A 144,179-nucleotide genomic window follows, 5' to 3' on the forward strand; every position below is an offset into this window, starting at 1 on the left:
ACCTTGGTCTCATTTCACACACAAGATTAAAATGTTCAGATTTAGTCATTACAATACACAAAAGCATCTGAAGAAATACCTTCAAGAAATCTCTCTTTTATTAGTGCTGGTTGTATTCCACTCGATATTGAATTGCCTCCCAGTAACTCAGAGAGACGGGTTTAAAAGGTTTTATTGTTACCTATTTAATGCGTGTATGGCCTTGCTCCAGGATTACCTGCCTGAACTTGCATCTGAATAAATTCACAGAATAAGTTTACAATAAGTAGACATGGGTCTGAAAAAAGACCCCCAAAACACATGCGAAAACTAGTTTTACTAGTAACAAAACAGAACATCTCATACCTTTCTAAACCTTGTCCATACACTGTTAGCTAATATTTTCAGAGCAATCCTTTTTCAGTGAGATTCAGCAATCCCTATATGACAAGCTGCATGTTAGGACTCATCACTGGCAGAGCCCTTGCCTTTTTTTGCAGTGAGATTAATTCAGGAATCTGAGGGACCTGCAGCATCACAAAGAATTGGATCATTTTAGATCTTAAATTTATCCAGCAAGTGAGCAATAACAGTTAACTCACGCGATTAACTAAAAAAATGAATTGTGAATAAAAATTTATCGCAATTAAACACACTATTAAACAATAGAACACCAATTGAAATATATTAAATATTTTTGGATTTTTTCTACATTTTCAAATACAACACATCATATAAAGCGTACAATGCTCACTTTATATTATTTTTTATTACAAATATTTGCACTGTAAAAATGATAAAATAGTATTATTCAATTCACCTCATACACATACTGTAGTGCAATCTCTTTGTCATGAAAGTGTAACTTACAAATGCAGATTTTTGTGTTACATAACTGCACTCAAAAACAAAATAATGTAAAACATTAGAGCTTACAAGTCCACTCAGTCCTACATCTTGTTCAAGCTTGTTTACATTTACAGAAGATACTGCTGCCTGCTTCTTATTTACAGTGTACCTGAGAGTGAGAACAGGTGTTCACATGGCACTTTTGTAGCCAGCGTTGCAAGGTATTTACATGCCAGATATGCTAAACACTTGTTTACCCCTTAATGCTTTGACCACCATTCCTGAGGACATAGTTCCATGCTGATGATACACGTTAATTAAATTTGTGACTGAACTACTTGGGGGAGAACTGTATGTCTTCTGTTCTGTTTTACCCACATTCTGCCATATATTTCAGGCAATAGCAGCCTCGGATGATGACTCAGCATATGTTGTTCATTTAAGAACATTTTCACTGCAGATTTCACAAAACGCGAAGAAGGTACCAATGTGAGATTTCTAAAAATAGTCAGAGCACTCGACCCAATGTTTAAGAATCTGAAGTGCCGTCCAAAATATGAGGGGGACAAGATGTGGAGCATGCTTCAGAAGTCTTCAAAGAGCAACACTCAGACGTGGAAACTACAAAATCTGAACAAAACAAAAAAGAAAAAAGATCAACCTTCTGCTGGTGGCATCTGACTCAAGTGATGCAAATGAACATGCATTGGTCCGCAGTCCTTTGGATCATTATTGAGCAGAACCAGTCATCAGCATGGACACACGTCGCCCGGAATGGTGGTTGAAGCATGAAGCGACATATGAATCTTTAACACATCTGGCATGCAAATATCTTGCATTGCCATCTACAACAGTGCCATGTTAACACCTGTTTTCATGTTCAGGTACAGGGGCGGCTCCAGGCACCAGCATGCCAAGCGCGTGCCTGGGGCGGCAAGCCATGGGGGGCACTCTGCTGGTCACCGAGAGGGCAGCAGGCAGGGTGCCTTCGGCAGCATGTCTGAGGAGGGTCTGCTGGTCCCACGGCTTCGGCAGACCTCCCACAGGCTGTCGCCAAATTCGTGGGACCAGGGACCTCCCACAGGCAAGCCACCGCAGGCAGCCTGCCTGCCGTGCTTGGGGTGGCAAAATGCCTAGAGCTGCCCCTGTTCAGGTGACATTGTAAACAAGAAGTGAGCAGCATTATCTCCTGAAAATCGTAACCAAACTTGTTTGTCTGAGCAATTAGCTGAAGGAGGACTGAGTGGACTGGTAGGCTCTAAAGTTTTACATGGTTTTAATTTTGAATGCAGTTATTTTTTAAATATAATTCTACATTTGTAAATTCAACTTTCATGATAAAGAGATTGTACTACAGTATTCACATTAGGTGAATTGAAATATACTTTTTCTTTTGTTTTTTACAGTGCAAATATTTGTAATAAAAATATAAAGTGAGCACTGTACACTTTGTATTGTTATAATTGAAATCAGTATATTTGAAAATGTAGAAAACATTCACAAATATTTAAATAAATGGTATTCTATTACCGTTTATCAGTGTGATTAATCACAGTTAATTTTTTTAATCACTTGACAGCCCTAATTACAAATACCATCCAAAAATTGAGCAGGAGTCTTTTGAGAGTGTAAATTCTTAGCAGAATCTGAGCATCAGAGTAGTTATCAGTGGTTCACAGTCAAGTTAGTAAATGACAGTAAATAAACACAATTATGACATAGTTGTCATCACGGAAATTTGGTGGGATAATACGCATGATAAATATTGGTACAGAAGGGTACAGCTTGCTCAGGAAGGACAGGCAGGGAAATAAGGGAGGAGGTATTGCCTTATATATTAAAAATGTATACATTTGAACTGAGGTTGAGATAAAAATCAGAGACAGACTTGTTGAAAGTCTCTGGGTAAGGAAAAAAGGGGTAAAAAAAACAAGAATGATGTCATGGTAAGGGTCTACTATAGACCACCAAGCCAGGAAGAAGAGGTGGATGAGGCTTTTTTTAAAATAACTAACAAAGCACAGGACATGGTGGTGACTTCAACTACCCAGATATCTGTTGGGAAAATAAACACAGAAGGGCACAGATTATCGAACAAGTGCTTGGAATGTATTGGAGACAATTTTTTATTTCAGAAAGCTACTGGGGGGGAGGCTGTTCTAGATTTGATTTTGACAAATAGGGAAGAACTGGTTGAGAATTTGAATGTGGAAAGCAACTTGGGTGAAAATGATCATGAAATGGTAGAGTTCATGTTTCTAAGGAATGACAGGAGGGAGAACAGCACAATAAAGACAATGGATTTCAAGAAGGCAGACTTTGGCAAACTTGGGGAGTTGGTAAGTAAAATCCCATGGGAAGCAAGTCAAAGAGGAAGACAGTTGGCAGTTTTTCAAAGAGACATTATTAAGGGCACAAGAGTAAACTATCCCACTGCGTAGGAAAGATCAGAAGTATGGCAAGAGACCACGCTGGCTTATCCAGGAGATCTTCAATGATCTAAAACTCAAAAAAGAGTCCTACAAAAAGTGGAAAGTCAGTCAAATTACAAAAGATGAATATAAACAAATAACACAAATACACAGGGACAAAATTAGAAAGGCCAAAGCACAAAACGAGATCAAATTAGCTAGGGACATAAAGGGTAACACGAAAACATTCTACAAATACATAAGAAGCAAGAGAAAGACCAAGGAGATAGTAGGCCCATTACTCAATGAGGGGGGAAAGACAACAACAGAAAATGTGGAAATGGCAGAGGTGCTTAATGACTTTTGTTTCAGCTTTCACTAAGAAGGTTGGTGGTGACTGGATACCTAATAGTGAATGCCAGTGAAAATGAGATAGGAACAGAGCCTAAAATAGGGAAAGAACAAGTCAAAAATTACTTAAGGTATGTCTACACTACCCGCCGGATCGGCAGGCAGCGATCGATCCAGCAGAGGTTGATTTATCACGCCTAGATTAGACACCATAAATTGAGCCCGAGCACTCTCCCATTGACTCCTGTACTCCACCACCGCAAGAGGCGCAGGCAGAGTCAATGGGGAAGTGGCAGCAGTCGACTCACACTGCAGTGAGTGGGTCTAAGTACATTGACCTCAGCCACATTATTCACATAGCTGAAGTTGCTTAACTTAAATCAATTCTCCCCATCCCCCAGGTGTAGACCAGGCCTTAGACAAGTTAGATGTATTCAAATCACCAGGACTGATTAAATGCATCCTAGAACACTCAAGGAGCTGACTGAGGAGATATCTGAGCCATTAGCAATTATCTTTGAAAAAGTCATGGAAGATGGGAGACATTCCAGAAGACTGGAAAAGGGCAAATATTGTGCCCATCTATAAAAAGGGAAATAAGGACAACCCGGGGAATTACAGATCAGTCAGCTTAACTTCTGTACCTGGAAAGATAATGGAGCAAATAATTAAGAAATCAATTTTCAAACACCTAGAAGATAAGATAAGTAACAGTCAGCATGAATTTATTAAGAACAAATCATATCAAGCCAACCTGATAGCTTTCTTTGACAGGGTAACAAGCCTTGTGGATGGGGGGGAAGCAGTAGATGTGGTATATCTTGACTTTAGTAAGGCTTTTGATACTGTCTCGTAAGACCTTCTCATAAACAAACTAGGAAAATACAAGCTAGATGAGCTACTATAAGGTGGGTGCATAACCGGTTGGAAAATCGTTCCCAGAGAGTAGTTAACAGGGGTTCACAGTAATGCTGGAAGGCATAACGAGTGGAGTCCTGCAAGGATCAGTTCTGGGTCCACTCCTGTTCAATATCTTCAGTTATTTACATAAGGACATACAGAGTACACTTATAAAGTTTACAAATAATACCAAGCTTGGAGGGGTTGCAAAGTGCTTTGGAAGATAGGATTAAAATTCCAAATGATCTGGACAAACTGGAGAAATGATCTGAAGTAAACAGAATGAAATTCAATAAGGACAAATGCAAAGTACTCGATTTAGGAAGGAACAATCAGTTGCACATATACAAAATGGGAAATGACTGCCTAGGAAGGAGTATTGTGGGAAAGGGATCTGGGGGTCATAATGGACTACAAGCTAAATATGAGTTGTCATAGGTCTCACCCCCACTCTGAACTTTAGGGTACAGATGTGGGGACCTCACAGGATCTGGCAGGGCACCTCCCCATGGCTTGCTACCACAGGTACGTGCTCGGATTGCTGGTGCCTGGATCCGCCGCTGATTCTGGGATGTATTAGCAGGAGTGTTGTAAGCAAGATACAAGAAGTAAGTCTTCCATCTATTCTGTGCTGATTGGGCCTCAATTGGAGTCTTGTGTCAAGCTGTGAGTACCACATTTCAAGAAAAATGTGGACAAGTTGGAGAAAGTCTAGAGAAGAGCTACAAAAATGATTAAAAGTCTAGAAAATGATCTATGAGCGAAGATTGAAAAAATTGGTTTGTTTAGTCTAGAAAAGAGAAGACTGAGAAAGGACATAATTTCAAGTACATAACAAGGTTGTTACAAGGAGGAGGGAGAAGAATTGTTCTTAACCTCTGAGGACAGGACAAGAAGAAATGGGCTTAAATTGCAGCAAAGGAGATTTAGGTTGGACATTAGGAAAAACTTCCTAGCTGACAGGATAGTTAAACCCTGGAATAAATTGCCTAGGGAGGTTGTGGAATTTCCATCATTGGAGATTTTAAGAGCAGGTTAAACAAAAACCTGTCAGGGATGGTCTAGATAATACTTACTTCTGCCTTGAATGAAGGGGACTGGACTAGAAGACCTCTCGAGGTCCCTTCAAATCCTGTGATTCAGGGCTAGGTTCACAGGGGAGATTTAAGCATTGAAGTCCAACATTTAGGTACTTCTGGTACTCACAAAACCACTGGCTCAGCTGCTGTCTAACTCTGTAGGCACCTAAAGACATGTTAGCATTTGGTGTGATAGAGGATACGACGTTGAACGGAGCACCTTGGAGGGAGAGGACTCAGAGTGGACCCTATTGGATGTAGGGTGACCAGATGTCCCAATTTTATAGGGACAGTCCCGATATTTGAGGCTTTGTCTTTTGAGGGTGCCTATTACCCCACACCTCCATCCCGATTTTTCACACTTGTTCTCTGGTCACCCTACTTGGATGGGATTAACACAAGAAAGACGAGAACTAGTATCTAGAAGCCCCAAAGTAAGATCAGGGACCGATTATGCTAAATATTGTACAAGACACATACTCTTTGCTGCAAAGAGCTTTTAGCCTAAATAATGAAGACCTAAAAATGGTGGAAGAAAGGGAGTATTATTATTCCCATCTTAGAGATGGTGAAGAGAGGCAGAGAGATCACATGACCTGCTGAAGTTCACACAGGAAGTCTGGAAATGAACCCAGATTTCCTGAGCCGCTGTCTTAGGTCAGACAAAGGCTTCTCTCTCAGAAGCTAGTTTATGCCTTTTTTGTTTTCAGTTTTAACTGATTATGACTTAAAAATTCCCCGATTTTACTAAAGCTATTTGGCTTTTACTGATTTTCACCTGATTTTTGGACCACTTACATACACGAAAACGCTGATTATGTTACGAAAATCCAATACTTTACATTACATACATGTATGTATGTCAATAATAAATCAGTCCAAGTGCAAATGTGAGGCTGTATGCTAAGGTAAGGCAACGTAGTGTAAGATACACACACACACACTATTATGTACAATCCATGAAATAAACCATCGTATTAAACTACTTTCACTTTCACTCTTACTTAACTGTTTTTATCTCCATCCTTCCATCCCCAAATATGGACCCCAAGATTAACTGTGAAGTTCATTTTTTGCACTGACTTTAATCTGTTTTTAAATTTTTGTAATAAGCACTGAAATTCCCAGGAAACTTTAAACTAAATAGAAATAATTAAAAAATTAATTGTGATTAATCACAAGATTAAAAAAAGTAACCATGCTTAGTCACAGTTTTAATTGCGCTGTTAAAGAATAAAAAATACCATTTATTTAAATATGTTTTGATGTTGAGGGGAAGCATGTGTGTAGGAGAGAGGCTGTTTTGGGAAAGTGGGTTAGAGACTGCGTCCGTGTCTGTGCGCGCAACATGTAGGAGAGACAGTGCGTGCTGGGGGAAGTCAGCGTGTCAGCATGCTGCCTCTTTAAACACAGCACTTACTAGCCTGAAGGCTTGTTCAGACAGCAGCAGCCACTAGCAGCTCCCATTCCTGACCTACAGTCAGCAGCAGAGACAGGCTCCCTGTCCCTCCACCCCAGCTCAATGGAGACCGGTCACATAGGCAGGGGATGGAGACACCCTGACATCAGCCTCCCCAGCAGACAGGAGACTCCTGGTCCCAAGCAGCTTGGCCAGGAACAGCTCCAAGGAGAGGGGAGGGGTAAGAGCAGCAGTGGCTGCAGAGGGCAGCAGAGCAGCGGGGGGAGGAAGGGCAGCTCTGGTCCTCAGGCACCCTGGGCGGTAGCCCAGCCTACCCAACCCTGTACCTGAGCCAGTAGCGGACAGAGAAGAACAGTTTAATCTCCCTGGACACTCAACAACAGACTTAAAAGTGGCAATTCTTCAACAAAGAAACTTCAGAACCAGACTCCAACAAGAAACTGCAGAACTGGAATTAATTTACAAACTGGACATCATCAAATTAGGCCTGAATAAAGACTGGGAGTGAATGGGTCACTACAAAAACTAAAAACTAATTTCCCCATACTAATCTCCCCCTACCGTTACTCACACCTTCTTGTCAACTGTTTGAAATGGGCCTCCCTGATTATCACTACAAAAGTGATTTTTCCTCCTATTGATAATGGCTCACTTCCATTTTAATTGAATTGTCTCATTAGAACTGACCCCCCCCACTTGGTAAGGCGACTTCCATCTTTTCATGTACTGTGTACATATAGTCTGCCTACCGTATTTTCCACTCCATGCATCTAATGAAGTGGGTTTTAGCCCTGTCATAAACAGATAGCTAAGGGTTAATGTCTCTTTCACCTGAAGCACCTGACCAGAGGACCAATCAGGAAACCGGATTTTTTCAACTCTGGGTGGAGGGACGTTTGTGTCTGAGTCTTTGTTTTCTGTCTGCCTGCTTTCTCTAAGCTTTGGAGAAGTAGTTTCTGTTTTCTAATCTTCTGTTTCTAAGTGTAAGGACAAAGAGATCAGATAGTAAGTTATATGGTTTCTTTTCTTTGGTATTTGCATGAATATAAGTGCTGGAGTGCTTTGATTTGTATTCTTTTTGAATAAGGCTGTTTATTCAATATTCTTTTAAGCAATTGACCCTGTATTTTGTCACCTTAATACAGAGAGACCATTTGTATGTATTTTTCCTTTCTTTTTTATATAAAGCTTTCTTTTAAGACCTGTTGGAGTTTTCTTTTCTGGGAAATTTCAGGGAAATTGAGTCTGTACTCACCAGGGAATTGGTGGGAGGAAGAAATCAGGGGGAGATCTGTGTGTGTTGGATTTGCTAGCCTGATTTTGCATTCCCTCTGGGTGAAGAGGAAAGTGCTTTTGTTTCCAGGACTGGGAACAGAGAGGGGGAGTCACTCTGTTTGGATTCACAGAGCTTATGTCTGTGTATCTCTCCAGGAGCACCTGGAGGGGGGAAGGGAAAAAGGATTATTTCCCTTTGTTGTGAGACTCAAGGGATTTGGGTCTTGGGGTCCCCAGGGAAGGTTTTTCAGGGGGACCAGAGTGCCCCAAAACACTCTAATTTTTTGGGTGGTGGCAGCAATCACCAGGTCCAAGCTGGTAACTAAGCTTGGAGGTTTTCATGCTAACCCCCATATTTTGGACGCTAAGGTCCAAATCTGGGACTAAAGTTATGATATGGTGTGCAGCGGTTACGGGATAGACAAAATCCAGAAGCCAGTAAGAATATTATATTTTTCTTTTCTCTGCTAAGGGCTTTTTAGCAGAGAGAAACAATTTGGTTTTAAAAGGGAACCAAAGATAATTTTTTTTTCTCTTCTCTCTCTGGCAGTTTGTGGCTTGCATGTTAAGCAAGAAGCCATTACCAGACTGTTAAGGGTCTTTTGTCATGCAATAGCTCTCCCATTGAGAGTCATTACCAGCACTATATACATGCAAATAAAGTGGTTTTTCAGGTTTACTTAACATTGAAGATTAGCTAAAGGCACTGTTGCTAGGCAGACTTCAGGAGGCAACAAAGAACCTGCAGTTCAGAAGATAAACACCGGAGGGCACCCCAACACAAGAAAACAGGAATCATGACTTCTAAGGCAAAAATTGAGGCTGAAGAGCAATTCAAAGAAGCTGAACACAGGCGACAACTGGAGCTGAAAGAAAAGGAAGAAAGCATCAAACTGGCAGCCTTCCAAAGAGAACAGGCAGCCAAAGAGGCAGCACACAAAAGAAAACTAGAAGAAGAAGAGGTGGCCCACCGCCGAGAAATGGAAAAACAACAAAAAGAAAATGAAGAGAAGGAAAAACAGAGAAAACATGAACTGGACTTGGCAAAAGCTGGGCTGCATGTGCCAGCCAACCCTAACAACCCGGCGCCAATTATTGCTCCACAGCACAGGAAATTTCCCACCTACAAGGCAGGGGATGACACCGAGGCCTTCTTGGAAAATTTTGAAAGAGCCTGTCTTGGGTACAGCATCCCCGAAGACCAGTACATGGTAGAATTAAGGTCACAGCTCAGTGGACCTTTAGCAGAGGTGGCAGCTGAAATGCCTAAGCAGCAAATGAATGACTATAAACTTTTTCAAACCAAGGCCAGATACAGAATGGGGATAACCCCAGATCATGCCCGTCGGCGCTTCAGAACCCAAAAGTGGAAACCAGATGTGTCATTTCCCAAACACGCCTACTACGTTGCAAAAAATTATGAGGCCTGGATATCAGGACACAATGTTAAAACCTTGGAAGAACTGCACCTCCTCATACAAATGGAGCAGTTCTTGGATGGTGTTCCTGAAGACATCACACGGTACATACAAGATGGAAAACCCAAAGATCTCGCTGAGGCGGGGGAGATTGGAGCCAGATGGATGGAAGTGGCAGAAAGCAAGAAAGCTACTGTCAAGGGGAACGATTACCCCAGGGGGCACACCGACCATAAACCCTACAACCGAGGACAGCCAAAGACCCCACATACAACCCAAGTAAAGCCACAGACGCCCTATTCATCCACCTCACCAGTCTCCAGTAACTCACCTCGGCCCAGTGACCCATCAGATGGAAGATGCTTTAAGTGTAATGAACTGGGACATATCAAGGCCAACTGTCCAAAGAACACCATGCGAGTGCAATTCATTACACCACCATCACACCAAAGATCCCCAGGCCCGGATGCCTCTCAAATACCCTTGGAGCGAAGGGAAAATTTGAGAGTGGGCGGAAAGAAGGTTACTGCGTGGAGAGACACGGGGGCACAAGTGTCAGCTATCCACCAATCCTTCGTTGACCCCAAATTCATCAACCCAAAGGCCAAAGTTACAATTTACCCCTTCATGTCACAAGCTGTAGACTTGCCTACAGCTCAACTGCCTGTCCAGTACAAAGGCTGGTCAGGAATGTGGACTTTTGCAGTCTATGACAATTATCCTATCCCCATGCTACTGGGGGAAGACTTGGCCAACCAGGTGAAGCGGGCCAAGAGAGGGAATGGTTACACGTAGTCAAACCAGGCAAGCTTCCAGACCCATTCCTGTTCCTGAGCCGTCCACAGAAGCCCCGTCTGTGTTACCAGAGACCCAGACAGAGGTAGTGGACCCAGATTCCATGCCAACCACTGAAACAGCCACAGCACCACCAGTCCCAGGCCCAGAACTGGAACAGCAACCAGCACCAGCAATTGCAACCCCATCTTCAAACTCAACGCCAGAGGGCGCCAGCGAGCCAAAACTGGCAGAAGCAACAGACAGCCATACCCAAAAGTCTCATCCAGAGCCTGAAATAACCTCAGGTGCACCAGCGGAGAGCGGTACACCAGCAACGAAAACAACCCCATCATCTACATCGCTTCCAGAGGGACCAAGCCCAAGTCCACAGTCTGAGGAAGAACTGGTGACCCCAGCCTCAAGGGAACAGTTCCAGGCTGAGCAGGAAGCGGATGACAGCCTTCAGAAAGCTTGGGCAGCGGCACGGAGCACCCCACCGCCTCTCAGCTCTTCTAATCGATCCCGGTTTGTTATAGACCAAGGACTTTTATACAAGGAAATTCTTTCTGGTGGACACCGAGAAGAATGGCAGCCGCAAAAACAGTTGGTGGTTCCAACTAAGTACCGGGGGAAGCTCTTAAGCTTAGCCCATGATCATCCCAGTGGCCATGCTGGGGTGAACAGAACCAAGGACCAGTTGGGGAAGTCCTTCCACTGGGAGGGGATGGGCAAGGATGTTGCCAAGTATGTCCAGTCTTGTGAGGTATGCCAAAGAGTGGGAAAGCCTCAAGACCAGGTCAAGGCCCCTCTCCAGCCACTCCCCATAATTGAGGTCCCATTTCAGCTAGTAGCTGTGAATATTCTGGGCCCTTTCCCAAAAAAGACGCCCAGAGGAAAGCCGTACGTACTGACTTTAGTGGACTTTGCTACCCGATGGCCGGAAGCAGTAGCTCTAGGCAACACCAGGGCTAACACTGTGTGCCTGGCCCTAACAGACATCTTTGCCAGGGTAGGTTGGCCCTCCGACATCCTTACAGATTCAGGGTCTAATTTCCTGGCAGGGACCATGGAAAAACTGTGGGAAACTCATGGGGTGAATCACTTGGTTGCCACCCCATACCACCATCAAACCAATGGCCTGGTGGAAAGGTTCAATGGAACTTTGGGGCCATGATACGAAAATTCATCAACGAATTCTCCAATAATTGGGACCTAGTGTTGCAGCAGTTGCTGTTTGCCTACAGGGCTGTACCACATCCCAGTTTAGGGTTTTCACCATTTGAACTTGTGTATGGTCACGAGGTTAAGGGACCATTACAGTTGGTGAAGCAGCAATGGGAGCGGTTTACGCCTTCTCCAGGAACTAACATTCTGGACTTTGTAAGCAACCTGCAAAGCACCCTCCGACACTCTTTAGCCCTTGCTAGAGAGAATCTAAAGGATGCTCAGGAAGAGCAAAAGGCCTGGTATGACAGACATGCCAGAGAACGTTCCTTCAAGGTAGGAGACCAGGCTATGGTCTTGAAGGCGCAACAGGCCCATAAGATGGAAGCATCATGGGAAGGGCCATTCACGGTCCAAGAGCGCCTGGGAACTGTGAATTACCTCATAGCATTTCCCAATTCCTCACTAAAACCTAGAGTTTACCATGTTAATTCTCTCAAGCCTTTCTATTCCAGAGACTTACAGGTTTGTCAGTTTACAGTCCAGGGAGATGATGCTCAGTGGCCTGACGGTGTCTACTACGACGGGAAAAAAGACGGTGGCGTGGAAGAGGTGAACCTCTCAACCACCCTGGAACGTCTGCAGCGGCGACAAATCAAGGAGCTGTGCACTAGCTTCGCCCCATTGTTCTCAGCCACCCCAGGACGGACTGAACGGGCATACCACTCCATTGACACAGGTAATGCTCACCCGATCAGAACCCCACCCTACCGGGTGTCTCCTCATGCCCAAGCTGCTATAGAACGGGAGATCCAGAACATGCTACAGATGGGTATAATCCGCTCATCTACCAGTGCATGGGCATCTCCAGTGGTTCTGGTACCCAAACCAGATGGGGAAATACGCTTTTGCGTGGACTACCGTAAGCTAAATGCGGTAACTCGTCCGGACAACTATCCAATGCCACGCACCGATGAGCTATTGGAAAAGTTGGGACGTGCCCAGTTCATCTCTACAATAGACTTAACCAAGGGGTACTGGCAAGTACCGCTAGATGAACCTGCCAAGGAGAGGTCAGCATTCGTCACCCATTCGGGGGTGTATGAATTCAATGTCCTTCCTTTCGGCCTTCGAAATGCACCCGCCACCTTCCAGAGGCTGGTAGATGGTCTACTAGCTGGACTAGGAGAATTTGCAGTTGCCTACCTCGATGATGTGGCCATTTTTTCAGACTCCTGGCCCGAACACCTACTACACCTGGAAAAGGTCTTTGAGCGCATCAGGCAGGCCGGACTAACTGTTAAGGCCAAAAAGTGTCAAATAGGCCAAAACAGAGTGACTTACCTGGGGCACCAGGTGGGTCGAGGAACCATAAACCCCCTACAGGCCAAGGTGGATGCTATCCAAAAGTGGCCTGTCCCAAGGTCAAAGAAACAGGTCCAATCCTTTTTAGGCTTGGTCGGATACTACAGGCGATTTGTACCACACTACAGCCAAATCGCTGCCCCATTGACCGACCTGACCAAAAAGACCCAGCCAAATGCCGTTAAGTGGACTGATGAGTGTCAAAAGGCCTTTACCCAGCTTAAGGCGATGCTCATGTCTGACCCTGTGCTCAGGGCCCCGGACTTTGACAAGCCATTCCTAGTAACCACAGATGCATCTGAGCGTGGTATAGGAGCAGTGCTCATGCAGGAAGCAACAGATCACAACTTCCATCCTGTCATGTTTCTCAGCAAGAAACTGTCTGAAAGGAAAAGTCACTGGTCAGTCAGTGAAAAGGAATGCTATGCCATTGTGTACGCCCTGGAAAAGCTACGCCCATATGTTTGGGGACGGCGGTTCCAACTACAAACTGACCATGCTGCACTAAAGTGGCTTCATACTGCCAAGGGGAACAACAACAAACTTCTTCGTTGGAGTTTAGCTCTCCAAGATTTTGATTTTGAAATTCAGCACATCACAGGAGCTTCTAACAAAGTAGCTGATGCACTCTCCCGTGAGAGTTTCCCAGAATTCAGTAGTTAAACAGTGTTCTTAAAATGTAAAAGTCTGTTAGTTATATACTTAGTGGTATATGTAAAGGTGCACGTGTTGTAGTAATCTGTTTATTTTAAAGTTCTAGACGGAAATCGCCGCCAGTGAGCTTCCCCACTGTCTGCAATTTGGGGGGCGTGTCATAAACAGATAGCTAAGGGTTAATGTCTCTTTCACCTGAAGCACCTGACCAGAGGACCAATCAGGAAACCGGATTTTTTCAACTCTGGGTGGAGGGAAGTTTGCGTCTGAGTCTTTGTTTTCTGTCTGCCTGCTTTCTCTGAGCTTTGGAGAAGTAGTTTCTGTTTTCTAATCTTCTGTTTCTAAGTGTAAGGACAAAGAGATCAGATAGTAAGTTATATGGTTTCTTTTCTTTGGTATTTGCATGAGTATAAGTGCTGGAGTGCTTTGATTTGTATTCTTTTTGAATAAGGCTGTTTATTCAATATTCTTTTAAGCAATTGACCCTGTATTTTGTCACCTTAATACAGAGAGACCATTTGTATGTATTTTTCCTTTCTTTTTTATATAAAGCTTTCTTTTAAGACCTGTTGGAGTTTTCTTTTCTGGGAAATTTCAGGGAAATTGAGTCTGTACTCACCAGGGAATTGGTGGGAGGAAGAAATCAGGGGGAGATCTGTGTGTGTTGGATTTGCTAGCCTGATTTTGCATTCCCTCTGGGTGAAGAGGAAAGTGCTTTTGTTTCCAGGACTGGGAACAGAGAGGGGGAGTCACTCTGTTTGGATTCTGTGTATCTCTCCAGGAGCACCTGGAGGGGGGAAGGGAAAAAGGATTATTTCCCTTTGTTGTGAGACTCAAGGGATTTGGGTCTTGGGGTCCCCAGGGAAGGTTTTTCAGGGGGACCAGAGTGCCCCAAAACACTCTAATTTTTTGGGTGGTGGCAGCAAGTACCAGGTCCAAGCTGGTAACTAAGCTTGGAGGTTTTCATGCTAACCCCCATATTTTGGACGCTAAGGTCCAAATCTGGGACTAAAGTTATGATAAGCCCACAAAAGCTTATGCCCAAATAAAGTTGTTGGTCTCTAAGGTGCACAAGGACTCCTCATTTCTGCTGACACAGACTAACACTGCTACCCCTCTGAAACCTGTCACTTTGCTAATATAGTTATACTTGGCTATCTACACCAGCAGAGCCAATGTGTTGTGGATCATGTGCCACCCAGATTTGCTGCTTGGCTGGTATGGAGCATGCTGAGTAACACTGCTGAAGCCAGCTGCTTTCACTCTGATGCCTCACTATCTGCAGGCCTGGGTCATCTCTGTATACTAGCAAATGCTTTCTAGTGTAGACAAAGTCCCAGAGTACTGGGCAACAAATGAGAGGCCTCCTTCAGTGTCCAGAATGCAGGGCAAGGTTGTTTCATAGCTGGTCTCTAGCAAGTCAAAATTACTGCTAGTTATTTATTTTACACACTTCTCTGATACAAAATAGTGGAAAATAAAACTGACAGCAATATCTAAGATTTGCAATACCCTAAGATATCCAGGATGTGTAATGTGACAAACTTAACACTACATGAGAAACAATGTGCCAAATAGGGACATGATGTAATTCCACCAGGTCTGAATTTGATCCCTTAACTGAGTTTCCTGAATACCTATACTTGGATTCCTCAATCACAGCATTACATTAGCATTACAAAAGTATGTATTAAATGAAAAAGTCAGTCCACATGTTATGGACTTCATTAAACAGTGTTACAGTGCTGAGCGCCAAACTAAGAAACCTAGACAGATATTTTGAATGGATGCTCTAACCAGCAGATTTGAACACTTGACTCTCTAGCATGCTAATGGCAAAAGTGACACCACTTCAAAAAATATAGGGAAATAGAATGTTAACTAGCTAGTAACAAGATAATTATTTATAAATGCAAATTCTAGATCGCATTGAATCACAGACCCAGACCATGTTCTGAAATAGTTAATGACTTAGAACAGATTTTATTCTAAATTTACAACAAATAAATGTCTTTGGGTTGTCAATCAGATGCACAATGACTTTGAAAAGCAAGAAGTATACAGAAAATTAACACATTGGTCCAAATTCAGCAGTAGTGTATTACCACTGATTTAACTGGAGTTACATAAAGGATGAATTTGACCCAGGCAAAATAATGAGCTCCACCTCTCTTCATTCATATAGATCGGGGTGGGCACAATACAGCTTGGATCCGGCCTAACATTTCTGTCCAGCCTGCCAGGCTCTTTGGCTGCCCCCTCGCGATCTCTGGGCTGCTAAAAGTCCCCCACAGCCCCAAGCTGCTTCCGGCAGTGGTCGACTACTGCTAGCATGTCTCTGCGCTTGCTTGAGGGGTGGAGGGAGGAAGGTAAGGCAGCTCCATGCACTGCCCCTACCCCTAGCACCTTCACAGCTCCCATTGGCCAGAAAATGGCCAATGGGAGCTGCGGGGGTGGTGCTTGTGGGCAAGAGCAGTGCACCGAGACCCGCTGTCCCCCTGCCCCTAAGGGGCATGCAGAGACATGCCAGCAGCAGCACAGCAGCTTCTAGGAGCAGTGTGGCCATGGCATACAGGCAGCCTGCCTAAGTCCTGCTGCCGCCAGCTGAAAGTCCCCTGTGGTAAGCACCTCCCAGCCAGAGTCTGCACCTCGCATCCCTTGTGCACCCCAATCCCCTACCCCAGGTCAGAAGCCCCTCCTGCACCCAAACTCCCTCCCAGACCTGGCACCCCCCTTCCTGCACCCAAACTCCCTCCCAGACCCTGCATCCCCTCCATTAATATAGTAGAAATGTGCAGCCCATGATGACCTACCAAACTTCATGGAGTGGCACTCCTGTGAAAATTATTGCCCACCTTTGATGTAATTATAAAATAAATCTGCACATTTAAGGAAATTGCAGGAGACATTCTCAAACGCAGGGGTAAGTTAATGAAAAAACCTTGGAAGACAAAAATGAACTGCAGACTGATCCCGCAGACATTCCCATGAGTAGTTTTACAATAGTTAAGCAGTGACTTCCTCCAATAGATGCCCCAGAAAGGCCTGCCAACCTAACTCTGCAACACCTAGACACCACTGATAGAAAAATATAATACGCACATCAGAATGTGGATTGTGAAGCTGCCAAGAACACTATAGCGGCCGCAGCAGCAGCTGACTGATACTACAGCAGACAGAAGGAACAAGGAGAGCACATTTAACAAAACGAGCAATGGGAAGATGCCAAATGAGTATTGCAGATGAATGTGCATGTGTGCCAATTTGCTTTATAGCTGTGTTATTTGTAAAACAGAACAAATTATGTCAGCAGCAGTCTGTATTTATGAGACCACATCTGGACATTTGCAAATCACAGTATGATACCAATCTACAAAACTATAAGCAAGAGGGACATCAATCTGAGTAGTCATGTATAATGAGGAATCAACGAGTAACTGCTCATTTGTTTAAGGGTCCCACCCAGGACAGACAGGTCTTTAAGCCACAGGAAAAGAAAAATGCACAACAAAGACAGGCAGACAGAAGAAGAGGTACAAGGTTGCTATATCCAACCGAAAATATTTTAAAATGTAGTCTTTAATCAAGTATCCATTTTCATTTTAAATAAGAAATGGCTATTAACTAGGGCTGTCAAGCCATTAAAATTAATCACAATTAATCACACTATTAAACAATGAAAGAATACATTTAAATATTTTTGGATGCTTTCTACATTTTCAAACATTGATTTCAATTACAAGATGTACAGTGCTCACTTTATATTTGATTACTAGTATTTACACTGTAAAAAATAATAGCATTTTTCAAATCACCTAATACAAGTACTGTAGTGCAATCTCTATCATGAAGGTTGACGTAGAATTATATACAGAAAATGGCATTCAAAAATAAAACTATATACAAATTTAGAGCCTTCAAGCCCACTCAGTCCTATTTCTTGTTCAAGGAATCATTCATACACGTTTGCTTATATTTGCAGGAGATAATGCGGCCCGCTTCTTGTTTACAATTTAACCTGAAAGTGAGAAGAGGCACTCTCATGACACTGTTGTAGCCGGTGTCACAGATATTCATGAGCCAGATGCGTTAAAGATTCATATCCCTTGATGCTTCAGCCACCATTTCAGAGGACATTCGTCCATGCTGATTACTGGTTCTGCTCAATAACAATCTAGTATGGACCGATGCATGTTCATTTTCATTATCTGGAGTCAGATGCCACCAGCAGAAGGTTTTCTTTTTTAGTGGTTCCGGTTCTGTAGTTTCCATATTGGAGGGTTGTTCTTTTAAGACTTCCGAAAGTATGCTCCACATCTCGTTTCTCTCAGATTTTGGAAGGCACTTCAGATTCTTAACCCTTGGGTCAAGTGCTGTAGTTATCTTTAGAAATCTCCATTGGTACCTTCCTTGCGTTTTGTAAAATCTGCAGTGAAAATCTTCTTAAAATGAACAGTCATTGTCCGAGACTTCTATAACATGAAATATGTGGTAGAATATATAGAGCATCATTAGCATAATAACATGGCCTCTGGAATGGTGACTGAAGCATGAAGGAGCATATGAATCTTTAGTGCATCTGGCACGTAAATATCTTGCAACACCGGCTACAACAGTGTTATGCAAATGCCTCTTCTCACTTTCTGGTGCTGTAAATAAGAAGAGGCCAGCATTATCTCCTGTAAATGTAAACAAACGTGTTTGGCTTAGTGTTTGGCTGAACAAGGAAGTAGGATTGAGTGGACTTGTAGGCTCTGAAGTTTTACATTGTTGTTTTTGAGTGCAGTTGTGCAACCAAAAAAAAAAAAAATCTACATTTGTAAGTTGCACTTTTGCAGCAAAAGAGATTGCACTGCAGTACTTGTATGAAGTGAACTGAAAAATACTATTTTTATCATTTCTACAGTGCAAATATTTGTAATGAAAATATACACTTAGATTTCAATTACAACACAATACAATATAAGAAAATGTAGAAGAACATCCAAAATATTCAATAAATTTCAATTGGCATTCTATTGTTTAACAGTGTGATTAAAACAGATTTTTTTAAACCCTATTTTTTTTTGAGTTAATAGTGTGAGTTACCTGTGATTAATTGACAGCCCTAATATTAACCACTGCTGCCAGCCTTTGCTATTTGTAATAGTTTAAAATCTCACCGGTAAGTAGTTTGCTAGTCTAGAAAGAGGTTACACACAAGGAGCACAATATACAGAAAAGGAGTATGAGATTGTCATTTTTTAATTGTTCTTTCTTGTGTGATATCAGAAGGCATGAGGTTGATCAGGCAGTGGAAGCAAAGGAAAATCCACCCAAACCATAATTCTCAAGTCATTTCTGACTTGCAGTATTGTGTGGTCACTTACAGATGTAACAATTCTAAGAGGTGCAGAATGGCAACCGCACAGTGGCTATGGGTAAAATTTCCACTTGTTCAAAAGTCACTGGTTTGAGAGAGTTCGCTTTATAAATAAGAATTGATGCATAAAGAATAAGAAATACCAATGTTAGTAAAAACAAATTAAACTGGTGGAAAAATGTTCAACTGCAACCACTGTACTACATCTACCCACGTACCATCACACAAATGATGTTTGAAAATATCTGCATGGATACAAGCCTGACATTGCTAGCTGACAACTGCTTTCTGTTGGTATTATAGAACAGAGATCCATTAGACGAGCTGTCAAGCCAGGAATAGATATGTTAGTGCTTGACTAATATTTAAAATGGTTTAACTTTCTATAGTGAAAAATACATAAACATGTGACAAGAGCTTCCTAGATTACTTTGTGGAGTAATAAAGTCTGTTACACTTTAGGTCAAAAGAAACATACAATAATAAAAATAAAAAATAAAAATCAGATTGTGGACCAGAGTTCATTTGTGTGAAGGGTTCCCCTCTTATAAGTTTAGGTAAGATTTTCAGTAGTAGATGCAAGTTAAAATTAAGCTCCCAAATACATGTGTAGCCCCCTAAGTAAGTAGTCTGCTTTTCAAGTGTGCTGATGGACCTAGGAGACTAACTTGAGCTGCCCATGTTTAGTATTGGCTTAAATATGTACTAAAACCAAATCAGCTAGAAATTGGTAAAAAACAAACACCAATCCAGCCATTTATAAATATCAAAACAATGCAGCACAGTGGCTGACAGTGAGTAGGCTCCTTCTGTAGTTACGTTATCAGAACACACTGTTATCCAAGACATACATGTCAAATGGCTAAAATTCTCTCCACTCCAAACTTCAGGGGTGGGGGAAACTGTCTGGGTCAGTAGGGGAAAGAAAATACTGGTGCACATGTAAGGATTGCTCCCCTCCCCTTCCACTCCTTGTGGGAGCTCAGCTTTGTTATGGGCATCTGGGGCACTGAGGGTTCTTAATGAACTGGCTGGATGGAAGGGCACATCAGAAGCCCACTGGTTCCCATGCATCCAGGATGGTTTTGTTTCTGTAAGCCCTTTCCCCTGCTTGGGGACCATTCTGCAGTGGGGAACAATAGCTACCATCCTTCCACCCTTTGGGATTAGTTGTTTCTGGTCCTTACAGTGGGCACCATAGTAGTTGCTTTTGGCCTGGAAAGAACACTTCCCTCATTGCCTGATTGGCCTGCAGCAACCCAAGACCCAGTGACTAGGGTCAGTTGTAAAGTTCATGTTCTGGCAATCTGGTAGATGTCCAGAACAAGTCTGCTTCCTCGATAAACCAGAACTGGATTAGGGGAAAGCATCTCTAAAAGAACGTGGAGAATGGGGTTGGGGTTCCCAATGACTGGTACAAGGGGTCAACCCCTCTTCCCCCACCTCACTAACCTGTGTACATGGGAAGGGCAGTACGGGGTCCCAGCAACAGCAGTGGGACCACTTTAATTGGGTTGGGGAGGATGGGTGAAGGGAGCCCTCACCAGGTGGTTCGGATTACAAAAGAATGATCTGCATCAGACAAGTTATTGCCAGATGCATTAATAAACTGTGGCCTAGCTGAACCACATTCCTGGTGTCCTGAACAAAGGAAACAGGCAGGAAGAAAGCTCTATAAATAGGGTTTGTGCAAGTTACTCAAAAATTTAATGTTTTACCCTCAAATGTCAAAGCTCTATTCTGCATTCATACAAAAACTGTTTACAGTCAACCTCTCTATTAGTTTGTTTTCCAACTTTAAAGCACAAAGCAAATCTGGCCAAATTTCTCCAAACCAGAGAGGCAGCTGCTCCTACCCAAGTTCACAGGAAATAGCAAGAAAAGTACACAGCATTTGACACATCTGGAAGAGATTGCATAGTCTTTGAAAATATTGTCCTAATTCCTTTCCCCCTGCTGATGAGATTTCAGGATACTAACGTGCTACATCATCTACAGAGGATTAGATAACATGTAGGCTTTAACTCTACCCATTCTTTTTGTCAGAACAAAGGAGAAATTTTTCAAGCTAGCCCGAAAATAAACATTTTGATTCAGAAGAAAGAACACTGTAAAATGTACTGGTGTAAACAGAGAAATGAACTGGAAGGTTGATATTTAACTTGGGAAAATTGGTATTTACTGTACTAGGTGACCAAGGTAAATTTAAAACGGAAATCAGCATTACGTGCTTTTCATGTTTGTACTAAGTAGTGAAAAGAAACGTCAATATAGTATCAGAGGGGTAGCCGTGTTAGTCTGGATCTGTAAAAGCAGCAAAGAGTCCTGTGGCACCTTATAGACTAACAGACGTTTTGGAGCATGAGCTTTCATGGGTGAATACCCACTTCATCAGATGCATGTAGTGGAAATTTCCAGGGGCAGGTGTATATATGCAGGCAAGCTAGAGATAATGAGGTAGTTCAATCAGGGAGGATGAGGCCCTGTTCTAGCAGTTGAGGTGTGAAAACCAAGGGAGGAGAAACTGGTTCTGTAATTGGCAAGCCATTCACAGTCTTTGTTTAATCCTGAGCTGATGGTGTCAAATTTGCAGCTGAACTGAAGCTCAGCAGTTTCTCTTTGAAGTCTGGTCCTGAAGTTTTTTTGCTGCAGGATGGCCACTTTAAGGTCTGCTATAGTAGTTTTAAGTAAAACAGCATGGAATGAAGGGGAGAATAAGTATAGAAGGCTGGGATTTGTACTCATTTAGCCAGAAATTTACTTGTAATTACATGCTAAATGACATGGATGAATACTATAAATGTGTAATTCTCTAATGTAAGGTGCAAAATCCAAAAGTAAACATCATAATTAGCAAAACAAAATGTAATGTTTTATTTGATCGCTCTCTCTCTCACAAGGACAATGAATGCAAAAAAAAATACAGATGAAATTCAAAGGGAAATGCAAATCAACTATTAAACATAATGAATTTTATTTTATTTTTTTCAGGAAAGGCTGGAAAGAAGAAGAGTTTTCCCCTGAAGTGTTAGTCCATGATCATTTACCTTTTATGTAGTTTTGAAAGATTAAGAATAAATGAACAATGTGACCAGTTTACATATGCATTTTTTAAAACATTCAGTATAGATACAAAATTGAATATAGCACTAACTTAAGACAACATAAATCTCATTCTTTTAATGTTAGCATTAAAGCAAAACTCCAATACAAAAAAAGAAAATAAAATGTTTTTCAAAGATGCAAAAATATATTGATTACTGGTTTTAACTGAGATTCCAGTTGTAGTAAAGAATTAAGAGGTCTATTCTCCCATTGTGTCAGAATCATAAGTCTCACAGACATTAGTGGTAGTTATGTATGTGTATGAACAGGAGAATGCACCCTTCTAGAGATGATATATTTTAGAATAATACCACTACTTTAAAGTAAATACTATCAAGAGCCCATTGTTCCTATTTTTGCTAGTACAACCTTAACAAATAAAAACACCCATAAAGAAAAAAGTTATTTCCAAAGTGACAATAAAAATGTACTCATCAGCTTCATTCTTATGTAACATTGGAGTATTTATTCTAAACAAGCATGGTAAGACAGCTATAAAAGCCCTTTTGAGAAATTTAAATAAAACAGATTGTGTTTATATAAACACAAACCTTCTTAAGTAAGATGATCAATGTTACAAACCAAGGAACTGATTGCAATTGCACCTATGCAGAAGTAGAGGCCCAACTACATGGATCCAATTACAGAATCAGGCCTGATGTCCCAATACTTGCTTGTGAAAGTAGCGCTGTCTGTCCCTTTTAATGGGACTTTCCATATGAGAAAGGGTTTTCAGGATCAGGCCCAAATTAGTTATTCAAATCATACTGTGAAAAAAGTAAATTGTTCAGATGGACATTTAAAGTTTTTACCCTCTTTTAGAATTACCCAAAATAAAATTACACTTTAACATCCAAATTAGCAAAAAAAAGTGTGTATATATATTGTCCATATTAAGATTAAACAATTTACAGTGAATGAGAAAATACTGTAGTTACAAATAAAATTTTGACATAATTCCTAAGAAGCAATCTAAACAGTAATCTATGAATAGTTATTTACATAGGAGCTAGAAGGGGTATTTCATTTTTAAATCAATTGATATTTTGGTCAGAGAGTTTCATAAAAGCCGATCAATACAGGTTTATTATGATCAGAAGCTGCAAGTTTTAGTAAACTTTATAACAAAAAGGTTGCATGTTGCACAATCATTAGATGAACCTAAATTATATTAAAAAAAACTAACTATAAGTCTGACCTGGTTAATCTGAATCATTTACTGTATTCCATTTTTACTTTCAATTTAATTTCATATCAACAAGACAATGGCACAAACATGCTATGAGACAAACTGCCACTTAAAGCTTTCACAAACAACAAACACAGATTAACCAAGTCTGACTGTACTTAAGCTCTATAATTAGACTGTATGTATGGTTTGTTTTCATTTCAATCCTATCCTTTAGTTAGCACATATGCAAATGTGCAAAAACAAAGGCAACACTTAATATAAATATTTACTAGAATGAACAGAACTGGCACTTAAGCAAAAACCACCCTGTCATTCATTTTAGAAGCTGTATCTTTTCTTCAAAACTTTGTCTTCTGTTTTTAGTAGTCTTCTATCTTATTAACTTGGAGGGTTACTGATCATCTGGAAATTTCACATTGGTAAAGGAAAGGAATGTCTGGTTGATGCAGTCTGAAGATAAAGAAAGAATCATACTTCAGTTCATCAGACTGATTACCTGTAAGCAACACTGATAATTGAGTTAAGATTTACAGCAGGGGGTGGGGGGAGCAGTTACTCTCCAAATCAGGATAACAGAAGAAAGCACAGGATTAAAAAAAAACAACCCTTAACTTTCAAAAATATTCTATAGTTTTTCTCTTGAAAGATTTGTGTGTATCATGACATTTTAGAGTTGTTAACACTGACAGGTAAGTAACTTTCTGTCCAGTGCAATTATTCCTTGTATTAAATCAATAAAATTCATTCATTTATGCTTGTTGGCATTTGTTTTGAGTGTATTATTTCAATTTAATATTTAAAACATTTGAACAAATATAAACTCTCTCCAGCTCTTGAAGAGCTTTTTTTCCCCACAGCCCTCACTGCGACGAGGTCAGAAGTCTGGGGACCAACCGAGCACCCATTGAAGTCAATGAGTTGACATCAGTGGGTGCTGCATAAATCCCGTCTTCCATCCCATACCAGATTTCAATCTCAGATGACAGACCAAACCATCACAGTTTCTCCTAGTTCTTCCTTAAAGCCACTGTGTTCAGATACAATGTATGCAGTTAATTTTTAGTACCCCTGAGTTTTAAAAGTTTTATGCCTGCACATATTTTATTCAACACCATAACTTATTTATTTAGCAAATAGATGCTAGAGGTTTTCATGCAGTGTTTACTGAACTTTTCCTTACTATGTAGAGGCCACTGTACTGCTCAGAAAATGAAAGATGTTATTGCTATGAAAAGAATAAAATACTGTAGTGTGGACACCACTAACTTAGGCTGATCTTTAAATGCCATATATTTCCTGTATTATTATTAAGAGTTTACCTTACTGCATAGTTTTGACAAAATGGCACAAAGTAAAAACACAGTACATTGCAATTTCATGCACTTAGATTTATTTCTTGATCAAGATCTGTAAAGCACAGCACAAGTAATTATTTTCCATATTTTATCTGTAGGTGTCTAAGTGGATGTCACCACCTTAAATAAAAGACCCATCATTTCTAGACTAAGTGTCTCAGTTTTTATTCCCCCAGACTTCCAATACTGTGTTGCTGGTTACTTCATACTGATCCTGCAGCCAATCTTGAAAAAAAAAAAGTTAAGAAAAATCATCTTTATTAAGTTAAATATAGTTTCTAAATGAAATCAAATTAAAAACCAATATCAAACACTTCAAGTTGTTCATGAAATAAGGAAAATGCTACAATAGTTACTTATGGACATGAAGATAGCGTTTAGTAATGCTAAAGGCAAAAGGAGTCTTCCTGTAAAAGATCTACCTAATGGATAAAAAGTCTACAAGATCATAAAAGTGGGCATGTGTGAAACTGATTAGTCAGCTAACTTAAGGTTATACAGAGCACAGTGTGAGATACATAATAAAAATCATGGCTCACAACTGGCTTAAAAACAGTCATGTACAGAGTCAATATGTCAATCAAATTTAATATTGAGATTGCCAGTAAGGAAGCATTGATATGACTGATGAGTCAAATCAGTTCACATTTGCTAATGACTCTATCCTGATTGGCTGTAGATTGATTATGCAAGATGAACAATTTTCACTTTAAATTTCTAAGTTTGTTTTAGTTTTAGAATCCTAGTTTCAAAAGAAAACAATAGTTTGACTTTCAAAATGTAGAGTTATAAAAAGCATCATATTTCTGAAGTACTTTCAGAAGGCATGGCACAACACAATTCTTTTTTTGCTGACCAAGATTTAATGTTCCTTGAAATAAATCTTGATTTCAGCTTTTTTGTGCTCAGCATCTACCTCTAGAGCAGTGGTTCTCAACCTATTTACCATTGTGGGCTGCATGCAATACTACCTGTATGGCCCCAGGGATGTCATGTGGGCTGTAGCTGTGTGCTGATTGGGCCGCAGGTTGAGAACCACTGCTCTAGAGACGCAAGTTTTAATATTAAATATTTACAAAAATGCTTACCTCTAATACAAGAAGAAAAATCTTGTTCTATGAGCAGCTGCCATGCTTTCAGACATGTTTCTGACTTTAAGGTAATTGACAAACCCTCGGAAGAACAGGAGGAGACCTGAAAATATTTAAAATACACATCATGAGAAGTGTTAAGGTACTTACATTATTTTAATGCAGCTAATAATCTAAGAAGTCAGTATTATTTGTATAACCCTGATCTTCCACTAATCAACTCATGAGTTGTAAGTCTCAAATTTAGTGTCTCGGCCCATTATATCTAGATATACAGATTATATAAATATGATATTCTAACATCAGGAAAGAATTTAAAATGAATTTCAGGGTTTTAGGTTACTAACCATGCAAAGTATCAACATAAAACAATTTTTTTCAAGTACACAAAGAAGGTTTGCAATAGTTTTATAGAATTGCTCTCTGTTTCTTCTTCTTTTTTTTAAATATAGCTTTTAACTCAGAACAATAAAACTGCAGCTGTGTCAGAAGACCATCTGAAATCTAAAACATAACCAGAAATATATAGATGTAGGAAAGTAAATGTACTTCCAGCCAAATAAATAAATAAAATTCTCTCGCAGGAAGATAATAAATGGCAGTAGCTGACGTTTGGACAGGTGAAGTTTTTTGGCTGGCTAAAAGAAGAGGCAGAGTGTTGACTGATTAACACAAGATTTGTTGAGCATTAGTTGCAAGTATGCTTTTTTGGTGCAAGTCATTTAGAAATTAACACACGCTTTCTCTAAATTATTAGAGCTGAAAGATGAGGGAGTTACTTATAACAGTAGGTACAAACTGGTCAGGTGGAAGTTATTTTTCAAGTTTCAATGCATAATTAGATGAACTCACTTTCATATGATGTTGATGACAATTGAGCAATTCAATGACAGACTGGACATTTTTTGACTAAAAAGACTATCAAGGAGTATAAGGCAGGTAGTATGGCCTAGGGGATAAACTATACTGGAATTCAGGAAACCCTGGCTCTATTCCCAGCTCTGCTACTCCCCTGCTGGGTGACCTTGGGCAACTCACTTGACCGCCCTGTGACATAAAAGAGGTAAGTAAACATTTTGAAATCTACTGATGAAAGTGGCTATTTAAGAGTTAGGTGGTATTAATAATTATTATTATTATTACAGTAAATATTGAAAAAAGTAGTTGTGAAAGGTACATCACACTTAATGATTCTGGTTTTAAAGCAATCTCTAACTTTTAGGCATTAAGAAGACACTAATACTACATCTGCCTATTGTGAAGTTTTTTTGTTGTTTGTTTTTTGCACTTTCTTCCATGCTGCTGGCCATTGTCAGAGACAATATAATGGACTAGATGGATTCTGGGTCTGATCTAGCACAGCAACTCCTATGTTCAAGTTGACGGTGCCCCCTTTAAAGCTAGCAAGCTTCTTTTAGAATACTGAAAAACTAATTTTACCAGCCCATGCATATGTTTCTCACTAGTATAGCTAAGCTTATATAGAGCAAGTCTACACTATAAAATTAAGTCAACCGAAGTTACGTCGACATACAGCAAGCAAAGTAATCCAATCTATTTTACACATCCACGCTATGCCTTGTGTTCGTGGTGCACATCCTCACCAGGAATGTTTATACCAATTTAACTGCTAGTGTGGGGCATTGTGGGAGGGTTTCTGAAAGGTATCAGTCGATGTAAGCAACACAGTGTCTACACTGACATTGTGTCGACACAAACTACATCAACTTAAGCGCTATGTCTCTTGCAGAGGTGGAGTTATTACGTTGGTGTTGTGGGAGAATTACATCGGTCGGAGTTACATTTAGTGTAGTAGATGCTTACAGAGTTAGGTCAACGTAAGCTGCCCTTAGGTCAACCTTAACTCTGTAGTGTAGACCAGACCATAATTAGAGATGTATGCTCATCTGAGGACTGAATATTTTACAGTTGTCTTGAAGTTTATATACCAATGGATCCCAAACTTTTGTGTTAGTCAAAACCACTACTAGCTCTGGGATTGGCACACTTTCTCCCCTCCCCTGTATACCAACAGGTTATGTCCCAATACAGTTACTGTAATTGCCCTGCTTTTGTTCATTCTCCCCTCCCCCACTATCCATGCCTAGGACTTCTGTTTCCTTCTCACTGTGATTTCTTTCCTGTGTCCCCCTGCCCCGAACTCTTGCTTTTTGTTGTGTAGAAATCACCCTACTAAAAAAATTGAACTCATTCACCCAGCCACCACCAAATGGTGCTAGGGGCTAGGGAAAGTTTTGCAGACTGTTGACTTTGAGAGTAGAGTTATGTGAATAACTTGTTTTTTGGTTCATTGGCAGTTCCAAAAACCTCTGGAAAAAATTAATTTCAGAACAACCCAAATCCAAAGTTTTCCTGAGTTTTCAGCAAATAGAAAAAAAGTTGAGGATCAAATTAAACATTTGTTTGACTTGAAATTAAATGTTTCATTTCTGGGCATTTTTAACCCTTTAAAACAAAAACAAAAAAGGAAATTTGGAAACAAAGGGCTAAATTCACAAGGGAACATTTACAAGACTGAGTAAGTAGAGATGCCCTCCACATGCCTAATAACCCAGTGTTCAGGGCATCCACCCGGGATGTGGAAGATCCAGATTGACATTCCCACGCTAGAGCAAGGATTTGAACCAAAGTCTCCCACCTCCCAGGTGAATGTCCTAACCACCAGGCTATTCTGTGGGGGTTTCTATCGCTCCCATTACAGCAGTTCTGCTTTGTATAAACGAAGTATTCATTCGAGCAGGGACTGGAACCTAGGTGTCTCCCCACCAATCCCTAAAGTGCGTACCTTGTTAACTGGACTAAAAACAATCAATCAATCATTCATTCTTATGTATTCTTTCTGGTCCAATGAACATTTAATTTTTTTCAACTAAACAATTCACCAAAATCAACATGAATTCTTGAAATATTTCAGTTGACCTGATTCTGCATTAGTTTTAGCCAAAACATTACACCCAGCTCTACCTAAGATCAGGTCATATGTTTTTGTGACTATGTTGAATGCTATAGGAACAGAGAAGTGAAGTTTAGACTGGCATTCTACTGCATGAACCTGCAACCATGAACGCAAACTGATTCCATGTCCAGCTGTGGGGGTTGTACAAGAACAGGAAGGGAGGGCAGGTAGGTGGCTTTCAAGGAGCCACAAGTGAAAGCTCTTTTTTGCACAGCATGTATATTGAGCAGCAGATCCAAGCTCAATCAACTTTATGAATTTCTCCCAGTTGGGAAACTTAGCCAGCAGTGTACTTTTTTTTAATTGTTTTTTTTTTTTTTGGGGGGGGGGGGGGAGAAAACAAAGCAACTCTTTAAAAACATCAGTATTCTTTTTTTCCAGTGTGTTGACTTTGTGCATTTGACAGTACTTTGTGAGCAGCCCGTCTGACTCTTGTGGGTAGTACACCACTCTCTCCAGACTCTAAAAAAAGAGAAGTATGCATGGGACAGGCATCTAACCATGAAAAAAAGAAAAGGCAGATGAGTGAGCCTGAGCATGTTTGATGGTGCTACTCAAAGTATTGTCCAAAAGATCCTTCTGAATATAAGCAGGACAGCAGAAAAACTTTCAGTTGTTTTTCCTTTTTAAAAAGGATTTTAGAAGAAAAGGACAGATCATGCCCTTTAAATGGTGTTCCAACCAGAAAGATTTGTTTTTTTTTTAAAAGTAGTAATAAATGAATAAAATAAAAATAAAAAAATATTTATGTCCCTTCAAGCTCACAGTATTCTTTCCCATGTTCTGTTAAGAGTCTCTACTTGACAAAAATTACAGGATCAGAATGTAGTCAATGTAACACATAGCCCAAGATATTAAAAAAGACTGTAATTTTAAAATATTCACATAAATTAATGTTTGGACTGACATAGCTATCCTTAGAAAGTGTGAATTCTGATTATTCAATATATCTAAAAGCCAGGGAGTGCCTTTCATCCCAAAAGGATTAAAAAAAATATTATAAGCATTACAAATTAAGGTCAACATTTTCAAACTTGAGAGAGTAGTTTATTAAGCTTCTTAATTTGTATCTGGCATCTAAACAAACATGGCCTGATTTTTTGTGTGTGGAGGTCGTGGGTACCCACAAGATGCTACTGAAATTAATGGGAGTTGCAGGTGCACAAAACCTCTGAAAAGCACGCTCCTTTTATATAGGTGGGCAAAGATGAGTTAAGAGTCCTTACTTTAGGAACCCACATTTAAAAATTTTGACTTAAAATTATTTTATATGTATGCAAGGAATCATTTCATCCACTGCTGAAATGCAGTCACCTCTGGCATAAAACATTAAAGCTATTTAAAGACCTGTTGCTAAGAGATTTTCAGCAATTGCAATTCCCATTGATTTCTGGCCCCAACAGCACACCACAACAGAACAAAAGCAAGTTGAGGATAAAAAGTGAAGAATACCCCTCATAGCCAACTGAAAGTGAAAGGGGAAATGTTAAGTTGCTAGAGTGTTCCAAGGAACTTCAATGATCATAAAGAGTCAATATCTGGGTTCTACATCTCGCCCAACAGCATAAGGCCCCTAACATACTGTTGCTGGGTCCCTTACATCTCAGAGGAAAGAGTGCCACCTACTGATTCAGCAACATCAAATTTTAATGCATTTCTCCAGTTAGAAAATGGCAGGAATTAAAATAAATTAATGGTATAGACTGAACTCACACATAAGGAAAAAGCTACAACGGTATTAAGTTTATACATCATAATTATTTAACTAAAGCAGAGACAAAGGAGCAAAAATTAGAAATCTATGAAAGCTTCTCAAAAGTCTGTTTAGCTTCATGCTCAAGAAAACACAGACTGAACGAAAGTACTGTGATCAAAAAGCATGACGCCTTCCCCCTTGCCTGACTGAGTAATGATTAATATAATATGCATTTCAAAGGCAAAAAAAAAAAGAGGATACTTTCATGACTCAAAGACTGATTTTGGATGGTAGCATCTGTCATATCCCTTAAAATCTTCTGAGAACTTTAATGACTGAATATGTACAAGTTACACATGTAGATATTGAAAATTAACGCCTATAGCTAACATGTTTAATTTAAGTTTATAGTTTTAACTGTGTAACTCTATACTCTTATCAGCCATGTTATTTTTGTTTTAAAACACAAGCTACGTAATCTGCATAATTACAATATTTCCAGCATAGAACTCTGAACTGAAGATCAATAGAGGAACCAGAAATTCACACAGGAATAGGATGACAATCAAGACTTTGGTGAAAGAAATGGGGAAAAAAGCACAAAACAAGATTTTTAATAGATGGAGATAAAAAACACATAGCTTTCTAGTATTTACTGTAATGTTTTGATTTTTTGAACATATACCCAACTCATCTTTAAGAAATTCTCCACCAAAATAAGATTTGTTTTGAATTATAAAACTTACCAAGTACAAGAAATATCCACCAAAGCCAGTACTGTCCATTGAAATATCCAGTAAAGTAGTCTGAGAACTAAAACAGACAAAGATTAACCACAGTAATACACAACACAAATTGCATTTAATATTTTAAATGCATCTAGGACAAAAGGAAAAACAGCGAACAAGCACATTTAAATATAAAAAAAGGCATTGGGGTAGAAAAGCAAACAAGTATTTCGAGAAGCTGTAAAATACACAAATAGCTTCAGTGTTGTCTTTTTCAACCAAAGGATTTCCAAGCTCTCTTGTGAAAAAAATATTACTCATTTGAATCATCTGACATTTTCTATTATAATGAATTACTGTCAGCTCTTTCAATGTCTGCCATCCCAAACACACTACAGCAGCCTGCTGCTTTAGATATTAACACTAAAAGCCACATTAGTTTAATCTTATCAGACGGGGATGTTCTGCTGACCCTTCAAAAGAAGAGCTTTTGACCTTCTGTACACCCCCTACTGTTAATCGCTGCCAAAAATACCAGTCCCATAAAGACCCCCAACTCATTAAAAAGTCTTTTCATTTTCAAAGTAGATGCTCCAGCATTCAGTTCCCAGCAGTGAACTGAACACAGCTAAATGAACCTTGAAGTGGCATTTCAACTGTTCTTGTTAGTGACTATGGTAGACAGTCTTGTCTTCTGTCATGTGGGAATATGAACAGGCAGCTGGAGGGCAGGGTGTGATGGTATTGGAGACCAGTATCTTTTCCTTTACCAGACGGCATGCTTCACTGATAAAAAAGGCTAATCAAATGCCTCCAGAGCTTACTTTAGATCTCTCGCTACTCCTACTTCCAACTGTAACTCTTCTCTAAAAATTATTAAAACAAAAATAATTTGTTTAGTTGTAGTTCAATAATTTTCTGTACATTTCCTGTCCTACCACTACTCAGTATGCTGTGACAATATGCACCAAGAGTTTGCCTATATAGTCATTTCCAGTACATTTTGTAAAATAGCTAATTAATGTTTAAGTCCAGACATCACTTTTACTAAAATGAAGATATGTGCTCAGATCCTCACTTGAATTAAATCAATGGAGTTCTATAGATTTAGACCAGTGAGGATTTTGTTTATGATTTTCATTAATTTTTTTTCAGAGTGAAAATAATTTTCATTCATTAAAGTTAATTACAAAAGATTTCTGTTTCTAACAGCATTCACTCACTCCAAGAAATAAACAAAAAAAATCAAGGGAAGAGTCAGAGTCAGCGTTGGAATTGGGAGTTGATAGCTGAAACCGTTATAGAAGTGTCTCAAATCCATATCTCATGGATTCCTAGGTGGTTAGCATCAGTTGCGTCAGACACACAGAATCATACAAATGCAGATTGGAAGGGACCTTAGGAGGTCACAAATCCAACCCTCTGCACTGAGGCAGGACCAAGTAAACAGACCATCCATATGCAAGAAACCCCATTGTAGGCTTATTTTGAATAATCTCAGAAGATCCTCCTAATTTCTAACAAGGATGAGATTCTGACACACACACACTCCCATCCTGGCCTTTCTACACTAGGTAAAAAGAACCAAAACGGCATAAAAGGACTCAAAGTCCCGAATCAGCCAAGAGAAAATTTCCCTGGCACAGAAAGTGAGGGAACAGCTATAGGCTGTCTTTCTCAGACGCCGCTCACAAGTACTGGAGAGGAGACATGGCTAAGATGGGTGGGACATATTAGGGAGAGGCCACAACATATAGTGCTACAGAGATTCTTGGCAACGATGCAGCATTCAAGGCAGCCAAATAAGGTTGTCATAAATTAGACAATCCTCCAGGGCTGAATTACATCAATAGCTGCTGCAGCCCCTAGAACAGCCCAGAACTAGCAGGGCACAAAAGATGGCTTAATGCCTTAGTCTCCACCTTCCTTACATTGCGCTGAAAGTTCTGTGCTGTGCCTCTAAAGAGGTGCTGCAGTTTCACAGATTCATAGAGTTTAAGCCCAGAATTGACTATTAGGTCATCTAGTCTGCCCTGCCTATCACAAAATATTAAATTGCTCCCAGTTAACCCTGCATCAAGCCTGGTAATTTGTGCTGTGCTAAAGCATATCTCAGCAGATATCTGATATCATAGAACAGTATCCAGAGCAGACATCAAGAGAAGAAGAATCTCCCATTTCCTTTGGTAGTTTGCTCCAGTGGTGAATAATCCTCACTGTTAAAAACATGCCTTTTTTCTATTTTAAATTTGTATGGCTTCAGTTTCTAGCTTCTTGTAGTAGGAAAAGGCATAACATTAAAAGGACCTTTCATCGGTATCATTTTCTCCCCATGAAGATACTTATACACTAATCAAGGCACCTCTCAATCTTCATTTTGATAAACTAAAGAGACTGAGCTCTTTAAGTCTCTCACGGTAAGGCATTTTCTCCAATCCATAAATCATTTTTTTGCAGGTCTTTTTTGCACATGTGAATTTTTCAAAATCCTTTTTTAAAATGTTAACAGAACTGGATACAGTATTCCAGTATCATTCTAGTTATTCTTGTTATCCATAGAAAATATTCAAATCTTTTTTGAATCTTGACAAATTCTTGGCTTCAACAGCAGACTATGGTAATGAGTTCCATAGTGTTTTTCTTTTCAAGTGTTTCTCTTTAATTTTAAATTTTCCAGTTTCATTTAATGCCTCCTTGTTCTTGTATTATCTCCTCTTTATTCATTATTTTATATACATCTTACCATAACTGTCTCCTCTTAGTTTATTTTCTTCTAACATAAATAATCCATTGGGGAAATCTAAAAAGACAGACATAAGCAAGCATCCTAGTGGGAAAACAAAGGTCTGCCGGTGGAGTCACTGTGTTGACAGATTTGGGGAATGTCACAGAAAACAGCACTGAGCTATTCAGAAAGGGGACAGAGCCTTAAGATGTCTTCACCTCCCAAAAGATCAAAGGAGGCCCTGACCATTTTTAAGAAGTCCCCTATTATATTCTACATAGACTCTTGTACCGATGGATTGATGGCAGATAAGAACCCAAATTTATTATGCACCTTTACGCAAAAATCCAGTAACCTTTCACAGTTGAATCCTTTTCTGGTAGAAATAGGCACGTAACAAGGTAAAACTATTACAGCAGATAAAAGGTAACAACATTCAAGAATCTACATATTAGAAGACAGTAAAAGCTGTTAAGGGAATTAAAACAATCAAGTTCACTGACAAAATGTTGCAATGTCCACATTAGTAAATATTTATTTCATTAACTTAAAATATTAGAAAATCTAATAAAAGTCAATACACCAGTTTAAACTGTATTTAAAGAAACTAGACACCAAGAATCTTTTAGTTTCATTCCATAAAGACACAGGCACAAAATATCCATCAAGAACCTTACCCGTACAATGAGAATCCATTTGATCAGCGATAGGCCAAATCCACAGATTGCACCATACCTTCCTGCTATGGTGTTAGTTATACAGAAGGATAAACAAAATCCAATCCAGTTGAAAATAAATGCCACTAAGACCAAGAGAAATAGTAGTTGTGTTAGTGACAGTTCACTCTTGTTTAGCCATAAATAAAACTAATTTACTTTAATGTACTAATAAGCAAGTATATTTATAAGATTATTGATCCCTATTACTATTTCTGATAAAAAATAGTATCCTTCAGAAATTTAAGTGTATATACACCTTAAAAAATACACTAGTTAATATCCAGCCAGCTATTTTAAACAGAGAAGGAAACCAAATAAAAGTAGATTCCCTCTTTAAAAAAGTGTTACATCCTCCACAGAACTTTGACTGGAAGCTATAGAACCACAGGAATGATCAAATAAGCACTATGAATTAGATAAATACATGAAGTGATAAATTTGTATTAGAGCTATGAAAAGCGTAGCAAGTTTAACAATAAGGAAAATGCAATTACAAACACTTGACTGATTCTATGCAGAGATTTGCCTCGTCTGGATAAAATAATTATATTTATTTTGCACTATAAATTGATAAGTGAAAAAAATCTATTGGGAGGCTGACATATTACAAAAACAGGACTCTGATCACCATGATTTGGTATCAATGAAATCTGATATCAGCACTTGGTGGTATAATACAATCTGCAATATATTATTCAGGTAAATGGAATACATTTTGATAACATCTCTTATTTTCATGGGAAGACAAACAGAAATACCACTGTGCTTAAAATTTTCACACTGCTCTCACTAACAGACCAATCTCATTCTTCATACAAGTTCTCAATGATTGGCCTTTTACATGTTTAGCAGCAGTTAGCAAGTGAGAATGATAATGTCTGTGCGGACATCAGCTTGTATGTGATGTACAAAGTGCACAAATTCTCAGTAAAATGGTCTCCAAGCCATGGGAGTAACTGGAAGCTTTTTGCCTTTTTCTTTTCTTAAAAGGAACCAGAACACTTAGAAGAGAGAAGTAGGACAAGAAAGATTAAAGAGTTCTGGAGTGGATGAGACAGTGGGAAACTGAAGAGATCAAAGGGTATTGGCTACACTGCAGTTGAAAGCATAATTTCCCAGCCTGGTATACAGATACATGCAACCTCTGCTCAAGCTTGTGTGTGAAAAAGAACAGTGCGGATGCTGCAGCATAAGCCATTTGCCTGAGTACAAACCTGCGTAGGTCCATGGGTACGTACATGGGTGGGTAGCCTGTGACACTGCCTGCACTGCAGCATCCTTGTAACTATTTTAGCATGTTAGCGCAAACAAAGGTAGTAAATGTCTGTCTACCTGGGTGGAAGGCATGACCCTATCTGCACTGCAGATATACTGCGTCTTACTTCCTGATTCATCAGCCATCTGGGAGAGACTACAGAGGCTAAGTTGGTCTGCCAGAACGCTTGCTTAGTTTAAAGTAAACGGGATCAGTAAAATCTCCTTACAAATATCTAGCTGTAAGCTTCAATGACTTATCCATACAGGGTTGATGTGAGCTATGTTTGTCCCCTCCTGATTTACTGTCTAGTACATTTATATTCCAAAGGGAGCTGTCTTTCAGTGGTCAGAATTGCTAGCCATAAATGAAATCCAGTGTAAAACAATATACTTTGCACTGTAACTTACCTGACTGGAGCTACAGTTAATGTTTGTCAGAAAAGGAACATTTCAAATGCTTGGTTTATGGATATTAGAATACACTGGAGATAATTGCACACTTTTTTCCCCTACTTTTAGTCCCCCCAACACCAATGTTCGAGATACACAGTAGCTCAAGAACCAGGAAGGGTCTGTGATCTCTGCCCACCCTTTCCATAAGGCAGGTCTTTGCACCCCCAGTCCAGGGTTAGATTAAGGTCTCCGTGCTCAGGGGTCCCTGCCTTCCCCAATACTGAGATCCCTCATGAGGCTCTTTCCTTCTCCAGTCCCCCCTTAATATTTGCGCCGCCTCCCCACAAACAGATTCAGGGGTAAAACTGACTCCTGTCCCGTAAGAGTTAAAGCAACCTCCTGCATAGGGACAACTGGCAAAGAGTACTCTCTGCCCTGAACAGGGCATTGTCACAAGGCAAAGCTGAGTTGATGAGTTGCAGGTGCTATCTTTGTTAAAGACAATCTTTTCAAGCATTTGCTGTGACATACGTTACAACTGCAAAGTTATAATTGCAGTAACTTCATTAGCAGGACAGAGTAAAAGCACATCAGGGTGACTCTGCCCCCACAAAATCTCCCAGGGCAATAAAGGGGTACAGCTAGAAGAGCAGGACTGGGCCATGTGCTGGACAGTGGGAAACAGCCGCCCATTATGCTGTGCAATGGGAGTGTCTGTTATGGGTACTGACCAGACACGTGCCAGGCCCCACTGTCAAGGGACCAGCTCTCCCCACCAGCATAACAGGCCCCATTGGCACCTCCTTGCCTGCCAGTTGCACTGCCCTCTTTGGAGCATCACACTACAGTAGTGGGCCAATGACAGTAGCTAGACAGACAAGCAAAAGTTGACAGAACAGCTACTGCTCTTCTGACGTGCTCCTTCTCACAAGGCCTTGGGTTCCAGGAATATTGCCCAGGTGTTCCTGCATTGGGTGCTCTCACTGAAAAATCAAGTAACTTTACAATACAGACCACACCTTTCAGTTAGTCCAGCTACTCTCTCACTAATGCACTTACATCCTGCTTTCTTTGTAGACTGGTGCCATTCATTTTAGCACTATATCACTTGTGCAGTCAATCTCACTAGTTTGCTGCAATTTGTACTCTGAACACAATTGTGAAACACAAAAGGTGCTTTACAAAATAAAATAAATACTTGTGACACTCACTCTTACAACTACATTGATCAAAGCCCTTTTGCTTTATTACTCATTCTTGAAAAGAATAGGTTTTTCAATGGGAGGAGTTATTGAGACAGCAAACTATTTGGTATTAAGTGCAGACTCTTGCACTCAATAGTGAACAATAATAAATAAATAGCACTTCTATAGTATAGTACAATATAGCTAGATATCAGTATATCTTGGCATTCTTAAGCATTTTTTAAAAAACTGGTCTAAAGAATTGTATAAAAATCTCTACAAGGAAAACAGTTTAACTGACAAAAAAGAAATATCAAAGTTGTGGATGTTCTACTTCAAAAATATAGAGCTTACTTCAAGCTATTACAAACTTCTGTGCACTTACTTGGGAAAACTCAAGTGAAACTTAAATATGACAAAAATTTCTTTTCTTGATATAGAACTTCCTAAACATTTTGTAGGGAAGATGACAGAAGTCCCAAGTTATTTTATCAAACATGAATCAAGGTTAAAGAATCTCCCAAGCATACCAATAAGGGAGGTAGGGAGGGGAACGGACACACATCCTTAGTTTTATTATATAAAGCACTCTTGCTATCTACTGTAGTGGAACCTATTTATCATTACATTTTGTTTACTTTATATGTAAAGTGCACACGAAGTGAAATTGAATTCAACCCAGAAATTTGTCCTGAAAGCCCTCAAGTCTTTACCAAGCTTATAACAAGGCTGTGGACACAGTTTTCAATGTACCTGATTACCATTTAAAAACTTGCAAGTTCAAAAACAAACAAACAAAACCTACCACCACCAAACTTATTTTTGCACAAAAAGCCCTATCCTGATTAGAGGCAGTGTTCAGCATATATTTCCTGACTAAGTGCAATTTTTTTTTTTAAAACCTTTGTAGTCTTCACTTCTTGACAGTTTTTATTTCTAAAAGACATTCCTCCTAGACTCCAGCTAATATGAAATTTTCAAGTAAGATATCATAAGATGGATTTCTGAAGTTCAGCAACATCTGTTGCCTTTCTTCCACTAATTCTGTAGTTTGATTTTTTAAAAAAAAGTATGTTTTTCTGGCATTACTAGTGCTATATAAAGCCCATGCTGTTTCTCACTTATGGTTTAGTTACCCTCTAGAGTTGTACCTCCCAACTGCCATGTCTTGCACAAAGAGGATTGTGCAGAGAATTAAGTTGATAGGAAAGATGGAATTACTCTTCCCTCGGCCAACCTGGGGACAGGCTGTAATGCAGCCCCTCTCTGGTCTTCTGTATAGAATACACTATCTTGCAGGCTAGGAGGCACCACTGTGTAAGCGACAAAAAGGAGTTCTAGGTTCTTCGCTCTCATTAGAAGGACTGTTCCAAAATATGATTGAAGCCTATTAGCAGAGCAGCTGTCACCGCTGCTGCTCATACTGCACTGTACCATGGAAAGATTTCAGACTCCAGGACTATCCATCCAGGATCTGCCAAACACTACCACTTCACTCAGTATTGAAACAGCTGAATATACCTTAAGAACTCTGAGTCAGCAACATATGCTGCCACATTTAAAAAAGCCTTTACAAGCCTTCTGGCACTCAAGAAAAATTATGAAGAAACGTTTTTGCCACTTCCTATTATGATCCTATTTGGGTCAAACATGGCCTTCTGTGTCCTTAAGCCTTAAGGGCTTGGGAACAGGACAACTTCACTTGGAAGAACTGCATGCAACAGAGGATGCAGAAGGTTTAAAAAAAAAAAAAAAAAAAAAGTCATAAGCCTCAAAGCGTCAGCAGTTAAAATACCACTAATATTTTCAGTGCCGAAGGAGCTCTACTCTACTCTTTCCATTCTGTTCTACTCTGATTGTTATACTGCCCCCACCACCATCTGATTCTCTTTCAGTAGTACACTAAATCACCAGACTAACATCTGATACATGTTTATTCTCTTTCTGACCCTCTTTTGGGGGAAAATTGTGGGTTTAATGTTTTGGTTTGGTACGGTTTGTTTTTTAAATTGCACAGGCTCAAATCTCAGTATCATCAAAATTGAAATGAGAGAGAAGCGTGATGGATTCTGGCAGCGAAACGGTCATTAGACTCAATGGCCCACAAGAAGCTGGAACTTGTATTTATCTATACTAACAATAAAACTCCTCTTCTGCTCTTTAGAAAGTTTGGCTGTTGATCTGAGAAACTGAAGCTCAGAAGCTCCTAAATTCATAACAAAGGCAATGCAGTTGCTCTCTAATATAGATTTTCTGAGAGAATCAAGCAACAGTAATATTTGCAAGCATTAGTGGTATGATTATCCCTCACATCTTTAAAACAGCTTTGATAACTTAACTTTGATCTATGTTGGGGGATACATTTTGAAGAAAAAAATCTAATAAAGAAAACTAAACATTAAAAAACAATTCAATGATTTGAACTGCAAAAACATTAACTACTTAAAGAACCAACAGTAATATCAAACCATTGAAATGTTAAGCTTTAAAAGAATATACACAAGCACAAGCTAAATGGCAATAACATTTCTAGAGTAGAACACAAGAAGTGAGATTAAGTGATACACAACTGCAGAACATTTATAAATATTTATATCTTTAGAGCATATTCAGGAGCTTGTATCCAGAACCCAAAGTCTACTTGGAAAATGATTTGGATTCATATTCACATGAGTATACATAATCCAAAAGTCATGATTTATAAAGAAATGCATACTGACTTGATAAAGATTGGACAGACAAATTTTACAGTAATATAGAAGTGACAGGGATACTATGACAGTTAAAACAAGGAGACAGATCAGCCACTGAAAATGAAAGGAAAAAAAAAGTAGTAAGTAAGAACTTAGTAGAAAACAGGAAAGGCCAGAGGCAGGACTTGTTTGTTTCCCCGTCCCTCATACTCTGAAGTAGTATGAATGAAGTAAGAAATTAATTAAATTAGGAAAGTGGGGTGTAGGACATGAACAGTAAGATGGGCAAGTTATTGCTTAAAGAGAAGGCAAAGGTTGTGCTAAAACGTAAATCATCACACTGGACGGAAGTTACTAATGGAGTTCCCCAAGGACCAACATGATTTAATATTTTTATTATTGTCACACAAAGTGGGAACGTCCTAATGAAAGTTGCTGATGGTACAAAGTCGGGAAGCATTGTCAATACAAAGCAGTACTGGAATATTACACAGAAAGTGGATGTGTAACCTGGAAACCTGGAGTAACAGAAATGGACTGAAATTCAATAGCATAAAGTGCAAGATCATGCACTTAGTGCCTAATAAGAATTTCTGCTACTAGCTGAGGGCTCATCAGTTGGAAGTAACAGGAGGAGATTTGGGGTACTGGTAAATCATAGGATGTCAATGAGTCACCAATGGGATGCAGCTGCAAAAGAGGCAAAATGTGATCTGGAACAGCCTTCCACTAGAAGCTGTGCAGACAAACAACGTAAATACTTTTAAGAGAAATGAACAAATTTATTAACAGGGTCATATCACTGGGTTGCTTGCAATGACGTGACATCTGGTTCAGCAGCACTAAAATCTTGTGCTTAAGGGCTTCAGCCAGTCAGCTACAGGGTAAGGAAGGGGTTCCAATCCCCACTGCCAGTATATTCTGCTTTTTTTGTTGTTTGTTTTGGTCTCCTTGCTCTGAAGGATACTGGATGAGTGCTCTGAAGTGGCATCAGTTTCCCCCATCCCACCGTCTCTGGGGCTTAACTGACTAGTTCTTGCCCACATGTTCAGGGTCCAACTGATCACTATATGCGGGACTGGCAGTGACTTTGGAAAGTTTTCACCTTCTTCTTGGAGCATGGAATTCAAATAGTTGATCCCGATCATCTGGGTATCTCTCAATTAATTCCTGCCATCGCAGGGGGCTCAGACATTGGTGCATCACGGTCCCGCCTAGTCTCTTCATTGAGCATACAATATTTTAGCCTCCTTTGGGCTGTAACACTTGGGTCTAGTTTTGTTCGTTGGGTTTAGTGAGACGGTTTAGGGTGGTTTTGGTGACCTGTGATATACAGGAGGTCAGACTAGATGATTAAGGGGTCTTCTCTCCTGGCCTTAAACTATTACTTTAGCTAAGGTCTCTGCAGCAGTTTTAAAGCCATTTTCCCCAAAAATAGTTTTTGGCTATTTATAAAACATGAAAAAAAAAAAGCTATTAATGTCTAATTGTCTACTAAACTTGCACTATTAAAAAAGGTTAAAAGAAAACTTTTTGTATTAATGTTTAAAACTAGTCTGTAAGTAGGGTAAGAACACCATTAGACTTCAAAGTAATATGCTGAAATTACCCATAAAGCAAGTGGCCCCACAGCTGACTTCAAGACATAGCTGCATGTTAATGTCCTCTGAACTTGCAGATCTCTATCCCTCACACTCCTGCAGACACGGCCTCTGTGACATTAAAGTTAAGTACAGACTGCCTGTCTTATTTGAATTTCTTGGCTTTCATTAAAGTTACACTCTCAGAATTAAACATTTTTTATTTACCTGCAACAACAAACACTGGAATCCGGTTTGTTTTTTAAAAATCAACAGCAGCATCCTTCAAGGAGCATGATGCATCACTACAATGCACATGTGCTTCATTCAACATTGAAGAGCTGAAGCAAAATTAAAGATGCCTTCCTGCATATCTGACATTTAAGGTTTTCTTTTAGACAAATTCACATGCCGATATGCCCATTGTTAATACATACAAATGTGTTATTCCAGTATTTACATCCAAGAGTTGATACTTGGCAGGTGTATCTATTAACTGTTTATATGGTTTAAATTTTTGAATGATAGATAAGTATCTATTTATTCTAAAGATAAACAGCTAGAACTTTCACTTAAAGCTCCTACAAAATTAACACCTACCCAAGTCTTTAGATTTCAAAATTAAGACTAAAAAAAATATTCCACTCTACTGCTTATTGGACACCTGATATACTAGTGCTCAATTCCAAGCTCAGGCTTATGAAATAGTAGTAGTATAATACTGAACCATCCTAAGAGTATTTTCACAAAAAAAAGATATAAAAGATATGTCAAAAATATACTAACACAGGGCAATGGGTTAAGATTGCCATTTGTATCTGCATCTTTCTTTGAAATAGTACATTAAACATTTACATTAGAGGTGGGCCATATGTTTAAGTTAAATAGTGATGCATTAACCTATGAGCCAAGGTCCAGGCTAAAAATATCAAGGGATCACATCTGGCAGTCAAAAGAGAAAAGGGATATCAGTAATTTTTCATGAAGCTGTTTCATTTTCATTTTACTCTTCTGTGTATACTCCAGTATCCTATACAAAAATCCTTGCTGTATAAAGAGACTATAAAATTACTCAGGGAGAAATGAGCACATGAAAATATATCATTACTCAGATTCCCAAATACTCCTTCTCATTATTACTGTTCTAAATAATGTAGGGGCCCAAATTAGGACAAAAAAGTCTTCCAAGCAACTTCAACAGAGTGGGAGAAATGGTGAAGAAACAGATCAGATAGGTTTCTCTTGAAAAAAAGAAAGAAAGTTACTTACCCTCCCATGACAGTTGTTCGAGAGGTGTTACACATGTCCATTCCACTGCAAGTGTGTGCATACTCCAATTCACAGTTCTCAGAAAATTCTCCCTTTAGTGGTACCAGTTGGGATGGCTCAAGCACTCTCTGGTGCCTTGTGCACAGCACTCAGGCATAATGAGTGGAGCCATCTACAACCCTCTGCCCCTCAGTTCCTCCCTAATGGAAGACTCCAATAGAAAGGGGAAGGAGGGCAGGTTATAGAATGGACATATACAACATCTCAACAAACAGTTACAAAAAGGTTAGTAACAGTTTCTTTGAGTGACTGAACATGTCCATTCCACTATAAGGAGCTGCTCACAAGCAGTTCCAACTGGAAGTGGGTTCAGAGTCTATTTTAAAGAGGGACTGGAGAACCATTTGTCCAAATTTAGCAACATTTCTAGGTCACTGAGAGGTAGTGTAGTGAAAGCCAAAACATGACATGATGACCAGGTTGCTGCTTTGTCAAAGTCCAGAATGCTGGCCAAAAAAACCATGGAGGTTGCTTGGGACCTAGCTGATTGGCCCAACGGGTAGCTGGCAGATTCATGTTAGCCAACTTGTAACTGACAAGTTCAACTGGATATCCAAGAAGAAATCCAGTGAGTGGAAACAGGACTGGCCTGCATTCTGTCCACAAATGTAATGAACAATTGAGTTGAAGACATAAAAGGTTGAGACCATTCCAGACAGAACACTAAAGCTCTTTGAACATCCAGAGTATGCAGTTTCTCTCCTCCCCCCTGCCCCGCCATATTATCATCACGGTTCTTTGGAAAGGTCATTAAGAAGATTGCTTAGTTAATGTGAAAAGTGGAGACCACTTTCATAAGAAATCTTGGTTGATGACAAAAGATACTTCTCTGCATAGAAAATCATATATGCCGGATCTCATATTAGAGTCCTCAACTCCACTACTCTCCTGGATGACACTGGCCTGGTCTACACTACACGTTTAAACCGAATTTAGCAGCGTTAAACCGATTTAACCCTGCACCCGTCCACACAATGAAGCCCTTTATATTGATATAAAGGGCTCTTTAAACGGATTTCTGTACTCCTCCCCAACGAGGGGAGTAGCGCTGAAATCGGTATTGCCGTGTTGGATCAGGGTAAGTGTGGCCGCAAATCAACGGTATTGGCCTCTGGGCCGTATCCCACAGTGCACCATTGTGACCGCTCTGGAATGCGATCTCAACTCTCATGCACTCGCCAGGTAGACAGGAAAAGCCCTGTGAACTTTTGAATTTCATTTCCCGTTTGCCCAGCGTGGAGCTCTGATCAGCACGGGTGGTGATGCAGTCCCAAATCCAAAAAGAGCTCCAGCATGGACTGTATGGGAGATACTGGATCTGATCTCTGTATGGGGAGACAAATCTGTTCTATCAGAGCTCCGTTACAGAAGACGAAATGCAAAAGCATTTGAAAAAGTCTCCAAGCTATGATACAGAGTCCACAGCACAGTGCTGTGTGACAAGCATAAGGGAAAGCCAAAGAATTAAATGGACGCTCATGGAGAGAGGGAGGGGATACTGAAGACTTGAGCTATCCCACAGTACCTGCAGTGTCCGAAAAGCATCTGAATTCTTGGCTGAGCTCCCAACGCCTGAAGGGTCAAAAAATTTTCCCGGGTGTTTCAGGGTATATGTCCTCCATTTACACCCATTCCCCCCGTCCCCCGAAAGAGAAGGGGAAAAATCGTTTCTCGCCTTTTTTCAGTGTCACACTGTGTCTACTGCATGCTGCTGGTAGACGGGGTGCTGCAGCGCTGAACACCAACATCCCATTCCTGGTGGCAGATGGTGCAGTATGACTGATATCCGTCTTCATCATCAGCCAGTGAGTGTTCCTGGCTGGCCTCGGTGAGGTTGGACGGGGGCGCCTGGGTAAAAATGGGAATGACTCCCGGTCATTCCCGGCAGATAGTACAAAACGGCTGGTAACCATCCTTATCATAGGAACTGGAGGTTGAGCTCTATCAGCCCCCACCCTTTCATGTCTAAATAAAAGATTCTGTACTGCCTGGACTACCATAGCAGCTGGAGGTTTCCTCCCCCTCATTTTATCTCACTAAAAAGAGAGTGTTTCTTATTCCTGCATTCTTTATTACTTCACCAAACAAATGGGGGGACACTGCCATGGTAGCTGTCATAAACAGATAGCTAAGGGTTAACGTCTCTTTCACCTGGAAACAAGTATCTGAAGCACCTGACCAGAGGACCAATCAGGAAACAGGATTTTTTCAACTCTGGGTGGAGGGAAGTTTGTGTGTGAGTCCTTTGTTCTGGTCGTCTGTCTGTCTCTCTCTCAGCTATGAGAAGTGATTTCTATTTCTTGCTTTCTAATCTTCTGTTTCCCAATTGCAAGTACAAAGGATCAGCTAGTGATTTATATGTTTTTTTTTTTTGTATTTGCATGTCTATAGTTGCTGGAGTGCTTTGAATTGTATTCTTTTTGAATAAGGCTGCTTATTCAATATTCTTTTAAGCAATTGACCCTGTATTTGTCACCTTAATACAGAGAGACCATTTTTATGTATTTTTCTCTCTTTATATAAAGCTTTCTTTTAAGACCTGTTGGAGTTTTTCTTTAGTGGGGAACTCTAGGGAATTGAGTCTGCAGCTCACCAGGGAATTGGTGGGAGGAAGAAGTCAGGGGGAAATCTGTGTGTGTTAGATTTACTAGCCTGACTTTGCATTCCCTCTGGGTGAAGAGGGAAGTGCTTGTGTTTCCCGGCTGGAAATGGGGGAGGGTGGAATCCCTCTGCTTAGATTCACGGAGGTTGCTTCTGTGTATCTCTCCAGGAACACCTGGAGGGGAGAAGGGAAAAAGTTTATTTCCCTTTGTTGTGAGATTCAAGGGATTTGGGTCTTGGGGTCCCCAGGGAAGGTTTTTGTGGGGACCAGAGTGCCCCAAAACACTATATATTTTTGGGTGGTGGCAGCTTTACCAGGTCCAAGCTGGTAACTAAGCTTGGAGGTTTTCATGCTAACCCCCATATTTTGGACGCTAAGTTCCAAATCTGGGACTAGGTTATGACAGTAGCCCAGGAGGGTTAGGGGATGAGGGAAGCAACAGGTGGGGCTGTTGCAGGGGCACCCCCTAGAATGGCATGTAGCTCATCATTTCTGTGGGATCTCTGGGGCTCTGACCTGGAGCAGCTGTGCTCTCTGGTTCTCTAGTACAATTGCCCCATATTCTAGGCAGGACTGACTATTTTTAGACAAAACATAAAGAAGGGAATGACCCGGGGAGTCATTCCCATTTTTGTCCATGCGCCCCAGCCAACCTCAGTGAGGCCAGCCAGGAGCACCCATGACAGTACCAAATGGTACAAAAGGACTGATAACCGTCATCTCATCGCCAATTTACAATGGCAGACGGTGCAATAGAGATGGTAACCATGTCTGCTACCCTGCAAAAGCAAATGAACGCTGCTGTGTAGCCCTGCAGTACCGCGTCCGTCAGCAGCATCCAGTACACATACGGTGACAGTGACAAGGCAAAACGGGCTCCATGGTTGCCATGCTATGGCGTCTGCCAGGGCAATCCAGAGGAAAAGGGCACAAAATGATTGTCTGCCATTGCTTTCATGGAAGGAGGATTGGGTGACAACATTTACCCAGAATCATCCGCGACACTATTTTTGCATTGGGATCTCAATGGGCGGGGCAGACTGTGGGAACTATGGGATAGCTACCCACAGTGCAACGCTCCAGAAATCGACGCTAGCCTCGGTACATGGACGCACACCTCCGAATTAATGTGCTTAGTGTGGCCGCGTGCACTCGACTTAACATAATCTGTTTTACAAAACCGGTTTATGTAAAATCGGAATAATCCCGTAGTGTAGACATACCCATTGTTAGGATATAGATATTCGAGCCTGTCTGCAAAGGCCTATACTTTAAGAATTTAGGTGTATTCTTATCACTTAGCTAGTTATAGAGGTATAAAAGAAAGAATCAAAATCATCCTGTCGAAGGTAGGGGCCTGGGCAGAGACAGATGCATTGTGGAGGTGAATGCCTGGCTGCGAAGATGGTGTCGCCAGGAGGGCTTTGGCTTCCTCGACCACGGGATGCTATTCGAGGAAGGACTGCTAGGCAGAGATGGCGTTCACCTTTCGAGGAGGGGAAAGGCCTTATTTGCGCACAGACTGGCTAACCTAGTAAGGAGGGTTTTAAACTAGGTTCGACAGGGACAGGTGAGCAAACCCCACAGGTAAGTGGGGAACAAGACCTGGGAGATGGGTTGGAAACAGGAGGGAGCATGGGCTATAATGGCAGAGAGAAAGGAGGGTCAGGGCAAAGCTGGAAGGCAAGATCAAACCAGTATCTTAGATGCCTATATACAAATGCAAGAAGTATGGGTAATAAGCAGGAAGAACTGGAAGTGCTAATAAATAAATACAACTATGACATTGTTGGCATTACTGAAACTTGGTGGGATAATACACACGACTGGAATGTTGGTGTGGACGGGTATAGTTTGCTCAGGAAGGATAGACAGGGGAAAAAGGGAGGAGGTGTTGCCTTATATATTAAAAATGTACACACTTGGACTGAGGTGGAGATGGACATAGGAGATGGAAGTGTAGAGAGTCTCTGGGTTAGGCTAAAAGGGGTAAAAAACACGGGTGATGTCGTGCTGGGAGTCTACTACAGGCCACCTAATCAGGTGGAAGAGGTGGATGAGGCTTTTTTCAAACAACTAACAAAATCATCCAAAGCCCAAGATTTGGTGGTGATGGGGGACTTCAACTATCCAGATATATGTTGGGAAAATAACACCGCAGGGCACAGACTATCCAATAAGTTCCTGGACTGCATTGCAGACAACTTTTTATTTCAGAAAGTTGAAAAAGCTACTAGGGGGGAAGCTGTTCTAGACTTGATTTTAACAAATAGGGAGGAACTCGTTGAGAATTTGAAAGTAGAAGAAAGCTTGGGTGAAAGTGATCATGAAATCAGAGTTTGCAATTCTAAGGAAGGGTAGAAGGGAGTACAGCAAAATAGAGACAATGGATTTCAGGAAGGCAGATTTTGGTAAGCTCAGAGAGCTGATAGGTAAGGTCCCAAGGGAATCAAGACTGAGGGGAAAAACAACTGAGGAGAGTTGGCAGTTTTTCAAAGGGACACTATTAAGGGCCCAAAAGCAAGCTATTCCGATGGTTAGGAAAGATAGAAAATGTGGCAACAGACCACCTTGGCTTAACCACGAGATCTTGCGTGACCTACGAAATAAAAAGGCGTCATATAAAAAATGGAAACTAGGTCAGATTACAAAGGACGAATATAGGCAAATAACACAGGAATGCAGAGGCAAGATTAGAAAGGTAAAGGCACAAAATGAGCTCAAACTAGCTATGGGAATAAAGGGAAACAAGACGACTTTTTATCAATACATTAGAAGCAAGAGGAAGACCAAGGACAGAGTAGGCCCACTGCTCAGTGAGGAGGGGGAAACAGTAACGGGAGACTTGGAAATGGCAGAGATGCTTAATGACTTCTTTGTTTCGGTCTTCACTGAGAAGTCTGAAGGAATGTCTAATATAGTGAATGCTTACGGGAGGAGGGTAGGTTTAGAAGATAAAATAAAAAAAGAGCAAGTAAAAAATCACTTTGAAAAGTTAGATGCCTGCAAGTCACCAGGGCCTGATGTAATGCATCCTAGAATACTCAAGGAGTTAATAGAGGAGGTATCTGAGCCTCTAGCTATTATCTTTGGGAAATCATGGGAGACGGGGGAGATTCCAGAAGACTGGAAAAGGGCAAATATAGTGCCCATCTATAAAAAGGGAAATAAAAACAACCCAGGAAACTACAGACCAGTTAGTTTAACTTCTGTGCCAGGGAAGATAATGGAGCAAGTAATTAAAGAAATCATCTGCAAACACTTGGAAGGTGATAAGGTGATAGGGAATAGCCAGCATGGATTTGTAAAGAACAAATCGTGTGAAACTAATCTGATAGCATTCTTTGCTAGGTAACGATCCTTGTGGATAAGGGAGAAGCGGTGGATGTGATATACCTAGACTTTAGTAAGGCATTTGATACGGTCTCGCATGATATTCTTATAGATAAACTAGGAAAGTACAATTTAGATGGGGTTACTATAAGGTGGGTGCATAACTGGCTGGATAACCGTACTCAGAGAGTAGTTATTAATGGCTCCCAATCCTGCTGGAAAGGTATAACAAGTGGGGTTCCACAGGGTTCTGTTTTGGGACCGGCTCTGTTCAATATCTTCATCAACGATTTAGATGTTGGCATAGAAAGTACGCTTATTAAGTTTGCATACGATACCAAACTGGGAGGGATTGCAACTGCTTTAGAGGACAGGGTCAAAATTCAAAATGATCTGGACAAATTGGAGAAATGGTCTGAGCTAAACCAGATGAAGTTCAATAAAGATAAATGCAAAGTGCTCCACTTAGGAAGGAACAATCAGTTTCACACATACAGAATGGGAAGAGACTGTCTAGGAAGGAGTATGGCAGAAAGATCTAGGGGTCATAGTGGACCACAAGCTTAATATGAGTCAACAGTGTGATACTGTTGCAAAAAAAGCAAACGTGATTCTGGGATGCATTAACAAGTGTGTTGTAAACAAGACACGGGAAGTCATTCTTCCTCTCTACTCTATGCTGGTTAGGCCTCAACTGGAGTATTGTGTCCAGTTCTGGGCACCGCATTTCAAGAAAGATGTGGAGAAATTGGAGAGGGTCCAGAGAAGAGCAACAAGCATGATTAAAGGTCTTGAGAACATGACCTATGAAGGAAGGCTGAAGGAATTGGGTTTGTTTAGTTTGGAAAAGAGAAGACTGAGAGGGGACATGATAGCAGTTTTCAGGTATCTAAAAGAATGTCATCAGGAGGAGGGAGAAAACTTGTTCACCTTAGCCTCCAATGATAGAACAAGCAGCAATGGGCTTAAACTGCAGCAAGGGAGATTTAGGTTGGACATTAGGAAAAAGTTCCTGTCAGGGTAGTTAAACACTGGAATAAATTGCGCAGGGAAGTTGTGGAATCTCCGTCTCTGGAGATATTTAAGAGTAGGTTAGATAAATGTCTATTAGGGACGGTCTAGACAGTATTTGGTCCTGTCATGAGGGCAGGGGACTGGACTCGATGACCTCTCGAGGTCCCTTCCAGTCCTAGAGTCTATGAGTCTGTGTAATGGCCTTCTCTTACTGTGACAGTATAAGGCCTGGTTCTTAGGCTAAGGCCTTCAGCTAAGCAGCAAAGGCCAGCCATAAACTGGGAAGTGTGTGCTCACATCCTCACATTCCAAACTAGTCACATTGAAATAAGGTGCTATTGGGCTATTAGGAATACAATCCTGTTCTGATATTCCTATCGCCTCCAGAGAAAGGGAAGAGCCTAGAACATGTAAAAGGAAACTTAGTTTGATAGCATCCTGTCTGGCAAGAACTCACCTATCAACAGCTGGAATGTGAAATCCTCATTTGTGTATTGTTCTATCACTGTAGTCTCCACTTCCCTATTGTTCATCTGTATAATCGCTGGTTCTGTGATTGTTTCTGTCTACTGTATAATTAATTTTGTTGGGTGTAAACCAATTAAGGTAGTGGGATATAATTGGTTAAATAACCATGTTACAATATGTTAGGATTGCTTAGTTAAATTTCAGTAAAATGATTGGTTATGGTATAGCTAAGCAGAGCTCAAGTTTTACTACATAGTCTGCAGTCAATCAGGAAGTAAGGGGGAAATGGGAAGAAGGACTGGGGATGGGGTTGGGGGAATTGAGATCATATTTTGCTAAAGGGGGGGAATGGGAACAAGAATAAGGACACGGGCAAGGCTCTGTGGTGTCAGACACCAAGGAAGGAAACTGGAATCATGCTTGCTGGAAGTTCACCCCAATGAACATCAAAATTGTTTGCACCTTTGGACTTCGGGTATTGTTGCTCTCTGTTCATGCGAGAAGGACCAGGGAAGTGAGAGGGTGAAGGAATAAACCCCCTAACAGACATAATGGCTATTGAAAATGTCAGCTTCATCAAAAGGTGCAACAGATAGGTCACGGAGGGGGGGAGGGGAAGGAGACAGAGGAAGAGACACCCATCAGCTTTGTTAAGACTAGATTCAGACTCCATAAAGGAATGGGGTTCTATGCCTGTGAAAATAGTCAGTCCCAACTCTTTAAAAATCTTACAGCCATTGGATTGGAAAAGAATTGTTATCAACAGGTGGATGAAATGCTGATATAACCTCTAGATGTTCACCAAGCTAACTGCCAATCCTTGATGTTTTAGAGACAGAAGATAGTCCAGCACATGCTGAATAGAAGCAAGAACCAGGCAAACCCTTTCCAGTCTGGACCAGACTGAAAATCTGTTCCATTTAGCCAGATTCTAGTTGATGATTTTCCATTATTCAACAGCACATCTTAAACTTCTCTAGTGCAGGACTTCTCTGCTAAATGTTAAAACACAAAGATTCCAGGTCATCAGATGGAGGGCCTGACAACTTGGGTGGAGGTAATGACCACAAATCTGTGAAATCAAGTCTGTGTCAAGCAGGAGTGACAATGGTGGACTGATGGGAAAGTCCAAGAGCTCTGAAAACAATGCTGATGAACCATGCCAAAATGATCAGTATAACATGGGCCTTGTCCTGCTTGACCTGGCACAGAGCTCTGTGCAGAAGGGGGGGCGAGGGGAAGAGAAGCATACGGTAGACCCTCTGACCACTGTAGTGGAAAAAATCCATTAATTAACCTGCCCAGAAGCAAAACTGATTATCTTTTCTGTTGTCTTCTTGTAAACAGATCCACTTGGGGTGTTCCAGAGCTGGAAAATGGACCTTACTACATCTGGGTGAAGGGATCATTCGTCATGATAAGCAACATGCTAAGGCAATCTGCAAGCCTACTCTGAGCCCCTGGAAGGTAGGCTGCTTTCAGAAGTATAGAGCTGGCAATGCAGACAAAACAGAATAACTTTGGGGCAAAGTAACTAGGACTGGACGTCGCACCATCCATCGGTTTACATAAAATATGACCATGGTATTGCCAGTCAGCACCAACATGTCCTTTTCGCTGATGCACAGAAGGAACGCCATGCAAACTAAATCAGATAGCTACACAAATATCAGGGAGTTGAGACAGAAAATTTGGAAGAGACCAGAAACCTTGCATCTGCAAAGATCTCAACTGAGCTTCCCATCCCACGCCTGAGACATCTGTGACTAAGGTAAAAGATAGTTGAGACAGGACAGAGGGAAATTCCTCAGACATGGGCCAGATCCATCCTCCAATCTAAGACAGATTGGATCCAATTTGGCATGTCTACGTGGTGCCTCACTGATGAGTGCACCTCAGCCAACCAGCCTTGCAGAAATCTGAAATGCAGTCTGGCGTACTGGACTATTTAAGTGCACTCTGACATGTTACTGAGTAGCCTTGAACAGTTTCTTATTGTAGTGAGCGGATGAACCTTTAAGTCTACAATAAAGCTTTGCGTTGTACGGAACCTCACCTGAGGTAGGAAAGCTTTGGCCGTTGAGTCCAGGACTGTGCCAATAAATTCCATTATCTGTACTGAAGATTGCCCTTCTATCATAGGGAGGAAACGGTGGGAAGCATCTTATAGGTCTGAGCTCCAGAAAGTTGATACGTAGGGCAAACTCCTTGGTGGACCATGTGTCCTGACAGTGTGGTCCTGTGTGATGCATCCAAAACTACTGTGAAAATGGGAGGGCGGGTGAGGAACTCCTGAGCATACCTTGTTTAGATTCTTCTTAGTTGAGAGAAATTAGCACATGGTAGAGAACAGAGAGCAGCTTGTTCAGAGTGTCTCTGTTAAGGGTATAAACTATCCTGAAAGCAGAGTAAATGTAAACAGGCACATACTGTTACAAAAGCTCATGCTGCCATGTGCCTGAGGAGCTGCAGGTATGAATTGGCAGTGACCCATGCGTTCATTTGGACTCATGCAATAAAGTGGAACAGATTCCCCACCCCCACCCCCCCACTTGAAAGATGTCCCTCAATGTCTAGACAGACCACTCGAAGTGAAAGAAGATGGGTCTGCTGAGGCAATTTGCTAGCTGGTTCTGAGTCCTGGGAAGGCAAGATTCCCCTAGATTGACAGAGTGATTGATACAGAGCTTCCACAGGCTGATTGCTTCCTGGTGGCGGGGAGGGGGCAAAGAACGCCCACAACGCCCTGCCTGTTTACGTAGAACATAGCAGTCATATTGTCCATGAGGATCGAAACAGATGTGTGTGCCAGGTGGGGTAGAAATGCCTGGCAGGCCCTGAGCTCCCCCAACATTGATGTGCAGGAAGAGCTCTTCTTGGAGTCCAAAGACCTAGAGATCTGAGGGACACCAAGTGGTCTCCTCAGCCAAGGGCTGATGTGTTGCTTACCAGAGACAAGGATAGCTAGAGTTTTGAGAAGGCTACACCTGCCCACACCATGTTGCTGTGCAGCCACCATGTTAACAACTCTAGGACCTGTACCAGAACCATGAGCACAGAGGCCAGGTGATGGCAAGAGAGGAAGTAGACTGTGGCTAGCCAAGCTTGTAGAGGTCAGAGTCTTAGTCTTGCATGTTGCACTATGTATGTGCATGACTCCACGTAACCTACAAGGCTCAGGCACTTTTGCACAATCATCCGATAACTTTGGAGAGATCTTAGCAGGGACACTATCAAGAGGAACCATTTGTCCAGAAGCAGAGCCCTTGCTTGCATCGGTTAAGTACTGCCCCCATGAACTCTATCCTTTGAACAGGAATCAGGGAGGACTGCTGGACATGTTTTTTCTTGGGCACTGGGGAAGATGATCGATGCCAGGAGACATAGGATGATGGTGGAGTGCTCCTCACTCCTTCTGGGTCCAGGGCTTGAACTGTTTGCAATTTTGGCAGTGGACTTTCTTATGAGCTTTCCCTAAGCATTTGAGGCAGATCAAGTGCAGGTAGCCCAAAGGCATAGACTTATTGTATAAAGCGCAAGGCTTGAACCCCAGTGATCGAGACAAGCCTCAGCACCAGGACAGTGGACAGCTCCACTATTTAAGAGTGGAGGAGCCCAAACTACTAAAACTATAATAACTATTTACACTAAAATTGACAGAAAATCCACTAAGAGAAGGATTGCCTAGGCAATGAGGGCGCCAGCAACCGTCATGGGCAGTAAGGAGGAACTGAAGGGGAGTAGGCTCAACAGAGCCCTTTATACAGATGCTGTGAGTGTGTAACACCAGGGGGCGCTAGAGCAGACTGAAAGGATATGTTAACTATGCTAGGGACGCGCACACATGCCTACACTGGAATGGACACATGCAAGCACTCGAAGATTATTATTTGCCACTGGCGAAGCTGTGAGGACGGTAGAGAATACAAGGGAGGAACCTATACCGATAGGGTCCTAAAAAATGGATGGAACAGCCCAATGTTATAACCTCCAAAATCCATTTGCTGGATGTAATTTGATGATTCCCAAGAAAGAGGATTGAGGGGGCAGGGATGCTCAGCATCAGATATGGATAATGGAGATGTTTGTGGTCAGAATGAAAACTTTGTAGATGAAGGCTGTTGCATCAATTCAGGTGCAATGATCAAGAACTTTCACGTCTACATTCTGGATTTTTTTGTTTTAGGTGGCTCCAGCACCATATAGTAGAGATGGGAAACTAAGCTGTCTGAAACCAAACTAAATCTCCTTGTTTACAGGCCTATATATGCCCAACAACCAAAAGATGGCCCTATACTCCTTCAACAAATGCAGGAAATCATTGTGGACTCAGATAAGTTAAGACCATCACAGAGGAGATTCTCTACAGTGTTCTGGACTTCATGTGGAAATCCTGAAGACTGCAGCCACAACACTGGACACAGAACTACAGCTGTGAAGACAGAGTGGGCTGCTGTGTCACAGAATCAAGAGAAGCTCCCACAGATGTCCTTGCAAGAAATTTTCCCTCTGTGATAAGAGCCTGAAGATGTTCCCTCTGCTCTTGAAGGAGATGTTCAATAAAGGAATTAAATTCTGAATAGTTAATGTGGTTATGGTTTGTCAAAATCGTCTGGCAATTAGCAATTTTGCATTGCAGGGTGGCAGACAACTAACTTTTGCGACCAAAGTCTTTGCACTTTTGGTCTTTATCATTTTGGACTGTGAATTCATTACTGAATTCACAACTAAGGAGCTTTAGGCAGAATGGGAAGGTAGTCTAAACCACTAGTCAAAAAGTAGTACTGTGTCTGCTCTCCCAGCTGTTCAGGGAGCCAGTAGTGGGGGGGATCTGCCACATTGTCTTGTTAGGATCTAACAAAACTTGGTTTACTGGAAGGGCTACTTGTGTTGAAGATGGTGTGTGAAGAACATCCAGCAATTTGTGTTGAGTCTCCGGTAATCCTTCTAATGGGATATGAAGAGCATCTGCTCCTCTTTGTATCAACTCCTGAAATTATTTCAAGTCATCTATGGAACAGAGAAGGCATAACAATTTCATCTTGGGAGGATGATGAAATAATAGTCTCTGGGGTTGCCTCTTTATCAGCTCTCCTTTCTTGATCCTCAACCTTCTCTTCTAGTGGTGTAGATTGTTGTTGGGGAACAGAGGGAATCGATTGAGTGCTGACATTGGCACTCCCTGCGACCCTGGAGAACTGTTGGTGATAAACAGCCCAAGGGTCCTAATAGGGCCATAGAGGAGCAACTACAGAACAGGAGAGACATCCAGGACTGACTGTACTGAAGAGGGTGCTGAGCACAGAGGTCTCCCAAGCCTACAAGTACCCCTCAATGAAGCAAATTCAGGAGAGGGTGGTCTAGGTAGGAATCTTAAGAGCCCTGAACAAAATCAGAGTCTGAAGAGTTCTCACCCACACAGTCTCATGGAGGCACAAAGGAGGAATGATGGTTTGTTTCTTCGTATGCATGGGTACTGGGGAATCAGGTAGTATTCCTTGGGGGGAGGGATAGCTCAGTAGTTTGAGCATTGGCCTGCTAAAACCAGGGTTGTGAGTTCAATCCTTGAGGGGGCCACTTAGGGATCTGGGGAAAAATCAGTACTTGGTCCTGCTAGTGAAGGCAGCAGGCTGGACACAATGACCTTTCAGGGTCCCTTCCAACTCTCTGAGATAGCTATATCTCCATATTTTTACCAGTCACATGTGAGGTACTGGAGATAGTGGAGGTTGCAGTCCTGGGGGTCTGACTGAGAGCAATAAAGGAGATAAGTTCACTGCAGATAAGAAAATCCCTGGAAAACCTGAACTCCTGCAGCACTGGGTGCAGTTGTATGGGAACCTGTTGAGCTACAGATGTGGAGGCCTCCAGCACTGAGGAAGGTATTGGAGGCACCAATGCCTGCAGCGGTACTAAAGACGCAGTCAGAGCTGCAGGAGGTGCCAATTTCTATGTGAAGGCCCTGGAATCTCTATCAGCAGAGTCATGTTTCTTTGGTGCCGAAGTCTTCAATGGGTACTGTGGAATTTAGAGGTGCTTGAGGACTTTGATCTGGAGCTCTTGGTACCAAGACTACTTGAAGCTTCTGTGGAAGCCTTTGAGGGGCATGGGGTCTTTGTTACAATGCATCTCAGAGTTATGCTCTTTGAGAAGATTCAGTACTCCTCTAGAGCAGTGGTTCCTAAACTGGGGTTGGTGAACCCCTGGGGGTTCACGAAATGTTACAGGGGATTCTCGGGGAAAAAACCCTAATGGTGGACAGAGTTGTCCCAAGGGACACCAGGGCTAGCAGCCCGGAGCCCCTGGACTTCCAAGAGCTAAGCAGATCAAAGCAAGCATATCGATCACACAGAGATTTCAACTTCAAGTCTTCTTATAAGAAATGCAAAGAGAGGTGGATATTTTTTGCTTTTTTTAAAATTAAATAGGCAGCTAGTGTTGTTCTAAAATGATTATGAAGAACAAGTTTAAGCTTTGTTGTAACAACTGTTTGCCTGGACTGTTCAAGACCTGAATGCTTGTGTAGGAGGAACTGTGAGTTGGCTTCTTAAATCCCTTCATGCTATTTCACCTCATACTCATTGATGAAACCTATGACCCTTGTATTATAATAGGCTTATTCAAAGTGATACAAGCGACGAAAGTGAGATCTTGAAAGAGTGTTGTCGTTTTCATAATGTAATAAAAATAGTCATGATAAATAATAATAAATAATACATTATGCGTAATCAGCATGTCCTAAAAACCAATTTTATATTTCCAGGATCACTGCTTTTCTAATTTATACTCAGGTAAAGGAGATAATCCCTGGAAATATTTATTTTTAGGAGGGGGTTTGCGAGACTTGACATTTTAGTGAAAGGGGTTCACGGATTGTTAAAGTTTGGGAACCATTGCTCTAGGGAGAAGTCTTTCCCATGTCATCTGTAGGTCTCCCAGAGGCTGATGGGGAACAATGGTCGCTTGCAAGCCACTGTACTGGGTGGGGTGGGGGATGTGGTCTCCAGGGCTGGATCGGACACTGGACAAAGGGAGCGTCTCATCATAAGGAGGTGAAGTTAATCTCCCTGCCCCTTCTGGAGCAGCTCTTAAAACTAAAGCAGATTTTGCACTATGAAAGCATGTGTGAATCCCTGAAGACAGGAGACAGTGCAAGGTGCCATCGCTAACCAGGAAGGACTCTCAGCAAGTGAGGCAAAGTTAGAAGCCTGGGGACTTAGGCATGCCCCCAAATAAAAACAGGTTTCTTCAAAACAGGGGATTACCCTATACTAGGGGGCATTGCGATGGGAGGCAAAAGCCTCAACCAATGGAAAAAAGACACCCCCCCAAAAAAGAACCAAGAACACACTAACTAAGAGAGAAGCTTTTATAGAAAGAAAATATTAAGAACAAGTACTGAGTATTATGCACGTTCCATCTTTGGCAAAGCATGGTTGAGAAGGAACTCAGGGCAGTTCAGCTGTCGCAGTACTAAATACCCTCAGTACAGGCCAAGAGGATGCCTGGGGTGCATGGGCAGACCAAATAAGTACTGCTGCCAAAAAATTATGATCTAAGGCACATGGGGTGCACGTGCACCTCAAGTGGAGCACCCACAGGGACACTCCTAGAACAAGAACTAGCCACTCTTCTTAAGCTCTAAGATACCAGAAACACACATTTAAGAACAATTAAGAATCTCTCCCTTGGCATCCCCACAATTTATACCATGTGCCATAAAGCCTCATTGCATGGCACTTCCTTGTTATTCATTTATACTCCTTAATCTCAGCATTTCCCTTTACAACTATGTCCAAATATTGGTAGAAAAGTGGCGTAATCTGGTCTGCTGGATTAATTTATTGTTCCAAACTACTGCCATCAACATTCTTCAACATTACTAATCCTGTAAAAGCAGCAAAGAATCCTGTGGCACCTTATAGACTAACAGACGTTTTGGAGCATGAGCTTTCGTGGGTGAATACCCACTTCCTCAGATGTCATGCATCTGAGGAAGTGGGTATTCACCCACGAAAGCTCATGCTCCAAAACGTCTGTTAGTCTATAAGGTGTCACAGGATTCTTTGCTGCTTTTACAGATCCAGACTAACACGGCTACCCTCTGATACTTGATTACTAATCCTGGCTCTCTCTCATATTTATTCATTTCTATCCTTATACTATCTGATTTTTGGATAATCTATTTGAATGTGGAATTCAACGCATAACAAGTCTATATTAAGATGTGATCCTAAAGAAGGCTCAGCTAAAGACATATATAATTTTGCTATATATCTTCGATGAAAAAAATACATTTTGTTCAATATTTTTACTTTTAATCATTTAATTTATGTCCAGACTTTCTATTCAGCTATAATGCTTCTGAAACCAAATTTTACAGCATAAAAAGATGCTACTGAACTCCCATGTCTCATTTTTTACATGAAGCATAGGCAGATCATGTCAGCAATAGCTTTTACTAAAGATGTATTTACTATTCATTCTGCTATCATTTTTATCTATATGAATCACTATTTTATTCCTACAATGTACCACTTCCAGCACATGCTGTATTTATATTTCTATGAGGAAACCTGTTTGCTTATATACAACTCTAGATTATATAGTTGGTTTTTTTGGTTGTGTTTTTTTTTGGAAATAAAGTACCAGCCCTCAGGTTTCCCCCTCCCGCCCCCATTCGTAAAATACAGTCATGGCCACTAGATGGCTTGAAAATATGACTTGCAATGCAATTTAGCGTTTTACCACTAGATGGTAGCTACAGATCATAAACTGATTCTTAACAAGAACAGGAGTACTTGTGGCACCTTAGAGACTAACAAATTTATTTTAAGGTGCCACAAGTACTCCTGTTCTTTTTGCGGATACAGACTAACATGGCTGCTACTCTGAAACCTGATTCTTAACACCAGCTTGACAGTAAAAGTTTGTCTGATTCTCTCTCAGTTGGGCTAAAACAAGTTTAGATAATGAATGATCTGTTTGCTGCTTTACACAATTAAAACTAAAAGCGGCAAATTTGGTTTTAGGGGACCTTTGGTTTAAAAAAAAATCACAATGTAATGCTGGAAACTAGTCAGTCAGTCATAGGGTCTGTCTACACCACACACTCCTTTCAGCAGTGTGTACAGCACATGCACTACACGAACCCTACCAACAGCAGTACAGATGGTAAGGCAATGCTTAGGCGAATGGAGTAAGGACACATCTGAACCCTACTCACTCAAGCAGTGTCTCCACATCAACTCCATTTTTAGCAATGTAGTTTTCTCACTGCTCAAACAGTTCTCCACTGCCGAGCCTTTCCTTGCTGCCTCTCCTTGCCAGGGCCTTTCACAGAAGCATGTAGCTACACAGTGCAGCATAAACACTACCTACTTTTCACTGTGGTGTGTACCAAAACATACCCTACACACCACTGCCAGTGATGTGCAGTGTAGACATAGCAACAGAAAATGAGTTATGTCCCTCTTAGGCAAACCACAAGAAAATGTACTGTAGGGAATATGTCAGAATTATCTAGTTTTACATACCCAGAGGAATGGGAACAATTCTCCAAGCTCTTACAGATCTCACCCTCTGGAAAGTGTGAGATTTTTATTTCCATGCTGAAGTACCTCTTTCATTATTTCACTCCATTTCTCTTTAACATAGCCACTTGCCAAACTTCAAATCATTTCCTTCTTCCCTGTTGGTGTTTAAATCCAAGCGTTGGCTCCGCAACTCCCATTGGCTGGGAGGTGGCACCCGCGGGCAGAGGCAGTTGCCTAGCCATGCCTCCACCTAGGAGCAGCAGGGACAGGTTGCCACTTACCCGACGCTGCCCAAGGTGAGCACTGCCTGGATCTGGCACCCCCTCCCACATCCAAACTCCTTCCCTCTTAGTTAACCGGAATTTTTCTCCTTACTAGCACCCCCCATTCCCCTAACATGCCAGATAACCAAGCTTTTACCATATATCTGATAGAAAATAAATGGCGCACAGCACACAGTTTCAGTGAATGTAAGTGCTAAGGCAGTGTTGGTGACAATCCAAAGATTATCTGGAGACAGTGTTTTACATTATTAAACTGATTATAATTTAAGAAGTTATATTTTACATACCTAAGTTAGTTCAACCTGAAAAAAATTAATACTATGTGGTCTGAACAACTCCCTCCGTAGCTGTTTAGTCTATAGGCCACCCATCTAAGTGTAAAACAGGTAGATTTTCAGGTAGAAGAGTAATTAATCACATTTCTGCCATCAAGATTTTTGAATTCAAGTTAGCAGTTCTGCAGCTGTTAGAACTTTATGATGTGGTCCACCGTATAATCTTGATATTCCTGAGGCTATCAACTGAGGATTTGTTCAGACTTATCTGTGGTAGGTGTAAGTTAGTTTTAACACCATTCTCAGAAGTGACTGAAAAAAAAAAACACAACATACTTGCTTTCTCTGAGTAACAGGTACAGTTTTACCTCTGTATACAAGTAAAAAGATTCCACTTGTTACAGTGTGTTCATGCAATTTACTGTGGCTATCTTTCATATTCCGCTGTTCCAGTGGAAATCTAAACTATACACCTTAAAGATCTAGGATGCAAAAATAACTTACTGAAAAATGCCAACATGAAGATGCCATCATTGCCAACTCTAAGTTGATCTGCATCACTGAAGTCATCTCGAGGTGGATATTCTTCTTCCTGAATTTATAGGTTGGAGATACTTCAGTGAAGGAAAGTTAACTTTAGGCTAAAGCACCATCTTGTAGACTTAAACTATTACATGTGTTTTTCAAAACACTCATTTGTTGACAAATCTACATAAATGAACCTCAAAAGAACAAAATACTATTAAATCTATTAAGCTACAGACAAATGAAGTTTATTGCTTTACTACGATAAAGCCCAGTTATCAATGAAACTCAAATCAACTTCCGGGAAAGAAACTGGAACACGTACATTGGAATTGATATATTCAATTTAAATTGAGCTGCAGACCATTTGAGAGAAAAAATTATGTTCAACACCTTGCAGAAAAAAAATCCATCCTCAATGTAATTCCACTGTCTTCAGTAGTTGAGTTATACCATGGATGAATTTAGCCCAATTTTATTTTAACATACCCTGTTCATGTACTCAGTGTAAACAGAAAAAAAATAATTACATATTTGGTTGGCAAGTACACTGCAGACATAATAGCTAACGTTCATTGTCACTGTTTGTGCTATTTATCCTCATGTAACAGGTAATTATTTTCTTCCAACTTGAGAGGATACCACTAAGTCGTCAAGGAATTCACATTTTGTATGTTGACTAATATTCACCATATTAGAAATATTTGACATTTTTACTAAAGTTCAAAGGATCATCACATTTTCAGAACCACAGAATTCACAGAGGTTTCTGGTTTTTGTTTTTAAGTAAAATGTCATCTTTCATCACAACATACTTTATAAACTACACACAAGGATGTTGTAGAGACATTTTAAAATAATCCCCATAGCTATGACCACCATTTTAGCTCGTTATTTGTAAACAGTTTTCATATAACTACAGTTCAATCACATTTAAATACTTTTGGTGAAGACTGGATTTTAAGTGTGTACTGGAAGCCTCAGATCCTAGCACTAGCAATAAGTTTGTATTTGTACAGGTTGTGCAACCTACAAAAATCTAAGACATTAAGATATTTTATTTATATGCAAGAGCTAGAAAGTATTTTAATTCATCTTTTTAAAGTGAGATCTTAATACAGTTTTCAGTTGTTGGGTTAGAAGAGGGGACAACTTACATAAGAACATTTTACACTTCCAAAGTAGACTGAGCAAGATAAGTTCCAGCTTTTAAGCTTCCAAATTTAAGTATTTAGAATAAGAAAAGTCAGTTTAATATAGCACACAGTGAAGTACTTAGTTTCTTAAGATGCTAAACTTGCAGGCTTACATAGTTCCAAATTCAGACATTTATATACACACACTTTTTAAAATAATTTAAGTTTAAATAAAATGATTTAAATATAAATGCACTATACCACTACACATATCCAATCAAACCTATGTAGTACACATTTTATATTAGAGCTGTGATTTTTTCTGACAAAATATTTTTCTTTTCAGGCCCTAACTACACTGCATTAGGGCTTCCTGATGTACATTTTGGAAATTCTAGCATGAACTACTGTCATGAGCACAAAATAAGCTCCTGTTACAGTGATGACTGTCATCCTGTTGGTGTCACTAAGCATAACCCTAACTAACTCGGGAGGGTGGAAGGCCACAAGGGTATGGAGCCTTCCTGGCTTTAGACCTCAGCAGACAAGAGTCCCTCCATGTTTGAACTTTAATCGACCTAAAAGGCCAGGTGTAACAGCCGTTATCAGTTGCAACAGTTCTAACTGGTCTAAAGCAGAAATGAGGCCTGTGCACCTTTAGCAGAAGGACAAGAAAACTTGCAGAAGGAAAACTTACTAACGAGCTGCCGCGGCCAAGATTACTTAATGCACCTGCGCTTACGTTATTGCTACTGGGGGAGGAGGGGGGGGGGGAGAAGAAAGAAGAAAGAGAAAAAAAAAAAAAAAACTTATAAAAAAAGGGAAAAGCCGCTTGTGTAGGGGTGCTGGATCTGAGGCATGCTAAGTCTCCCAGCACCGCTTTGAGATCTCAAATAAACTTTGCTTGCTTCTCCACCCTGGTGTGTTTATTGGCGCTAAGCACTCTGGGCACGAACCACTGCTGCTTGCCTCTGGCACCCTCTGTGCCTGCAACAATCCTAGACAATCTCACATGTGGTAGCACACTTCAAAACAAAGTATCAAAGCAAATCAAAAGCTTCACTAACATGGTGCCACCAGAGGGCACAGTTTAGAAATTTGCAACTCAACAGGTGCCTGCACCCAACAAGAGCCAATTACAAGTATTAGGTTTGGGTGCACACGCTGAGGAGTGAGTGTGCTGATGAATCTGACTGCCAATCACTCGGCATGCCATACAGTGCAGTGAGGTATAGATGGGCAGGAATGGGGCATTCAGCTGCTGCTGCACCCACCCCGTGGGCAAGAGGCAGCTAGAGACAGATCAAAGGCACAGAAAGTCCCCACCTGGCAGAGCCCAAAAGAGATGGTAGTGCTGACAGATTCTGGGTGGGTGGGAAATCCAGTTTGGGCTTCAAAATATGGCCCTAGCAGACCTCTAGCACAACTGTAAACCAGTTCTCAGGATAAGCATTACAGTTTATTTTCTGACTTCTTAAAGAAGTCAAGTCACAGACAAGGAGACACCTACAAGATAATGATTCACAAAATTCCTCAATCATGTTAAAACACTGAAATCCCTAATCCTTGTTTTGCTTTAATGATTTAAATGTCTCATCTCCATTTTCGATTTTGATAAGAGATAAGATGTATACGTAGTTTAGCATTTCTCTTGCCTACACATAAAATTGTAGGTGTCATGAAACAGTTAGAGAAATAATATATCAATTTAATTTGAGAATTATGAATTTACATGGCAAAAATGCAAAGTTGTATACTATTTTTTGGTCAGTTACAACAGTCCTCTTTAAAGTACAGAAAATATACATATTTTAAAGCCACTTCATGCAACTTTGGGCACCCAAACACTGACCCTTTCACTGTTACTTGATCTTATTCCAGGTCCAGTCTCAAATACTAAACTAGAAACAGCAATTTTCACACACTAAAATTCTTATCCACACATGTGAAATCTGTATTATCTGTTTAGAGGAATTTTAATAGAAGGTTGGAAAAGGTGTAATTAAGATTTGTACTTAAGGCTAAGAGCATAAAAGGTGAAAGCTAAAAATAATGATGCCGTTGTTTAAAAGTGGCAAGACAGGCTACCTCTTGCTGCAAATAGCATAATGGTCAGAAGAGAAAATATAAATTCCTGTAGCTTCTTAAAGATTGCTCCCCTCCCCCGCCCAAATTTTATGTTATTATTTTAGTTCATCTACATTAAGGGAAAACCAGACATAGAATACCAAACTAGCAAGATCATTTATTTGCTTATTTACTGTTTTTATCCAAAACAAAATATAAAACTTATAATTTTACAAATGAAGTAATATTTCAGAGAGTATGAACAAAAATACCTCCCGGATGCTGTTCTAACCTTTGCTTTGTATCTTCCATGACATCTAACTCTTTTTAAAGTGTGTTAAACTAACACTACATGATCTGTAGATAAGACAGCTGATTAATTCATCTGCTGTTAAAAATGAATGCCCCCTTTCCTCCTGTTATCAGGTAAGTTTTTATTACAAAAGGAAGGACAGACAACTGGGACAAATTTGCAAAAGGTGGTCAGCCTCACCCTGCAAACTATAAGTGCCCACAGCCATTTTTAAAAATTCATGGTAAAGATACCCTGGGATGCACAAAAATCACTCTGCTTTGAAAATGTTACTGGGCAAACAAGCAGCTGCAGTTTTAGCTCAGAAAATTAGGCACTTAGAGAACTTAGGCAGAACGTACCATCTCTGTATATGCCAAATATGCCTAAATGGGGAGCGTAAGCCCTAGGGGGCTGTGTGCATCTTTAGGCACCTAAATAGCTTTGAATATTTAGCCCAACTGCTGTTATGGCTTTAAAAACATGCATGTTTTGGAAGTTACATTACATAAAAGTTTACATTTAATGTGCACATTTCTCAAATTCATGTGCCAAAGTTTACTTTCTCAGTCTTTGATGGCACAAAATATAATTCTTGATTTAAATAAAAAATGTTAACGTTGCTTTAGTAATTTTTTTTTGAAAAGATGGAAAGAGAATCACATTCTTCATTATTTAACCATAGTACACCATGGTGTATCTACATAGATGGATTAAAACATTTTGAACAGCAAAAAGGATTTGCTAATATTTTTATTTACGAACATAAAGAACAGCCATACTGGGTCAGACCAAAGCTTTATCTAGCCCAGTATCCTGTCTTCCAACAATGGCCAAGATCAGGTACCCCACGGGGCATGAACAGAACAGGTAATCAAGTGATCCATTCCCTGTCGCTCATTCCCAGCTTCTGGCAAACAGAGGCTAGGGACAGCATACCTGCTCATCCTGGCCAATAGCCATTGATAGACCTATCCTCCATGAATTTATCTAGTTCTTTTTTGAACCCTGTTATAGTCTTGGCCTTCACAAGATCCTCTACAAAGAGTTCTACAGTTTGACTGTGTTGTGTGAAGTACTTCCTTTTGTTTGTTTTAAACCTGCTGCCTATTAATTCCATTTCATGACCCCTAGTTCTTGTATTATGAGAAGGAGTAAATAACACTTCCTTATTTACTTTCTCCACATCAGTCATGATTTTAAGGACCTCTATCATATCCCCCCTTAGCCATCTCTTTTCCCAAGTTGAAAGTCCCAGTTTCATAACTCTCCTCATACGCAAGCCATTCCATACCCCTCATCATTTTGCTTTCCCTTTTCTGAATCTTTTTCCAATTACAATATATCTTTCTTGAGATGGGGCAACTACACCTGCATGCAGTATTGAAGATGTGGATGTACGATGAATTTACAAAGAGGCAATATGATATTTTCTGTCTCATTATCTACCTTTTTCTTGATTGCTGTTGCACATTGAGTAGACGTTTCAGAGAACTATCCACAATGACTCCAAGATCTCTTTCTTGAGCGGTAGCAGCTAATTTAGACCCATAATTTTAATTTAACTTAGACCCATAATGTTTTCCAATGTGCATTACTTTTCATTTATCAACACTGAATTTCATCTGTCATTTTGTTGCCCAGTCACCTAGTTTTGAGAGATTCTTTTGTAGCTCTTTGCAGTTTGCCTGGGAATTAATTATCTTGAGTAGTTTTGTATCATCTGCATATTTTGCCCCCTCATTGTTTACTTCCTTTTCCAGATCATTTATGATTCTGTTGAATAGGACTGGTCCCAGTACAGACCTCTTAGGGACACCACTATTTAGCTCTCTCCATTCTAAAATCTGACTGTTTATTCCTACCCTTTGTTTCCTATGTTTTAACCAGTTATCAATCCATGAGACCTTCCTTCTTAACCTATTGAAATTAAATGATAAACTTCTGTCTAGATCCATGAACATTATAATTATAACATCTTTACATGTCTAGCTCCCACATATGAATGGAAAGCTACATACTGAAATCAAGATCTTTCCTGGGGAATCCGAGTGCAGAAATGCACACACACTGTTCTAATAATTTTAACCTATTTTGTAAAATTGAGGTCTCTTATTGTATGAATAGTGCAATTCCAGACCAAGCTGTATTAACTGTGTTATAACATTTACATAATAAATTGATAACCTTAAAAATAATGCAATTGAGCACTTTGATACTAATCTTAAATCAAGGTTATAGCTGCATGTAAAATTCAAATAATCCCAGATTATACGAGCCCTCTGGCAGCATAAGGTTTTATAATCCTCAAAATGACAGACTGAAGACACCTTTCAGGCCAGTAGTCACGCCTCCACTAATACAGGTTTGCCCTGTACAGTAACTCCTTGCTTAATGCTGTAGCTATGTTCCTGAAAAATGCGACTTTAAGCAAAGCGATGTTAAGGGAATCTAATTTCCCCATAAAAATTAATGTAAATAGGTTCCAGGGAAATTTCTCTCAGACAAAAAAGATAGATAAGAATAAGTTTTTAAACAAACAATTTAATATTGTACACAGCTTGATGACTGTGAAGCTTGGTTGAGGTGGTGAAGTAAGATGGTGGGATATTTCCCAGGCAATGCCTTAATGCTAAATGATGAACTAGAACAGCTGAGCCCTCAAGGGTTAACACATTGTTATTAATGTAGCCTCACACTCTACAAGGCAGCGCAAATGGAGGGAAAGGAGACAGCATGGCAGACAGAGACAGAGACACACACTGTGTGTGTGTGTGTGTGTGTGTGTGTGTGTGTGTGTGTGTGAGAGAGAGAGAGTGAGATGCGCATTGCCCCTTTAAGTAAGCCGACTCCACTCTAAGTACATTGCCTTTTTAAGTAGATCAGCAAGTTGAGACAGCCCCTGCTGCCAGCAGGCTCCCTCCATCCTGAGCCCTGTTGTGTCCCCTCCCTCCCCACTCTATGGAAATGTGGTAAGCGAGGGGCAGGAGCAGGGGGGGAGGACAACACCCTGACATTAACCCCTCTCCTTCCCCCTCCCCCCCACTCCCAGCAAGCAAGAGGCTCCGGGGAACAGCTCCAAGGCATAGGGCAGGAGCAACACATGGCAATGGGGGTTGGGGGAGACAGACAACTCAACTGCCAGCAACTGATAGCCTGCTGGGTGGCTGCTGCACAGGGAACTTAGAGGAGAGGGGAGCTGATGTGGGGGCTGATGGTCCACCCGGATTCTAAGCCCCCAGCAGCTAGCTCCAACAGGCTGCTCTTTCTGCAAGCAGTGGACAAAGCAGGCGGTTGCCAAACTACGTTATAAGGGAGCATTGTGCAACTTTAAACAAGCATGCTCCATAACTGATCAGCAAGATAACAACATTAACCCAGTCAACTTTAAGTGAGGAGTTACTGTACAGAAAACCTTGTTTCAGTCTTTCTTGAAAAGTAAATACCCCCTCCCACTGGTGTTTTTAATGGGGTCTCTTAATTTTTTAATCATGTGGTGACCTGAACTGAATCCCCATTATTGCTTAGTGTCCTTTAATAAAGATTTTTTTTTTAAATAGGTGGAAACTGCTACAAAACACATGTTGATTCAATAGCATTCTATAAAAATTAAAGACATGTCTCTGCTTCCCAACTGTAAACCCTTGATGCCTTTAGAGCTATAAACAAAAGCTTTAATTCACTTAATCCCTTTCATTGTATAGTTCATATAGTGGATTATGCAGCCCAAATAGGATGAACAGACAGCAAGTGTGAAAAATCAGGACAAGGGTGGGAGGTAATAAGAGCCTGTATAAGAAAAAGATCCAAAACCTGGGACTGTCCCTATAAAACCGGCACATCTGGTCACTCTAAGCTCAAAAGATTCATACAGTTTTTTGTAACTGTTACAGATCTTATGATATACTTGTGACTAGACAACTGATTCGGTTTTTAAGACCAGAACTAAAAGATTGCAACATTTAAGGAGATAAAATACATTAAGAATCTGGATAAGTATCACAAATACAATAGCATATTCTGTAAAAAGAAAAGCACTAACTTCCCAGCATCTTCAGATTTTAGTGGCACCTGTTACTGCCACTATGAGTAAGGTTCTATCATCAGCTCCATTATGAACGTTTTTCAGGGGTTTATAACTTTCTTGTAACTGAAACTTGGCATGTAGGGTCTACCCTAAGAAAAATTGGCTAGTCAATTAAAAAAGTAGAGTCTTAAGGAACCCGTTTGACAGTTTGCTGGTGCAGTTCTATATAACGCAAATGGTTTTCAGAATATTTTTTTTTAAATCGTATTTATAATCCCCTGAAAAAAAGGGTTGATGTAAATATTAGCATAATTCAAATACAGATTCTAAAATGGCACATATTTAGCATATGCAACAATTCTGAGATTTCAATGAGATAAGATAATTCTGAAGCGGGTAATAGAACCCATCATTGTTTACCAGCAGGAAAATTCACAGCAATTTCTAAACTAGATAGAACTGAACCATACCTCTGGTGGACTGAGGAATATTTCATCAAACAGACTCCTAGACTCCCTAAACTGGCCGTGCTAAGCATGTAAAACAAACATAAGACAGAAGAACTAAAGAACAGTATTAAGAAAGTCATTTATTACAGACAAACAAATCATTTAATTATTTTAAATATTCTGTTTTCACTTAAATGACTTTTTAAATGTCACTTAGTTTAGAATTTAAATGTATAATGAAAACTACGGAAGTGCGATTAGAATCTTTCAAAAGGAATTAACAAGGGGAAACTTAGGGCTCGAGAGGGTGGAATAGCACATATACTGATATTATATAAAACAGATAACACACAAAAACGCTACATGAAAAAACAGTAAGGTTGAAAAGTCAAGCACTCAAAAGTTAAGAAATACCATAATTAAGGTTGCAAGTGCATCATCATCATCATCCTTAACATGCTAAAACAGGGGTCGGCAGCCTCTGGCACATGGCTTGCCAGGGTAAGCACACTGGGGCGCCAGGCTGGTTTGTTTACCTGCTGCGCCTGCAGGTTCAGCTGATCGCGGCTTCCACTGGCCGCAGTTCGCCACTCCAGGCCAGTGGGAGCTGCGACTGGCCAAAACTGCGGACGCGGCAGCTAAACAAACTGGCCCGGCCAGCCAAGGTGCTTACTCGGGCGAGCCGCATGTCAGAGGTTGCCGACTCTTGCGCTAAAAGATCAAAAATATTGGTTTCAATTTGTCCATTTTTTTCTTTGCCAACAAAAAAAAGCAACATACCTCTCTGATTTAAGTTACCTCTTTGTTACCATCAGAAGACATTGATAATATCACAGCACTCTCTCAGGAACTGTAATTGTTAACTCAATGAATCTCCTTCCTACCCTCCCTCCAGATATGTACTAGCTATAGAGTCAAAATCTAACAGAGAATGTGGCTTTTTAAAGTGTTTAGCAAACAGCTATATTCAGCATCCAAAAGACCTCATTTGATAACAATGATTATAAAAAAAAGGTTGAAGTGTGGGCCTAAATGCTTTTTAAAACACTACTTTAGAGTACTGTACATTATTAAAATCAACTTCGTTTACAGATTCCCCCAAAAGATTTTTAGAGGTATTTCACTTACTCTTTGGGCAGTTTCTGCTGCAGCAGCTGCCATTGCTGCAGCTTTGGCTTTCTCTGCTTCATCATAAGTAGGAAGAGAGGTAGCTACGCTATATGGAGGTGGTACAGGATAAAATTCATTATGTGCTTCTGTTAAAAACAAAATGAGATTAATGCTTTGTATCCCAGAAAAATATCAACAAGAACCATAGACTACAGCAATCTTGAAGAATGCACACTAAAGTAACAGCAAGGCTGGTGACATTTAAACTGCAGAGTCATTAATTTCAGTCTCTTTGTTCTACAGCAACTTGACCTGTAAGTGTTTACAGACATTGTGAGAAGTTTTTTGAGTTTTTATTTATTTATTTATTTAATGAACAGGAAAGAGTGAATCACAAATTTAAAGATGCCTAGTGCTGCAGCTCAAAAGTAATTAGTTTACAGTTTGACCTCGATACTGCAAAAGGGCGAAGAGTTTTGGAACTAAGATTACATTCTGCTGAAAAGCAAATGCAAGTGTTCCAGTCATATGCAAATTATTGTATCTGATGGTGGAAGAAGGGTGCAAAGAAACATCCTGAAAGAAGAGTTTCAGCTTCTTAGTGTTGAAAAAGAAAAAGAAAACGAAAAAAAAAAAAATTAACTGAGGCCTATCCTGGTCATGTTACATCTTATCAACTGCGGAGTCCTGCTGCAAACTGCAGCTGGTCTACCAAGGCAGGACAATTGCTTATTCTTGGAATGGCTCAATTTTGCTAAGTTAGTATGTAAAGTATTGCTTTTAAAAAAGTAATATGAACACATTTTGTTTTATGACATTTTGCTTATATACCAAAGTGTACAAAATATTAATACATTACAAAATTAAGCAATATTAATAAGTGTCTAGTAGTTGGCTCCCCTTTATACCCCGGCATCAGCATATAACAGGATTCTGCAGCTGATTAAATGATGCCAGCAAAGGTGCCTCTCTTGCAAATACTTCATGTGTGGTGTTACAAAGTTCCTCCTCTTACCTTGGTGGGTCCTGCGCTTATTGGCAGATCTGCTTGCCTCATAGATTCACCCCGAGGGTTGGGAAAACAGCCCAGAAACCTTTCCCTCTGGTAGAGGCCACAGTCCAGGTCAATTCCTCCTGTGTTTGATCAGGAGTTGGGTGGAACTCGGGCCCGCCCTCTACTCTGGGTTCCAGCCAGGGCCCTGTGGACTGCAGCTGTCTAGAGTGCCTCCTGGTACAGCTGTGCGACAACTACAACTCCCTGGGCTACTTTCCCATGGCATCCTCCCAACACCTTCTCTGTCTTCACCACCAGACCTTCCTCCTGATGTCTGATTACGCATGTACTTCTCAGTCCTCCAGCAGTAGGCCTACTCACTCTCAGCTTCTTTCTCGCCTCTTGCTGCCAGTTCCTCGCATGCACTTCCTCTCCTCTGGCTCCCTAGCTCCTTTTGGCCTGACTGGAGCAAGCCCTTTTATAGCATCAGAGAGGCCTTAGAGTCAGGTGCTTAACAGCCTCACCTGACTTAGGTTAACTGGAATCAGGTGTTCTCATTAGCCTGGAGCAGCCACTGCTCTGGTCACTCAGGGAACAGAAAACTGCTTATCCAATGGCCAGTATATCTTCCTTCTACTGCTCTGCTGTTCCCAACTGGCCTGGGTCTATCACAGTGGACATTTATTCATGGTATTCACATGGGAAGCCTATGCATTGTGGCCCTGATACTGCAAACCTGGTGACTATTCTGAATAAGAGCCAAAGAATGACTGTGGAGTTAAAGTACACAGAACTTAAAAAAAAACAAAAAAAACAAACTAAAGGATATCTTGAGCTAATAATACGTTACTTGCAGAGTCTGGTAATTTGGGCAATTAGCAAAACTCCAAAAATTGCCTGGGTTTTGGTTTAAAACACCGAAAAAGAGAAACATCTGTGGGTCACCTTTAATCAGGTAATAGTAATCATGAAGAAAAAAAAAATAGATGACATCATATGCCCCCAAATCAGTAGCTGCCTCATGATATCTGTACCTCTCAAGCAGTAATACTACCCAGAGCTGTTATATAATGAAGGAAAGATACCTGAGGTTGCAGCTGCTTCTACAGCAATACTACAATAAGGTGGAGGAGAAACATCTGCTTCAGATAAAGCTGCTGGTTGAAAATTTTGTGCAGTCTCTGTAGAAGTGGATGGCTCCTCAATAGTTGACTCTGCAGGATCATCTTCATTGTGAAGCTTAAAAAACCAAGACAAACATTTCAAAAAACACATTCAGGGAATTCTTTATATACAATTCAAATGTTGACATTAACCCCTTCAGATGTTACCAAAGAATAGAAATTTAGCACTACTTTTAGGTTATTGGAATAATTTAAAACTTCTGCTAATAAATTCAGGGACTAAGCATACCCAACAGTTAAAATTTAATAGACACTAGAGACTTATCAAAGTACTTCTAACAGCAACCTTTCTTAAGCAGTCACTTCAGAAGTACCTCCAGGTGTCCAGTACAATTCCATTCTATTTTAAAACCTCCTCTGCTATCAAACTGATTCTGATGCTTAAAATGGGTTTCACTGAAACGCAAAGTGTTTTTTAAAAAAAGTATTGAAGATCCTAAACCATTAATGAATACATGGTATGTATGTGTAGATGAACAAAATGAATCCATTTAAAAACACAACAGATGAACATTTCTTACCCTTTCACTGTATTAATCCAAAGGCAGGTAATACACCCTATTCTGTTTATAGAATTATCTGAGATTTGTACCTATGCATATTCTGTTTTATGGTCTTCTCAATTCAAAATTCTGAGACAGTCTATATTCTTATTAAAACCTCTGCCTCTGCCAAGAATCTCTTTCCCACATACACCGCTACCTCAATATAACGCCACCCGATAGAACACGAATTTGGATATAATGCGGTAAAGCAGTGCTCTGGGGGGGAATGGGGGGAGGGGGCAGGGCTGTGCACTCCCGTGGATCAAAGCAAGTTCAATATAACACAGTTTCACCTATAATACATTAAGATTTTTTGGCTCCCAAGAACTGCACTATATCGAGGTAGAGGTGTACTTTTATAATAATCAGTTACAATATAGCAGGATTTATTTTTTTAAACTTTGTGTTTTAGAGATATTTTACAGTCAAGCATAAAAGTAAACATGAACTATAGGAGAAGAATTTGGGTAGGCAAGCATACTGATTTAAAAGAAAAACAAAACAAAACCTTATTTGGCTATGATGCTGCACTGACACCCTAAAGTACATAAAATCCTTATGGTTATTTGAGCCAAAACAAATATCCTTCAGAAAATGAAAATCCAGTCTAACAAGTTCAACAGAAAGGAGCACAAGCCATGGCAGGTAGAAAGTACTGGTATTAGGAAGGCTAAAAGATTTGAAGATCAAAAAGCTAAGAAGATAAAACATATGAAATTAAGCATATGAAGACTAGTGGTTTCTTTGGATTAACAGAATTAAGGAACATAAAGACATTACAGAAAAGATAAGTTATTTCTTTACATCAACCTTCATTATAAGAGATATTGGTGAGATACTGATCTCAGTCTTACTTTGAATAAAAAGATGAAGTGCTATTGGAGATTGCTAAGTCAAAAGAGGAGGTTGTTGAATAAATTTGGTAAGGGATAACAATGTCCCCAAACAGATGGCAAACATTTGGAGGAACTTTAAAGATCACCTAAAATGCCAGAGAGGACTGAAAAGTTGTAAATATTGTCCCAGAGCCTCTCTTTTTTAAAAAGGTACTAGGAGATACTGTGGGAATTACAGACCAATAAACTTAGTTCCATTGCAGATACATGGTTTGAAAAGACAGTTACCAAGTAATTATAAAACACTTTGAGAATAAGGATAAGACAGCATAGTTTCTGTAAAGGAAACAGTTTCTCTTAATATATTAGAAATCTTAAATGTTTCACAAAATGCACTGTATTTTATCTATTATTTGGACTTTCAAAAAAAGTCTTGGTCAAGAATCCCTCAAGTTGTTATTCAAGGAACTAAGTATGCATCAGAGGAGAGGTAAAAATACCATCAGGAATCAGGAAGTGGGTAAAACAGAAAATCTGTAGGAATAAATGATGAACTTTCATTATGACAAAGGGTTAATACTGGGGTACGACAAGGATATATTCTAGGACCTGTAGTATCCTATTACTGATCCAGACAAGTGGATGAATGAACATTAACGTGAAAAATATACAGATGACAAAACTTTTTTGTTTACTGAAGACTAGAGACAACTCTGCGGAACTTCAGAATGACCTAACAATTTAGGTATATGGGTAGCGAACAAAGACACAATTTGAACATGACTATCAAGGCAAAGTGGAACAAAAAACAGATTGCACTAATGCAAACTACTAGGTTCTGAATTAACTATAAAGCTCTTCAGAAGAAACATTTGGGGTTTTATTGGAGACAGCTCAAGTGTTGGAATGAGGAACACAGTATGTTTTATAGAAGCTGATGGTACACCTTCATTTGGAATATTATCTGCAGTTCTGGCTACCCTATCTCAAAAAAAGAAGAAAAAAACAGAAGAGGTCCAAAAGAAAGGTGACAAAGGAAGAGACAAGGAAAAACTCCCATATGAAGAGACTGAAAAGACTGCAGCTGTTTAGTGTAACGAGGAGGCATAACAGAGGTATACAAAATCATTCTTTGATCACTCAACACTGTTACCTTCTCTTGTATTACAAAAGCAAGAGGTCATTCTATGAAACTGAAAACCACGTAAATAAGCAATGACTATGGAACTCATTGCCACAAGATATGATGGAGGCCAGAGCTTAGTATGATCAAAAAGATCAGCCAATTATGCTAGACAGAAAAATCACAAGGAATATAACCACCCCCACCCCCATGTTCCAAGACATGAACCAATCATTAACTGATGACTATTAGGAAGAAGTCTAAGTCTACAGGTTTTTCCATGATCCTTCACCACAGGATTTCTTGGGCCTTCTCTGAAGCACCTGATGCTATCATTGGCAGAGACAGTATTCTCCTGGACTAAATGATCAGGTATCGTATACCAATTCCTCTCTTTCAGCTACATCACCACATTGATAAGCTGATATTTAATAGTAACATTTTCAAAAAAATACATCAGGATACTGCTTTAAAACATTCCATTAAGAGAAAACAGATTCTTTATTTTTGCCGTTGTAACAAGTGAATTGCTGCCAAGCAGTTATGAAGACTGTGTGCTAACCATTGTGTGTCAAGGAGTCTCCTATGACTAATTGAACAACTTGAGGAACAAACTCTCAGTTACCAGATTTTTTTTTCATGCATTTTAAATACAGGTTTTGAACAGCAATATATTCTCCTCTTTTCATGTCTATAATTTTCTGTTAGTTAAAGGCAGCAGATAATAGAATATCTTTGTTTTCCTAACCTTAATTCAGTTTGCCATCTCTAGCACAAATCAATTTGCTTGACAGCAGTTAACTGACATTCTATGGCAGGTCACATACTTATCAAGATATCTTGCTGACTGTACTAAGCTTTACTGTTAAACAGAGTATGCCTCTATCAGCAGGTTTAGATTCCCCTTGAATTGTTCATGCATGACTATATGATGCCTGATTTCCTATTCCCCTTTCAAAGCTGCCACACGCTGCCGGCTCAGGAGGCATCAAGGTCACATTGCATGAACTAATTCTTTAGATTTCTAAACGGATCTTGAGTTAGGTATACAGTCCAAATCATCCATTTCTATCACACACAATTTTTACATACAAATATTTTTTTCTGAATAACTGTAAGAATTTGTACCTCAGACAACTTTAAATTATCAGCCATACTTAATTCCAGGACAGGCGGTTTTCAGTAGCAGAATCTGCAATTCGTTCAGTTCTTTTTGACCTTTTAGAATGAAAGGCACTATATAAAATGCATGATCAGACTATTACCTGTGATTTTCACACTTCACTTCTGATTACCATAGGGTGACCAGACATCCCCATCAACTCAGGACTGTCTCGATCTTTATGCGTTTGTCCTATGTCCCATCTCCATGTGTCCTGGATATTTTCTTCCTCTCATCCGGTCACCCTAGATTACCATAACCATGTGTCTTTAAAAAAAAGACAACACTGCATCGCCTTCTATAGTTTATTCCCTAACTGAAATACTCTATTTGTGACACATCATTTCCATAGCAACCAGATGTGATGTCAAATGATGTATGACTTCAAATAGAACATTAAACTCACAATATGGCATCTGCTTACTCCTGCAAAAGTCTTTGGAGTGGGGTGGGGGGGTGTGAAGGAAGAAGAAGAAATGGCTGCAGGTGGCCTGCTCCCCCCACCCCATTATATTTCTAAATCTAAATTTTTAGACCAAAAATCTATATCGTATACTCTGTCTATACCTTTCATTTTACCTTCAGAAGGTTGTGTGTGTTTTGCATAAATCTCATTACTTGCGTAAGTTGAGTCTGCCTCTCCTCTGTTGTAATGCTGACTGACTGCTGAAAGAACAACAACGAAGTTGAATAAGGATCTCATTCACACATGTCGAATTCTCAGCTTGTTGAGAGAGTGATGACATTTTGCTGATCTCTTTAAGCACAGTTACCCCATAACAGCCAAAGATGCCAAGTAACTATACAGGAGAATTGGACATATCCTGTAACACATTCGGCCCAGTTTATCCCTGTTACTTCACAAGCGCTGACAGTTAATACAGAGATGAATTTCGTTATCGACATTTATTGGTTTCCAGTCTCTTAACATATTTTTGCTATCTTCATAACTAATCATGCAGCCATACAGGATGTGGTTGTCACTTGTCAACCCTTTCCTCAAACTATCTGTTTCTATGTGATTTCAAACATTTTGCTGTTGTCATAATGTAATATTGTATTTTACCACCTTTGCTCATCTCATGGAGTAGTGGCTTAAAACTGGACTGGCCAACTCTTGGAGCATTTGGGCCACAATGAGCTACTAAATACAAACAATCAAAAATATGATACGGATAATGAGAATATCTTGTTACGCTCGATAAATTTTATCTTAAGGGATAAATACTATGCCATATAACAGTACCAACGACCTTTACATAGGAAATGCTTTATAAGAAATAATTCTCTTTCATGACAGTCACCACAAAACAGTCTTTCCTAGAGTCTTTTGGGACTCTTCGGTCTAGCAGACAAAGGTTTAATAAGATCTAATGGCTGGAAGTTGAAACTACATAAATTGAGACTAGAAATAAGGTGTACATTTTTAACAGTGAGAATAGTTAATCACAAATCATTTACTGATCCTCCATCACTGGCAACTTTTAAGTAAAGAATGGATTTGTTTTCAAGAGACATTTTAGTTCAAATAGGAAGTAATTCAGGGAGTTCTATGGCCTGTGTTATACAAGAGGTTAGAGCAGATAATCATAATTATCCCTTCTGATCTTGAAATCTATGAAGCTCCACAGCAACAGCTGCCAACATCAACCAGACCAGCAACTACAGCATTGGGTTCACCTGTCCTGCCTTCTTCCTTGTGGACTCCCACGAGACCTTGACTGGGACCTAGATTCCTAATTGCCATCAAGCACTGCCTCCTTTTACTATGGTATCACCCAGCACAGGACAAACCTTCAGCTTCATGGTTTCAAGCACTATGGGTAACATCTAAACAAAAACTGGGATGGACTTCCCAGCCTGGGCGGGCAGACAGATGCACTCAAGCCAGTGTGCTAAAAATAGCAGCGTGGTCACAGCAGCAGCAGCTAACTACATACCCAAGACATTAGGGGAGTTTGTACCCTGATGGCTCGCTTGCGCTGCCACTTGTACTGCTATGGCCACAACGCTGTTTTCAGCATACCGGCTGGAGCACAGCTAGCATATCTGTCTACCCATGATGGGAAAAACCCTTCCAGCTGCAGTGTAGACTATCCCTAAGTGATGGGAGTTAGGAAGAAATCTCCACTCTCAATAGTTTATTTCCTAACTGTCCAATGCGCTTCCTTCTAAAACATCTAGCACTGTCTGTTCGAGACCCCCAGTCTGTTCTACTATGGCAAATTCTCTTTGGTAACAGAACAACTATGAGAATATAGAACAATCCAGTATTCAGGGATGTTAGTCCTGGACCTTTCCAAACCATTAATACTCTACTAATACACTAATCAAAGATCTTCTATAGCTAAAGCATTTCAACAAGTAAACCAAAGCACATCGGGTCCTGCCAAGCTGGCGCATTCACTGCTTTGTGCATATGTATCATGCAACAAAGCAATTACTAAATAAAAAGTTTCAAAGCATATTAAGACGTGTAAAATTGATATATAATCTTTTGGTTCTGGGAGCGGAACTACCACCTTCAAATGGTTGATGTAAGTTTTCCCCTGATCCGCTCCCCCATTATTCTACAAGTATTTGCCATTACATATATCTGGATTTGATATGCCTGTGCTGACAGTTTGGTTTTTTTGTTTTTAGATACTGCTCTGACAGAGGGTATCAGTAGTAGCCAGTACCATTATACCACCATAGGTGCAATGTCTACACAAGCAAGGAAACAGGACAGAAAGCCAGGGCTGGTATTCTACAGCTGTGTAGAAATACCAAATGTGTCAGCTAAGTAAGTATTAGGTGCCATGGAAACTTATCTGTAGAGACTTCAAAGGGTATTTGGCTGAATATAGTTGAAAGTGTGTTGTAACAAAAGATTTCTGCTGAAATTAGACTTCCATTAAGTAAATTTCACACCAACAGGTGTGATACGCTGTCCTAAAAATCCACGCGGTGTATTAGCACTTAGGGAGAGAGACCATGAAAATAAATTTCAGACATACTCAAATAAGGAGACTCATAGACTCATAGGTCAGAAGGGACCAATCTGATCATCTAGTCTGACCTCCTGCACAAGGCAGGCCACAGAACCCCACCCATCCAATTTTATACAACCCCTATCCCAGGACCGAGTTATTGAAATCCTCAAAAATGGTTTGAAGACCTCAAGCTGCAGAGACACCACCAGCAAGCGACCCGTGCCCCACGCTGCAGGGGAAGGCGAAAAACCTCCAGGGCACCTGCCAATCCGCCCTGGAGGAAAATTCCTTCCCGACCCCAAATATGGCGATCAGCTAAACCTTGAGCATGTGGGCAAGAGTCACCAGCCAGCACCCAAGAAGGAATTCTCCGCAGCAACTCAGTACCCATCGCATGCAACATCTCCCCGCAGACCATTGAGCAGACCTGTCTGGTGGTAATTCAAGATCAATTGCCCAAATTAACGATCCTATCATAACATCCCCTCCATATACTTATCAAGCTTTGTCTTAAAGCCAGGAAAGTCTTTTGCCCCTACTACTTCCCTCGGAAGGCTATTCCAGAACTTCACTCCCCTAATGGTCAGAAACCTTCGTCTAATTTCAAGTCTAAACTTCCTAATATCCAGTTTATACCCATTCGTCCTCGTGGCTACATTAGTACTAAACTTAAATAATTCCTCTCCCTCCCTAACGTTAACCCCCTTGATATATTTATATAGGGCGAGCATATCCCCCCTCAGCCTTCTTTTGGCCAGGCTAAACAAGCCAAGCTCTTTGAGTCTCCTTTCATAAGGCAGTTTTTCCATTCCTCGGATCCTCCTCGTAGCCCCGTCTCTGAACCTGTTCCAGTTGGAATTCATCCTTCTTGAACATGGGACACCAGAACTGCACACAGTATTCCAGATGGGGGTCTCACCAACGCCGTATACAACGGTACTAACACCTCCTTATCCTTGCAGGAAATACCCCGCCTGATGCATCCCAAAATCGCATTTGCTTTTTTAACAGCCGTATCACATTGGCGACTCATAGTCATCCTGCTATCAACCAGTACCCCAAGGTCCTTCTCTTCCTCCGTCGCTTCCAACTGATGCGCCCCCAACGTATATCCAAAATTCTTATTATTAATTCCTAAATGCATGACCTTGCACTTTTCACTATTGTATTTCATCCTATTTCTATTACTCCAGTTTACAAGGTGGTTCAGATCTTCTTGAATAGTATCCCTGTCCTTCTCCGTGTTAGCAATACCCCCCAGCTTCGTGTCATCCGCGAACTTTATTAGCACATTCCCGCTCTTTGTGCCAAGGTCAGTAATAAAAAGGTTAAATAAGATCGGTCCCAAAACCGATCCTTGAGGGACTCCACTGGTGACCTCCTAACGTCTGTGTGTCTAATTAAATTTTTATCTGGCTTTATTCATCAATAAAAAGGGGAGGGGAGAGAAAGTCAATATTTAGACGTAAACATCATGTATACATTCTTTTCTTAAGGTTACTGACCCCTCCTCATAAATACTTTTGCATATCAACATTCAAAATTGATTTTTAGAAAACAAATATTTCTAGTCTGAATGACATGGGCAAATATATTTAGTTACCATTATTTTTTCCTCTTTTCTAACTGTTCATTTTCTTCTCCTTCACTTTACTCAGAATGTCTCTTCTCTTGCCATTATAGTTAGTCAATGTTAACTACGGATTGACCAAAATTCCAATTTTCAAGTATCAAACATATCAATATGTTGCTGGATATCTAGCAAGGAATTATATAAAATTGTCAAACCAATAACTATTATTTATTGCAAATTCATTCCTGAGACCATATAATCAATAAATCTGTCAGAGTCAAATAGTAAGACACTATTTTTAATCATTTATATTAAAAAACGCTGTTTGTGCTGAAACGTCTCATATTTTAATCTGTCTGAAGAAATATTTCTGGAAAATTTGTGCAGTTATGCTGCAATTAAAAAAGTCTCAAGTTAAAACAAGCTTGCTTTAAAAAAAATAAAAAGGCATTTTATGTTTTCTAGTTAACACAAAATTCATCACCTACTTGGAACTCAATGAGGGCATATGCCTTTGACAGGCAGAAAATCTGGATAAAATTAAGACAAATAATTATAAATACCAACTCATTTTAGATGCAGGAGTTCCACATTAAGAAAATAATTATGTTTGCTAATAAGCATCTCTATGGTGCTGGGGTTCAAAGTTTCTCTTAGGCTACTACAAGTAAGCTTTTGTAAAATCAAGTATCTTGGGAGGGGGGCACAAGACTTTTGTAAAATCCGGGGGATATGGTAGCTTAAGACTGGGGAACACACACATACCGTGGACTAAAGACCATTTAGAAAGAACTGGAGTCCGCAAGAGACAGGGTTTATCTGTACGGGCTTCATTGGTAGCAAACTTTATAGTTAAAATACTGAGTTCCAGGGTCTATTTCAGAAGACTTATTTTTCCCTCATCCAGATTAATTTGCGCTGAAGTTTTCAGTGTCTCATCTCAGACAAAAAAATGAAATATTTATGAAGTTTCAGCAAAATTCCCAGAGATGGTGGGAAAAAAAATACACAGGAGACTTTTTTCCACGTCATCTACATGACCTTTTGCTTAAGACAATGAGGGATGATCTCAAATATGAAATTTGATTTATTTCATATTCCTCACATAGGATGGAGAAAGAATCCAAGTTCGATTAAGGTTGGTTCATTATTTTAAAATTTCACACACACTTTAAAATGTGTAAGTCTGTACATGTGCATTACAGCCTTTTCCATGCCTTTGGAGCAGGAACCTGAAATTGAGTCCTCCACTTCCCAAATGACAGCCTTAAGCAGTGGGCTACTTTGGAGTGGCTCAAATGCTCAAAAAATTTCATCAGAATGGAAACAAATGAAAAAACTTCAAAGTTTTTCACAACAACAGAATGTGTGTGTTTCCAGCTAGCCCAATTTAGAACCTATTCAGGATTTCCCATAGTTTGTATGTATTATCAGGATCTGAAAATTTACCTGACTCTCCTAGTGAGCCCAAAAACGGTGCCTACTGGCCAGAATGAAAAATATCTAAGCAGTCAAGACCCTTGCAATTTAAAGGAAAAAAATTGTGCACAATTTCTTCAGGGGTTTTCAAACTGGGCATTGAGACCCCTCAGAGGGTTGTGAGGTTATTATATAAGGGGGTTGCGAGCTGTCAGCCTACACCCCAAATCCCGCTTTGCTTCCAGCATTTATAATGGTCTTAGATATATTAAGAAGTGTTTTTAATTTATTAGGGGGTTTGCACTCAGAGGCTTGCTATGTGAAAGGGGTCACCAGTAAAAAAATTTGATAACCACTGCTGCATACTGTATTTAATACGAACTGTCAATCTTTTTATTTAGTAACTTAAAAGTATAACTTACTACATTTCTCATTTTTGTTATCCCTTCTCTTCCACCTGTCCCGTCACATGCGTTCACACTCATCTACTCAAACATATGTATTGAATGTTTTACCACACTCCAAACAACCTGAAGACTAAACCTGCTAGTCTGTGAGAAATACAAAATATTGGGATCTTTAGTCTCCAGCATCAGTCCCCACATAAGAAGCCAACTCCCCTCCCCTCTGAAGTTCCTTCTAAGTTGCACAGCCATGCAGCAAGCCATCAAGTGCCATGCAGATGCACCTCTCCCCCAGCCCCGGGCTGCTGTGTGAGAGAGGGTAGGGGAAGTCCTCTCTTCCCGCCGCAGCCCCTGGGGCAGCCTGCACCCCAAACTCCTCATCTTTGGCCCTACCCCAGAGCCTGCACCCTCACCCCGAAGCCTGCACCCCCAGCCAGAGCCCTCCTCTCCCCATACTCCAACCGCCAGCACTAGCCCTGAGCCCCCTCCCACACACCCAAACTGCTGCTGCTGCCCAGCACCTGTCCAGCTCAGGCAGCCCCCCTGAGGTAGCACCGGCTGCTGCAGAAGTCATGGAAAGTCACAGAATCTGTGACTTCCATGACAGACACACAGCCTTAGACATTTGTAAACAATTCCGCCTTATGCTCTTCAGTGGATCATCTTTGCTGCCTGAAGGTTGGGTTCCCTGAGCAGAACTTCCTGCTACTCCCAACTCCAGCTTACAGCTACCATTTGTGCTCATATATAATGGTGGTTCGCAACCTATTTACCATTGCAGGCTGCATATACAGCTCTCTCTGGGTTACATGGGCGGCATCCACACAATATATATATACTACCTGTATGCCAAGGAGGTGATGTGAGCCGCAGCTGTGTGCTGATTGAGCTTCAAGTGGCCCGCGGGCTGCAGGTTGAGAACCAGTGATATATAAGAACACCTCATACATGCATGCACACAGCTCAACTTTTTGCTAATCTTTGCATGCCCAAACTAACGCAGAGGAGGAACTGTTTTTATAAAATGGTCTGTAGATGTTTCTGTATATACCAGGGGTCGGCAACCTTTCAGAAGTGGTGTGCCAAGTCTTCACTTATTCACTCCAATTTAAGGTTTCACGTGCCGGTAATACATTTTAAGAAGGTCTCTCTCTCTCTCTCTAAGTCTAAACTATTGTTGTATGTAAAGTAAACAAGTTATTAAAAATGTTCAAGAAGCTTCATTTAAAATTTAATTAAAATGCAGATCTTATCAGTTTAGTGCAGTGGTTCTTAACCTGAGGCACACGCACCCCGAGGCAGGGCCAGTGAAAGGATATTTTGCCACCTAAGCGAAACTTCCACCTTGCACATCAGTTCATTGAGGGGCAAATCCCCAACGAGCCTTTATAAACCCCCAGGGGCCAGCCGTGCCCAGGGGCTGCTCCCCAGACCAGGTTCCCCCCTCCCCCTGAACTCCCCTGGAGAGTGCACAGCCCCCCTGTGGGCCCTCCCAACCCCACCCAGGTGGCCCCTGCCCCGAGACCACTCATGGGCTTTGTCAGGCTTAGGCCACTGCAGCAGCTCGGCAGGGAGGAGCCAACTTCCCGAGGCACCAGAGAGCCAGACCATCCCACTTGCGGCAGCAGCGAGCCCCAGCCACGGAGGAGCCAGCATGGTGCAGTGGGGCAGCAGACCTGCAAAGGTGGTGGTGGCACTGCTAGCAGGGAGCAGCTGCGCCCCTCCTGCCCAGACTGCGCCCCCCACGGGGAAGCCTGTAGGCTGCAGTGGATGTATGTGGGTGCCAACCCCCTTGCACCCCCTGGCTCCCCCCTTGCCTAGGGTTACCACCTTTCAACAATCAAAAAAGAGGGGAGAGCCCTGCCCTAGCCCCCATCCACTCACTCCCACTTCCCAATCTGTTTGCCCTGGTCAGAACCCCCCCTCCTTGTTCCCTCACTGTTCCCTCCTGTAACCCCTGCCTCTAACTGTCCTACTGAACCCCACCCTACCTTGGTTGCCGGCCCCTGGTATACACAGTAAGAAAGTGGACATTAGATGTAAACTACCTAAGGTATAAAAATGTACTTGGATTTTTAAATTGTGTGTGTGTGTGTGTGTGTGTGTGTGTGTGTGTGTGTGTGTGTATATATATATATATATATATCTTTTTTTTTTCACTTAAGATTTATATGTTATAAATTTGCATGTGAATTAAGTTCTATTTAACATGCTAACTCAGAAATAAAAACTACTTATAGAAAAGATACCTTCCTGAAGCTGCCTTGTGTATGCTTGCTGATGTACACAGAAATAATTGTATGAATTTATAGCTTAAGGGAAAAAAGGCAAACTGAATTAGCTTCCACCATTCAATTTTATGACTTTTCAATTACCCATGTTTCTTGGTTCAGTAAGAGGTAACTGACTACCGTTACATTGCATGTAGCTTTGAGAGTCTGCTGACCTGTACAAAGTACAGCCCTTTCCTAGATCAGAATAATTATACGCAACAGTGAGTCAAAAATGAGACTTCGCCTTAAAATAAATCTGAAATGAAGTGTGATGACATGGAAATGCTTTTGAATAGTTTAAGATCTGATATGTAACTTAATTACTGAAATAGACTAACTTATTCTACTGCCCCAATATGTTTATTATTAATCTATAATGCTTGAATGCAACAATAAATTGCTCCTCAGATAAGAATCATGACAACAGGTGAAACTACTGACTTCCACAATCCTATGTCTTGTCTCCAGCAAATAAACAAAGTCTTAATATTTCCAGGCTGGGACCCCGGAGATCAAAAGGATACTGAACAGCTAAAAGCCCTCTGACAAGAGGCGGGATGACTGTCTTTTGCCAGGGGCTGGAAGTTGTCAGTGACCTCAGACAGCCACATGTCCTGCAGAAGTGTAAACAAGCCTGAGCCTTCTCCAGTGTCAGGGAACAGTAAGCCTTCGAAAGAAGCAAGCATACAGGCAGAGTGTTTATTGTTTTAAAATGTTTTTGCTGAGATATTTTTGTTTTAAGTAAATAATATTTTACTTTAAGAAGGCTGTTTGGTCACTAGTTACCACTGTCATTGCTGCCAGAGGAAACAGATTTTAGGTGCTGGGCAAATGTCAGACCAGCAGAGGTAATCACAATTGGTATCTAGAGGGCTACTCCCAGAACCCTGTACAAGAGTGGGGAAAATCACATGATTCTATCCTGAGAAAGGGTGACAGCTAGCAGCCTGAGGAAGTGCACTCAAGGAGACCAAAAGCATTCAGAGGTGTAGTTAGCCTAGAAACTGTGACAATCATTAATGCTAGGAGTACACAGACTAATGGAGATAACTTTAGTAATGCCTATGCAATAATAAATGTTTGATGTTAACTTTAAAAGGCACATATCATTAGACCATTCAAATAAGTTCAAAAAAGGCTTCATTTAAAATTATATTCAAGAACTGATTCCACGTTCCACAACGTTCTCATTTAGAAAGAAAGTGTTGAGACACTAAAGAGCATATTAGAGACCTTTGAAATGCTCACCAATTTCTTAATTTTATACTAGGAACTACAGGACTAGAGTACACAACAACACTACAGAGCCCACCATTCAAGACATTTGGAGAAAAATATACTAGTGCCATGGGAACGCCTGTTCTCACCTTCAGGTGACATTGTAAACAAGAAGCAGGCAACAGTATCTCCCATAAATGTAAACAAACTTGTTTGTCTTAGCAAATAGCTGAACAAGAAGTAGGACTGAGTGGAAGCCTTGCTAAAGTTTTACCTAATTGTACTCAAAAACAAAACAATGTAACAAAAAAAATTCTACATTTGTGAGTTATACTTTCATGATAAAGGGATTGTAATACAGTACTTGTAGGAAGTGAACTGAAAAATACTATTACTTTAGTTTATTATTTTTACAGTGCAAATATTTGTAATATAAAGTGAGCACTGTACACTCTGTATTGTGTTGTAATAGAAATTAATATATTTCAAAATGTAGGAAAACATACAAAAATATTTAATACATTTCCATTGGTATTCAATTGCTTAACAGTGCAATTAATAGAGATTAACTTTAATTGCAATTAATTTTAGTTAACTGCAATTAATTGACAGCCCTAGTCAAAACATTAGTATTTCACTGCCGTGAAACATTAATTCCAGCATGTGATGACAGGCTCTGAACTCTTAAGTGACTTAACAATACCTCCTTAGTACCATTTCTTTTTCTTGCTAAACCCATGCTTAAAATTATACCTTTTATCAAAAATTACAGAGTTTTCGGAAGTGAACATGCCAATTATTATTAAATGAACTAATGACTGCCAAAACCCTGTTAATAATCTGCTCTGGCACACTAAAAATTGTGACATATTGTACATCAACCTTCCAAAAAGGTGACAAAATCTACTCATTCACCTTTTAGCACAGAAGAGAAACACAATAGTTTTTTTTTAAATGCCTGTCAAAAAAAGAAAATAATATACTTCTGAATGAACAAGTAAAATTTTGCAAGAACGCTGCACATAAACTGTTATTCAGTCTTACTCAGAACAAGACTAATCGTTCTTTAAGTTCACTATATTTACTTTCACTCAATTTCTGTGACTAATCAATAGGACCACTCAAAGCTAAGATACTCATAAGGTTGGTAGAACAGGCCTTGGACAGGTAAGCATGGGGAGGGGAAGGAAGGGTGGTGGGGTTTGTTTGTTTTTTGTTTGTTTTTTAAAGTGGTCTGCTGGCTTGATTTTTATTTTTCTTAAAATGCATTCACAAATTTTTAGTGTGATCCAATTTCTCTACTGATATACTGCTCGCAGTAAGACTATTTTTCTATTATGAGTCAAAGTATTATACTATTACAAATATTAATGGCATTGCATAATTATATTTAATACTTTTAGAAATATTTATTCACCAAATAAAAATGGAGAGACGAGACAGGTCTCTGGCAACCTAAAATGACACAAAAAGAGAGAAATGGGATTGCAAACAGAAACAAACTGACAGATTTTTGCACATCTTGTTAGGTTCACAACATTCAAAGTTAGTGTTTTATTTTTCTAAAATCAGAGAATCTTTGTCTGTCCCACAAAGACCTGCACGAAAGACTGTGTGATGGGGTGAGCTAAGACAGAGCAAGGGTCAAGCCACAGGATCCACTTTTAGATGCATCCAGTGCCTAGTATTCCATGTAACTGGTGCAGAGTAGCTGCAAAAAACAAGATCAATTAAGACTAGCAAAAAAAAAAAAAAAAAAGTCTTATGAAATGACTTTCTGCTTCCACTGTAAAATCTTAAAGCAATTTATAGAGGTGTAGTCCCATTTCAGATATGGGATTAGTAAAGTAAATAGAAGTTAATTTATATGCCAATTTTCACACAAATCCACTAACCACAAATCCTACCAAAGAAGTCAAATGTGTGTCCATTTTCACATTTATGAAACAGAAATAGCAGCACTTATTTGTAGGTTTAAAAAGCACTTTATAAAGATGTGTTCTAATGAGTAGCATCATTTTACAGGTGAGAGGAAAAGGTTTAAAAAGAGAAAAATGAAGTGACCTGCCCAAGCTTGCATGCATATGATGAAGTGCAACATTTAAAATGTGCAATCAATGACGTTCACTACACAGCCGTTTGCTCACTCCACATGCACAACACAGCATACTTGCACTCAAATATTGATTAGAAGGCCTGTTGATTTCACACCCATTGGTTATGCTTCCAGGCTTATTGACTAACACACACCTATTGCCAAGTTTTTCTAAAACAATTTAAAAGTTCAGTACAGATTAGGGATAGAATGTGAAACTCCTAATTATTCGTCAAAAAATCATTGGAACTTACACACCTAAATGACTTAAGTGAGATTCTTAGAAATGCCTAAGGGCCTAATTTTCATCTCTATTTTTTAAATTCTTGCCCTCAAGCCCTGGTTTTCCCCCCTCCAAATCTGGAAAACACACAGTTCATGACAGTTTGCATTTATATTGTGTTTTTTCAATTGAGGATTTAATAGCATTGCACTAGTGAGCACAAAGTAGCCGCCACATCTTTCAGATATCAAGGCCAAGCACAGAGATGCAATACTTTTTTGTTCGATATATTAGGGCATAATGGAGCAAACTTGGATCTACCACATCAGAAACCCTGGGTTTAGTCTCAATTCTCCCAAAAACTTCCTTTAACCGTGGGCCACCGCTATCCTCAGTCAGTCATCTGCAAAGCATAGATCACATTATATTTGTCTTAGAGGTGTGAAGCCTTGCTAAATATGGGCTGTGAGCATTCAGCCTTATGAAACCCAGTTACGTTTGTAACTCATGTTCTAGCTCTGAGCCAGGAGAACACCTTTCTTTAAACTGCTGCAATTGCAGTTTTACCCCCATGCCATTTTGGTGGGGAAAGTAGCTGTGCAGAATCATTTTCCCTAGATTTTCTCTCTCAATGCTCTCTCTCTCAGGCATGAATGCAAGTCTCAAAACTAATGGTGCTTCTTTCACTCAGCACAGAGAAATGCACAGCTCTGCCCATGAACTTCTTATGGTTGGCTCTTCACATGTACACATGTCCCAAGAACCTCACTACCAACAGGGTTACAGCAATCTTCTGATTTTGGTATGTACATTCAGGTTCAAAGAATACCATGTGAAGTCTCAAATGAAATCCAGTGTCTCTGGTTATTCATATTATTGTGAAACATATGTACAAATACTATGTAAGGAATTTTTATATTATATGTGCGTGTTATATTATATAATGTGTTAGTTATATATATATATATATATATATATATATATATACACACACACACACACACATACATATGTGTATACACACACACACACATATATATACACACACACACACACAATATGACCTTGGGCTGTTTTAAGGCATTAGTAACCAGCAAAGGTACCAAACAGGTTATATCAGACAAAAAATGTTCATGCAAACTGAATATTGACTGATTCACAACAGGCTTCACATCACAAACCTTAACTGAATGCAAATGAAGAATTGTGGAGACTTCAAAAAGAATCAAACAGGAAGTAAAAAAAGAAATCTGCAGAGGGAGAAAATCCTATCTGATGGGTGCACTCCAAAGGTTTGCTTGACTATTTGGAGGCAAGACAACACTCTGGCACCCTTCACTCAGGGGGGCGGGAGGGGCGGACAGTGCTTTTGCTTCATGAAAACGGGGTCTCAATTAGGCATGGTTGAAAACAAGGAATTGGACTGTGTGATATTAACAAAAGAAATACACCTGAGTGCTGTAGTGGTAGCAAAGTGCTGGTCATGGGGTGAATCTTACAAGCTGGTGTATATTGTTACTCTGACACTAGCAGGCCTGATAATTCTGTGAGTGTTCAGGGGATAAGGGACTGGATGCTGTATGGAATGCTCCAACAACATGGGGGTTGGTGCGTTGTCTATCGCTACTAGTACGGAAAGAGTGAGCCTGGAAAGTAGCACTTTGTGCTGCCAGAGGCTGGTAGTTTCAGCGAGCTGATCCACAGCAGGAAGAGACAAGACTGCTTCACATTCAGTGCAGGTTGTGATGAGGTGCCACAGATTATTCAAAAGGTTCTGCCACAACCTAAGAACTGTCTCCTAGCAAAATTTCAAATCTATCACCTAAAGCTGGTGTAAAAATAGCTGCTTTTTTAAAAAGTGGGAAACTAAGTTCTCACCATCAAAAACATCTGATTTTGCATAAACAACACACACCCCAGGGATAAGAACCTATCTGCTAAATTTTAGCCCCAGGGTAGAATAGTGACAAAGTTTAAACAGCTAAAAATGTTAACACATGTGCAACCTTAACTGTAGGTATCATTACATGCTCTGTGTACAAGATTCTTTGTTTTGACACACAATTCACTGATATTTTTAATGTAAATTTCTATTAAAGGAGTTAAAAATAAAAGTATAACAAAATAAGCCAATAATAAAAATGTTAGATTACCTTAATTAACCCACCTTACTAGTAAGATGATAAAAGATTAAATTTGTTTCAAGCACTGAAGATGACAAACGTATGATAGTCCTCTATGGTTCTTACAATTGAGAAGATGCGACATCTTGGAAAACCCACAAGAGAATAACTTTACGTGTTTATATAAATATACTAGCAACTTCCAAGTATAGGCTAAGTAAGAGGATATTTTTCCCCCCCCAAACACTGAGACAATCACAATTACCACAGCAAAAATGGTATTACTTGCCCAGAAAACAAATAATGAGTGAAAAAGTGCAATCAATGGTTAAAAAAAAATTGGATTTTTCTGAGGGAAAAAAAAACAGATACATTATAGCTCAAAGATATCATCATGGAATAAGGATTATAAACTCTAGTTCTATAATATGAGACAATATACTCACGTAATGTCTAAGAACAGTTTTCTAAATGAGTTCCAGTAGTTTGTGGATTAGGGACCCAATAATATGGGCTTCCAGGGGCTTCTTTATAGAAAGATTAACCTAAATCTTCTAACTACCCAATGGGCCTCGGTGCTCAGTCTAGAACAGTGGTTCTCAAAGCTGGTCCACCGCTTGTTCAGGGAAAGCCCCTGGTGGGCTGGGCCGGTTTGTCTACCTGCCGTATCCGCAGGTTCGGCCAGTCGCGGCTCTCACTGGCCATGGTTCACTGCTCCAGGCCACTGGGGGCTGCGGAAAGGGGAGTAGCACATCCCTTGGTCCATGCCACTTCCGCAGCCCCCATTGGCCTGGAGCAGCGAACCACGGCCAGTAGAAGCTGCGATCAGCCAAACCTGCGGAAGCGGCAGGTAAATAAACCGGCCCAGCCAGCCAGGGGCTTTCCCTGAACAAGCAGCGGACCGGCTTTGAGAACCACTGGTCTAGAAGATACCATCAGAGATACCTCAGTTTTGCAGTTCTCAAACTGTGAATTTGTGTCTCCAGAGAGAACATGCTCAGGAGGAAGCTGGGTTGAAGATGATGAGAAGAACATGTCTGAACATGCAGGATCTGCAGGTTGGTAAACTTTTTTATTTCATACTTCCTTCTTAAGGACTGCCTATCTTCCTTCTGGACTACCCTTGATTTCTCATGTTTGAGTAAAAAATATAGTTGTTACTCTATGGTACTATCATTTTAGATGCAGTTGTGACAAAAAATAAATAGCTGAAATAGGCAAATCTTCCTTTTACAATTTCACCTTTAGAGTAGCACTGGGTATCAGTGAATGCAATGAATAATATTAGATGAGCAGTACGGTAATAATAATTAAATAACTGTATTGACTTAATTTTGTTTAAGAGAATCTATCCTCAACATACAGGATTCTGATGACTATCCACTTTCAAGATCACCATCACTTTATATAGTTTCAGAATTATCTGCCAATGATAGCATTTCAGTCACATCATGTATGTCACATAGCCACAATATATCACCTGTAGCAAAAAAACACTCCATCATCCAGAAACAACCGTAGATAAGTTTGTGATAAGAACCAGCAATTTACACACACACACACACACACACACACACACACACACACACACACAGGTAACTGATGGGAAAATTGTCCAGTTTGTTTATGCAACACACTCTCCTTTCCATATGATTGAAAACCCACACTTCATTAACATGGTTCAGTCATTAAGACCAGGATAAAGTCCACCCAACAGAGCAGATGTCACAGGCAAATTGCTGGATAAAGTATATGAACGAGAAATTGAGCAGTGTGCAAAAAGGTCTAGAGCAGAGGTGGGCAAACTTTTTGGCCTGAGGGCAATATCTGGGTCTGGAAATTGTATGGTGAGCCATGAATGCTCATGGAATTGGGGGTTAGGGGGCAGGAATGGGTGAGAGCTTTGGCTGGGGGTGCTGGTTCTCGGGTGGGGCTGGGGATGAGTTGAGGGTGCAAGAGAGTGCGTCAGGCTGGGACCCAGAGGTTCAGAGGGCAGGACGGGGATCAGGGCTGAGGCAGAGTGTTCGGCCTAATCTGATGACAGTTTGAACAAAATCGTGAAAAAATAGATACAGTAACTCTTCACTTAACATAGTCAAATTTTTCAGGAACATACTAAGTGAAACTATGTTAAACGAATCCAATTTCCCCATAAGAATGAATGTAAATGGGAGGAGGGGTTAGGTTCCAGGGATTTTTTTTTTTTTTTGGGTCATACAGTACTCTGGTTGGGAGGTGCCCCCTCCTTACCTCACACAGGCACAGCACAGCCCACTGGTACTGGAGACAATGAGGCAGGCAAGGAGGCTAAAGGTGCTATAGGCTAGGAGAAGCACATTGCGCAGCAGCAGCTTCCCCTACTCTGCAAGCACCAGGAGTGGGGAGCTCAACCCTCAGCCCACCCACGCTATCCCTTCCCCCAGCCCCCACCCTTAACCCACCTCTTCTTCCCCTCCATCCTCCTTTACTGTACAGGCTGCATCCTCGCTCCTCCCTCCTGCCCACAGCAATCAGCTGGCTTGCCATGTTCAGGAGGCAGGGGGGATAGCAAAGGCACAACACACAGGCTCCCCTTCCCTTCTCTGCCTCCTGAATATCACAAGCCAATTGACTGCTGCGGGCAGGAGGGAGGGGGGAGGTGCACTGCATCCTCACTCCTCCCCATGGCAATCATCTGGTTTGTGGGATTCAGGAGGCAGGGGAAGGAGGGGGAGCCTGCACGCCAAGTCCTGCTTTTCCCCTCTGCCTCCTGAACACTGCAAGCCAGCTGACTGCTGTGGGCAGGAGGAAAAGGGGTAAGGCACCGATCTGTGGGATCTGCCAGCAGTTGGGAGGTGCTGTAGGTGAGCTGATGGGGGGCTGCCAACTGTGGACAAAACAGGCAGCCAAACTATGCTATAGCGAAGCATTACAGAACTTTAAATGGAGCATGTTCTGTTACTGAGCAGGGACATAGGATCGAAACAACGTTAAGTGAGAGGACGTTAAATGGGGAGTTACTGTAGATGGAACTGTCACAGCCAAAGTTCTGTAGCCTTGAACAAAATGGAGGAAAATAGCTGTTTTATTGCTGATGCTGTTGAAATTTGGAAGGAACTGAGTGAGATTTTGACAGGTTAGGTCACAGAGACCCCCTTGAGATTGCCAACTGATGTGCTGAGACTACCTCTGAGTCCGTTTTCCCTGCCAGCTTGGGACTTCAGTACCCTGTTTTGTTGAGCTAGACACGCAAGCCTGCTGCAAACACAGACCCAGGTCTGAACCACGTCCCCTAAAAGCTGCAGACTTAACTGAAAACAGCTTAAGAATTGCTCCTGTCTCTAGCACCCAGACACGCAGTTCCCAATGGGATCCAAACCCCAAATAAATCCATTTTACTCTGTATAAACCTTATACAGGGTAAACTCATAAATTGTTCACCCTATATAACACTGCTAGGGAGATATGCACAGCTGTTTGCTCCCCTAGGTATTAATTACTTGCTCTGGGTTAATTAATAAGCAAAAAGTGATTTTATAAAATATAAAAAGTAGGATTTAAGTGGTTCCAAGTAATAATAAACAGAACAAAGTAAATTATCAAGCAAAATAAAACACATGCAAGTCTAAGCCTGATACAGTAAGAAACTAATTACAAATGAAACTTTATTCTCAAAAATGTTCCAATAAGCTTCCTTCACAGACCAGGACTTATTTCTAGTCTGGACCCAATCCTTTCCCCTGGCACAGTCCTTGTTCCAGTTCAGGTGGTAGCTAGGGGATCTCTCATGACTGGAATCCCCTTTGTTCTGTTCCACTCCCTTTTATAGCTTTAGCACAAGATGGGAATCTTTTGCCTCTCTGGGTCCCCACTCCTCCTTCTAAATGGAAAAGCATCAGGTTTAAGACCAACTGATATGTCCTGTGAGACCCCAAGCCTTCATTCTTCCTGGCCTGACCCACAGGAAAGCTTTCCAGTAAACAGAGCCATCTACAGTCAATTGTCCTGGTTAATCAGCGCCATCAAGATTCCAAACCACCATTAATGGCCCACACTTCGCATAATTACAATAGGACCTCAGAGTTACATTCCATATTTCTAGTTTCAGATACAATGATACATTCAGACAAATAGGATGAAGTATCTGAGGGGTAACCATGCTAGTCTGTATCCACAAAAACAATGAGGAGTCCAGTGGCAACTTAAAGACTAACAGATTTATTTGGGCGTAAGCTTTCGTGGGTAAAAAACTACTTCTTCAGATGCATGGAGTGATAATTACAGATACAGGCATAAATATATATTGGCACATAGAGGATGAACACACAGTAAATTATAAAGCCTTGTATTGATACCTTACAAGAGACCTTTTTCATGAAGCATACTCCAGTTACATTAAATTCATACTCATTAGCATATTTTCATAAAATCATATGGAGTGCAACATCACAGATCTTACAAAAGAAGGGGGAGGGATAGCTCAGTGGTTTGAGCATTGGTCTGCTAAACCCAGGGTTGAGAGCTCAAACCTTGAGGGGGCCATTTAGGGATTTGGGGATTGGTCCTGTTTGAGCAGGGGGTTGGACTAGATGATCTCTTGAGGTCCCTTCCAACCCTAATGATTCTATGAAGAAATATGCAATGATGGAAAATGAATGGGACAAGTACTATCTCCAGCTCATTTTTGTGCAAATATTCTCAATACTCGGTATTAGGGTCAAACCTTAACTGATGAAGAGGAGTTGGCTATGACATGGACATCCAGACGTCATCCCTCCATAATGCCAACTATAATAAACTTCAGAGCTAAGGGTGAATCATTCAAAAAAATACATGTTTGCAGATGAGGTTTTAAAGCAAGTCACACCAGTGATCTGGAGAAAGTCACTTCTGCACCTGGATTTAGAGACTGTTGAAGTGATAATCTCACTTTTAACAGCAGTAGCTTCTTCTGCCAGTGTAGAGAGAGTTTCATTCCAAATTGAGAAATGGTTTGGGACCTGAAAAAGCAGGAAAGCTTGTTTTTCTTTTCCCGATTATGAACAAACAGGAAAATGAAGGTGAAGACGACTGAGTCAGCTGCAGAAGCCAATATTTTAAAGTTTCTCATGTTCACTTGGCTGACAGTCAATTTAATTTTTGTTTTTTAAATATTTCATTTAACTCTTAATTAATTTTAAAATCAGGTTTGTTTTTGTTAAACTTGAATGTTTAACTAAATTAAAAAATTAATATGCTTGGTTTTGTTAAAGTAGTAAGTTTGCTGTTGAAGAAAAAAAATCCAGAATACATAACGTCGTTGTTTCAGTTAAATAAAACAATTTGAATGTCTGTCTGATGATGTTCTCCTCCTAATACAGCATGACAAGAAAATCCTCCAAATATTAAAGATTAACCTGTTGAATTGGAACTAGTTTACCGCCCAATGATTTCATAAAATCTGCTCAATTTCCTTTGGTAAATGAAGTAAGCAATCATTCATTTTCTGATACAGCTGTAAAACTAATCTGAATAGTTTTCAAATTAAACCACTTTAAAAATGTATAGTGTGTACCTTCTAAAAATGAAACCTACATCTACCTCGGAGTTGCGAAGAATATGTATTAAGGTTATAACAACCAACAAGAACGCACTTTTATGCAGAAATCCATGATTAAATCTAGTCTTCCTGACTAGTGATTTCAATCATGATTTAAATCAAATCCACCCTGTATAGAACCATTACCTTTGAAAAGATACTAATAATTGAGAAAATCTATGGTATGTCACGTTACACTTTACCTTTTTTAACCAACAGGTTTGCCAGTCAGTATTAAGAATACTTAATCACCAGAAAATAAATTTGGAAGAAGAATAATTCAAGCCTTTGACAATTATTCACTGGCGTTATTCTTTTAGGTGTATTCATATCTGACTGTGACATATTAGATTGTAAGCTGTTTGGGGAAGGAACTGTCTTTTTGTTCTGCATTTGTACATCTAGCACAAGGGATACTGGTCCATGACTGGGACTTCTAGGTGTTACGATAATACCAAAAATTAGGTGTGATGCAAACATAAAAAAGTAGTTGACCTTATCTTTCATAATAACCCAAGGCATACATTGGCTTATTATTGAACAGATCGGCGATTCAAAAAGGAACTGGCGGTCAATGAGCACTTGCATTTCACAATGAAGTTTGGGGAACATGAAGGTGAGAAACCCAGAACAGTGGAGGAACTCAGATTTATTTTGCTTCTTGGTTTATATTGCTCAATTTACTGGATTTATAAAAGTTTATCACTCCATTTTGCCTGATCTGTCAGGTGTACATGGCCAAGCTAAGACATGTATTACCTCACGAATGTAAACTAATATAAGTTTACCACATATATAAAAACCATGTACTTAATGTTTAGCTTCCAAATGAAATTATGTGCACATCCAAAAGTTAAACAGCAGGTCAAACAGAATCTGTTTATGTTTATTTATATATATATATAATTTTTTTTTTATTTTTTTTAAAGATTTAAAACAGCACCACCCTATGTGAGGTTATATAAAGAGGAAATTTGATAGCTATCTTCTGTCATTCACTAATGAGAAGGTCTTTTTCAATTGTGGAGTAAAAAACTGATTAAGAAAGTTACTCAAACAAAAAATGTACCTACTTGGGCCATTAAATAAAAAAAATGCTTTTACTTGCAGCTGAAAGTATTGTCCATTCATGATTACATCAACTCATGTTCTCATTTTTTAAAAGTTACTCTATATATTTCAGTGCAGTACTAAATTCCAGACTGAGCTAGTACGAAAGAGGCCTGTTCTTTGAGGGTACAGCTCATCTCACTACATTAGTTCTTCTGTGCTATATAACATGGAGCTTAAGGGGGACAAAGTCTTGCACAAGCCCACTGCATTGATGAAAATTTCAACCTTCAATGGACAGTGGATTTATACTCATTAAAAATGTCAGTATGACTGTCTTAGGCATTACAGTGACGACAGTGAAGGTGGTCACTGGGATGAGGCAATGTTTCATTGTTTTTAAACAGATGTTTAAAAGCCAAATGCTGTCTTCAATTTACACTACAGCAGATGCTCAATAACAGCAACATATGGGTGCCCTTTTGTTATGTTGCTCCTAAGTGGCTATTGCTGTTATTAGGGGTGGGAGGCGTCAATAACTCCACAGTAGGGGAAAGTGTTCCCAGAGGAAATATTGCTCAGAGCAGCCACTGCTTATTGCTTGTTTGCAGCAACACCTTGTATCTACTGTATCACAATTGCTTCAATGGAAAAAAACCTCAGTGGAATATCATTATATAATTAGTTTGATCTATTCAGTGATACCAGTCATCAGAAGGTTCTCCAAGATTGACAGAATCAGAACTTCTAATGTAAACAATCTCAGTCTCTCTATATATCATAATGCAATAAGAAATGGAAAGCTAATATCTTTCTGACAGTCAAATGTTACGCTCAGTGCCATGGGTAGCCGGGGGGGGGAGGGGGGAGGAGGAGACTTTACTAAAGCTTTTTCCAAGTTTCCTGAGTAGGTTCATTTTCATTTGAGTGCATGCATGCAGACAACTGAAGAAGCTGAACTGACTGATGTATTTTATTATTTCCAGCATGTGGTACTTTAATTAGTAGCAAATATAGCCAGAGTTTACACTGGATGCATGTTTTATAAACCAAAAACCCTACAAGCACTTAACATACTGTAATGATACAGAAAGATGCACAATTTCACAGGATGGAAAAGACGACTAAGAAAATTTAGCTTGTGAAGAAGTTTTAAAGAAAGTTTGTTTAGATGGATATCAGAAATAACTGTGCATCACAATGTATAACCGTGAGTAAAGCGAAAGAACATTTTTTATCTTTTAATGCTCCATGTATGGTGTTAGATTTTCTAAATTACACCTGCCTCTACTGTAACATCAAGAGGTCCAGACACATGTACCTTGCAGAACAATGATCTTACATTTATACAATGACTCTAATCAAGATAGATAAGTTATTTAGAAAATGGAGAGAGTAATGAGTGTGTCTACCACATAGCATCCTGTACTTAGAGCCTGACATCACACACATGACCTAGCAGCCAGAGTGTCATCCCTAATTCCCATATGTAATTTTATGTGACTCAGAGATAGAGGGTTATGCTTTGGTTACATCTCCTGGCTTCTCACTGTGTGTGCTGCAAGTGGGAAGGAATGTTCATCGAGGACCACTGAACCTCATAACGGAGGGGTACTCATGGGAAGCCAGAGGGTGTAACTGTACATGAACATAGCTGATTTACTCGTAGCTGAAGAGGAAGGCAGAATGAACCATATTACTTTGCCTTGGGTCCCACAATAACTTCGTTCTGGATCTTATGGCAATTCTTCAGTAGTGAAAAAACATTGCTTGCCCAAAGATAATCAAGGATCTTAGTCAAGTAATATGGGTAAAATTTTTAAAGAATCCTTAAGAGACTTAAGCACTTGTGTCTCACTGACTTTCAATAGGACTTAGATACCTAAAGCACTCAGCTGCTTTTGAAAATTTTACCCTGGAATTTATTAGTAATGCAAAACAACATATTTCCTAGAAAGGCACAAACATGAAAGATATCCCAAACTTTAAAACTTAATTGTTTAGTAGTTTCTATAAGGGCTGTCGATTAATCACATTTTAATTGCACTGTTAATAAATTTCAATTGGTTTTCTGTTTAAATAATGTGGATGTTTTTCTACATTTTCATATATATTGTATTCTGTATTGTAACTGAAATCAAAGTGTATTTTATTTTTATTACAAATATTTGCACTGTACAAAGGATCAATGAGAAAGAGTATTTTTCAATTCACCTCATACAAGTACATTACAATCTCTTGGTCATGAAAAATGCAACTTACAAATATTGACTTTTTGTTACATCACTGCACTCAAAAACAAAACAATGCAAAAACTTCAGAGTCTACAGGTCTGCTCAGTCCTACTTCTTGTTCAGCCAATCACTAAGATAAACAAGTTTGTTTACATTTACAGGAGATAATGCTGGCCTCTTATTTACATCCTCTGAAAGTGAGAACAGGCGTTTCATGACACTGTTGTAGCCAGCATCATCAGGTATTTACTTGCCAGATGTGTTGAAGATTCATATGTCCCTTCATGCTTTAGCCACCATTCCTGAGGACATGCTTCCATGCTGATAATGCTCATTAAAAAAATAATGCATTAATTAAAATTTGTGACTGAACTCCTGGGGGGAGAATTGTCCCCCGCTCTGTTTTACTCGCATTTTGCCATATATTTCACATTATAGCAGTCTTGGATGATGACCCAGCACACATGGTTCATTTTACGAACACCTGCACTGCAGATTTCACAAAACGCAAAGAAGGTATCAATGTGAGATTTCTGAAAAGTGCTACTGCACTCAACCCAAGATTTAAGAACCTGAAGTACCTTCCAAAATCTGAGAGAGATGAGGCGTGGAGCATGCTTTCAGAAGTCTGAAAAGACCAACAGTCCGATGCGAAACTACAGAACCCAAAACACCAAAAAAGACAATCAACCTTCTACTGGTGACATCTGACTCAGATAATGAAAATGAACATCCATCTGACTGCATTGCTCTGGATTGTTATCGAGAAGAATCTGTCATCAGCAGGGACGCATGTCCCCTAGAATGGCAGCTGAAGCATGAAGGGACATATGAATCTTTAGCACATCTGGCAAGTAAATACCTGGTGACACCAGCTACAACTGTGCCATAAGAATGCCAGTTCTCACTTTCAGGTGACATTGTAAACAAGAAGCGAGCAGCATTATCTCCTGCAAATGTAAGCAAACTTGTTTGAGTGATTGGCTGAACAAGAAGTAGGACTGAGTGAACCTGCAGGCTCTAAAATTTTACATTGTTTTTATTTTTGAATGCAGTTTTTTTAATATAATTTAACATTTGTAAGTTCAACTTTCATGATAAAGAGATTGCCCTACAGTACTTGTATTAGGTGAATTGAAAAATACTATTTCTCTAGTTTTTCTACCGTGCAAATACTTGCAATCAAAAATATAAAGTGAGCACTGTATACTTTGTATTCTGTGTTGTAATTTAAATCAATATGTTTGAAAAATGTAGAAAACATCCGAAAATATTTAAATGGTATTCTATTACGGTTTAATCATGCCGTTAATTGTTTTTTAATTACAGGATTCATGGCAATTAATTTTTTTAATTGCTTGACAGTCCTAGCTTCTATATATTTACAGTTAACTACTCTACTTTATTGCTACTGTTTTACTCCAATTAGGGACCAACATGCCATTAAAAAAAAAATACCTCACACACACTTTTCTGTAGACATGCTTGAATAAAAAAAAATTAAAACAATTAGACGACACCAGGATAATACTATCCAAATTAAAGAAGAAAACGAGCATGCAAATAAGAAGTTGTGGGAAAACTGATTGCTGAAGAAATTTCTCTCTGCTGTTACAATTCCACTAGGGTTGATGTCAGGTAATTGAAGGGAGACAATGAATCAAGCAGGAAAAAGGAGACACAGGGATGAAACAGGAAAGGGCATAGCAGCACTGTTCACATTCATAATGAGACTTTAGAATTGTAAAGCACTTGAACCAATAAGACTTCAGTTTACAAGTTACTGAGGGGAAAAAGAGGAAAGTCTGAAAAAAGGGTGACAAATCAGCTGATGTCATATCCCCATAGGATGAGGATGACAAAATCCTACCCAATTGTTCACAGAACAGCAGAAGTGTGGACAGAAAAGAAGGTGTAGAGAGCATTACCAATCACACGTCCTAGGAGAGATAAAGTTACATAACATTGATCTACCTATGCGTTTTAGGCTTGGCTACACTGGCGCTTTACAGTGCTGCAAATTTCTCTGTCAGGGGTGTGAAAAAACACCTCCCTGAGCGCAGCAAGTTACAGTGCTGCAAAGCGCCAGTGTAAACACTGCCCCAGCGCTGGGAGCGCAGCTCTCAGCGCTGTAAGCTAACTCCCACAGGGGGGTGGAGTACGTTCAGCACTGGGAGAGCTCTCTCCCAGCGCTGGCGCTGCGATCACACTCACACTTCAAAGCGCTGCTGCGGGAGTGCTCCCGCAGCAGCACTGCGCAGCTCTAAGTGTAGCCATACCCTTAGTTTGCACGTCGCCCCCTCCCGATACATTTGCAAATAGCAGCACTTTAATGGTTGTATCTTTAACATTTTAAAAATATATTTGTATTTTTATCCAAAAATGGTAGAGAAAGTTTTATTCTTTTAATATTTTGAATCTTCAATAAATTCTGTCAAAGAAATAAAGCAAGGAAATGGTGAGGTCAAAGTTCTTACGCAGAACAGTGCGTGTTGAGTTAAATTTTTAACTTACTGTTAATTAAAAACTGAACAAAATGATATTTGAAAAACTTTTTACAGGAAGTTGATGATCTACTTCCTCAAAAGCCATAGAATTATTAATTATTCAGTCAACAATAGTATTAGAATTAATTCATCATCCTGATGTATTTAACAGAAAAGATATCCTAGAGTCACAGCAGGAGGAAAGGCTGGGGAGAAAACAGCTCAAAGAGCTAGAGAGGGAGAAAAGAAAAAAGAAATCCATATTTACTATTATCATACCAGGAGGGGAAAAAAAAAAAAAAAAGATACACACAATGCAGTTATGGTACTGGTTGGATTTAATGAGTTTAGCAATAGGGAGTGAGAGGCTCACAAAACCAAGTATTAGAAACGTCTATTACCATCTTAAAAATAAGATAATGTGCTGTCATGGCAAGGTGCTAATATTGTACAGTGAATCTAAAACAGTTTTGGTTCTTCCACCCTTTGCAGCCATTACAGTATGTACACAATTGTATGAGAATCCGGTTGATAGTGTCAGGTTTGCATGTTGATGGACAGGATAAAATGTGACTGAAACAGTCATGGTCCTTACTATGATACTACAAAAGCACTACCAAATGAGCTCTTGTTGGCATATATTGCAAGTTAAGCATGTTATTATTCTCACTGTGATCTAAACCAAGTTCAGTGGACACAATTTTAATGTAAAAAAAGTTTAATCAAGTTAATAACAAATATTACTATAATTACAAAATTCATTTATATTAACCTTTATGTAGTCATTTTCAGGTAATTGATGTGGTGAGCTATTTGCCCTACGTCATGTGTTTATTTCAATTTCACTTGTCGGGACTCCACCCAAAAAGGGACTCATCCAAAATTCTGGTCACCTTATTCATATTTAAAAAAAATAAATGGACATGCAAAACAAGTTGACTAATGCTTCTTCCTTCCATCATACATACATCTATCAAATAAATAATACAACTTCAAACTCCTACCATATGAATTAGACTTTCAGCAACTTCCATCCTCTGCCAATTCTGCTCAGATGGGCTTTACAGTATGCCAAGAAGGTTATTTCAGACCTTGGAGCAATGGGGTATTTCAGAAGGAAGGAGCCCATATGAAGAACTATCAGCAGCCCTCTCCCCTTTTTATAACAGGTGGATCAAAACGCAAGACCTCTGTTGAACATAAAAAAAGGCCATAGTGGGTCAAACCAAAGGTCCATCTAGCCAAGTAGCCTGTCTTCTAACAGTGGCCTACGCTAGACCAGTTAATACCCTTTGACACAATAGGGCAATCATCAAGTGATCCAACCCAACATCCAGTTCCAGCATCAAGGGCTAAGGGACATTCAGTGCAGGATATTGCACCCCGACCATCTTGGCTAATAGCCATTGATGGACCTATCCTCCATGAATTTATGTAATTCTTATTTTAATCCAGTTATAGTTTTGGCCTTCATGACATCCACTGGCAACAAGTTCCACAGGTTGACTGTGCATTGTGTAAAGACTTCCTTTTGTCTGTTTTAAACCTAATGTCTATTAGGTTCATTGGGTAATCCCTGGTTCCTGTGTTACGTGAAGGGGTAACACACACTTCATTATTCACTTTTTCCATACCATTCATGATTTTAGACTTCTATGACATACCCCACTTAGTCCTTTCTTTTCCAAGAATAGCCCCATTCTTTTTAATCTCTCCTCATATGCACTGCAACTATAGTAATACAGCAAAGAGAGACAGACAGTTTCTCAGGTAGGCAGGTCCAAATGAGTTTAATGTTCTATAGGTCAAAGATAAAACCTTGAATTCCACCTGAAAACAAAGAGGCTGCCAGTGCAAATCGAAGAGCCTTGTTAACATAGTGCCTCTTGGTTGCGTTTTATGTAAGCAAGCAGGCTGCCACAATTTGGGCCATTTCAAATTCTTTAGAAAAAGATTTAAGGTGTAGCCATGGAATACACTGCAATAATCCAATCTTGACATGACAAAGGCATCAATCACGGAAGCAAGGCCTATGTCAGAAAGAAATACACTGCTGGCAAAGTGCAGGTGGTAAAAATGCCCCAGGACGCTGCTGCAGTGTGATTATCCAAGAGCAGATGGGGATCCAGCACAGTCCCCAGGTTAAGCACTCAAGTAACACACGAGAGACACTCCATCAAAGGGAGAGTTAACAACTACCCATCTGTGGGTTCTAAACAAAGTTTTTTAGGACTCTAAAAATGTTCTCAACATAAATATCTACATTTATTTTGAACTGCAAACAGTGCAGTAGAAATGTTTACATCCAAATAGGTTCTGTGATCCAGAAAGACTAGTAAATGGACTAAATATAAAAGAGAAACTGACTGGTTTCTTTTCATTATTTACTTCTGAATTTGGACAACCAGTGAGCTAATTAAAATTCACATTAATAAAATATAATTACGATATCACACAAATTTAACGTTTTTTAACATTATGGTCCTTTTAAAATATGATTAAAAGGCACAAAAAAACAAGGAAGTTAATGGGTAAGGATAAAACTTCAGGCTTGCTCTAACTCACTTTTGCAACTATTGCTGAGCCTACATTTTACAACTATAATGTATGTGATGTTAAATATAGGTACTGGGACTAGAGACATAATACAATCAGTTCAGGATGGAGTGTCACCATTGACAATGTAGTGTTTTGGGGAAGGGAGAAACGACACAGTGGGAAAGATATTTTAATCTAGAAGCAACTGAATGGGATTCTTCGAAAATCTGGAGAATAGTTCTCCCAATGAGCCTATATACACAACAAATTATATTCCCAAACCCAGTAACTACAGATTACCCAGAAAAGGATATAAGAAAAGAAACAAAGAAAGATTCACTCCAGCCCACATATGAAGGAAGGAAGGCCGGACTGGGGAAATTCCCCTGCCCGTCTTCATTTCCCTTCCATATTTTCAATGTCGGGCAGATGTAAAAATAAATCATTAATTTGAGATTCACTCCTCCTTTGGATAAACCTTTGTCGAGCAACGACTGGAGACATCGGTGTGTGATTTAACTTTCAGAAGCGCTGAAGCCAGCCTCTCTTCCCCCCAACTCTCCAGAAATAAGGCCGTTCAGGAGCCAGGAGGAGGCTTGCCAAGCCCAGCTGGGCGAGGACGACCTACGTGCCAGCCACTCGGCCGCCGGGGCACGAGAAGAGATCAAGGTTAAGCGCTGCGGAGTGTTTTCGCTAAGGCCTCCAAGCGTCCCATCCTCGCGGAAGCTGGGAAGTGCCCACTCCTGACCCCGATACAGCGGCCACAACAAGCCGGGCTCCCCGCGTCCCGGCCGCGAAACAACACAGCACCGAACCTGCCTCAGGCCGGCTCCTCCGTGACAGGCTCCCTGTGAACCCCCCGCAACATGGGGCGGAAGCTCCATGTCCCGCCACACCCGGGGCAGAGAGTCTCGGGCAGGGTCCGCGCTCCCCGGCTCCGGCCACAGGCCCCGCAGCCGGGGAAGTGGTCGCGGTGAGCGCCCCCCGCGCCGGTCCCGCAGAGCCGCCTGGGTCGCAGCGGGGATCTCCGCGCGGCAGGAGGAGCCGGGCCGGTCACTCACCACTTGGTAGCGGCTGGCGGGCTGGTGGTGATCCATCCCGGCCGCCCGCGGACACACAGCGGCGCGGCCCGAGCCCTGCTCCTCCGCGCCCGCTCTCCCCTCCCGGCTACCGCCCTGGTTCCCTGCCGCAGCTGCCAGGCCCTGCCTGCCCCCTCCGGATGCGACTGCTCTGAACCGGCGCCGGCCTCCTCGCTCCGTCACCGCCGCCCCGCCCGCCTCGGACCCGCCTTCCGGGGGCGGGGCGCGACAGCCGCTTCCGTGCGGAGGAGCGGGACGATGAGGGCGCCGCCTGTGACGCACATAATAAAGCGGGGGGGGGGGGGCCTGCGCGCGCATTGGTGCCCAGTCTTTGTGTTACACACCAATACACCTGTGCACCCCTCACACCCCTGTACCCAGCCGTCCCCTCACACACCCTTTGTGCCCCCCCCCGTCCCTTACCTGCCCCTCCAACCGCCTGCACTCCCCCTTTACACACACCACTGGGCCCCAGGCCAGCTCCCATTCTAGGACTGATTTGTTTCACCTAACGTCTCTAAAAGAAAGCACTGGTCTAGACATTTTAACTTCTACATCTTACCCCAGCGTAGGATTCTTCTGCGATGTCTGCTTTTAATAATGAAAAGAAAAAACGAGTTGTAAATTGATGTTTTGAAAATTGTATCTGAACTTCACTTTAGACATTTTCTCTAACTCTTTCGTAGGGCTGTCAAGAGATTAAAATAATAATCGTGATTAACCATACTGTTAATAATAAAATACCATCTATTTAAATATTTTTGGATGTTTTCTACATTTTCAAATATAATTATCGGTATTTCAATTAAAACACAGAATAAAAAGTGTACAGTGCTCACTTTATTTTTAATTGCAAGTATTTGCACTGTAAAAAAAATAAAATAAATGTCAGGGTGGTTTCTGAGGCTGTGGATGGCATTGCGTTCTGCACGACTTAGGTTATGAGGCAAGCGATGTTGTTTTTCCACAATTTCTGCCTATGCACATCGGCGGAAGCATTCAATGTATAGGTCCAGACTGTCATTTCGACCCTCAGGAGGAGTTCATGTGGAGTTCTTCTTCTTGTGCTGTTGGTGGGAGGGTACCTGTGTATCAGTGCGCTGTTCAGTGTTGTCCTGAAAGTATTCTTTGAGTCGGAGACGGCGAAAGTAGGCTTCCAGATCGCAGCAGAACTATATCATGTTGGTGGGGGTGGCAGGGCAGAAAGAAAGTCCCCGAGATAGGACAGACTCTTCTTCTGGGCAGAGTGTGTAGTTGGATAGATTGACGATATTGCTGGGTGGGTTGGGGTACCACGGTTGTGGCCCCATGTGGCAGGTAGGAGTTTAGACAGCTTACAGTCCTTTTTCCTTTGTAGAGAGGTGAAGTGAGTAATGTAGATCTCCTGTCTTATTTTAGTGAAGTCCGTTTGTATGGAAGTTTGGTTATTAATAAGAGTCTCCAGGTTGAAGAGCTCTTTTTTGATGTTTTCCTGTTTGCTGTATAGAATGCTGATCAGGTGGTTCCTCAGTTTCTTTGATAGAGTATGGCATAATCTCTCATAATCATCACTTGCCTCATAACCTAAGTCGTGCAGAATGCAATGCCATCCACAGCCTCAGAAACCACCCTGACATTATCATCAAAGAGGCGGATAAAGGAGGTGCTGTTATCATCATGAACAGGTCTGACTACCAAAAGGAGGCCGCCAGACAACTCTCCAATACCAAATTCTACAGGCCACTTCCCTCAGATCCCACTGAGGAATACACTACGAAACTGCACCATCTACTCAGGACACTCCCTACACTAACACCAGAACAAATCAACATACCCTTAGAGCCCCAACCAGGGTTATTCTATCTACTACCCAAGATCCACAAACCCAGAAATCCTGGAATCCCCATCATCTCGGGCATTGGCACTCTCACTGAAGGACTGTCTGGATATGTGGACTCTCTACTCAGACCCTATGCCACCAGCACTCACCAGCACTCCCAGCTATCTCCGTAACACCACTGATTTCCTGAGGAAACTGCAATGACCTTCCAGAAAACACCATCCTAGCCACCATGGATGTAGAGGCTCTCTACACAAACATCCCACATACAGATGGAATACAAGCTGTCAGGAACAGTATCCCTGATGATGCCACAGCACAACTGGCTGCTGAGCTCTGTGCCTTTATCCTCACACGCAACTATTTCTAATTTGATGACAATATATATCTTCAGATCAGTGGCACCGCTATGGGCACCCAAAATATGCCAATATTTTTGTGGCTGACCTGGAACAACGCTTCCTCAGCTCTCGTCCACTCACGCCCCTTCTCTACCTATGCTACATTGATGACATCTTCATCACATGGACCCATTAGAGGGAGACTCTGGAAAAATTCCACCATGATTTCAACAGCTTCCACCCCACCATCAACCTCAGCTTGGACCAATCTACATGGGAGGTCCACTTCCTAGACACCACGGTGCAAATAAGTGATGGTCACATTAACACCACCCTATACCAAAAACCTACCGACCGCTATGCCTACCTCATGCCTCCAGCTTCCTTCCCGGGCACATCACACGATCCATTGTCTACAGCCAAGCATTGAGGTACAACCGCATCTGCTCCACTGGCCATCACATACAGTCCCCAGCTAAAACCTCTCCAACGCATCATCAGGGATCTACAACCCATCCTGGACAATGATCCCACACTTTCACAGGCCTTGAGTGGCAGACCAGTCCTCGCCCACAGACAACCTGCCAACCTGAAACATATTCTCACCAGTAACTACACATCTCACCATAGTAACTCTAGCTCAGGAAAGAATCGATGCAACAAACCTCGATGCCAACTCTGCCCACATATCTACACCAGCGACACCATCACAGGACCTAACCAGATCAGCCACACCATCACAGGTTGATTCACCTGCACGTCCACCAATGTAATATACGCCATCATATGCCAGCAATGTCCCACTGCTATGTACATTGGCCAAACTGGACAGTCTCTACGGAAAAGAATAAATGGACACAAAACAGATATTAGGAATGGCAATATACAAAAACCTGTAGGAGAACACTTCAACCTCCCTGGCCACACTGTAGCAGATCTTAAGCTGGCCATCCAGCAGCAAAAAAACTTCAGGACCAGACTTCAAAGAGAAACTGCTGAGCTTCAGTTCAGCTGCAAATTTGACACCATCAGCTCAGGATTAAACAAAGACTGTGAATGGCTTGCCAACTACAAAACCAGTTTTTCTTCCCTTGGTTTTCACATCTCAACTGCTAGAACCGGGCCTCATCCTCCCTGATTGAACTAACCTCATTATCTCTAGCTTGCTTGCACATATATACCTGCCCCTGGAAATTTCCACTACATGCATCTGATGAAGTGGGTATTCACGCACGAAAGCTCATGCTCCAAAACGTCTGTTAGTCTATAAGGTGCCACAGGATTGTTTGCTGTTCTTAAAATGAACAACATGTACTGGGTCATCATCCGAGACTGCTATAACATGAAATATAAGGCAGAATGCAGATAAAACAGAGCCAGAGACATACAATTCTCTCCCCAGAAGTTCAGTCACAAATTTAATTAACGCATTACTTTTTTAACGAGCGTCATCAGCATGGAAGTATGTCCTCAGGAATGGTGGTCAAAGCATGAAGGAGCATATGAATGTTTAGCATATCTGGTACGTGAATAACTTACAACGTCAGCTACAAAAGTGCCATGCGAGTGCCTGTTCTCATTTTCTAGTGACATTGTAAATAAGAAGAGGGCAGGATTATCTCCTGTAAATGTAAAAAAACTTATTTGTCTTAGCGATTGACCAGGGCTGCCCAGAGGATTCAGGGGGCCAGAGGCAAAGCAATTTCAGGGCCTCCTTCCATTAAAAAAAGTTGCAATACTATAGAATACTATATTCTCATGGGGACCTGGGGCAAATTGCCCCACTTGTCCCTCCCCCCGCGGACGGCCCTGCAATTGACTAAACAAGAAGTAAGACTGAGTGGACTTGTAGGCACTGAAGTTTTACATTGTTTTGTTTTTGAGTGCAGTTATGTAACAAAAAAAATCTGCTTTTGTAAGCTGCAATTTCACAACAAAAAGATTGCACTACAGTACTTGTATGAGGTGAATTGAAAAAGTTATTTCTTTTGTTTATCATTTTTACAGTGCAAATATTTGTAATAAAAAATAATATTAACTTCAATTCCAATTACAACACACAATACAATATATATGAAAATGTAGAAAAATTCAAAATATTTAATAATTTTCAACTGGTATTTTATTAACAGTGTGATTAAAAGTGCAATTAATCGCGATTAATTTTTTTGAATTAATTGTGTGAGTTAATTGCGATTAATCGACAGTCCTACTCTTTTGGCTTCTTTATATCTCCAAAACAGCATGGCCTAGAAACTCCAAATATGGGGCCCAATTCTGCACACTGCTTCAACACATCACTATTACTTCAGTGGGGCTCTGTGTGGTGGAAGGGTCCACTCAAGCAGAGCTGCTCACAGGATCAGTTGGGGCTTTGTTGTGTTGGCCTTGCTGAGAAGTGACTTTTAGTATTCTTATTTTGGTTTTGCAGGGAGGAGGGGACAATGGAGCAGAACCAGGGAGTGTTTCCTGCGGAAATTCAAAAGTAATGTGTACAAAGTTTGGATACATACACACAGTATAACATTTATATTAAAATGTGTGATACCCTAAGGCAGTGGTTTTCAAACTTTTTTTCTGGCAACCTAGTTGAAGAAAATTGTTGATGCCCGCGGCTCAACGGAGCTGGGATTGAGGGGTTTGGGCTGTGGGAGGGGCTCAGGGCTGGGGCACGGGTTTGGGGTGTAGGAGGAGGTCAGGGCTCTGGGCTGGGGGTACAGGCTATGGGGCGGGCCCAGGGATGAGGTGTTTGGGGTGCAGAAGGGGGCTCTGGGTGTTACGGTGCACCCCATAAGGCTTTATGGAAATATGCTTATGAATGTACATATGACATAACTGGAATATGTTTTATGCTACATATGCCATGTAATATATCTCTGTAAAGGTTATGATCTACTGAATCTATTCATCCTCTTTGTGTGCTTGTGTCATTATTGTATTCAAAGTTATGAATATTGGCTCTGTACTTGCTTGATTTCTAAGTAGCCTCAGTAAAGCATTTGGTCAGCTTCTTGAGAAAGGAATGTGCAAATTAAGTGCCCAGTCAAGAATTACTTAATGGACAATGAATCTTGGAAGGCTCCAATCAACATAAGAAGTCTACTTGAGGATGTTCAGGGTAGCATGTAAACAATGGCTGCTGCCTGTAAAAACTGAGTCATGCATGGACATGTGACTTGCCCATGTGACTCCAAAACTCCATCTTGGAGCTGGACTTTGTATAGGAGAGAGGAGAGGGTCTCCACCCAGAAGCGAAAGTCTATTTAAACTCCTGAGAGACCCCTTCATTTTGGCTTCAGCTGGCTAACGAGATAGCCTCTCCACCCCCAAGGATATCTGAAAGAAACTGGAACAAAGGACAGTAACTACATGGGGTGTGAGTGATTGCTGGACCCAGACTAGAAGGAGACTAATCTGTAAAAGGAAGCTTACTGGAATTCCTCTGAAGGTGAGTTTTTTATCTGTATTCAGTTTTCTTACTGTATTAGACATAGATTTGCGTGTTCTACTTTATTTTGCTTGGTAATTCATTTTGTTCTGTCTGCTATTACTTGGAACCACTTAAATCCTACTTTTTGTATTTAGTAAAATCACTTTTTACTTATATATTAACCCAGAGTATGTATTAATACCGGGGGGGGGGGGTGTGGAACAAACACCTGTACATATCTCTCTATCAGTGTTATAGAGGGTGGACAATTTATGAGTTTACCCTTATACTTATACAGGGTAAAACAGATTTATTTGGGGTTTGGACCCCATTGGGAGTTGTGCATCTGAGTGTTAAAGAGGGGAACACTTCTTAAGCTGCTTTCAGTTTAAGCCTACAGCTGTTAGGGAACGTGGTTCAAACCTGGGTCTGGGTTTGCAGCAGGCTAGTGGGTCTGATTCAAACCAGGCAGGGCACTGAAGTCCCAAGCTGGGAGGGCAGGGAAAGCGGGGGCAGAAGGAGTCTTGGCACATCAGTTGGCAGCCTCAAGGGGGCTTCTGTGATCCAACCTGTCACGCTGGGTATGGGCGTGCTCAGGGCTGGGGTAGGGGGTTGGGGCATGGGCTTACCTTGGGCGACTCCCGGTCAATGGCACAGCAGGCGTGCTTCCTGCCTCACCTGGCACTGCAGACCGTGCTGCGCTCCGAAAGTGGCCAGCAGCGGGTCCGGCTTTTAGGCGGAGGCACGCAAGCGGCTCTGTGCATCTGTCGCCTGCAGGCACCCCCCAACCCAGCAGCCAATGTGAGTGCAGATCTGGTGCTTGGTGCAGGGGCCGCGCACGGAGCCCTGCGGCCCCCCCGCCTAGGAGCTGGACCTGCTGCTGGCCGCTTCTGGGGCACAGCGCGATATCAGAACAGGTAAGGACTAGCCTGCCTTAGCCGAGCAGCACCGCCAACAGGACTTTTAACGGCCCCGTTGGCGGTGCTGACCAGAGCCACCATGACCCAGTGCCTTACATTCCGACCTGCAGTTTGAAAACCACTGCTCTGTGATAAGGTAGATAGGGAAAGGGTTAATTAGAAGCTCATTGCATATATTTTTGCACTTTTAAGGGACAAAGTTAAGTTTAGGTGGATGATATAAATAGGATGGAGTGAGAGACACCCATTGACTTCCAGCGGCTTTGGATTAAATCCTAATGGCGTTACTCTTTTAGCTCTGTGCATTAGTACCAAAGTTCCTGAATTCAAACCTTGCTGATGACTCATGAGTGGTGGCTGTTACATAACACAAAGAGCCAAATTAACCTCTGATGTAACTCCACTATATTCAAAATTAATTTAGAATGAAACGAGGAAATTATTCTAGTAGGGAACTAACTCAAATAACACAGTTGTCACATGCTATGGTATACAGAATTTTGGACTATTTATTATTGCCTCAGAAGGGGAAGAGACTATAGCCAAAGAGAGAAGAAAGAAGTATATCTTAAGTACATGGCTCACATAGATAGCCTGTACATTGAGTCAGAACAAACCCTTTTCATATATACCATACTAAATAATTAAACATATAGCCCATCTAGCTAGATGTTTCATAATCATTAAATGAGATGGGCTAAGGAGTAACTCCAGTGAAGTATATTGAGTTATAGTAGGAATTAATTTGATCTACTAAGGTTTACACTCTGCTTAATGTTTACTGTGTTGATTTTTCTTCGTTTCTACTGCATGCCAAAAACAAAACAAAAAAACAAAAAAACCCACTTTGTTTCTCTTAAAGATAACTAGATTTGGATGTGATGACTTGTGACAGAGTTATCCTTTTGGTACCACAAAGGAAAGGAAATTGCACCTACATTTCAGAGGATGCTGACTCAAGAGTATTTACAAGTCATGTAATAACTTGTAATAACAAGTAATAAAAGGGCAAAAAGCATTCTGTATGATGCTATGAGAATGTTAGCGAAGGTCACTGGGAACCTAGGAGCAAGGCTGCCAGACTAGGTTACAATATTTGTTTATTTTTATGGAAGCTATGAGGAATGCAGTACAAAAGACATGTCACTTCTCCAGATTGGATCCAAATTGTAGATGGCACTTGCTGCTCATAGAAACCAACCAACCGGACAACTGAGTACTATTATAAAGGATTTATGTTCTCAAAGTAGTATCTCTTAAAGCTTTTTAATTAAACCTCCATCACCATTGTACTACAAGCCATGTTTGTCAGGTGACATGGAAGGTTTTTTTCCCCCGGAGACTTCTTTTGATTATTTAAAAAAAAAATCAACTTGTTTTTAGTTAAGCTACAAAAGCAAGGAAAATTCAGAGTCAAAGCTTAAACTCCAGGCTGTTTCTTGGTAAATCACTTAACCTTTTGTATCCAACTACCATAACACATACTGTGTGGGTGTTTCCACTGCAAGAAGCAAGTTGACCAGTCCTATGGTAAATGGCTTTTCAGTGTTTTAGCAGATCCACAGAGCTATTTCTCCCCTCTCCTTCCCAGAATGATTTTGTTGCTTCCCTACATACATCTCTACCTCGATATAACGCTGTCCTTGGGAGCCAAAAAATCTTACTGTGTTATAGGTGAAACCCTGTTATATTGAACTTGCTTTGATCCACCAGAGTGCGCAGCCCCACCCTCCCAGAGCACTGCTTTACCACGTTATATCCGAATTCGTGTTATATCGGGTCACATTATATTGGGGTAGAGGTGTAGTACCCCTTACAACCATGGTTATAGTGGCACATTCTGAGACTCTGGACACAGCTATGCCAGACTGTCCAAGAGTGTTGTTTGGAGCATGGATTTTTCAGAAAATTGCCAGAGGAGAGGGACTGAATTACGGGATGGAGCCAAAAGGACCTGTGGAACCAGTGAAGCTGTAAAGCTGATGTTTCCTAGCCCCAATGAAAAGTCACCACAGATTGCAATGGTTCAGCCCAACTTGTTTTTAAAGAACTTCAGCCAGATCCTCACCTAATGTAAATCAGTGTAGCTCCACTGAAGTTAATGTCGCTACAATCATTTATACCATCTCAGGATCTGGTCCATAGGCCAGGTACTGCAGCCAAGCAGCACAATTAACTCTTATCAAACCTCTCCAGAGCTGATGTGGATGGATGCAAAGTGTTGCACAAGTGTTCCAACCATCTTTAACACCTTTGAATAGATAGGGTTTCTGAACCTAATCCTAGTGAAATTAATTACTAGGTCTAAAACAGCTAATTCATCCTTTTCTTCATTAGTAATAACAATGTATTTATGTGATTGATCCTTAATCAATGCACTGTGCTTTTAAAGACTTCCAAACTGTTAGGCCTGGTCTACACTAGATAATTAGATATATTTAAACTAAGTGTCAGAGGGCTGAAAAATCCACAGCCCTCAATAGTATAATTAAGATGACTAAGTCCCCATTTAAATAGCACTGAATCAATGGAAGAATTCATCCACTGACCTAGCTACTACCTCTCAGGGAGGAGGATTACAGGAGAACCCTTCCTGTCGGCATAGGCCATGTCTTATACTGAAGCACTACAGTGGCATAGCTGCAGCAGCACAACAAAACAGACAACAAAACAACAACAAAAAAATTTACTTTTCAACCTTTGGTCCTTTTGACATACTGAGCTCTTCCATTTTAAGGCTGTGCAGCTGGCTAGCCCAGCTAGTGCACGGATATCCTTAAAGGGTGAAAGGCAGTGTCATATGATTCTGCCAAATTAGTTTTTATTTTCAAAATATTGGTGTGTCTATACCAGGGATTGGCAACCTTTGGCATGCAGCCCGCCAGGGTAAGATAAGCACCCTGGCGGGCCAAGCCGGTTTGTTTATCTGCCGCATCCACAGCTTTGGCCGATTGCGGCTCCCACTGGCTGCAGTTCGCCGTCCCAAGTCAACGGAGGCGGCGGGAAGCGGCAGCCAGCACATCCCTCGGCCTGCGCCGCTTCCCGCCGCCTCCATTGGCCTCGGACAGTGAACCGCGGCCAGTGGAAGCCGTGATCAGCCAAACCTGTAGACATGGCAGGTAAACAAACTGGCCCAGCCCCCCACGGTGCTTACCCTGGCGAGCCGCATGCCAGAGGTTGCCGACCCCTGCGCTAAAAGATCAAAAATATTTTTAAAGTGTTTAGCAAACAGCTGTGTTTCAAAGAAATGCTCTACAGTTCTATAGCACTTCACATCTTCAGAATGTCTTGCAAATATCTAACTATATTTTAAAAGTTATTTAGCATCCAAAAGATATCACTCGATAACAATGATTATTAAAAAAAAGGATGAAGTGTGGGCCTAAATGCTTTTTAAAACATTACTTTAGATTACTGTACATTATCAAAATCAACTTCGTTTACAGATTCCCCCAAAAATTTTTAGAGATATTTCACGTACTCTTCGGGAAGCGTCTGCTGCAGCAGCTGCCATTACTGCAGCTTTGGCTTTCTCTCCTTCATCATAAGTAGGAAGAGAGGTAGCTACGCTATATGGAGGTGGTATAGGGTAAAATTCATTGTGTTTCTGTTTCTGTTAGAAACAAAAAATGAGACACATGCTTTGTGTATCCCAGAAAAATATCAACAAGAACCATAGACTACAGCAATCTTAGCGGCAGGTAAACAAACTGACCCAGCCTGCCAGATGGCTTACCCTAGCGGGCTGCGTGCCAAAGGTTGCCGATCCCTGGTCTATATATCTCACCACCACTGTCTGGTTTATATGTTCCTTTGTTTTTGCTTTTTACTTTTACATGTTACAGCATGTCATGGGCTAGTCCCCTGCCAAGTCTTGTCACACCCTGAGTGCAGACCACACCACTTCAGGTCTCCTTCACCATCACCATGTTTTATGTTTGTTGTTACTGTAGCAGGCCTCCTTCTGCAGTGCTATTTACAAGGCCCCACCAAATCCCCCAATTATGGGATGGAGGAGCCAGCCAGCCAGCCAGTCCGCCGCCTGCCCGCATGCCTGCCCCCTCCATTCTGACTCTTGACTTCCCCATTCCTTCCTCTGATTTTATCTGCTCTCAGCTGCTGGGGTTGGTTCTCCCACTAATTGTGAATAGGTCTTCCAATAGGTCCAAACTAACCTCTATTAGTGGGGATTTGAGTGACAGAGTGGGCCGAAGGACTTACTGGCCACCACTTCCAGCAGCTCCCATTGGCCTGTAGCAGCAAACTGCGGCCAGTGGGAGCCACGATCGGCCAGACCTGTGGACACGGCAGGTAAACAAACCGGCCCAGCCTGCCAGGGGCTTTCCCTACACAAGCAGTATCCCAAGTTTGGGAAACACTGGTCTAATCAAAGGCTGAGGCAGATAATGTCAGTGTATTCTGGAGAAGAGGATTCATCTGAGGATGGCATATTTCAGGGTTATTATACATGAGAAGGAAGAGCAAGTTGCTGTTGATGCAGAGTATCACAGAATGTTCTGTAAGTGGGCAAGAAAAAGGGCTTAGCAGTAGCACAGTGCCTAGTATCTTGCTTCAACAGTGCAAACAATGAAGTATGCATGCCATTATAGAGATGGGAGAAGTTAGTAATGAACCAATTGCTGTTGCAGACGTGTAAATACATGGATGGGCAAGTTTTAAATTTGCTATCCTTAAGACTAACATCTGAGTTTAAAACTTCTTTCTGCAAGCATTCATTCAGTAAAACATGATTGCTAGGATGTTTGTGTCAAGCAAATACGAAAGGAGCACAAGCATAGACAAAGCAAATGTATTTTTAAATTTGAATAAATACACATGGAACATTTTTGCAGTGTTTTCCCAGATATAGAATCGGGGGGGAGGAAACTCATCTATATCAAAACCTAACCTGTCCACTTCTCCAGCATGTAGCATCACAGCAATAACATTAATATAAACTAGATTGCTGTAGATCCCTGCACAGACACTTCAATTTAGCTGACTACCTTTCTGCAATGAACTGTACAAGTCAGTCAGACACAAACAACTCCCATCCCCCAACGAAAACGGTTACTAACCTGTTCTATAACTGTTGTTTGAGATGTGTTGCACATCTCCATTTCATTCTTGGTGTTGGTGTGCCCAGTGCATGGCCATTGGAAACTTGTCCCCTCAATAGTACCTGTTGGGCAGCTAGAGTTCCCTCAGCTGTTGCTTGCTACTGTGCATGGGTATAAAGGGCAGAGCAGAGCTTTCCCTAGCCCCCATTCAGTTCCTTCTTGCTGTAACTCTGATAGAGAGGGAAAGGAGGATGGGTCGTTGAATGGAAATGTGCAACACACCTCGAAGAACAACCATTATGGAACAGGTTAGTAAAAGTTTTTTTCTTTAAGTGATTGCACATGTGCATTCCACTCTTGGTGACTCACAAGCCAGAAGACTGGAGGCAGCATTGGAGTCTATTTCAATAAAAATTGGAAAACAACTCATCCCACTCTAGCATCATCTCTGGAATCTTGAGCCATAAATTTGTGGGAGGCAAATTTGTGGACAGAGGACCGGGCTGCAACTCAGCAAATGTCTGCAATTGGAACTTGTGACAGAAAGGCTGCCAAGGCCGATTGTGACCTCATTGAATGAGCTGTGACTCAGTTGGATGGAGCAACATTAACCAAATCATAGCACATATGTATGCAGGAATGAGATCCAGGAAGACATTCTCTGGGTGGAGACTCATTGACCTCTTCTCTGTCTGTCACTGCTACAAACTGCTGGGAGGACTTACAAAAGGGACTGATTCTATCCATGTAAAACATGAAGGCTCTTCACATGTCCAAGATATGCAAACACTCTTCCTTCCTGGTTGTATGTGGGTTTGGCTAGAATGCAGGAAAATAAATTGGTTGATTGAAGTGGAAAGAGGAAACCATAAGACCATAAGAATGGCCATACTGGGTCAGACCACAGGTCCATCTAGCCCAGTATCCTATCTCCCAACAGTGGCCAATGCCAGGTGCCCCACAGTTAATGAACAGAACAGGTAATCATCAAGTGATCCATCCCGTCACCCATTTCCAACTTCTGGAAAACAGAGGCTAGGGACACCATCCTGGCTAATAGCCATTGATGGACTATTCTCCATTAACTTATCTAGTTCTTTTTTGAACCCTGTTATAGTCTTGACCTTCACAACATCCTCTGGCAAAGAGTTCCACAGGTTGACTGTGCATTGTGTGAAAAAATACTTCCTTTTGTTTGTTTTAAACCTGCTGCCTATTAATTTCAATTGGTGACCCCTAGTTCTTATGTTATGAGAAGGAATAAATAAAACTTCCTTATTTACTTTCTCCAAACCAGTCATGATTTTATAGACCTCTATCATATCCCTCCTTAGTTGTTTCTTTTCCGAGCTGAAAAGTCCCAATCTTATTAATTGTTCCTCATATGGAAGCCGTTCCATACCCCTAATAATTTTTGTTGCCCTTTTCTGAACCTTTACCAATTCCAATATATCTTTTTTTGAGATGGGGCGGTTTGAGCATTGACCTGCTAAACCCACAGTTGTGAGTTCAGTCCCTGAGGGGGCAATTTAGAGATCTGGGGCAAAATCAGTATTTGGTCCTGTTAGTGAAGGCAGGGGGCTGGACTTGAGGACCTTTCAGGGTCCCTTCCAGTTCTATGAGATAGGTATATCTCCAGATCTGCATGCAGTATTCAAGATGTGGACATACCATGGATTTATATAGAGGCAATGTGATATTTTCTGTCGTATTATCCATCCCTTTCTTAATGATTCCCAACCTTCTTTTCACTTTTTTGACTGCCGCTGCACATTGAGTGGATGTTTCAGAAAATATCCACAATGACTCCCAAGATCTTTCTTGAGTGGTAACGGCTAATTTAGATACCCTCGTTTTATATGTATATTTGGGATTATGTTTTCCAATGTGCATTACTTTTCATTTATCAACACTGAATTTCATCTGCCATTTTGTTGCTCATTCACCCAGTTTTGTGAGAAACTTTGGGATGAACTACAGATGAGGACACAGGTAAATCTTGTCCTTAAAGAAGATTGCATATAGAGTTGCCAACATTAATTCCCACATTAATGCCCCGTTACTTTTCTGGCTGAGGAAATGGACACTGAAAATGTCACTTTCACTGATACATGCACAAGCAGGTAGCCAAAGGTTCAAATAGGGGACCCATAAGTCTTGGCAATGCTAAGTTTAGATCCCACAGGGGCATGGGGTCTTGCACTTGAGGGTATAATTTGACTAAGTCCTTTAAAAACCTTATGGACATATTACAGGAGAAAACAGTGATTGTCCAATTTAGGATGGAACACTGAAATAGTAGCCAGATGTACTTTGATCGAACTAACTGCAAAGTGTTTCAGGTATAATAAGTTGTCCAAAATATGAAGAACTGGTTGGTGATACTCCATATTGGCAAGATGACTAGATGAAGAAATACCTCCATTTAGTAAGGTAAGTAGCTTTCATAGAAGGCTTTCTACAGTTTAGCTGGACTTCTTAAATGTCTTTCAAGCAAGCCTGCTCTCTAGTATCTAGCCATGGAACATCTATGCAGTTAAGTGAAGGGTGGAGTAGGTGACTATGGTTGTGGGAGATTAGGGCTAAATCCAGCGAAAGTGAAATTGGAGGTTTGACAACATTGATAGGAAAGTGGAGATCCAGTGCTGAAGGGCCCTTGCTTGGGCTGTAACTAAGACTCTGGCTTGGTCCTGTCTCATCTTTTGCAGTACCGTGTAAGTAAATGGGACTGGTGAAAAAGCAGAGGAACCTGCCTGACCACATCAGTAAAAATGTATGTTCTGGAATCTGGGCTGTCACCCTGTAGGGAGCAGAACTGCTGATACTTTATGAGACTTTGTTGCAAGTAGGTCCACTTGAGAAACCCACCACCACCACTTTGGAAGACCCCACATATGGTGATTTGGAAATTATCTGCTCACATGGTCTATTGGATCATTCTATATGTCTGGCAGCTAAGATACTTCTAGATCTATTGAATTAGCAATACAAAGTTTCCAGAAGAGAGTCACTTCTTGAAAAAGTGAAGAAGAGGAGGCTTCCCCCTGCTTGGTGAGATAAAACACTGCCACCAGGTTGTCTGTGAGGACTAGCTGGCTGTTTCTTCTCATTGCAATAGAAATACTTGGCACGCCAGTCTAACAGCTTCCAGTTCTCTGACATTGATGTGAAAGACCTCTGAGGAACACAGACCTACTTTTGTAAAGAACCCAGGTGGGCTCCCCACCCCAGAGCTGAAGCCTCTGTCACTACCATGAGAATTGGCTGTGAGTGGGCAAACAAGAATGCCTACACATACATTGGCTGGAGCTGTCCACCATCTAGGGAGGTGAAGACATGGGAGGGCACTCTTACTACCTGGAGTAATTGATGCCAGCCAGCCCTGCAGAGTTCTGAGGTGCAGTCTGGGGTTTTGAACCACATAGGTGAAAGAGGCCATGTGACCCACAAACCTCAAACAGTTCAGTGCTGTTGTGACTGGGGAGCCTTGCAATCTATAATAATTAATTGAATTGCCTGTGTCAAGCTGACCTACAGTGGCTCAAAAGCATGACTACCAATCTCAGGGCAGACTTAATAAGCAAGGCACAGACCCCAAACTGGCTGAGAGTTCTACAGTTAGATTTCACCAAGCTAGTATCAAATGTGAATTCCTCAAGCACTGTAACAACCTATACATGGAGTCACAGCCACAGTCGCATACAGGTGTTTGCATCATTTTCCTTTAAACTAGGGTTTGTCCACATCTCCCGTGAGATATCCTGATGTGATTCAATCTGCACCATTCTTTCTGATGTAAATCAAAATGTGGTGGTTCCTTGACAGGGTCAATGATGATCTGTTTGTTTTAAGTGGTCAAAACACTCCATCTGATTCTCCATTGAGCCTCAATGTCAAAGGTGGGTGTAAGAGTCTTGATATGGTTCCACAGAGGGTTGCAGGATTTTAATCTTGTTTTTGGTGGGTTCTGCAGGTCATCGAGCACTGGGATCCTTGTGTTTGAATTGACATGGTTAAAAAAGCAAGATGTCTGAGCAGCTCTTCTAATTGTGGAGGATGGATGTGTGATAGGACCAGGAGCCAATTGACTGAAGTAGATTTAAGCGTTCCTGATACTACGCACATAGCATTATTGAGTTGAGTGTCAAAGAATTTAGTGTGACTGCTGTGAGACCACACTGGCGCACAATATTCAGCTGCAGAATATACCAAGCCAATTGTTGTAGTTTGTAAGGTCCGTGGACTGGAGCCCCATGATGTTGCGGCCAATTTTCTCTGAAACAACTGCTCAATGTGAAGCAGCAGTCAAAAAAAAGCTAACAGAATGGTAGAAATCACTGGGAAAGGAATAGATAATAAAACCGAAAATATCATAATGCCACTACATAAATCCAAGGTACCCAATCCATTGCAGAGCTTATGGAATACTGTGTATGGAAAGACTGCCATGAGTACTTGTAATTTAATGGATAAGTAATGAGCAGTCTGCTATTGACTCAAATAGGGGTCCCATTAAACCTAGTAGGACCACATTAGGTCCCAGAAAGGAGCTGGCTCCCTGATGAGGGACAAAAAAAAGTATAAAACCCTTTAGAAACCTAGCAATAGTCAGGTGGTGGTTGAGGAACTGTAGCCTGAGATGGGGCAAGTGGGGAAGATGATATGCTGATATGCCTGGCAAGTGAACTTGAACTGAGTTGATGGACAGTCCTGAGCATTTCCATGTCAGCAGATAATCAGAATAGATGGAATTTGGGAGTCAGTGTTGCTCAGCCCAACTAAGAAATCTCTTACCCCGGCAGCATGTGGTAGTCTGGTAGAATCCTTTCTACTTCGTTTTGGATGTGTAGAGAGCAGGATCTTCCTATGTCTGTCGTCCAGCCAGCGCCCATGCTGTCAGATGTAGGGAGATTGGATCCAGATGTTCTCATTGTCCTGAGTATTAAGAGGTAAGGGTTCTAGAGTGCAAGCTGACAAGACCATCAGATCTGGATACCAAGCTGTCTTGGCCAGGCAGATGTTATCATGATGATAGTCATCAAATCCTGTCTTCTCTCTCAAGACAGATGGGAGAGTAAGCATATATCGTTCCTGGAGACTGTGGAATGAGGAATGCATCTCACAGGGATCCTGGGCTTAACCTTCCATCAAGCAGAACCGGAGGTACTTCCTGTTTGTGTCTCTTGTAAACAGGCCTACTGGTGGTTGACTTCACACCTGAAAGATGTTTTGGATAATGGAATCTTTGATTGCCCCCCTGTAGTCCATAGAGAATTGCCTGCCTAAATGATCTGTTAGGATATTTTGCAGCCCTGAGAGGTATAGTACTATGGGGGAGACTCACTGGCTGATGCACCAATTCCAGAATTGAACTGCCTCCTTGCATTGGAAGTGGGAGAAGGAGGAGACTGGACTCCTCCTTGTCTGTTTATATAAAACATGGTCATTATGTTGTCAGTCATGATTTATCTGGTCAGTGCTTGAATCATTGGTAGAAATGCAATGTAGTCTCAGTGTATTGCCCTGGGATTTATTACATGTATGTGCTGTCAATTCTCGATGCAGGTTCATAGACCTTGTGCCTGGGGGCATCATAAACATGTGAGCCCCATCATAGGAAGGGTTCATCTGTCACTAATGTCTTGCTTGGAAGAGGTTAGGTGAATGATACACCCCTGCACTCTTGATTGGGATCCTTCTACCATTTCAATGACAAGAGAACCTCAGAAGGAACTTGCACTGATATGCCTACATGGTGTTTGTTTGGCAGGTACACAGACTTCAACTAGCTCTGCATGTAGTGAAGGTGACATCTGGCATGCTGTGTGACATACATGCTGCAGCAGACTCTGGCACATTCTTACCATGGTACATGGTTGTTTCTGTAAGGGTCTGTCCTGGGGCAGGTAGGTCTTGGCTGTGGTGGAGTCCAAAATGGCTCCTATGAATTCTATTCTCTGTGTAAGTGTTAAGGAGGATTTCGTTTTGAGTTTTAGCCTGAACTCAGAGTTGGAGAAATCAATGGATGGTATCCTGAACCTGATCTGATGACTTCCATCAAACCAACCACTCGTCAAGGTCTGGATACATTATTCTTAGTTTTCAAGGGTAAGCTGCTACTATGCCACAATTAATAGAAGGTAAAAAAATAAATACTACAACCAAGGAGATGGGAATGAATCTAAGAGTGGTTTTGGTAAATGCCTAGTGCAACAGTTTTTATAAAGCATATTAGGTACCTTTTATTCTGTAACAATAATTAAACACTTTTTCAAATGCGGTTCATAAAATCAGGCTTATCAAGACAGACAGAAAGTCCAGAATTAAGATATCTGATGTATAGAATCCACAGTACAAACAAATCTCATTGACTTCAAAAAGAACTTATAGTTATTTCTGCCTAGAAGATTCTAGAGAAGTCACAAATACACAGGAATGAACCTTTCCTGAAGCCCCATTTCTTTCCTGTGAATTTCTGCAGAATATAAGCAGATTTCCTGCAAAGCTCCCATCAACTTCAGTGGGAATAAAAAAACAGTCCTTAATTACAGAAAAAATGTTAAAAAACAATAATAGTACTTTACAGCTCCCTTAAGGAGTGGCCTATTTTCCCTGGCTCCTGCACCAGAGCTACCACACTGTGTAGTGTTTTCCTGAAGCAGTGTCCTTGTCTACCTAGAGACAAGACTAGATAGATTCCATTTGATCAAAAAAGGCACAATTTCTAAGCACATATTGTCAAGTATCAGAGGGGTAGCTGTGTTAGTCTGGATCTGTAAAAGCAGCAAAGAATCCTGTGGCACCTTATAGACTAACAGACGTTTTGGAGCATGAGCTTTCGTGGGTGAATACCCACTTCTTCAGATGCATCTGAAGAAGTGGGTATTCACCCACGAAAGCTCATGCTCCAAAACGTCTGTTAGTCTATAAGGTGCCACAGGTTTCTTTGCTGCTTAAGCACATATTAGTATTTGATTTATCTTTTTTAAAAATACTCTTTTTGTCTGAAGTTTGGAAACTAACAGTAATGTACATTTTCCTGTTTCCTGGTACAGAAACACATTGACTTTCACTCTTAATTCATTCCTCAAGTCATGCCATTATTTCCAGGGCCTGCTCTAGGTTTTTTGCCGCCCCAAGCAAAAACAATTTTGGCTGCCCCCCATCCCAGCCCTGGGCTCCCCCCTGCACCTCCCTGCTGCCCCAGCCCTGGGCTCTCCCCCCCCCACACTAACACCCCCTGCCACCCCAACGCTGGGCTTCCCCCTTCCCCCCCCACCAGTGCTCCCCCACACCTCCTGCTGCCCCAGCCCTGGGCTCCCCCACCCCACCTGCACCCTCGTTCCACCATAGCCCTGGGTCACTGGTAACTCGCTCCCAGGGTGGGTTATTCAGCAGGAATTTTCGATGTGCACAAAACACAGACAGGATTGGTTCCCATATGGTCACAGAGCTGCAATAAAGTGGAACAATTTTCAGCTTGTGTGATTGGAGGATATCTGGATGCATATTATAAGACTGTCCTCCATAAATGAGGAAAAGTTGAGGTGCTTTTATTATTCTTTTGTTCCACTCTTTCTTTCTATGGGGAATTTGCCAATGCAATATCACTGTCTTCCTTTTAAACAATCAAAAAGGCAATGGCTGTTGAAAATAGCAGTTCCAGTCCTAATAAGCATTTCTTGCTCAATTTTATCCTACTTTTTCTACAGCAAGTTACAGTGGATCAGTATATTTGATTTGGGAGAAATGAAGTAACAGCTGTCCAAACTGAGCTTGAGCACTCCTGAATTTTGAGGTGTTCAAATCTGGAGGGCAGGTGCTGGGTGTGTGTGTGGGGGGACGGGCTGTGGGCTCCGCAGGGGAGCACGGCAGCATGTATGCAGCAGCGTGTCTGAAGCTGCATGGAGCCAGACACGCTGGTCTGAGTGGCACGGTAAGGGGGTTGGGGGGTTGGAGATGGGGTAGGGGGTTCTGGGGGGGACAGTCAAGGGACAGAGAGCAGGGGGGTTGGATGGGGTGGAGGTTCAGGGGGTAGTCAGGGGCAGGGAGAAGGGGGGTTGGATGGGTCAGAGCTTTGGTGGGGCAGTCAGGGGACAGGCAGCGGTTGGATAGGCATGGGAGTCCCAGGGGTTTGTCACGGGACAGGTAGGCGGTGGCATCCTGAGGGGAAGTTGAGAGGGTCTCAAGAGGGGGCAGTTGGGGACAAGGAGAAGGGAGGCTTAGATAGGGGGTGGGGTCCTGGGGGGCAGTTAGGGGCAAGGGTCCCAGGAGGGGGCAATCAGAGGACAAGGACTAGTGGTGCTTAGATAGGGGGTGGGGTCCTGGGGGGCAGTTAGGGGCAAGGGTCCCAGGAGGAGGTGATCAGAGGACAGAGAGCAGGGGGGTTTGGATGGGTTGGGGTTTCTGTGGGGGGCAGTCAGAGGGAGTGGATGGTGGCAGGGTGGGGCTTCCCTCCCCCTGGAGTGTCCTGTTTTTTGAATGTTAAAATATGGTCTCCCTACTACTCTCCACTCACAGCACACTGTCGCATGAGGTCCCCCTCCTGCCTTTCCAGTTGGTAGTGGCCAAAGGAATGCTGGGAAATGCAGTTCTTTCCCTGCTCCAGGGCTGGCTCTATAGCCAGGGAACTAACTGAGGAACTACCACTCCCAGAGCCCCCTGTTGGTTCGCAGCTCCCATGCTGCCCCTGCAATGGGCTTCCCCAAACAGGTGCTTGCTTTGCTGGTCCCTAGAGACTCTCCTGATTATTTTTGTCTGTTTCAGAAAGGTCTTTGATGTACAATAGAACAATAGCTTCATTTGTAGAGATAGTTACTTTCACAACAGCTGGATTTCCTTCAGTTAATATATGTATTTGATTTTCAAGGACCAGATCATCAAACCTGCTCCAAGTACTTTGAGATACGTTAGTGGCACAAAATCATAAAGCCAGTGGCTACAGTACCATGAGGATTTCCCCTATTTAGGGAGATCCTTGAGGGGCATAGAGTTACCATAGCACCAAATCCTCTCCCAGCACACAGGGCATTTCCAGGATAAAGTGGACATGGCTATCTGTATATCCTGGCTGCCAGAATGGCCTCTCTGCATCATTGGCATCTAGTTAGTCAGAAAGCTGTGCTATTTTTATGCTAGGATCCAGCCTTGCCTCAGACTCATGGGAGAGTAAAGATGGCTTAATTTGATTCTCCCCTTCTTCTCGCCCCTGCCATCTCAGTAATTGCACTGCACACAGCTCAGCTAAATCACAGGAGCTGAGGCCAAGCAAACTTTGTCATAACAGTTATGTTCCTCCTTATTCTAATCATATTCCAAACCATGTGCATTTTCTATTTAACTGTCTGTATTGCTCAACACATCCATGTAACACCTTCCTGGTGATATAAATGAAAAGTTCATATTGGCAACTAGCTCATTTGTGTAGTGATAAATATAATCATTCACAGATTAGTAGACACTTTTAAAAGTACAGATCTCAGGCCTGGTCTACACTACAGGGTTAGGTTGAATTTAGCCGCGTTAGGTCGATTTAAAAATTAATGCATCCACACAATCAACCCCGTTCCATCGACCTAAAGGGCTCTTAAAATTGACTTCTGTACTCCTCCCCGGTGAGGGGAGTGGTGCTAAAATTGACTTTGCTAGGTCGAATTTGGGGTAGTGCGGATGCAAATCGATGGTATTGGCCTCTGGGAGCTATTCCGGAGTGCTCCATTGTGACCGCTCTGGACAGCACTTTGAACATTGATGCACTAGCCAGGCACACAGGAAAATCCCTGGGAACTTTTGAGTTTCATTTCCTGTTTGGTCAGCGTGATGAACTCAGCAGCACAGGTGACTATGCAGTCCCCCCAGAATCATAGAGCATAGAATGTTTCTACGCTCCCCTTATCTCTGTCCCTGAGGTTATTGCAGATTAGAAGGTGAAACATGACATAACACTCACAATGTCCTGTTTTCTGAGCTCATGCCGTCCTCCCGCACTGATAGGGCACAGCTTAACGCATGGAGGCATTCTGTGGCAGAGGCTAAGAAAGAATTAAGCGAGCACAAAGAGTGGATGCAGGATGCAATGCTGAGGCTAATAGGGGAGCAAACGGACATGATGAAGCATCTGTTGGAGCAGCAGGAAAGCCAACAAGAGCACAGGCCCTCGCTGCATCCACTGTATAACTGCCTACCCTCCTCCCCATGGTCTAGGGTGACCAGATGTCCCGATTTTATAGGAACAGTCCCAATTTTTGGGTCTTTTTCTTATATAGGCTCCTATTACTCCTCACCCCCATCCCGATATTTCACATTTGCTGTCTGGTCACTCTACCATGTTCCATAGCCTCCTCACACAGATGCCCAAGAACGCGGGGGAGAGGCTCTGGACACCCAGCCACTCCACTCCAGAGAATGGCCCAACCAACAGAAGGCTGTCATTCAAACAGTTTGATTTTTAGTCTGGCTACAATAAGCAGTGTGGCCTGGTCCTTCCCTCCTCCCCCACCCCACCCCACCCGGGCTACCTTGTCGGTTATCTCATTTATTTTTTTAATTAATAAAGAAAGAATGCTTGGTTGCAAAGTAATGGTTATCTTATTTCAAAGGGGGAGGATGGTTGGCTTACAGGGAAATAAAATCAACAAAGGGGATGGGGTTGCATCAAGGAGAAACACACACAACTGTCACACCAAAGTCTGGCCAGTCATGAAACCGGTTTTCAAAGCCTCTCTGATGCGCAGCGCACCTTGCTGTGCTCTTCTAATCGCCCTGGTGTCTGGTGCGAAACAATTGTCTGCCTTTGCTTTCACGGAGGGACGGGCGACTGACGACATGTACTCAAAACCACCCAGGACAATGTTTTTGCCCCATCAGCCGTTGAGAGCTTAACCCAGAATTCCAATGGGCGGCAGAGACTGCAGGAACTGTGGGATAGCTACCCGCAGGACACTGCTCCATAAGTCGATGCTAGCCATGGTAGTGAGGACGCACTCCGCCGACTTACTGTGCTTAGTGTGGACATATGCAATTGACTATATAAAATCAATTTCTAAAAATCAACTTGTATAAAATTGACCTAATTTCGTAGTATATACATACTCTCAGAACTGAAGAGGTTGGTTATAACTATCACAGAAAAAAAGTAAATCAAAGATGAAATGTAAGAACCATGACACCCTATCATTCAGGGCATAAATAAAGTACTAGATGGTGCCATGATTGCTTCTTGCATTGAATAATCTGCCATTGCAAGGCTGCTGTAGCAAATCATGGGTATTTTTCAAAGTTATACGTATAGCATCTTTTTAAGTAGGTTTCAAGCCCACTTTACTAAAAGGTAGGCACAGACCGAAGGCAATATAATAGCGAGCTACAGACACACTACAACTCCAGACTGCTCTCCACCCCTGCTGGTTCTCTCCCCAACACAAAATCCTCTTGCTCAGGCATTCTGTGGGGGACCAAGATTTGGGCTTAAGGCCCATGATATGCTTCCAGCAGTACCGTATACTGTATTCTAATTGGGGTCCAAACAAGTCTTAATGCAAACTAATAATTCATATGGAAAATAATCCCACATGTATGGCAATACAAGCTATTCATTTAAGGGCCATCTCAGATAATTTATAGCCGCCTTAGGGGGTAATTTCCTATACTTAGGCATTGGCAGGATGACCTGTATGTACAGCAAACATTTCAAGAAGATTATATACCAGCTGCGGCCAGTTAATTTTTGTCTGTCAAAATATAGATGTAAGCAGAGTCAGGATGAGTTCTACCCTGACATCTGGTGATGAATTATGGGGAGTGTGGAAAGGAATTTTAGGTATTTGCATTGGCACACCCACCCCACCTAGCATAGCCCACGGCAGCCTGGGATGGTTATTTTGACAGCTCTGGGATCCCCAATTTCTTTGTTATTGGGGCAGGAGGAATAAAGTGTTGTCACCCTGATTATGTGAATGAGGAACTATGAGACTGCTTTATGACAGAGATGTCTCAATATCAGTTAAGTAGCACTTGCTAGACAAGGGACATAGGTGCCAAAACCCATTGAAAGAAGAGAAGTTGGGGACTGGTGTGCGTACCTGATGGTATGAGCCCCTTTTGAGGGCCTGGAACACCAATTGCACATCCTCTTCTCTCCACTGTTGAAGAGTAGAGCTAATTTTGATTCCATTAGGAGTCCATCTAGACGCTGCTGAGCTGAATTCACGTTGGGCTAATAGTGCACCAGCACTGGGGCTCCCCTACTACAAGCTGAAATCACTAAAAGAGCTAAGCTTACTGAGCTGAGATCACTGAATGCTGTGTTAACTAGTGGGGGAGCCTGAAGATCTATCGCTAGGCGGCTGGCAGAGCAGAGCAGTTTGCAGCATGTTGGAGCAGCCCATGGAACAGTGAGCGGAGTGGAGTGGTTTGCGGGGACGGCTGGAGTGGCTCACGGATTGGCTGGAGGAGCGGCACAGCTGGTGTAGTGGAGCTGGTCGTGGTGAAGGCTGCAGCAGAACTCCACGAAGAGGCGAAGCAGTTGGTCCTGGCCCACGTAAGGTGCCCCTTAAAACTGTAGTTTCTTATCAGTGGTGGCAGCAGACCTCCCAGCCTTAGGGGTACGAGGCTTCACCCCCTTAACTGTTGGGGGTGATTTCTTCTCTCCTGTATCTTTTACCACAACAGGAGGGTTCGCAGCAGTGGTGGAGCACTGCCCGCTGCTAGAAGTAACCAGCTGGCTGTGTCCACCCTGAGCCTCCTCCTCCACTGGTGTGTCAGGTACACCCTGAGGCATCTCCTCTTCCACTGCAGTGTCAGTAGTCCCGTCAACTGGTCTGACCCAGTATGGCCATTCTTATGTTCTTATGGTTATCTAAGTATCAAAAGGCAAAATTTGACCCATACTGTTTACCAGTTACAAATATTTAAAAGGGAAGAAAAAAATTAATCAGTTGTAGGCTGAAAGCTGATGTTTCATCAAATATAGTTATATAGCTCAGTGGTTTGAGCATTGGCCTGCTAAACCTATGGTTGTAAGTTTTCTCCTTGACGGGGCCACTTAGGGATCTAGGGCAAAATCAGTACTTGATCCTGCTAGTGAAGGCAGGGGGCTAGACTCAATGACCTTTTTGGGGTCCCTTCCAGTTCTATGAGATAGGTATATCTCCATTTATTATATTATACATTTAAACTGAAAAAATACAGTACTGTATGCTGGAGCTGACAACCATAAGCAAAATGTTACTGTATTAATCAAACTGCATTAATTATGTAATAATGATCAACAGGAAAAGCATTTCCTGGAACTTAGTGATCAGATGAAGGCCCAAGGTGATGCCAAGAGCTCTTAACCCCACAGATCTTAAATTACTTTTGAAGAAGAGCAGCACACACAATCAGCTAGCATGTGCTACAGTTAGTAACAAGCACGTTAACTAGATGAGGACTGTCCACATACGCTGTCTTTTTCAAATGCAGCCACAGTGGCTGCATGAAGCCACCAGAGGCTTTTTGTGCTGCCACAGCCTCCTGGGCAGTGATTGATGGAGGCAAAGCTGTGGCCCCTCCTTTGGAGCCACAAATGCTGGAGGAGCAGGCAGCTGGTATAAATTCTCCACCTTTCTGGAGGCAGTGGTGCTCATGCTTCCAGCTTCAGCCCTGAGGTTGTGGGCAGTAGGCTCTGTCCCTTGGCCATGGAGCTTTGGGCTCCAGCCTTGGGCTTGCCCCACCTACCCGATCGCCCCTGGGCTCCTCTGGCCCCAGACTCTGGCCACGCAGCGGCAGGCTCCACCCCCTGGATGGAGTGCTTCAGGCTCTGGCCATGGGATCCAGCCCCAGCCTCCAGCTGTGTGTCGGCGACCAGTGGAGGTTCCAGGCTCATCACACACCCCCATCAGCATTGGTCCCTGCTGCATCCTCCAGGCCCGGGTTTCGGCCATGTGCTGCATCTCCCAGCCTCACCACCTCACCTCCACTGCCCCAGCCCTCACTGCCTCCCCTTCCCTTCACCTTCCCTTTGCACCTGGGCCCCGCTGCCTCCCCCATACACCCCCCAGGCACCCGCTGCCTCCCTCAGCCCTCCATCTAGCCCCCCATTGCCCCTGACCCCCACTGCCTCCCAGTCCCTACCCACCTTCCCATCCAGGGCTTAATCTGTCCCCCAGCTTGCTAGGGCTGAGTAAGGGCTGGTCTACACTACTGGGGCGGGGAGGGATCGATCTAAGTTATGCAACTTCAGCTACTTAAATAACATTGCTGAAGTTGATGTACTTAGATCTACTTACTGTGGTGTTTTCACTGAGGTGTGTTGGTGGGAGATGCTCTCCTGTTGATTCCCCTTGCGCTTCTCGTTAAAGTGGAGTACCGGAGTTGACGCTTGAGTGATCAGCAGTCGATTTATCGTGTCTAGACACGATAAATCGACCCGTGCTAGATCGACCACTGTCCATCATTCCGGCCAGTAGACAAGCCCTAAGTCTGTTGTGAAAAGTGATATTTGTATGATTGTTAATATAACTTTTCACTGCCTCCCAGCTAGCTGACAAGTCTGCTGCTGTGAAAAGTGAAGCAGACTTACTAGTTAGCAAATCTAAAAAAAAAAAAAAGCAACCAAAAAAGCAAAAGAAACAACAATAAAAGCTAAGAACATGCAAACCACCTTATTTGTTTCTATTCTATTTAGGTCCAGTAAAGAATAGAGACAACCGTACATTATTTTTATTATCGAGTCTACAAAAAACCACTACATAAATAAATTACATTGATCTGGACATGTGTATATATATGCATATTTATTTGTTTTTCTACAGTTAATTATGTATTTTAGGAAAAATTGTCAGAGCAACCACCAGCAAGAGTTGGTGGCCATACTCCGAGGCCACCAAAAAATTTCTTGTGAGACCCCCAGCAAGCAGATCCCCTTCTGCATACTAAGGTGGTAATAGATCTCCTTCCCTGCCTAGTACTTTCTAAAATATTTAGGCCCAGTTTTTCAATAGTAAGAACCTAAAATTAGGCACTGAAACTATATTTTGTCTCCTAAGTGGCCAGATTTTTAGAAGGGCTGAACACCCAGAAATTTCCATTTACCTTATCACAGGGCAGGGCTTCTCCCAGGCTTTCAAACACACTGTCACACCCACTCTATGTTTACTGTGCAAACATAAGTGAATAAAAACAAACAGAAACAGTCCTTCAGCTCACCTTTTGTCCTTGGGTTTCATGACCTCCCCACCCATGGGTTGCTAGTTATCCTGCTTCTTGCAGCTTCTCAGTTCCATCCAGCTCAACTCCCTTCTGGAACGACAGCCCCAGGGCTATCTTCCTGGACACCTGGCCCCTTGCTCCAGGGACTCACTCAGACACAGAGTGTCCCTGTAACTCATGCCCTCTCACAGGTATTCACAGCCTCAGGTATAGCTCTGTCCCCTTTAATTAGCTCAGTTGGGCCCACCTGCTCTGACCCAGGGGAGCTGGGTCTGGCCTACTCAAGAGACTAGCTACACTGTGGTACACCTCATTGAGAGTGAGGTGTTCAACAGTTATGACAATCAAACAGGCCCCTAAATATGGATTTAGGAGCCTACTGTTTGGCTCCTCTTTTTCAAAAACATGGCCTAAACTTAAAATCCTATCTTGTTGCTCTACAGAGATGAGGGAGAAAATACCCTCCCAGCTGTCTCCCACCTCCCCCACTGCACCTTCTGTGTTTTTTCATACCTCTCCCACTTGCCCAGGAGAGAGATGGAGCTGGTCCTCAGCATTTACTTCTGAAAAGTTATTATTTGATTGGCACATTGCTATAGATATGCTGTTCCATTTACAGTACTGACTTTTTTTAACGTGCAGACTGTGATACCCTTACTCACCTTAAGTGGTACCTTCAAGTAGTCCATTGACTTAAATGTGACTACTAGAGCTGTCAAGCAATTAAAAAGATTAATCGCAATTAATCATGTGATTAAAAAATTTAATCACGATTAATCGCACAATTAATCACATTGTTAATAACAGAATACCATTTATTTAAATATTTTTGGATGTTTTCTATATTTTCAAATATATTGGTTTCAATTACAACACAGAATACAAAGTGCACAGTGCTCACTTTATATTTATTTTTGAATACAAATATTTGCACTGTAAAAAGAAAAGAAATAGTATATTTCAATTCACCTAATACAAGTACTGTAGTGCAATCTCTTTATTATGAAAGTTGAACTTACAAATGTCAAATTATGTACAAAAAATAAATGCATTCAGAAATAAAACAATGTAAAACTTTAGAGCCTATAAGTCCACTCAGTCCTACTTCAGCCAATCACTCAGACAAACAAGTTTGGTTACATGCAGGAGATAATGGTGCCTGCTTCTTGTTTACAATGTCGCCTGAAAGTGAGAACAGGGGTTTGCATGGCACTGTTGTAACTGGCGTTGCAAGATATTTACATGTCAGATGCGCTAAAGATTTATATGTCCCTTTATGCGTCAACCACCATTCCAGAGGATAAGCGTCCATGCTGGTGATGGGTTCTGTTCAATAATGATACAAATCACAGCGGACCGATGCATGTTCATTTTCCTCATCTGAGTCAGATGCCCCCAGCAGAAGGCTGATTTTTTTTTTTGGTGGTTCAGGTTCTGTAGTTTCCACATTGGAGTGTTGCTTCCACACCTCTTCCCTCTCAGATTTTGAACGGCACTTCAGATTCTTAAATCTTTGGTCGAGTGCTGTAGCTATCTTTAGAAATCTCACATTGGTACCTTCTTAGTGTTTTGTGAAATCTGCAGTGAAAGTGTTCTTAAAATGAACAATATGTACTGGATCATCATCCAAGACTGTTAATACATGAAATATATGGCAGAACGTGAGTAAAACAGAGCAGGGGACATACAATTCTCCCCAGAGGAGTTCAGTCACAAATTTAATTAATGCATATTTTTTTAACGAACATCATCAGCATGGAAGCATGTCCTCTGGAATGGTGGCTGAAGCATGAAGGGGCATATGAATGTTTAGCATATCTGACATGTAAATACTTTGCAACGCTGGCTACAAAAGTGCCATGCGAATGCCTGTTCTCACGTTCAGGTGAAATTGTAAATAAGAAGCAGACAGCAGTATCTCCTGTAAATGTAAACAAACTTGTCTTAGCAATTGGCTGAATAAGAAGTAAGACTGACTGGACTTGTAGGCTCTAAAGTTTTACATTGTTTTGGTTTTAAGTGCAGTTATGTAACAAAAAAAAAATCCACATTTGTAAGTTACACTTTCACAACAGAGATTGCACCACAGTACTTGTATGAGGTGAATTGAAAAATACTATTTATTTTGTTTATTATTTTTTCAGTGCAAATATTTGTAATAAAAATAATATAAAGTGAGCACTGTACATGTTGTATTCTGTGTTGTAATAGAAATCAATATATTTAAAAATGTAGAAAAACATCCAAAAATATTTAATAAATTTCAATTGGTATTCTGTTGTTTAACAGTGCAATTAATCACAATTAATATTTTAATCGTGATTAATATTTTTGATCGCAGTTAATTGTTTTAAGTTAATCATGCGAGTTAACCGTGATTAATCGATACTTTAATGACTACTCATGATGGAAGGTAGTAGTACTTGATCTTTTCCATACAGTGACCCTATGTTTCAAGATAAATAATTTTGAGACTGCCCCTCTTCTCTCCCCATCTAGCTGTAATGAAAGAATGAGTGGCCACAATCTGAGAACTAACTGTGGAAGGTGTTATTCAGTGTGAGTAGGGTATCACCATCTGGCCCAAAGTAGTTAAACACCAATGCAACTAATATGGTTGTTTGATTATAGTCTCAATGTTCCATAGTGTGTTGGGTGTACACACACACGCACACACATACACAGACTGCGTTATGAGAAAAATTCAACCCTGGTGTAAAAAAGATGGAATTCCTTTAATTTCAATGGCCTGCTTATGCCAGAGATGAATTTGGTCCTGTGACTTTTTTAATGCTTTGTATTTGCATTGAAAGAATGCAAGAAAGCAAGAGTTGTGCTTTTAAACTCACATTGCTTTTCTGTGTTTTTTCACTCATGTATGCCAGCTCAGTCACAGGTATGCCACAACATTTTATACCAGCAGGAAGGCAGAGTCTTACAGAAACATTTTATGATGAAGGACTCTGTCCCTAATTCACTTAGTTTTTTGTTTGTTTGTCCATCAGGTGAACATTTGAAGCTTTTCATCGCACATGACAACCTAATAAATCCATAAAAAGAGAAAAAAATATATCAGAAGATTGGCTAGTAAATTGAAAAATAAAGACATTTATGGTAAGATGAGAAGCAGCTCTTAAAAAGGAAAAATATAAATTAAGTATTGACATCTTGCTCTTGAACATTCAGCTATCTGACCAAGAAAAAAGTTTGTGAGTGTGTGCAGGTGTGTGTTTTGGAGGACAGAATTTGCTGGAGCTCTTCAAAAATAAACACTGTGAGTTACTTTAATTCACGTAAGATCTGATTTATCAGTAACACCTCAAATTGCTCAAGGCAAGAGAAAATATGCTTGAGAATTTAAAAATTGCTATCTTTATTATATTTATTTTATTTATATTTTAATTTTCCTTAAAGATTCCAGTTACATAAATGGCCACTGAATAACAAAGAGAAAGTGGTGTGATATGGTCTCCTTTAAAAACAATGAAACTTATTATTAATGTTTCTAGTTCAGATTTGGATTGTTCGACCATTCTATGCTGAAAAATCTTTCATTAGATTATAGAAAGAAAGAAGGCAGGGAAGCCTGCTATAGCGCTGTTAGCTTTGATGTCATTTAAGGGCAGAAGGTCCATTTAAATGAGCACTCCCAGCAGTAACACCTGGATTATATGAATGGGCAACTCAGTAAACTGAATGCTCCAAATTTTAGTACGATACTTTAAATAACAATGGACAGCTGGCTAGGAGTCTGATTACTTATTCAAATGTGTCTTTTAAAGATAAGTAGTCTGCTTTTAAAATAATAAGAAAAACAAATTCATTCAGATTTCAAATTAGATTGTATCTGTAAGTAGGAGTAATATTAAGACCATCTGAAAAGAGAACAGTAATTTATCTGTATCTGAGTCTGAAGCTGTATGGTCCTCTGAAGGAGGCTGCAGAAGATCAGGACAAATATAATTCTTTTAAACCTGAAGATTTAAACCTAAATTATTCTAAATCTGAACCATTTAATAAAAAATAAGTTTCTGAACTGTCTCTTGGGATGCAGGCCAATAAGATTTATAAAAGGAGACCCAATTCCTTCTGACTCTCAGCAATGAGTATATTTTTCAATTTAACTTCTTCCTACGATGATATTGCTTAGAGGCTGGAACTATCCAGATAAGATCTTGAACACTGAATATCTAGGCCAGTGGTCCCCAACCTTTTTGTGGCCAGTAGCACATTCATGTTTTCAGAAGAGTGTGGCGGGCGCCAACAATTTTTCAAGGCTTATTTTGTATTTGTACGTTAAATAATATGAAAAACATCATATTTAATATAACATAATATATGAATCTAGAGAGAAGAGAGAAGCCAGAGAGAGTCCGCGAGGACAGAGAACATCAGCGCCCGCAGCCTGCAGCCCTCGAGTTCTCTGTCCTGGGCAGGCATGGGGCCGTTGCTTCTCTCTGGCTTAAGCCGCAGCCCCGCACCTGCCAGGGACCGAGAACACTGGCGCCCACAGCCTGCAGCCCTGGAGTTCTCTGTCCCTGGCTGGCGCGGGGCCACGGCTTCTCTCTGGCTTAAGCCGCAGCCCCGTGCCTGCCTGGGATCGAGAACACTGGCACCCGCAGCCTGCAGCCCTGGAGTTCTCTGTCCCCGTCAGGCGCTGTGCTGTGGCTTGTCTCCCCTTCTGGGAACAGAGAACACTGCGCTCACAGCCTGAGTTCTCTGTCTCCATCAGATGCAGGGCCGTGGCTTCTCTCTGCTGCTGGGCACTAAGTGGGCACACATAAATGTCCCAGCAGGTGCCATGGCACCCGCGGGCACCACGTTGCGGACCACTGATCTAAGCTTTATAAGATTCCAAAAAAGGGAGCACCTAAATGGGCAACAATATCTAAGGCTTATGCACGAATTTCCTCCATAAGTGAGAAGACATATTTCCCTGTTGAGAGCATAGCACGACTCAGGAAACCTGCTGACAAAAAAATCGACACAGTTTTAATGAGAAGCTTTCAAGCACCAGGCACAACTATTAGAGTTGTTACCTGTAGTGCTTACATCTCACTAGCCCTAATTGCTTGACTGCATCAACTGTGTAAAATGGCTTAAATAAGAAGTCAGGAAACATTTTATGTATTTTTCATTCTCCCCTTCACAGTAGTTAATCTAATGCCTGACATGACACATAGGGCTAAATTCCTCCCATGTATTACTTTGTCAAAATAAATAAGAGTTGTACCAGAAATTAAATTTGCCCACGTTATCATAATGTTTATATTGAGGTAGTGCCCAGAGGCCCTATGCAAGTCAATGAGACTGCTCGCATGAGTAAGGAGTTCTCATGAGAGTTAGAACTGGTGAAAACTGACTCCTGTTTGCATGTCCCCAAAAAGCACAGAAGGTTTCACTAGATGTAAAACGTTGAACACATTAATTGTGAAATCCCATTTCAAATAAGAGTATCTGAAACCAATAAAAATAATAATACAATCAACAACATTTGGTTCAAGTGGGAACCATCACAAATAGATCCACAGAATTCTCACTTACATGTATCCATTTATTCTTTTTATAAGAAATATCCGAGCTTGTAATCTCCAGAATGCCTTTTTAATACCAGCTTTTACCATTTGGGTGAGCAGTAACTGCAAGTATATCCACAAAAGCAATGATATAATTTAGAGAACAGAAAAGCCACAGAATTCCATATTTAGGGATAATGGGCCAAATTTAATCCCTGGCATAACTCCAATGACTTCCATTCCAGCACTGTGTAGCCTGATTTGGGGTGTGTTAGTAATGTTGATTCAATGTATCCACTTAATTTAATTTTATTTAATTAACAATATTATTAATAATAATATTAATAATTATTAATATTAATTAGTGTGGATTTTGACTTGCCAATTTATTTGATTAGAAGATAAAAGTTCGTCCTGAATCAGGCTTCACAGAGTTTATAAAAGGACCTTCAGGGGTATGACAGGAAGCTTACACTGAAACAGATATAGTTATAAAGACCTTTTATTAAAATCAATGAAACAATAAGCAAATGGTAAAACAGTTAGAATTACTGAGTTACAATTGTATTACTGTTATTCAAGAGATACATATGATAATACAATATTATGTGCTACAAACACTGGTTAATACTCACACTCTGTTTTAATAACCTGGTGTTGGAAGATACAGGACCATGTCTGTGGCAGTTCTGTTTTCACACCTCTGGCAGAGGAAGCTAATGCAGAGCTGTTAAAGCTGTTTACACTCTAATTTAACTTAATAAGCCTTAAACTAAAATAAAACATAGGGAAACCAAGCTTAGCCTAGTCCCTTAAACTTACAGTTTGAAAAGAAATAAAGTATGGCCTATTAATAGTTAATAGCCATCGTATATGAGTAGCATCGATATGTTGTTGAAGGTGGAGGCAATGAAGAGTAGACAGGAGTAGATAGGTGGGTAGATTTGCCTCCCTAATGGTGAGATGAATTGCCTTTTTATAGGGCATTGGTTGGAAATCCTTCCTCTTATGCCCAAATTTCATCCTTCCCCCACAGAAATGTTAGGGTATGTACATAAGGATGACAGGTATGTACGCTCTTGTGGTGTACTTGTTAGGTCTGTGGAAAAATCTCCATTTGCCACCCTTCATTCTTTACTGGTTTAGGCAAAAGCTCTCTAGACAGCTGTGTGGGTGTTTTATCTATTTTTACTTTTCTGGGTAAGGGTCCCAAAATGTGCTAACTTTGCCTTAGCTTAACATACAGGGTTTTGGCCTGCAGGTCTCTTCCATTACAGCCAAACTTATTTTTAATATAAATCTGTAAGCCTATTACATCAAATACTAAAATTTGTAAGAAAAGATATATTTATACAAATAAGCAGATTAATCCTTAGGGCTACAACTGTGTTGGCAAATTGATCTCTGTGGTCTTACGATATGTTGACAATTTTTTTTATCATGCATGATAACAATCACAATTGACGTGGGATACGCATTACCTAAAACTGGTCAAATAATTCATCATGGTGAAAAATATGTGTTATAAATTTTGACAAATTTTCTATTGAATATTTATTTTGAATAAGTTCTTCAATTATTTAATAGCTCTAATGGCAAGAACTACTTTAATGGTGACGTTTGTTCAATCCTACATCTATAATAATAATGCAAGCCTCAAAGGATGGGAGCACAGGGGATATTAAGAACCATTCAAAGTCATTGATCACTGACAGTCAGCACTACAGACTAATATTCTAGACATTAGAACAGTGCACCTAACATTACTGCACTTTTGCTGACTGAGTAATAAAACTCTTACAAAGAAAATATGTGGTAGCCAAGTGACTGTCTTCTATAGCAAGCAAGCAGGCAGATATTTAAAGCATGTCAGTGCAGAATGAGTACTTTTCTGAACAGAAGTAATTACATAAAATCCTAGAGACGTAGAAGGTATAAGAGAAAATGTTATCAGATTATAAAACAGTAAAATTCGCAGAAAACTTTGAATAGCATTTGCTTTGTTAAGCAGGTAAACTGAGTCATACAATATATTTTTGGCATATGATAAAGCCTGCGGACTGATAACAGTGTTGCGGGGGGCAGGGGAATTACTTGTGGAAAAAGGGCTCGTGTTCTTTCTAGAAGTTACTCAACAAGGCCCCAATCCTGAAAAGACTTACACACGTTTAACTTTACACACTGTGAGTAATCCTATTGGCATCAGTGAGGATACTCCTAGTGAGTAAAATTAAGCACATCTGAAAGTTTTGCAAGATCAGGGCCCAAAAATGGGGAAGAGACAATTTTTTGAAGAAGGATTTTTCTTATAGTGAAGAAAAGAACAGATTCTTCAGATGAAGATCTGGACAAATATTCTTCTCCAATCAGTCTTTTAAGATTAACTTTCTGATATTTGCTTATTTTTTTTAACCTTTTATTTCTTGGCACGTTCTTTCTGCTCCCTCCCTCTCCCATTTATTCAAATAGGAATGAGCCCAAACCAAAAAACCCAGATTCAAACACTCCCTAACTTTGGAAACATACATCTCTAGATCCAAATAACAATCCTGATTCTTTAAGATGCTGAGCACCTTCAGAAAAGTCCTGAGTGCTCTCAATTCCCATTGACTTCAATGGGACTACTTATGTAAGTATATATATAACTTTAAACACACACCTTGCTAAATCAGGGGCTTACTTAATGGCACTACTTACATATTTAAAATTAAACATATAAGTTCTTAGGGCCTCACTATATGCAAACATATGTTATTTTAGTGGATAATAAGTTGTTCTTCTGGTTTTGTCATTTATGAGGTGACTTTCATATGACAGACTAGCAAACCTGATTCATAACCCTGACCAGACTGTAAACTAGAGTTGTCAGGCACAGTCTAGTACAGACTTCATCTATTAATATGTAATGAGTCTATTGTGTACAATAAACATGGAAACAGTTTGTAGATATCTGTGAACTAGATGCAGAAAATAAATGGCAATTGGTCCTTGTTTCAGTGCTCAGAAATCTTAACTTTGCACCCTGTAGTGAATTAGAAATTCAAACAAACTTCAAAAGAAAATATACATTCCCGGAGCTAAGTCATATGTCTGCCTGGGGGCAATAATGTTTGAAGACAGAATAGACCATGGAGTAGCAGAAATTGTGTCAGAAACACCTACACCTTTGAAGACAATATCAGATTTCTGCATTTAGTTGTTAATACAAACAATAATGTTGTTGCTTGAAATATAAAAGAGAAGGGTAATAATATTTAAAATAACTCAGAGAGACAGACAAGGAGCAACATAAGATAAGGTGATTGCAATTCCATAGAATGGAGGGGTGTATAAATACATGAATAACGAATGTATACTCAGTCATAAATTACAAAATACTAATAAGGAACTGAGGTACTTGTGGATATAATTAAAGTTTTCTTCATAGTGCATTCATTTATCCTCCTAGAAAAAGAGATGCAAAACCTCGCCTAGATTATAAACTAGACTTTTCCAGGCACAATCTAAAATTATATTTCTACCATTTTATTAGGAACATAAATAAACAATCTTGAAGGTTTTTCTACAGATATAAGTAGAAGTAGATGTTGATGATATAGGTATACGAGAGATAAGGTGCGTAAGGTCTAACCTGAAGAAGAGCTCTGTGTAAGCTCGAAAGCATGTCTTTTGGAGCAACAGAAGTTGATCCAATAAAAGATACTATCTCAACTGCCTTGTCTCTCTAATATTCTGAGACCAACATGGCTAAAACAACAACACTGCATACATAGAACATCAAACAGTTATTGTTACATGAAAGGTATAAAAAACATCATTACTATTTCAATGGAAATAACAAATATAGCCTCATAAATATTTATAAAGTATACAAAGAGAAAATTCTAATAATTTAAAACTCAAACCCACTCATTTACTTTGGCTACCAATGGAAAGTGACCTAACAGGAATACCTACATTGAGTTTTTTAGTTTTGCTGGTACTCAGGCAAAGCAGTAACAGGCATATAAGTATATCATTGAAAGATACAGAATTACATGCAGATATTATTTAAGGAGAATTGTAAAGTGTCTTTGAAGGAGGAAAGTTACATCCATGAAATTCTGATGTTAGGTCAAAAGCATAGACCCCTTGACAGTGTTGGGTTTTAATTTCTATATAAAAAGAGTGGGACTATTGTAATGAGTCTTCTGGCAGTGGCAATGTGCTTCTGCCTATCAGAGAACATACATAAGAATGGCCATACTGGGTCAGACCAAAGGTTCATCTAGCCCAGTATCCTGTCTACCGATAGTGGCCAATGCCGGGTGCTCCAGAGGGAGTGAACCTAACACATAATGATCAAGTGATCTCTCTCCTGCCATCTGGGAAGTTTTTGGTGTCACAGCTAGCAGTGGCAAAAGTGGAGTCCATTTTTATCTATTTTTTTATGCTGATCTTAACACAGTATTTGAATTCTATCCAGCACTGGATTGGGGATCCAATAATGTATAAACTATTTCCTAGATAACATCAGTTATTTTAATTAAGAATCCATTCAAATATGTCATCACTTGGACATTAATATAGGTCACCATTTGTTTGTACAGCATACTTTTTACAATAATATTTCTTCAAAGTAAATCACATTAGAACAAGCTTTTACATGCTTGACAGAACAGCTATGATTACTCAAAATAGGCAAGACTTGATGTTTAGCCAATAGTATAAGAAAAATAGGATCATATGTACTGCAGTGAATTGTAGGATAGGTGCTACATTCGTAGGGTCTGATTTGCACAAATGAGTTCTCACTGGCATCAATTGGAGTGGTGGAAGCTCAGCACTTCTGAAAATGAGGTTTTGAGTGTCCATCCACACTAAGAAAATGATCCTCTGCTAACAACGGTTGTCTGCAATAGGTCCTTCCTGACCCATCTCCCCAAACCATTGTTGAAAACCAACTGCTGCAAAACTATGTTCAGCATTATTATGGAAAGCATGAATGAGACTTAGACCTCGTCTATCTAAAAAGTTAGATTGACCCACACTCTGGAGCAACACAGTTAAGCCGATCTAACCTCTGGTATAGACAGTGCTAGATGAAGAGAAGAATTCTTCTATCAACCTAGCTACCACCTCCCGGGGAGATGGATTACCTACAGTGACAAGAGAACCCCTCCTGCAGTATAGGTAGTGTTTACATTGTAGCATTTCAAGTGTAGACAAGCCCTTAGGGGTACATTCTCTCAAACACATTTTCTCTAATTGTGTTGAAAATTGGTCCATTTACACTAACAGTTGAACAGCTTTCAAGGCCGCTTGAGAAGTAGAAATGGATCCTTTCCCTAGTGTACATGGGGGCCTACGAGTACAGTCCTTTAGCTGAGGGATGTCACTGAAGTTCCTTCTACTTGAGCTGGTGAAAATTAAAGATCCTATGGGACTTTTCAAAGACTATGGGAAAAACCCCAGTGCCTTGGCCAATGTTCCCTCTCTCAGTTAAAAGAGGGAACATCTAAGGCTCCAATTCACCAAGCATTTCTTTTCAGGACTGCACTTAAGCATGTTCTTTTGTGCTTACCTGAATATGGGCCTAAGTATGTGTTGAATGTATGGGCACTCCATTTGCTCAGTTACTGCACTGACAGCATGTAATTCATTCAGCACCTTGGGATATTTAGATTCTAGAATATGAGACAATATGTAAAAGTATTGTACAAATATCTCTTGTTAAGATTATATTACTCGTTTTTTTAAAATGTTTTCCTTTTCCACTCATGTTTCAGAGGTATTTAGAGTACACTTCCACTGTCTCGCATGTGTATACAGGCTATTTACCTGCATGACAGTTCTGCATTGGCTAAGCACCCATCTGCAAGACTTGCCTTTATTTTAAATCATATTTTTCCAACCCACTTCTCAATGTATCACTTTACCTAGGGTGCCTGGAGATGCTTTCTCAAAAGGATTACATCAGTAATATTGCTACAGGCTGTTGACTGGGCAGCAGGTACAGCATATGCAAAATTCAATTTTTTTAAATAATTTTGATGTGTAATATCAGTGCTAGTTTTTAAGCAGTTTTATTTTTATCCATGAACATTTTCAAAGTTGTGCAAAATTATGGGTTTTAAGCATTTTAGATTTTTATCTGTTTGAATGTTCACAATCATGGGAATTATAGGGAGGGTCGGACAATTATTTAATGACAAATGTTGAGATTCAAAAAATTAAAGCTTTATAAACCATCAAAACACAAATTGTCAGCATCAAGTCAAAATACACAAAGTAAATATCCTTAAATCAACATATCACAAATGTTTTTAATATTCATTCACTAGTTCATATGTAACAAGCCTAATTCAAAGTTGACTTTAACTCTAAGTTCTCAAGCAGTACTTTTCTTTCTATGCCTACCTTTAAATTTTGATTATCAATGAAAATATGGTTTTGTTGATTTGTGTGTGCCTGGTGAAATTGATATTTACCGATTAAAAATTGAATCCTTCCAAGCCTATATATACTGTACACAGAGGAAGTCAGCCTTTCATAGGAATTAATTGCATTACCTCTTTGTTTAACTTAGACTTTGCTGGAAAAATCCTAGTATTCTGAATGTGTTCTAATAATGTGAGGGCTTACATCTATTTTAAACTAGTATAGAACTGCCAGTTAAGTAATTTAC

The 144,179-nt window shown here is 40.9% G+C and overlaps 1 protein-coding gene across 4 annotated transcripts; it reads right to left on the reverse strand.

Annotated features, from left to right (window-relative positions):
• Nucleotides 1-21,954: 21,954 nt before the first annotated feature.
• NDFIP2 (Nedd4 family interacting protein 2) lies at nt 21,955-105,424 on the reverse strand. 4 transcript variants are annotated; one of them, XM_050951466.1, is made up of 10 exons: nt 105,220-105,424; nt 102,625-102,810; nt 72,226-72,379; nt 70,165-70,292; nt 69,058-69,117; nt 61,045-61,132; nt 34,551-34,675; nt 31,167-31,233; nt 25,745-25,850; nt 21,955-23,751 (listed from the first exon to the last, which is right to left on the reverse strand). In XM_050951466.1, the coding sequence occupies exons 2-9, from the start codon at nt 102,652-102,654 to the stop codon at nt 25,747-25,749; spliced, it is 756 nt and encodes a 251-aa protein (XP_050807423.1). In that variant the 5' UTR covers nt 102,655-102,810; nt 105,220-105,424; the 3' UTR covers nt 21,955-23,751; nt 25,745-25,746. The 4 variants fall into 4 exon arrangements, with proteins under 4 accessions (XP_050807423.1, XP_050807403.1, XP_050807433.1 ...); XM_050951446.1 differs by lacking the exon at nt 102,625-102,810 and having other exon boundaries at nt 105,220-105,422; XM_050951455.1 differs by lacking the exons at nt 21,955-23,751; nt 102,625-102,810 and adding an exon at nt 24,675-24,881.
• Between the last annotated feature and the right edge of the window lie 38,755 nt (nt 105,425-144,179).

The sequence above is a fragment of the Gopherus flavomarginatus genome, chromosome 1, assembly GCF_025201925.1.
Source record: "Gopherus flavomarginatus isolate rGopFla2 chromosome 1, rGopFla2.mat.asm, whole genome shotgun sequence".
Lineage (NCBI taxonomy): Eukaryota > Metazoa > Chordata > Testudines > Testudinidae > Gopherus > Gopherus flavomarginatus.

Excerpts from the sequence above, each read along its gene's own strand:
- NDFIP2 (XM_050951446.1), bottom strand. The coding sequence starts at position 105,255 with ATGGATCACCACCAGCCCGCCAGCCGCTACCAAGTG. Across the intron at positions 31,234-34,550 it reads AATGGATTCTCATTGTACGG|TTCTCAGACTACTTTACTGG; the intron begins GTAAGGTTCTTG and ends TGTCTGTTTTAG. Across the intron at positions 25,851-31,166 it reads GTGGATATTTCTTGTACTTG|GTCTCCTCCTGTTCTTCCGA; the intron begins GTAAGTTTTATA and ends AAATATTTTCAG.